We start from the raw sequence: 144,179 nt of genomic DNA, 5'->3' as shown, positions 1-144,179 counted from the left end.
TTTGCCATATCTCCTTTGTATTGGGTTGTAAAATCAACAACTAATAAAGGGCAAAATTAGAGTGAGACCATGTTTTATAATACTTTTAATAAAACTAACCAAATATGTATATTTGTTTTTTATTTTATTTTAGCCTACATTATTGTTTAATATAAATAATATTTTTATTTTTTATTTTAAAAGGGACACATGTCAACTCCAAGTTGAGCACAGATGTAATTACACATCACCCTCATGCTGTAGAATGGGCTTCTCATCTCAATGAGTGATTCAATGAAATCATTCAAAAAAGACATCTTCCAAGCCTTTCCTATTTATAACCTTGTAGTATGAAAAGATGCAAAGATAGGATACTTAGGACCTATCTTAGAAACAATAGAGAATATTATTTACTACTCTATCCTATCAATACCACATGACTTGTTGAAGTAATGTCTTGAACTTGGAGAAGAAGTCCTATAGGGTGTCAAAATTACTTGGGATCAATGAGAAGAGCTTATTCTATAACTAGTGTCTTCTTAGTTCATCCTATTTCCCCCAAAAAATCTTCAAAATAATCTAGACATCAATAGGTGAGGAACAAAATTTTACATGAGAAATAAGATCTCGAGAGATATAAAAGCAAAGAAACCAATATGCGTCATCAATTATGTTGAAGTATTTTTCCTTCTCCACTCCCAAATTAGACTCCAATTTAGTTGCCATGGTAATCCTATAAAGACTCTTGCTTCTTAGTATAAATTCAATATTGGAAATCCATTGAAAGTAGTTGAATGGAATAAGGATTATTGATAAGGTGGGCTACTCCATTCTTTATGCGCATGTCAATCCATTTTCACTTACAATAGAGAGTATGTGCTTCCTCATGTGCTCTAATACCATACAATAGAGAGTATGTGCTTCCTCATGACATCTAATACCACGTTAGATTTTGATCGCACTCACAAAAAATTCTAGTTATAGAAAAGAAGCAACACTAGGAATTACAAATTTGAGACAAAATATAAATAAGGGAGATTGAAGACCACTCTTTAGACCGAAGTGGCAAAGAGACCAATATGAATTACGAAGCCAAGGGGCTAGTGGAATTTCTTATCTTACATTGAATGCCATGATTACATATAAGTGGAATTTCTTGTCTTACATTGAATGCCATGATTACTTATTTACGTCGTAAGGTGCTCCCCTCTGAAAACAACTTTCCTTTTAGCTTACGTGTACATTTGTGTGCCTTTGATTTAGGTGTTAGATGATTAAAACAATTTGAGCCCTCTGATTAATTCTACCGATATTAAATTAGTTACAAATTATAGCACTTGCACTAGGTAGATTTACCGATCGTGTGGAACACTTTTGCCATATCGCCAATGCAAAACTGGGTAAGTGGCACAGAGATGGACAATGGTTCCTCTGCCAGACCATGGCTTATGAAACTGTTCTTGTTCCCTCTCTTTATACTGGTGAGGTCCCAGGAGCCCTGGATGGATCATGGTGGACACAGGTGAGTTCTGGACAAAAATAAACCCTACTCCTGATTTCTATAGTGGTTCTCTACCTGAGCTTCCACGAGAGATTATGCCCCCTCCTGTGCAGTTGCAAATTTTGTTCTCTCTGAAAAACTTTGTTGCAAACTTTTCACACAGAATTCTCGCACAAATCTATTTGTGGCCATGAGAGTCTTTGGGTATAGGGTGATGATTTCAGCAGGTGGGTTTGCAAAAACCACACAGGGGTGGAACGCTTCTACCAGACTGTTGATGCAAAATGGGGAATGCAAATCTGTTTGTGGCTTTGAGAGTCTTGGGGTATAGGGCGATGATCTCCTAATTACTTTAGTGGTTCTCTGCCTGCCAGAAATCGATATATGGCTGGATTGAAACGGACCTCAAATCTATCAATGTGTCAGCAGATATGGGGTAGGCACATCTAGGAACAAGTGCAAATGCTATAACAATCTAATGGGAACAAGAGCTTATGTGGTAACATCACTTCTAGGAAAATTTCCGAATATGACTGGCTTTGGCTTTGGATTGGAGGACTATAATGAGGAGGACGACAGATCGAAGTTCAGGAAGCAGGGGAGCTTCTTACTTTGTTACTGGATATGCTATGGGGTATGTGCCAATGAAAGGGATGTGCCAATAGAATGGTAGAAGATAGTGCAAGCCTTCCATTCCCCCAGCCAACCCAACATTTCTCATCAGCCAGACAGCCTAGGAAACAAGTCGTTGTCAACCACCGAAAAAAGGAAAAGAAAATGTGCGGTGTGGCTTGAGTGCGATCAATGCTATCTTATCACCTTTCTTTATATAATCCCCGGTACTCCCTGTAATGCCTAACCAATTGAGGTTCTCTCCGCATCATTGCTCAGGCGAACTTCTTTCCTAGGTATGGCTACTGCTATGTGGGCTATGGGTTGGTGCAATAATAGCATGGGCAAACATTTCATAATCCCTTTGCTCTTCTAAAGGATAAGATACAATTTAGGTGATAAATTGGAATTGAATTCCAATCAGGTAAGGATATTATAGAAAAATTAGTTTCAAGGGTTTTGATATATACCTCAAACAATTTATTTCAAATTATTTTGCCTCACTGATAGTTGTATGTGATCTTGTTTTGTTGGTGTGTTCTATCAACAATTGAAGGTTGCAAAATATTTCCACGAAACACTCTTCAATGGAGTGTTTGCTAAAGTATTAGTTCAAGACAAATGGTCCAGGTCTAAAACTAAAAATCTATGGGTTAGCTGTAATATGTACTTCCTTTTGCCCATTGAAGAAGACAGTTTTGGAGCTTGTCAGAGAGAGGCCAATATTGACTGGAAATTAATTAGATATTATGTTTCCGGAACAAAATTGTTTAAGTGTATTTTTCATTCAGAGAAGGGCACTCATGTTACAGATGATTTTGATATCTTTCTTAAGAGGAATTTTTTACAGTACATTGTTCCTAAAGAAGAAGTCATTTCTTTGGCCACTTGAATTCACAGAGCTTCAGATAAAGCAATAATAGTTGTGCATACAGGAAGAATTTACATTGTTGTGAGAGTTCTTTTTGGTAAAACTTCCAAAAGTCCCTTCCCTCAATCTAAAGATGGAAAAGAATCTCAGTATAACTCCTATTGTGATTATTTTGAAAAAAAAGAGAGGATAGGTGATATTTTAACATATTTAAAGATTTATAGAATTAAGTTTATTTGAAAAAATACAAAATTAATGATAATTTATTTTGTAGATATAAAAGGCAACTCAAACATGTGAACCAACCTCTTCTACTACTCAAGCAGACTCATCGGTCTTACAATCTCCTTGTCAACCATTTTGATGTTTTAAAAGGTTTGAAGGTTTTATTTATTTCTTCTTTAACTTTATGCAATGTTGTTGCAATTTTATCAACAATATTGTGTGAGTGTGTAAATATATATTTAGTAAAGAAACATCGAGTCTTAGAATCTCCTTGTCAACCATTTTGACATCTTAAAAGATTTGAAGGTTTTCATTATTTCTTCTTTAACTTGATGCAATGGTGTTGCAATTTTATCAACAATTGTGCCAGTGTGTAAATATATATTTAGTAAAGAAATATTCAATTTAAAACATTTTCAATAGGTAACTGATGATTAATTTTAATTCGTAATGTCTATAAATTTTAAAAATATGTATATTTGTAAAAAAATAATCAATTTAAGATTTTTTTTAATTGTATAGTAAATGATTGATTTGATTTGATATGTACAGAAAAAGAACCACGTTCACAATAGTATTATTCTGCCCAGTGTTTGTAGCTTCAGTTGCTGCTGTTTGTTGTTGTTCTTAGTGGGGGTGCAACATGTTATGTTGATGATCTTGGTCTCTAGTGACAACAAAAGAAAGATTTGGAGAACTGGACATTGTGAAACCAGGTCTCTTGGATATGCTAGCAGCTAATTCCTCAATGCTTTCATAACCCCTTTGCTCTTCTAAAGGCTAAGATACAATTTAGCTGAGAACATTTTCACTAAGTATAACCTATATACTCATGTTTTAACTTTAGCCTATATTTGCATGCCTTTCAATATATATATATATCTTTTTCCTTTTTCAGTTCTGATCCAAACATGGATCTCAAATTTCTCAAACTTGAATCCCCATGAGAACAACATGTCCATATAGATTACACAATCTCTGATACGTCTGGGAACAAGTGCAAATGCTAGAAAAATCTAATGGGAACAAGAGCTTATGTGGCAAGATCACTTCTGGGAACACTTCCAAATACCACTGACTTTGGCTTTTGATTGGAGGACTATAATGAGGACTACAGATCGAAGATCGTGAAGTAGGGGAGATTCTTACTCTGTTACTGGATATTCTATGGGGTATGTACCAATGAAAGGGATGTGCCAATAGAATGGTGGAAGATAGCGTAAGCCTTCCTTTCCCGCAACCAGCCCAACATTTCTCATCAGCCAAACAGCCCAGGTAACTAGCCATTGTCAACCACCGAAAAAAGGAAAAGAAAAATAACGTTGTGGCTCGAGTGTGATCAATGTTATTTTAGCCCCTCTCTTTATATAATCCCTGGTACTCCCCCTAATGCCTAACCTATTGAGGCTCTCTCCGCATCGTTGCTCAGGCAACCTCGCTTAGGCGAACTTCTTTCCTGGGTATGGTTGCTGCTATGTGGGATGTGGGGCTGCTGTTGTGTCTGGCATGCAAGGTGGGGAAGCAACAGGAATGGTAGCAGAGGCACTTGAATTAGTCTCAAAAGTGGGCACGAAAAAGTTAGGTATAGTTGCAAATGTTTGTGTATATCTAATTAGATTGAATTAGCCCTGAGAATTCATTAGTGCATCTGTGGAGACAATAACAACAATGATAACTTCATTGCTATCCTTTCCATTAAAATCTATTTGAGATTTCATATTAGTGGAAGATTTTTTTTTTTTTTTAAGTTCTAATCTAAACATGGATCTCAAATTTCTAAAACTTGAATCCCCATGAGGAGAGCATGTCCATATAGTTTACACAATCTCTAATGCAATAAAACCTATTTTGTGGATATCCGCAATGATTTTAGTATCAATAGACAAATGGGTTTTTCTAATATATCTCAATTATCAAACGTCTATCCATATCTACATGTTTTTCTTGCCCGGTGTTCCTGAAAGATTTCTCTTTCTCTTCACAATAGTATTATTTTGCCCAGTGTTTCTTGATGCAATTGTTGTTGTTTGTTGTTGTTCTTGGTGGGGGTGTAACATGTTATGTTGATGATCTTGGTCTCTACTGACAACAGAGGAGAGCTTTCGAGACTGGACATTGTGAAACCATGTCTCTTCGTTTGTGTGAGGAGTCAGGACTAGCTAGCTTAGCTTTTATAGATGCTTAAAAATTTCTCACTTTTTGCACGAATTATACATAAGGACAAAACAGGGAATGGTAATTTTGTATTGGGAGAAACATGTAAAGAACCCTGTGCAGTTGCATATTTTGTTCTCTCTAAAAATCATTTTTGCAGACTTCTCACAAAAATCTGTTTGTGGCCTTGAGAGTCTTGGGGGATAGGGCGATGATTTCGACAGCTGGGTATGCAAAACCACACAAGTTACAAACAATATCATATCAAAAACCAGTTATCAGTTAAAATATTTAACGATAAATCTTTTCAGAGATATAATGATATAAATTCTACAGTTGCAAATGTTTTTCTATATCTGGTTAGATTGAATTAGCCCTGAGAACTCATTAATACATCTATGGAGACAACAAAGACATCGTTAACTTCATTTCTATCCTTTCCATTAAAATCTATTTGAGATTTCATATTGTTGGAAGATTGTTTTTTTCCTTTTTCAATTCTGATCCAAACATGGATCTCAAATTTCTCAAACTTGAATCCCCATGAGGACATCATGTCCATATAGTTTACACAATCTCTGATCCAATAAAACCTATTTTGTGGATCATCACCAATGCATTTAGTATCAATAGAAAAATTGGTTTTTCTAATATATCTCGATTATCAAACATTTATCCATATCTACATGTTTTTCTCACCTGGTGTTCCTGGAAGATTTCTCTTTCTCTTCACAATAGTATTATTCTGCCTAGTGTTTGTAGCTACAGTTGCTGCTATTTTTTGTTGTTCTTGGTGGGGGTGTAACATGTTATGCTGATGATCTTAGTCTCTACTGACAACAGAAGAAAGATTTGGAGAACTGGACATTGTGAAACTAGGTCTCTTGGATCTGCTAGCAAGCTAATTCCTCCATGCTTTCATAACCCCTTTGTTCTTCTAAAGGCTAACACACAATTTAGGTGAGAAAATTTTCACTGAGTATAACATGTATACTCATGTTTGAACTTTAGCCTATATTTGCATGCCTTTCAATATTTTTTTTTGTTTTTTGTTTGTTTGTTTGTTTTTTTTTTTTTTTTGTTTTTGTTTGTTTGTTTTGTTTTTTTTGTTTTGTTTTTGTTTTTTTTGTTTTTGTTTTTTTGTTTTTTGTTTTTTGTTTTTTTGTTTGTTTGTTTGTTTTTTTTTTTTTTTGATAGAAACATGGATCTCAAATTTCTCAAACTTGAATCCCCATGAGGACAACATGTCCATATAGTTTATAGTTCTTCCTTTGGTAACATATAAAGAGCCCTGTGAAGTTGCATGTTTTGTTTTCTCTGAAAATCATTGTTGCATACTTCCGACAATAATTTGTTTGTGGCCATGAGAGTGTTGGGGGATAGGGCGATGATTTCGGCAGCTGCATCTGCAAAACCACACAGGTTACAAACAATATCATATCAAAAACCAGTTATCAGTTAAACTCTTAAATGATAAATCTTTTCTTACATCTATTGATACTATTTCTCTTACTGTTGGTGCAATAATAGCATGGGCAGACATTTCATATCCCCTTTTCTCTTCTAAAGGCTAAGATACAATTTAGGTAAGAACATGGAATTGAATTTCAATCAGGTAAGGATATTATAGAAAAGTTATTTTCAATGGTTTTGATATATACCTCAAACAATTTATTTCAAATTATTTTTCCTCATTGATAGTTGTATGTGATCTTGTTTTTTTGGTGTGTTCTATCAACAATTGAAGGCTGCAAAATATTTCCATGAAACAATCTTCAATGGAGTATTTGCTAAAGTATTAGTTCAAGACAAACGGTCCAGGTCTAAAACTAAAAATCTATGGGTTAGCTGTAATATGTACTTCCTTTTTCCCATTGAAGAAGATAGTTTTAGAGCTTGTCAGAGAGAGGCCAATATTGACGGGCAATTAATTAGATATTGTGTTTCCATAGCAAGATTTTTTAAGTGTCTTTTTTCATTTAGAGAAGGGTACTAATGTTACAGATGATTTTGATATCTTTCTTAAGGGGAAATTTTTATAGTACAATGTTGTTCCTAAAGAAGAAGCCATTTTTTTGACCACTTGAATTCACAGAGCTTGAAATAAAGGAATAATAGTTGTGCATACATGGAAAATTTACATTGTTGTGAGAGTTCTTTTTGGTAAAACTTCCAAAAGTCCCTTCCCTCAATGTAAGGATGGAAAACAATCTCAGTACAGTTCCTATTGTGATTATTTTGAAAAAAAGTAAGGATATGTGATATTTTAACATATTTAAAGATTTATAGAATTATGTTTATTTGAAAAAATACAAAATTAATGATGATTTATTTTGTAGATATCAAAGGCAACTCAAACATGTGAACCAACCTCTTCTACTACTGAAGCAGACTCATTGGCCTTAAAATCTCCTTGTCAACCATTTTGACGTTTTAAAAGGTTGGAAGTTTTTCTTTATTTCTTCTTTAACTTGATGCAATGTTGTTGCAATTTTATCAACAATATTGTGCCAGTGTGTAAATATATATTTAGTAAAGAAACAGAGTCTTAGAATCCCCTTGTCAATCATTTTGACGTTTTAAAAGATTTGAAGGTTTTCTTTATTTCTTCTTTAACTTGATGCAATGGTGTTGCAATTTTATCAACAATATTGTGCGAGTGTGTAAATATATATTTAGTAAAGAAATATTTAATTTAAAACATTTTCAGTAGGTAATGAATGATTAATTTTAATTCGTAATGTCTATAAATTTTAAAAATATGTATATCTGTAAAATTTTTTTTATATAAATGATTGATTTGATTTGATATGTATATAAAAAGAACCACGTTCACAATAGTATTATTTTGCCCAGTGTTTGTAGGTGCAGTTGCTATTGTTTGTTGTTGTTCTTGGTGGGGGTGCAACATGTTATGGTGACGATCTTGGTCTCTACTGAAAATAGAAGAGAGCTTTGGAGAACTGGACATTGTGAAACCAAGTCTCTTGGATCTACTGGCAGCTAATTCCTCCATGCTTTCATAACCCCTTTGCCCTTCTAAAGGCTAAGATACAATTTATCTGAACACATTTTCACTGAGTATAACTTGTATACTCATGTTTGAACTTTAGCCTATATTTGCATGCCTTTCTATATATACATATATATATATATTTTATTTATTTATTTAATTATTATTATTATTATTATTAGTTTTTTTTTTTTTTTTTCCCAAACATGGATCTCAATCTTCTCAAACTTGAATCCCCATGAGGACAATATGTCCATATAGTTTACACAATCTCTCATGCAATAAAACCTATTTTTTGGATCATCACCAATGAGTTTAGTATCAATAGACAAATGGGTTTTTCTAATATATCTCAATTATCAAAAGCCTATCCATATCTACATGTTTTGCTTTCCTGGTGTTCATGGAAGATTTCTCTTTCTCTTCACAATAGTATTATTCTGCCCAGTGTTTGTTGCTGCAGTTGTTGATGTTTGTTGTTGTTCTTGGTGGGGGTGCAACATGTTATGATGATGATCTTGGTCTCTACTGACAACAGAGGAGAGCTTTGGAGAACTGGACATTGTGAAACCAGGTCTCCTCGTTTGTGTGAGGAGTCAGGACTAGCTAGCTTTTATAGATGCTTAACAATTTATCACTTTTTGCATGGATTATACACAAGGACAAAATAGGGAATGGTAATATTGTATTGGGAGAAACATATAAAGAGCCCTGTGTAGTTGCATGTTTTGTTCTCTCTGAAAATCATTGTTGCAAACTTCTCACAGAAATCTGTTTGTGGCCATGAGAGTCTTGGAGGATGGGGCTATGATTTCAACAATTGGGTCTGCAAAACCACACAGGTTACAAACAGTATCATATCAAAAAGAAGTTATCAGTTAAACTCTTAAAGGATAAATCTTTTCAGAGATATAACGATATAAATTCTACATGCTAATGGAGACGTGCATAAATGGAAATACCGCTAGAGAATACTTGCACAAAAAATTGATCTGGAACCACTACCACATGAGGGTGAAGGGTTTAGTCTGCATGAGGCAATGGTAGACAAAGGTCTAATTTAGGATGAAATTTTTAATGAAAGTAAGCTCTTCGATTGAGCACTTGGGAAGAAAGTTGTGCATGCCTATGTTTTGAGTAGATTGTTTGATTGTATTACATTTAACATTAAGACTTATTTTTTCATTCAAATTTGGCTATAGTTAAATAACCTAACATATCACTTTTTTTTTCATTTATTCTCTTCATCCATATGTGCTACCGACTTACGACGTTTCCTTTGCAGCATTTGGTGCAAATGCTAGTTATAACTTTCGAGGAATACTATACAAGTGTGATTCCTTAGTGCACACACATGTAAGCAAAAATAAACTCCCCCTTAGGTGGGTAGGAAAAAAATGTAGTTAGAGCCATAAATGGAGTAATGCCTCAAGTATGTATCACAAGCTAAAGGAAGTCCACTTTCACTCCTAGAAAGTAGGGTCCACACCCTCCCCAAGGCACACTTATTCCTAGAAAATAAGAATTTTCCAATGGTGGTTTGTAAGCCCATCGTTTTGGTAACCTGTAAAATTATGCATGTAACTATAAACTCCATAAATAGAACTAATATTCAAAAATAAGACCAATGTCTCAAGGAGATAAGGTTTCCATGAATAGGAGGATAAATGCATAAGGTGAATTCCAAGAATAGAATTGGATTCTTTAATGGAAGTGCACACTTATCTAGAAGGAAAATATAGCCAAGCGAGTGTGATCTAGACTTTATTTCACCTATTATAAATAGGTCACTTGCTTAAAATAGGCCTACTATAAATAAAATTCCTCCTAAGAAGTAGATAAAGGTAAGAAAATGTGCATATACACCATAACAGAAAACAAGCATAGGTAAATGCCTATAAACATTAATCTATTATAAACATTAAAACACTTCATATTATATTTTAACTTGTTAAAATAAAAATAAAATCATAAAACTACTTAAAATATAACTTTATTTTAAATTATTGTTAATTATAAAAATAATTAATATATATTTTTTCTCAAAAAAATCAATATATAAGTTAAACATATGTACATTTGAAACAACATCCAATAATATTCTTATCCATGGAGATTTACCTCAAATTTACCATGGAGATTCTTAATATGTAAATAAACTTTATTACAATACCATGGGCCAATACCACTTCATATCAATACCATATGCCCAAAAAACTATAACTTATTTCATATGACACTTGTTCATATGACATTTTTTTAATTAATCAATATAGTTAAAAGAGCAAAAAAGGCATAACTAGTTTGGAGATAAATCTAAATTACCTTTGTGTATACTACTAAAAATACTTTTAAATAATCCATAAAAATTAAATCCCTACCATCTACTTCATAATTATTAATAATTAAATTAAAATTTTGGATATATATGTCTATCCACATAATTATGATAAATAGCAAAGGAGAATTCAAAATATTCTCTCTTGATCCCTCTCAATAACCTAAAAATTTAAAATATAGCAAATATGTTCCACGAATTTTCCACCAAATGCATAACACATTATTAGCTATGACATGCACCCACGTAGGTATACTTATCTAATATTCACAAGATATAATCTCTCCTTTTCCTTCATTAATTCCATCCAAAGCCATCATAATATTTCATCACTTAAAGTTACCTTTCGTGATGCATTCAATATATTTGTTTCCACTGATATTGTAAGCATGTAGAGGAATTCACATGATAATATTATAAAACATATAGGTGTAGAAATTAATGTGTAGATTCTAAACTGCTTATGAAATTTAGTAAATCATAAGACTAGAAGCTACTCTACTCATCTCCAGAAGAAAATTCATGATCAAGAACACAAATCATTAACATGTATCAATATTTAACATACATACACAAATATTTATCTAGGGGAAATAAACTACTCAAAAGCCCTTGCTATCTGTATTACATTAATCAAAGAATCTGGATGAATAAAATATGCTATGCTCAAGCTTGAGCTCAACCTACACATGTATCTTCTATCCTCTGCTTGACTGACTGACCTTCACCAATACTTAGCGAAAATTTCAAGATGACAAGCCCCTATTTCCTTGCGATGTTTCCTTGGGAATTAGGCCCCCATTAATTAGGAAATTCACCAATTTGGATTGTGCAATTCCTATAAGTCCTTCTCTGATTGCATGCACCACCTGTACAACTTGAACTAATTTACAACTAATAGTACATTTCCCTTGAACTTCAATCTCAACTAGGTAACTCGAATTCTCTACATGCATGAGTTAATTTAGGTTGATTGATCAATTAACTGGATGATTACTCAGTGTAAAGAAAGTTACACACCCTTAACTGAACCTCCACTAGTTCTACTAACAACGAGAACTAGTTACACTAACAATAACTCAAATTAATCGAAATAGATTAATACAAATTAGCAATTAGTAATGTAGAACTAAACTCAAGTGTGTCGAAATCGAATTTACTGAGTTAACTAAGTGACAAGAGCCATGTCACCTCTATTAAATACCTCCAGTATTTTACTGAAATTGAAATTCGAATTTCTCCTAATTTAATCAAAGGAAAATTAAATTAGGAACTTCTTTCTGCATTTTCAACACTGTCTCTCAGCAAGAAAGCGATTCACATCTACCCTAATCTAACGCCTTTGGAATGTACTACATGTAACACCTCTCACTATTGTTGTTGCAACTGCAACATCTACAGTTGAGAAGCATCCAAAAACAAACCAAATCAACTGTGTTTGCAACTATCTACTAGGAAAATTGTGTTGCTGTTGAATCTGCTACTAAGCCTTCTTCTTTATTGTCAACACTCCTCTGCACTCCTCAGTATCTGATTGACAATGGTCCATGAGGAGAACACGTCAATGGAACCTGCCCAAATTTCTGCAACTCTTGGACTACAACTTCACATCGCCCCACCTCACATATGGAGGTATGGATACATGCTCTCCCTCTTCCCACTTGGCTTGAAATCTCCCCCTACTGGAAGTCTCTCCTTGCATGGATGTATCCACTCTTCCTCCTGTCTACTTTTCCATTTGTGGTTGCTTTTGAGGTTGCATATTGAGAGTTCCAACATGCTCCTTCTTAGACTCCAAATAGGTCTTTCTCCTCAAGGCTTTCAATGCATCTTCTACCTCAAGTGCATACAATTTCTTGACTTGAACCCTTATCTGCTTCACTTGTCCCATGGCCATGTGTCTTAGGAAATCCTTCCCTTTGCAGAATATCACATAGTAGCCATGGTCTTCCAACACAACTATGAATACATGATTATTCTTTAGACCCGATACAAACATCACATCCTTGAGCCTAAGAGGAGAGCCAAACTCTCTTTGAAAGGTGACAATATTGATCTTAGTCACACTGTACCTTCCGTTGTCTCCAAACTCAATGTTCATCTCGAGATCTTTCTCCTCCAAGTCACTGAAAATTAATTTGTTCCCTATCATGTGGAACAAGGCAACACTATCCTGTTATATGGAATTTATACCTACGGATAAGTACATCTTCCCTAACTGGGTAGTTACACTTAGAACAATAGAAAGAAAGTGGTTTAATCTTTTCATATAATAGATAGATGAGATGAAGGAACCTACTTGTGATCTTTCGCTTCCTATGATCTCCTTTGAATTGCTCTCGTTGCCCTCGCTTGAACTGAATTCACTCAATTGTTACTTGTCAACAGAAATAGAAAATGACAAAGATCAAAGCATACGATCTATCTACTATAAACAAATGGAATCGACAACATTTAAAAATATATGCATCATAGATATGAACAAGAATATGGGAAAAGGAACAAACAACTTTATTTATGTAGAAGGAGGAGTTACACCCAATGCGGTTTGATCCCGTGTCACTCATCCAGCTCCAGTCCAAACCCTCACCACACCGATAACACATCAATCCAGCAACATAACATTACTTGACAATGAACTCAAATCTCAAACCAATAATATTTCTCTACAATCTTCAAATTCCAGCCCCTGATCACTATGATGAGAGGTCAATTTATAGGGAAATCCAAGTGGTTATGTCATAAATTGGGCATTGAATGGTTTTCCAAAATTGGAGTTAGTTTCCATAAAGAAAGGGATGAGAGGATAGAGGGATAATTGATTCATAGCCTATCCAATGTCGACCTCATAGGATGAGATAAGATCTGGGCATCCTTCTAGAATTCTCTAGAATCCAGGAATATTCCCTGAATCCTGTGCCAATTTTGCTCATTCTCGCCCAATGCAGGTCAAAGTAGCCTAAGTGCACTGCAGCACAGGCCTGAATGGGCCTACTTGCTCTACAGTGCAGTTACCCCTGACCAACGCTACGCTGGTGTCCCAAGGAGACATTTCAATAGGGTTTCAAGCTAGGAAAATTTCATGGATGGAAGCATTCAATTTGATGACTTGTCTAGTGCATGTAGCAACTGAATCAGGGTTTGATGAGCCCTAATTGTACTAATCTGATCGTCAGGAGTGATGTGCCCAAATATACTTGTAACAGCTACTCCCTAAAGCATGAAGTCGAAATGATAATGTTGAGTGATATGATTTATGATGTGATGAGGAGGATTTGAAGCGGATGATGACCTGCATCAATTACAATACATAATATCATGATATCTTTGAAATTTTCATGAATTGTTGAGGGAATGCATACCCATACTCAACGTATAAACTTTTAATTACATGTACATCAATCAGATAGTCGTCTACAGATATAGACCCATGATAGGATGACCATTTGTGTAAAGCCATCATACAAATGATTTAGTAATCTCATGAATTTGCAGCTCGAATGGATGAAACTAGATCCGGGGTCTTCTATCTCATCCAATCGTTCGCTCAAGTACGAGTCTAACCATGTGAAAATGTGATTTGAAGTCAAACATGGGAAGACATCGTTTGATTACCAGCCAATGATGTATGCTATTAAAAAACGCGAGAGAAATCACCGATAATGATAATGATTCTCAAGGTACTACAGTACATTCTACATGGTGTGAGATTATGTTTTGATATCGAACACCACAAAAAGTCTTTTGGTTGAAGCCCAGTGATGTCAACCTGCCGCCGGAGGCGAAAATTTTTCCATTGATGTATGCAAGCCTCAAGGTAATTTAAGGGTGTTTCTAGGTCAACTTCTTGGAAAATGTGTTGATGTCGAGAAGAAATGACTCATCGCAGGAGGGCCTTGATGTATCACCCATCAACGACACAAAACAAGTGTAATTATTTTGAAGACAGAATGTGATTGACGACACAATGTTCAGGAATGATGGTCATGAAAATGAAGGTTTATGACTATTGCAAAGGATGAAGTTCACTGAGTGATTTCTCTTGAACATGTTGGCAACAATGAATGAATTGGTAGCATTGACCCAAAACCAAAGTGATGGATGGTGTGATAGAACATAGGTATGATAACCATCAAGCAGATAACCCAAACCAAATAGTCACAGAGATGAAGTGAAAGTGTCATGTTCAAGAGCGACTTCCTACCTAAAGTGATTTATCCCTTTTCCCATTTCCCCAGTCATTGTTGACCAGTACCTCTTTATTTTTTAACAAGCTTGAGGAGGATAACATATGCTTGTAGTATAATTCCACCCTTCAGGTGAATCCATCACTATGTGATGTTTTAACGAGTCTAGCGAAGGTGAAACTTGGTCTTGTCATGATGGAAAATTTTGTCGCTATTTGATGTTTTAACGAGTTTAATGACAATGAGAACTCAATTCTTTTCATGTTTAGAGAGTTTGAAAATGGACAAAAAGAAAACTCCACAAGTTCTTTTTCGTAAATTTGTCTCTCAAGTCCGAAAAACCATAAAATAATACAAGAGAGAACCTATTGACCATGTTTGATCAACGTATTCCTTTTTCGTAAGTAATCTATCTCAGTCTGGAAAAGGGTTAAACTTATACTAAGTAGATGTCATTTCCAATCCATTTATGAGCTTAAAAGGACAAGCACCTAGTAATATTTTCATGTTTAAAGAGTCGGAAAAGAGCTTGAAAGTAGACCCCCTATTTTTATTTTCTTTTAATGAGTCAAAAAAGGAAAATACTCGGCGATCTTTTCATTTTTTACGAGTCAGAAAAGAGCTTAAAGGTGACTTGTCTTAGAGGAACGAGTGGTATAAAGGGTAGAAACTGGTACCGATAATTGTGGAACTACTCAAAACATGTAATGGTCAAGAGGCTGGCTAATAAAACCACTCATCGTTGCGGTCCCTCGGGAAAGGAAAAAAAACCAAGTGAAAGCATATGATCGACCAAAGAGATGGTGGCAATCGAATGAAACAACCAAGGCTCCTCTAGCAGAAATTAGCCGATAGAAGGGCTATCACGAGGGTTAAAATGGAGGTGGGTTCATTTTTACACAAGCTTGAACCATAGGGAACTATGCTTGGATTTAGTTTCATTTTTACACAAGCTTGAAATGAAAAACTATGCTTGGATTTAGTTTCATGTTTACACAAGCTTGAAAGGAAAAACTGTGCTTGGATTGGTTTACATGCCCCCATCATGATGACTCGATTCTAGGTGCATGCCCCCCAAGTTTCATTACATTCACCTAAGTAGACTACTCGTGGCTATCAGGTGGATGGAATGAAGGTTCATTTACTAGATCAAGTGAAAGACTCGACTGGGATTTTACGATATTTAATCAAAGAATCGAATTATAACTTTTCTCTAGGGGACCTTGTTTCATTTTTTAATGAGCTAACACAATACAAGGAACTCTGCTCAGATTCTTTGTTTCATTTTTTAACGAGCTTGACACAAGACAAGGAACTATGCTATGAGACCTGTTTCATTTTTCTAATGAGGTTGACACAGTAAAATAACTATCCTCATATTCCTTGTTTCTTTTTTTAACGAGCTTGACACAAGACAAGGAACTATGCTCATGACAATGAGAACTCATGATTCCTTGATCATGACCCATAAGAGGTCATGACTTCTAGGAGGTTCTCATTAGATGGGAGAACAATGCTCTGGAAGGGATACGTAGCAAGGAATCCATTAGAGAGATCTAGTTCCAATGTCCCCAGTACATAATGCACAACATCACAGAATTGATCATCAGTTGATGTAGGCATGGAACGGGTTGCCACATAATTGACCCGTGGCGGGTAAGATACCATTGGGACAAAAGGAACATTTAGGGAAGATGGTTGACTAGAAGCAGTATTTGGGCCGGGAAATGAAAGCTGGTCAATGGTGACAATTCTGCCTTTATTCGGGAAACATATCACTTGAAAGAGTGTTGAAACAATAGCTCCCATGTCAAAGACATAGTCGTGCCCAAGAAGTAAATTGTAATCTAAAGGGCCTGGGACTACCATCACATTGAGATAAACATATTTTCCTCTTAAATTAATAGGAAACTGAGGAAGGATCCCTAATGGTTGACTGGTTCTTCTATTAAAAGCAAACATATTCTGGGTAACAGGCACAAGTGGTGGTGAATCGAGCGCTTGCCAAGCAGTGGAGGAAATGATACTCACAGATGCACCTTCATCTATAATAGTGCCAGATACAATCATATTATAAACTTGTACTATGATCTGGAAAGGCACATAAGAAGGAAGAGAACATCCTACCAATTGATTCCAATCAAAGGAAGTGACCAGACTACTTGGTGGGGGTACCATCAAAACGGGAGAATTACCCCCTTGAGTTACGAGAACGGGAGGATTTTCCTCCTATCTTGATGGAACGGGAGGGTTTCCTCCAAGCTCATTGGAATCTGAAGAAACAAAAAGAACTTGAGTGGTATCATACTTAATTTATACGGGAAAGGTACGATTAACTGAAGGTGAAATCGGGTCAATTGTTTCCTCGACCTGTGATTGATTAGGTATAGACTCATGGGATTCACATTCAGAGAGAGTGGGTTTGATGGACGCTTAATTTGGGTTAGTCACTTCATTAACTAGTGAAGGATTAAGGGAGAGTCTCTTGTAACAAGATGGAAGTCATTGTGGAGAGGCATGATGGTTATCCAACACTTTTTGGGCTTCAACCAGATAGCGACAAAGGTGAATAGGGTGATTCCCTTCACATAACCTATAGGGAAACTTAACTTTACCCTTCTTTCCATGAAATTTACTACCACTAGTTGATGGTGTGTCACCAACATGATCTCTAGAAGTTGATGACACAGGATGATGTGAACGAGAAGACCATTCTTCTAAGATCTAAGGAATACCAGAATAGTTTCGAAGAAGATGGTCTCCTGTACAAAGTTTGCAAGGATATCGAAGTTTGTGAGGCTTATCAGACAATTTCTCATCAGAAGTTGCATTCGAGGCAATGGTTGCTTGGTTGCCCCCCTGTTGAATTTTATTCTTATTATTCTTCTTCCCTTTCTTCTTCTTCTTATCCACCTAGTTACTAGTGCTAATAATTTCACCAAGCGAAGAGGAAGAAGGGGAGGAAGAAACAACTGACGAAGAAGGTAAAGGGTCAACTTCAGGATCAACTGGAGGTTGATTTTGTCCAGGTGGAGGAGCACTTGATTGCGGAGAAATCACGACATTTTGAACCAAGGAGGTTGAAAAAAACAATACTGGCAACCCAATGGTAAATCCTGAAAGGGATAGTGTAGCCATATATGGAGCACCAATATTTCTGAAAGGAGGAAAAGGACTAGGATTCCAATCAAAAGGAATTCCTTGATCGGTGGACTCCGGACTTGTTGCCATATGTCTTAACCTAAGATCAACTAAGGAGTGATGTGGAGGATGTTATCGCAATCAATTAATTTTATTTTAATCAAAATAACATAATAAAACAAAAGAGGGATAATCTAGGCAAAAGGATTACCAAGTAACTGTGAACTGCAATATACTGCCTCAGTAAACCAAGGACTTAACATACGTGCAGGAAATCTCCCCAAATGTTGTTTTTGGTGTATCACAGTATACAAGGCGGCCGACTCGGTTACCTATGGATGGATAGCAACCTAATGTAGTCCTCCCAAATATACCTAAAAGTACGTGGAGGCCCAATTTGTGTTAGCGCTGTCTAATGTGAAGCCGCACAGTGAGAGCATTCCTTTATACTTTTCATACTATAACACCGCCCTATATACTCGAAAGTATGTGGACGAGCTACGATATACTTACGTACGTGGAATGAGGTATCACACTCAGAATGTATCACAGACCATTAGCGACAACTTCTATGTTTAACGATGCCGGAACACGTCTCTAGCCTAGACCTCTAAATGTTATGCGTTAAGTTACAATGCTCCATTAGGTTAGTTGAGATAAATTTTAGTTGATCTTGTTTAAAAGTTTTCCTTTCAGGTTCACTGTGTGATGCTTATGAAACTTCTAGAATGCAGCTATGACGAGAAACATTCTTTTCATTTGATTTGAACAATGAAAACCGTAACTAAAAGGGATAGAGAAATCAGAATCTTTAAACAAAGAGCATAGAGCACACCTAATGCAAATTTCCTTATACCATTCCTACAAGCACACACAAACTTCTAAATGCCTAATGCATGTTTTTCTTTTCATTCATTTAATGTTTAGATGAACATAAAGAAACTAAATGCACAAATGATCAATCAATACTTTTCACAAGAAACGAAGACTTTACGACAGTTTCGTTTTCAAAGAAAAGAAGACTTTACGACAATTATTTTTCGGAAAAGTAAAGACCAATCAATGCTAAATTTGACAATGAATTGATAATGATAAATACATCTCTTAAGAAACACTAAACAATCAAGGTCAAAGTAGGGCTAGGAGAGGAAATAAAAAACTGATTTTAGAGCCATAAGAAACTTTGATCTTTCAGAAAACAACATTATAAGCAAATTTGGAAAAAATCAAGCAAAAGATGGGTTTTTTGGCTTGAGAGGGATCAGCACAGCCTTGAGTGGGAGACAGTGCATTGTCTCTAAACCAAGGGTGCACTACAGTGCACTGTCTCCTTACCAAGGGTGCATTGGTAATAGAACATTCCTAGAATAGGCATTCCAGTGAAAATTTTTGACCAAAAAAGCTTCAAAATGACTAAAAAGAGATCAATGAAGTCAAGGTGTAATATGATAAGGGTAAACTACCAAGAATGATGGTCCTTCCCCAGTGGAGTCATCAATTTGTTATATGGAATTTATATCTATGGATAAGTACATCTTCTCTAAATGGGTAGTTACACTTAGAACAACAGAAATAAATTAGTTTAACCTTTTCCTATAATAGATATATGAGATGAAGGAACCTACTTGTGATCTTTCGCTTCCTATGATCTCCTTTGAATTTCTCCTGTCGCTCCCGCTTGAACTGAATTCGCTCAATTGGTACCTGTCAACAAAAACAGAAAACGACAATGATCAAAGAATACGATCTATCTACTATAAACAAATGGAATCGACAACATTTAAACATATATGAATCATAGATATGAACAAGAATATGGGAAAAGGAACAAACAACTTTATTGATGTAGAAGGAGGAGTTACACCCAATGCGGTTCAATCCCGTGTCACTCATCCTGCTTCAGTCCAAACCCTCACCACACTGATAACACATCAATCCAGCAGCATAAAATTACTTGACAATGAAATAAAATCTCAAATCAACAGTGTTTCTCGACAATCTTCATATTCCAACCCCTGATCACTATGGTGAGTGGTCAATTTATAGGGAAAGGGATGAGAGGATAGAGGGATAATTGATTCATAGCCTATCCAAAGTTGACCTCGTAGGATGAGATAAGAGTTGGGAATCCTTCTAGAATGCTCTAGAATCCAGGAATATTCCCATAATCCTATGCGAATTTCACTCATTCTTGCCCAACACATGTCAAAGTGGGCTTAAGTGCACTGCAGTGCAGGCCTGAATGGGCCTGCCTGCTCTGCAACATAGTTACGCCTGACCAAGGCTGCGTTGGTGTCCCAATGAGGCATTTAAGCAGGGTTTCAAGCTCGAAAACTTTCATGGATGGAAGCATTCAATTTGATGACTTGTCTAGGGCATGTAGCAACTAAATTAAGGTTTGATAAGCCCTAATTATACTGATCTAATCGTCGGGAGTGATGTGCCCAAATGGAACTTTAACATATCCAGGTACCACATGCTCCCCATAACTACGCTTTCCATGCATATGATGAAAGTGAATTCAAGATAAAACTGTGAAATGAATGCTTCACCTACTTCTACTATGGTAGGCTCCTTCTTGCTTGTGTTTTTATATAGAAATTTCGTGGCATAGTGCCCGAATTCATCACAGTGAAAGCACTTGGATTTGGACAAGTTTTTATGCTTGCCCTCTTGGCTAGAATGAGCCTCACCATGGGACTTCTTCCCCTTGGCCTTCTTTCCCTTCCCGGCTAATGCAAAGTCCTCTTCCTCTTCTTTGGATGAGGTCCCATCTCTGTTTCTCTGCCTTATTTCTTCCTACACTAAATTAGACCAGAATCACTCCCATCTCGATAATTTCTCTCTACCATTTACTAAATCTTGATAACTATGCCAGCTCTTGGTAAGGCCTAAGAGGGCTATAGATACTAGATATTCTTTAGGAACAGTAACACTGACCCCGCCAAGTTCATCATGAGACTATGTAAACTTGCTTAGGTACTTTGGAATTGTGTTATTCCTTTGCATCTTGATGCTTCAAAACTTGTCCTTGAGTGCCAGCTTCTTGTGGCCACTATTGTTCTCAAACAACTCAGTTAATGCTTTTCATATCATGAACAAATTCTCTTTCCCATGGATATTTGAGACAATATGATGTCAAACTCCCTCAATATGATCCTCCTCTCTTTAGCCACATCCTTCTTCTACCGATCTAGATCCTGGGCATCAGATGCTGGGGGTTTTGCTACATCTGTCTTGATGTATTCTAGCAGCCCATTATCATCTAATACTACCTCCATTTAGATCTTCCATGCAACAAAATTTGTAGTTCCTTCCAAAGCATACTCGAGCCTGAGTCCATTGAAAGCCATCTTCTCAGTCCCAGAGAAAACTTGTAACACTGATCTTCAAATTCAAACCTCCCTAATGAAAACTTCAAATTCTCTTCTTTACTATGAATCTAGCTCTGATACCAAGTAGAAATTAATGTGTAGATCCTAAATTGCTCATGAAATTTACTAAATCACAAGACTAGAAGCTACTTTACTCATATGCGGAAGAAAATTCAAAATTGAGAACACAAATCATTAACATGAATTAATATTTAACACACATACACAAATATTTATCTAGGGGAAAGCAACTGTTATAAACCCCTTACTATATGTATTGAATTAATCAAAGAATATGGAGGAATACAATATGCTCTGCTCAGGCTTGAGCTCAACCTACACCTGTATCTTCTATCCTCTGCCTGACTGACTGACCTTGGTTAATACTTAGCCAAAATTTTGAGCCTACAAGCCCCTATTTCCTTACAATTTTTCCTTGGGAATTAGGCCCTATTAATTAATAAATTCACCAATTTGGATTGCCAAATTACTATAGGTCCTTCTCTGCCTGCATGCACCACCTGTACAACTTGCACTTATTTACAACTGATGGTACACTATCCTTGAACTCCAATCTCAACTGGATAAGTCGAATTCTCTACATGTATGAGTTAATTTAGCCTGATTGATCAGTTAATTAGATGATTACTCAGTGTGAAAAAAGTTACACACCCTTAACTGAACCTCCACTAGTTCTACTAACAATGAAAACTAGTAACACTAATAATAACTCAAATTAATTGAAATATATTGCTACAAATTAGTAATAAATAATGTATAAATAAACTCAAGTGTCTCCAGCTTGAATTTAATGAGTTAATTTGAGTGACATGAGCCATGTGACCTTAGTTAACTACCTCCAAGTATTCTATTGAAATTGAAATTCGAATTTCTCCTATTTTAATAAAAGTAAAATTAAATTAGGAATTTCTTATTGCATTTTCAACAATATGTCTTCATCTGTATATTTTCATTGCGTTCATTTATCTTCCTACTTGTGTTCTCCTACAAATATTTTACATAGTACATTCACATGTGACTACTTCAACATACAACTCCCTTGTTACAATACCCAACAATTCCTTAAATGATCTCAATCTCAAGAGTTAGTAACAACTTTACCATTTTGACTATTTACACACAATCTTAATGAAACATGAGTAGGAATTTGCACTATGCATTCAATACTTCCTTCAAGCATTTACATACACACTAATATGTATGTGCATTACTTGCACATTTTTTGAAACACCCTCCTCCCACATCTACCCAAGTAACCGACCAAACGGGGTAAACATGTGTCGAGAAGTTACTATGATATGATTCGACTCCCTGTGTGTCAGTTAAATAAGTGGAATCGATGGAAACACATCATACAGACCTTCCACATCAGCAACAAAGCTTCCAGGAGCCTTCCCAACCAACTTAGATAGCCAACCCTTGAGACGAATTGAGTTTTTATTACATTAAACCCTCGGACCCTCCCTTGATATGGGAAGCATGTGTCTAGGAGGCTCCAGAATCTCCCATAGCATGGGTATGCATGTGTCTAAGGAATTTGTTTCCCAATGTTGTGCCTGTGTCTTTGATATTTGAGCCACTTTTTCAGGCCCAGAGCCCAAGTCACTACCCAGAACTCAATGACACTTCTAGAACTGAAAGATAACTACATAATAAGGATAAAAATGCAAATACTTGAACAAGGACTTGATTGGACCCTACTAGCCATGATAGACATTTCGTCAAACATGTCACAAATATGTAATCTACAGGTTTAAACAATAGATCTGAGCATAGGGGTCTCATACTCATATGAGAATTTCTAAGAAGCATTGATGCCTCAACACATTAGTTGTAGTTTCATCCATTATGCCATACATACATTGTTCATTCATTTACAAGTAAAAACATGATGAGAGCCATACATCACCACTGTCATAATACATATCCATAACCATCATAATAACAACACAAATACTAAGGAAAAAATAACCATGTAATCCACATATAAACCAATATAATACTCATGAGATAACAAGGAGAAATAACCTCATATTAATGATGCAAAGGCCAACTAGTTGTGGGACTTTCATGAACCACCTAACCGTAGACATGGCTGAGCCAAATATCTCTTCAGCCAGTCAACCCCCTGCCATATTCCAAGTATGAACGTGGGATCTTATAAAACACATCAATCGAAAATCTAGGAATTTCAGAGGCCAAACCACCTCAACCCATCAAACAATGTTTCCACCTCACGGTCGACCATCACAACCATCACTAGATTCGTCTTTATCCAAGCCTTCCATGGCACTAGAGTGTTTGTTCCAACAAAGGCTTCCAGGACTAGTAACTCAACCCACAACTTATACAGGGCTCTAGAGCGTGTGTCCAACCAAGGCTCCAGGACTAGCAACTCGACCCACCTAGGGCTCCAAAGTGTTTTTCCAACCAAGGCTCCAGGAATAGTAACTCAACCCAAGTTGTTACAGGGCTCTAGAGTGTTTGTCCAACCAAATCTATAGGAACTAGTAACCCAACCCAAGCTAAAGGAAATATGAGAACCAACCAGAAAAATAAATAAATGAACCCACAACACCATGGCTACCCAGAAAATGGAAAGGCTAAGAAAATCCACTATGGATCCAGGAAATCCTCCATGCCAATGATAGATCATGCCCAATAAACCACATGCATATGCCATGCATGCCAAAACTAGTGAGGAAAACATACATGAAACTTGGTACCCGCAAACAAAACCCATTGTAGCTATTGATCTCGATGTCCTCCTACTCTTTGCTTCTCTTCCTTTGCCTTATTTCTCCAAAACTCCAAGTATGCCACACTCTCCAATAGTGCTCCAAAAAAGCTCTAAGTTTCCAAGAGTATGAGAGATAGAGAATAGAGAGAGAGCTCCAAAATTGAACTGACCAAAGTCCGTGAAATGATCCGCAGAATCATTTTTATTAACAAGGCCTCTACAATGCCCATACAATGCCTCAAACAGACTCATCTTCGGTGAATCCTTGTATTCATTGTTGTAAGTGAACTCTACCAGTGGAAGGTACTCTTCCCAATTATGCTGCTGATGCATCACATACATCCTCAACATGTCTTCCAATATCCTATTGACCCTCTCTATCTGTCCTTTTGTCTGTGGATGATAAGTTGTACTAAAGGCTAACTCTATGCCCAAACATGTAAATAACTCCTTCCAAAACATGGAATTTAACTTCGCATCCTTTCTGAAACAATATTCTTTGGAACTCCATGCAATCTGACCATGTCCCTGATGAAGACTTGTGCTACATCACTCGCTGAGAATGTAGACTTCACTGGAATGAAGTGTGCTACCTTTGTTAACCTGTCCACCACTACCATGATGGAATCATGTTGTCTCACTATCCTCGGCAAACCTGTGATAAATTCCATGGAAATGGCCTCCCATTTCCACTCTGGAATCATAATCAGCTATAACAGTCCACCTAGATGCTTACACTCTGCCTTCACTTGCTAATAATCCAAGCACCTAGCCACAAACTCTGCTACGTATCTCTTCAAATTCGACCAATAATAGAATTTATTCACTGTTGTCAGCGTCTTCTGATAACCTGGGTGACCTGAATATGGTTTCACATGAAACTCCCTCAAGATCACCTTCTTGATCTCACTGCTACCTGGCATATATATCCTGTTCCTAAATATAACCAATCCAGTTGCTGTAAGATGATAGTCCACATCCTGTAAACCTGCATCTGTACCTTTACATGTACCACTACCTATGCTTATACCTATACCTGTACCACTACCTGCACCTATACCTGTATTATGTTGCAACCTATGAAAAATCTCCATATACCTGCCATCCTATTGACCTGCCTGCAAGATCCTATCCTATAAATCTGTCCCATAGGAGCTCATAGCTGTTATGTAATTTACCTGTATCAACCTACTAAGAGCATATGCCACCCTATTCTCTTTACCGTTGATATACCTGATTTCAAAGTTGAACTCACCAATCATGGCCAACCACCGAGCCTGCTAGGCATTCAGATTTGATTGGTCAAATAGATACCGCAAACCATAGTGATCACTCATCAATACAAACCTCCTACCCATAAGATAATGCCTCCACATCTTCAATGCATGTATAATCATTGCCAACTTAAGATCACATGTCAGGTAGTTATGCTCGTGCTCATTCAATTTCTGTGACTCATAGCACACCACTTGTCCTTCTTGCATAATAACTCCACCAAGTCCTCTCTTTCAAGAATCTGTACATACTACAAACTCTTTTTCGGATCTGTAATCTTTAACGCTGGTGCATGTGTCAATAACTACTTGATCTGCTTAAAACTAGCCGCACATTTCTCTGTCCATTCAAATTTCTTACCTTTTCTTTGCAATGATGTGATAGGATAAGCAATCTGGGAGAAGTTCCTGATGAACCTCCTGTAATAACTTACTAACTCCATGCAAGATCTTACCTCATCCACATTCCTGGGAGTTGCCCACTCCATGCTAGCTCTTACCTTTTCTAGGTCAATTGCTATTCCATCCTTGGAAACCACATGTCCCAAGTAGTGTACCTCAGTCTGAAAGAAACCACACTTGTTTATCTTAGCATACAATTGATTCTCTCTCAACAGTATTAACACTGCTGCTAAATGCTCGGCATGATCTTCTTCATTTTTATAATATACCAATATATCATCAATGAACACAATAACAAACTTGTCCAAATACGAATGCAACACACTATTCATTAAGCACATAAAGGTAGCTGGAGCATTAGTTAAACCAAATTAAACTACAATAAACTCATAATGCCCATACCTGGTCCAGAAAGCTATCTTGTAGATGTCCTCTTCTTTAATGTGTACCTGATGATATTTGGATCTCATATCAATCTTTGAGAACACTGCTGCTCTCTTCAACTGATCGAACAAGTCATCAATACTTGGTAACAGATACATGTTCTTGATGGTCACTTTGTTCAACTACATGTAGTCAATGCATAGCCTGAGAGTACCATCTTTCTTCTTCACAAACTATACGGTGTGCTCCATGGTGATACACTTGGACTAATGTTGTTATTGTCCAACATTTCCTTCAACTAGATCTTCAACTCTACCAACTCACATGTACTCATCCTGTAAGGTGATTTTGATGTCGGAGCTTCCCCTAGCACCAACTCAATAGAAAAGTTTACTTCCCTGTGAGGTGGAAATTCTGAAATATCTGTAGGAAATACATCCTAAAACTATTGTAAAACTGGGTACCTTCTCAAAACATCTACATCCTCAACTTCCTTACCTTTGTCACTAGAAATGTGCACTGCAAATAACACATAGCCTTTCCCGCAACTGTGCTTTTCCTGCATAGATGTTACCATTCTAACTAATGTTTCTTTATTCTTACCCCACAAGACTCTTTGTTCCCCATTGTCATCCAAGCACTCAATGGATTTATCATAACAATCCACCTTGGTTCTATGAAGGTACAACCAATCCATGCCCAACAACATATTGTATGATCCCAACGGTAATACATTCAAATGCATTGAGGTGGGCATACCATTCAAATCAAATGCACATGCTCTTACCTAATGATGAACTCTCTTCTTGGTACATGTACCTAATTGCACTAACCAAGCCTCTGCATACACTTCTTTATTCAAACCACACTTATCCATTAGGTTAGGATTAACATAACTATAATTAGATCTAGGGTCAATCAAAATAGAAATAAATTGATCATAAAGCTTATCGGCCATCACAAAGTGTTGCGTAGATCCTAGGAATACTCTGTCCAACATTTGCCACTATTTGTGCCTCCTAAGCACTATAGATATATGGTCTACCACCCTGATAGTGTGGAAAATCTCTCCTACAATCATGTTAGGTCCCTATACTACTAGTGTAACCCCTTATTGTTATTAGTACAACTCTCTTATTATATTGTTGTGCCCATGCAGTCCCCATATTGTTATTATTGTGCCCCATAAAAGCCCACTATTGTTATTATTGTGCCCTTACATTATTATTGTTATGTTGGCTCTGATTATATTATGACCCCTTAGACTCCTATCTACAGAAAGGAGGTCTTGTCATTTGCATCATCCAAGAATTGTTCTTTTGTGTAATGTAAAGGAGGTTGCCCCCTCGAAGGGGCTAAATTCTAAGGCGTTGATCTATCTTTTCTATCTTTTTGTGAGTTGGCTTCGTAACATTTGGTATCAGAGCTTTGGATTCTAGGGTTTCGCTACTCCAAACAGGTCTTCGTGGAATTTTCGCTATAACTTTTTTTTTTCTTGCGACGTTTCAGAAGATAAACACACAACCCATTTGAGACAAATCGTTCTGAACCGTGGGTTTGAATTTCAAATATTTTTTTCACTATATTTTTGGAGATACATTCCAAGAAATTTAGGGTTTCTGCAGGCTCCCAAATTACATCCCAAACAGGTGACCTGGAGAAAATCGTCATAACTATCTCTCTGAGCATCAGATTGAAATTTCGTAAGAATTAACAGAGAGAGAACAAATTGTAGTTATCTGTGTATCTTTTTCATATATGAAGGTGGAAAAAGGGACACGTGGCACTTCATACAAGTTTGCTCATTTGAAAAGGTATATAATCAGGTCATCTTGGGAGATTGCACATAACTCTTTCTTGGAGAATTCGATTTCGATCAAACTGGTGGCATTGGAAAGTGGATGTTGAGGGCTACCGCAAGTCACAATTTTAGAATTGGGAGATACTAGATTATAGAGTTACAGTCGTTTGAAGATAGAGCTCATAAAATCAAGAAAAGGCGATATGAGGAAGTTTGATGGCAAGGATACAGTAAATTCGATACTACAGATCAAGCAATATTTTGATCTACATGAGGTGCAACTGTTACAAAAGGTACATATTGCATCTTTATATTTAGAACCGAATCAATTCTTATGGTATTAAGGGCTTTGTTCTCGTAAATCACTTGTCACTTGGTCAATTTTCATGGAAGAAATGATAGCACATTATGAGGATACAAAGAGTAACACATTCTTTAGCCAATTGATAAATCTCGAACAAAAGGGTTCAATGGCAGAGCACATTGAGGACTTCCACAAATTGAATATAAGGGTAAACGATATTCCAGATAATAAAATGATTGATGTCTTCATAGGGACTTAAAAGGATAACATTCAACATGAGGTTCATCTTTGGGAACCTAATTCAATGGAGAAGGCATTCAGGTTGGAAAGAAAAATTGAAAGCGAAATTATGGAAACAAGGAATCCCACCACTCATGAATCTAATTATGGAAGTGTTTTTTCTCCTAGCCTTCCACAACCTACAAGGTTTACACCACAACAATTGGAAGAAAAAAGAGAAAAAGGGCTTTGTTACAATTGTGATAGCAAATACACTAAAGGTCATAAGTGTGCTAAGAAGAAATTATTTTACATAGATTATGAAGAGGAGGAAGAAAAGGATCAAGAAACATCAAAAAAAGAGGATATACACCAGGAACCAATCCTAGGGAAAGAAGAAATGAATCCGACCATATCTTGTAAAGCATTGGCAAGAATTACCACTCCTCAAACTCTCAAGATAGAAGGACATATCAAGAAGAAAAAGGTTCAAGAAGTGAAAGATCGCATCGAGAAATAAGAAATGAATCCGACCATATCTTGTAATTCATTGGCTGGAATTACCACTCCTCAAACTCTCAACATAGAAGGACATATCAAGAAGAAAAATGTTCAAGAAGTGAAAGATCACATCGAGCATCAAGAAATGAATCTGAAAATATCTTGTAATGCATTGGAATAAATTACCACTCCTCAAACTCTCAAGATAGAAGGACATATCAAGAAGAAAAAGATTCAAGCAGTGAAAGATCACATTGAGCATAAACAACAAGTTCTCCAACTTTTTAAGGATAATGCCACTTTGGTGCAGAATCGAATGAAACAAGCATATCAACATTGCAGTGAAAGAAGTTTTGATATCAACATCTCAAGCAAGATATTTATGAGAAGGAAATGTTGGCAATACTACATGCACTTAAGAAATCGCGACCTTACCTAATGGGAAGACCCTTCAAGGTAAAAATGGATCATGATAGTCTTATATACTTTTTAGAACAAATATTATCTTTAGAAGAACAAAAAAAATGGGTCAAAAATATCTTGGGTTATGACTTTGAAATCATCTACAAAAAAGGGAAGCAAAATGTTGTTGCAGATGCACTCTCAAGAAAGGATAAGGATGTGGAAGCATTATTTTGTGTTATTTCTATTATCCAACCAGATTGGATAAACAAAGCAAGGGATGAATGGAAGAAGGAAGAAGAAGTGTGGCCACTCATTCAAAAGTTGTGGAAGATCCCAGTTCAAACAATATTTCCAGAAATTGACGAGGAAGGAAAAATTATATTGGAACCTGGGGCAGTCACAGAAACAAGAACCCGACAGCTACGAAATCGATCAATTTCAGAGTATCTCATCAAGTGGAAGAACTTACCCGCTAAATATTCCACATGGGAGGACAAGAATTTTGTACAGAAGCATCAAGAACTACTCAAGCATTGAGGAGAACACGTTTTGAAGGAGAGGGGCATGTTAAGTCCCTATACTAGTGTAACCCCTTATTATTATTAGTACAGCTCCCTTATTATATTGTTGTGCCCATGCAATCCCCATATTATTATTATTGTAACCCATAGAAGCCCACTATTGTTATTATTGTGCCCTTCCATTATTATTGTTATGTCGGCTCTGATTATATTATGACCCCTTAGACTCCTATATATAGAAAGGAGGTCTTGTCATTTGTATCATCCAAGAATTGTTCATTTGTGTAATGTAAAGGAGGTTTCCCCCTCGAAGAGGCTGAATTCTAAGGAATTGATCTATCTTTTCTATATTTTTGTGAGTTGGTTTCGTAACATATCCTCTCCTCCATAAGTCCAACACCACATGGGCTCCTTATTCTTCTCCTCAGATCCATGTCCCTGTCTTCTGTCAGATGCATTGAACTTCTTAAACGATGTTGCATTCTCTTTATTACCTGTATCCTGAGATCTTGCTCACTTCTTGTCCCATTTTCCTTTTTTCCTTACATTAACTTTCCAGTCTGGCTTAGTCTCAGATCTGTGCTTCGATTGCTCATAACAATGCTTTAGCTTTCAGATGGCATGTTCCAATGATCTAGGCTCATCGAACTCAATCCTGTCTTTGAATGCAATCGATAACCCGCTAGTTAATCTCTAAATCTTTGCCTTCTCCTCCTTGAGGTAAGGCACATAAATCAATAGCTCCAAGAGCCTGCTAGTGTACTCCTCATATGTCATCGATCCCATCTTTAACTCATAAAATTATTTTTCCATTTCATCAATGTATCTCTCCAATAGGTACTTCTTCTTGAATAGTCTCTCGAACTCACTCCAATTCAAGTCCTCCTCATGAATACCTCTAACATTTTTCACATCTTCCCACCAAATATCTTCTTTACCTTTGAGACTGAATGTAGTTATTCTGGCTTTCATGTTCTTTGAGTAATCATGCAACTTGAAGAACTTCCTCATACCAAGAAAACATGCCTTTGCATCCTGTGATTTATTCATCTCTCCATCAAATGTAGGTGGCTTTTCTTTCTTAAACTCATCCGGAAAATACCCCTTGTCACTCTTTCTCTAAGGATGATAATGATGATGGTCATCACACCTGTCAGAACCATAACTAGAATAGTACCCACATCCATCACCTCTCCTTATCTGGAGCATCCAAGGACTTTCCATCTCTGATCATATCCTCTTTATCCGACCTATGACCACCATGAGACCTCCTGCCATATGCCCCATTAATTATGTCCTCCTTCCCATGGCTGATCCAAAGTGGTCCCTGTCGCGGCAATTATGATAAAACTTGAAGTATCACTGCATTTACCTATGCTTGTTTCTCCTATGCCTATATGATTCCTTCATTGTCTGCCTTACAACTCCTTATTTCTTCCTTTAAGTTTCTTAGTGTGTATGCCAAATCGGAAGAGTGTCCAACACCACACTTCTCATCTGATCCATAGGGAGAGTCTCGAGAACTGTATTCTGCCATCTTGCTAGTCATATTTGATATTATTCCTGTAAATATCATGTCAACTAAATAAAATCACAATAAATCAACATACCTTAACATAATTTGGGGAGGATACCTTGCCTGCAATATCAGAAAATCAACATAATACATGTATAACATAATCATGACAACATATAGAAATATAACACATAAGCATATAAGCATATAACCATCATTCTAGTTAGAGTCCAGCCATCAATGCATGACCATATCAACTACACATACCATGTTCTCATGCATGACAACAACCACAACATCATTGTACACTTGATCACATGTGAATACTAATGTGGACAAACAATGCATAATTAACCATACACTCATGATGACACACTCCATCATCCAGGTGAATATTGGTGGCCACCCGCCTGTTCCACTTGGACCCCCAACATTGTCTCTTTTAGTTTTTCAGTTTCCTTAATTGTAGCACAATTTACTATTTTTGGCAATGTTGGAAATAATACTGAGAGGGGGGGGGGGTGAATCAGTATTATCACATCAATAAAACTTTTTCATTTCCATATTCAGATTCATATATGCTACTTCCACAACTTCTTATGATTCAGTTAGTTGATCCTTAATGAGTGCATTAGAACATTATCAACCATATTAACAGTAAACAGGTGCAGTAAAATAGAACAGATCATCACACATAAGCCACACACATGAACACCATGATATAAGGTGGAAACCCAATGTGGGAGAAAACCACCTGCTGCAAGTCATCTCAATCTTCTTCTTGATAAGAAAATCCTTTTACAATATTTCTGTACTGATGCAGTCTTATACCAGTACGCAGGCTTCTACCTGCAGAGAGCTACAACCCCCATAGTTCTTGTACTAGCCGATCCATTTACTAGTACGCAGGCTGCTACCTGCTACAATGCTCCAAAGTTTTCAACTGCTACTGGAAGGGAGCTACCACCCCCGTAGCTCTTGTACTAGCTAAGATACTAGTACATAGGTGCCGGCCTACAATCTTCTCTCCTCCAGGTACCACGTTTCATACATTTTCAGATTGGATACACCTGAAGCACAACACATAATCTGAAAGGCCACGTTTCATCCAATTTTCATACTAGACCCATAAATATCATTGAAGCACATAATCAATCAATCTTCTGAATCACCCAATCACCAAGGATAATATGAGTGTTAGCAACCCGATCTAGTCCATTAGATCCATTACTAGATCTCATCCATCAACACAATCAATCAAACTGAATATGTAGAATACTGACACCATTAAACAGTCATCAGAACACATCAACAACCTGAACCACCTGTAACATTAAACATCATAGCTCAAATGGTATATGCTACTACAATGAACCAAACCTGCGTACATACGTGCTTTCACCAAAGCCAACCCGCGTACAGATCTATAAATATTCAATCATGACTTGCAACGATTTCAAACTTAAGTTATACCCAGTTCAGATCATTACAAGCGTCAGTATACAAATCTAGAATAAGCATAATCAACTATATAGAGATAGTTCATTTCAAACCATTTGATCCCGATCTATCCTTAGATCTTGTTCTCCATCAACTGGTGAGATCCCTCTTTAGCTCAGATCCAGATCTGCACCATAACCCAATCACAGTATTCCAGATCTAGATATTCAATAATTCAGATGATGCTTTGCCAAATGATCTCCTTCCTCTTTTATAGCCTTAGTCCTTTCTCAATACCACGGTCCAAAACCATAGGATCAAAAAACTGTTGGACTAATACCATGAACCAACCATGAAAGTGCGTGAGATCAACACTTTTGGATGCAATACCACGAACCAAAACCATAGGATCAAAAACTGTCGGACTAATACCATGAACCAACCATGAAAGTGCATGAGATCAACACTTTTGGATGCAATACCACGGGCCAAAACCATAGGATCAAAAACTGTCGGACTAATACCATGAACCAACCATGAAAGTGCGTGAACTTTTCTCTTGCATGAAGGGAACTTTTCTCTACATGAAAGTGCGTAAACTTTTCTCTGCATAAAAGTGCGTGAACATTTCTCTACATGAAATAAACTCTTCTCTGCATAAAAGTGCGTGAACTTTTCTCTACATGAAATAAAATTTTCTCTGCATAAAAGTGCGTGAACTTTTCTCTACATGGAATAAACTTTTCTCTGCATAAAAGTGCGTGAACTTTTCTCTACATGGAATAAACTTTTCTCTGCATAAAAGTGCGTGAACTTTTCTCTACATGGAATAAACTTTTCTCTGCATAAAAGTGCGTGAACTTTTCTCTACATGAAGGAAACTTTGTTGCACTATAATTTATCAAATAAATTTGCCAACACTTGTCTCATAATGCCAACAATCTCCCCCTTTGGACTTGTCATACTGAGAATTGTCATCTGATTCCTTGTCACATCTGATATCTCTTCCATAGATTCATCTAGATATATATAAGTGAGTTGATCTTCTACGAGTTGGTTGCCATCAAGTACAACACATGCATCATAATGCCAACAGGCAATTCTTCAAGTCCTATACTTCTGGAGCTATTTTGAGGCCCTAAACGACATTTTTAGGGAAAACGGAGATACCAACTTTTTAAAAATTGGTTTTCCCATTTTCTTTCAAATTGCTCTTTGAGATATTCAAAAGAGGTATTATGATAGCCAAACGGAGGTCATATGCCAAAGTTACGACCCTAGGAAGTTGATGTACGGATTTACCCAAATGGGACCCACAATTTTGGCACTTCATCTCGTAGGGTTAGGTTTTTGGATGTTTAGGGTTTTCCATTGTTTCAGAATAATAAATAGGCCTTTGAGCCTCATTGTACATAGTTCAGAGGCATGTAGCTACCACATATCTTCTCAGAGATAAGCTACCATCACCCGAGCTAGTTTATTTCCATTATGTTTGTAAGCGCATTTTAGTATTATGATATTAATGAAACGAATTGTTATTTATACTACATTTATGTATTTATGGTTATATCCGTAATTTGTTGCATTCCTGTTTAAGTTCAGATCAGTGGTATCAGAGCGGTCTCCTCTCTGTCTGTTTTTCTTTGCATGTCCCCAATGAGGTGAGGCTATAAGAAGTTAAGGCTCAATCTGGTTGAACCTTTGCAAGACCAACCTCGCAAACCCTGATGACCTCCCATTGCGGAAGAAAATAAATATGAGGAGGTAGGAGATCCTTTCAAAATATTGCTCAAGGAAGCCCTCGAGCGAAAAAGGAACGTGATGATGGATAAATTTACCCAGATCCTTCGACGGCTTCCCACAGGCGATGCATCTTCATCCAAAAACCACTCTGGAGGTGCCACTCATTTTAAGGTACAAGTTAACTTTGATATTACCATATTTGAGGACTAGATAGATGTAGACGCTGTAGATAAATGTTTGAATCTATTGGAAGGAAATTTTTCAGTTCATGACTTTTCCAATAGGGAAAATATTACTTTTGCACTTCTTAAAGACGCCCCACACGTCATGGACAGGTGGGAAACCTACTGTGAACAAAAGGACGAGAGGGAATCCTCACTGTTTTCAACCGCACCCACTTGGATTTCTTTTTTGAGACATCATTAAGGAACAATATTACCCTGTCAGGAGCTATGAAGATAAATACATAAAGTGGATCACGCTACAATAGGGAAGGGACCAAGATGTGCCAAATTTCACAAATGCTTTCCATACCCTTTGGATAAAGTTGGTTATCAAGGATTCTAAGTTGAATTTGGTACTCAAGTACAGTGACTATCTACATAAGTACATTTAGGACGAGATGGAGTTCCTAGACATCTCCTCGCTCGGCATGACATACTGATACTCTGTCAAGATTGAGCAAAAGTTTAAACAGAAGAAGCGAGACTTTGGATCTGCAAATCCAAAGCAAGGAAAAAGCACCCCCAAACCACAGAGAAAAGTCCAAAGCCAAAGTGGGGATACCCAGTACAACCCGCTGAAGCCACAAGGAAAGAACAACACCACAAAGAAAAAGAAGGACACTAGAAAATGGTTTGAGTTCCATAAGAGCTCCACTCACAACACAAGTGAGTGTCGAGCCAAGCAATCACTGGTGGTTGAGATGGAGGCTTCCGATTCAGACGCATGTTCTGAATTTGAGTCAGAACCCAACAAGGGGAATGAAAAAGGGAAGTAGATCATTGAGGGAGCCTAGTGCAACTGTAGGCTACCACCAAGATCCAGAAGAATGATCCTTAAGATCCAGAGGAGGGAGAACACCTCTTACATTCACAGAGGTGGGTGAAAGGTTTTCCACTACAGTTCATTTTCGACATCGGGAGCCAAAAGAACCTCATTTCAGCAGAGGTCGTGAAGTGGCTGGGCCTACCGACGACTGCACATTCGCAGCCGTAGACCATCGGGTGCCTTTACGAAGGACAAGATGTACACGTCAGCCAACACTACTACCTTTCCTACAACATCAAGCCATTCATGGATGAGGTACTGTGTGATATTTCTCCTCTTGAAGTTTGTGATGTATTATTAGGACAACCATACTTGTGGAAGCGACATGTTGTATATGAGTTTGGACCTCGCTTTGTGATTATTATTTTGGGCAATAAGTTGTACATGATACTGGAGTAGCCCCGCCTACCGCCATCTCTTTGATCACTGCAAAGCAATGTCGTAAGATCATTTCCCATATCAGTAAATTTGTTTCCTTATGATTCACCCTCAGGGCAAGAAGAAGGTTGTGGCCATGACTTCCAGACAATGCTCCTCCGCACAACAACAACAGATGGAGAAGGTCGTGGAGGAGTACAGGGCCATTTTTTCCTCACCTACAGGGGTACCTATGCACTGTCAGGTCAAGCACTCCATCGATTTGACCCCGGGCGTGCCACTACCCAATGGACCGATCTATCGACGCTCTGTTCTGGAGAAAAATGAGATCAAGAGGAAGATTCAGGAGATGTTACAGAAAGGGCACATCAGGCCAAGATCATCACCCTGTCGGAGCTTGATTATATTGGTATAGAAGAAGGATGGGACCTGGAGACCCTTTATTGACTATTGTACGCTGAACAAGATCACTGTACGAAATAGGTACCTGTGGTGAAGTAAAATTATAAGTGCGGACACGAACGAATTCCTCTAGCCTGATAATGGGTCTAGCCATAACAGATACATTCTATGGAAGATTTCCTTAGGTTAGAATCAATCAAGAGGGCCTACCTCTTCAAGTTCATGAAACAAGTAAACAACAACAACACACAAACATAATAATAAACAAATTGCAATTCAACCTACTTAACGATTCAAGAAGCATTAAGACATGGATATGTAATATTACAAAACATGTAGGAAATCAATCGATAGTTGCATATATTAATATCAAAGAGAGATTACAACCATTCATCTTCACGTTACAGTATTCCTCTGACAAGACCGGGTTCCCACACACTTCTGCTAGCATTCCATGATGGCTTCAAACAACAATAATTTTAAAGCTCTTCCCTTTAGGCTTCACTCCAAACCAAAACACACTTCTCCCTCACACAACTAGATAGCTACAACTAGTAATAACTTGCTTGTCTACTCCAAAATAGCATCAAAACTTTGCAACTATAACACTCACACTAGCTTGTGCTTGGGAAGAAGGGAGGTTTATATAGGAAAAATGGATGGGAGATGGATCATCTTCTCATGGGAGAAGGACTTATCCCTTGAGGTAGTTCCATCATTATAGGGGAAAGGAGCCCAAACTGTCATCCTCGACCCCATCTAGCCAAACCATTTACCAGACTTCCGTTACAAAGCTTCTAGAACTGGAAGCTTCTAATTTAAAAAGCTTTCCATAACAGGACCGGTGCCACTGAAACACATCTTAGTCGCTCCGGTCGGCATGAGGAGTAGTGCTAATCTTTGCACATCGGTGGGGGGGAGACAAAGACCATTAGCGCTGGTCTTGTAAACTAGGCAAAACATAAGTTTTAGGGGAAATGGTGCAAAATGGAAATGATTTGCGGGATTCACTGTAGAGGTCCTCCAGGATCAAGGAACGAGGAGTACAGGATAGTGACAAAATGTTTTGTAACAGATTCCCCCTAAAACGTGAAGGCCGAGCTAGAGTGTGGGATGAAATGCTTTATAAATCAATGCGAGGAACCAGTCTACTGTCGAAAAAATTGCAAGCAAGTATAGATACATATACATAAACTGAGATCTCTGTCAAATGATACATGAATCGTTGTATGGACGTAGCCATCTAGAGAATGATCATGTAAATGGATCTAGGTACGGGCTCAGCCATCCGTCAAAGAGGATCATAATGAAACCAAGGTATGGTTGCAACCATCCAATAATGAGAAGGATCACATATGATAACTCATGGCCTGGTCACAACCAGCCATCTGATAGAGACATGGATATCATCATAACCATGTCACACCACTTCGTAACTTGAAATTTTCTTATCTGAGTCCAGGGTCTTGCACTCCAACACGACCTAATCAAAGTACAGATCCTAGCAAGCGAATAGATGTGTTAACATCGAACATGCTAGAAATTCACTTGATTACCAGTTAATGATGTAAATTATTAACAAGTGCGAGAGAAACCACCAATAATGACAATGGTCCTTAAGGTACTATCAGCACAATTCACGGAATGTGAATAAAGGAACTGAAGTCGAACACCCATGAAATCACTCGATCGAAAGCCAATGAAGTGAACTTGTCATCGAGTGCGAAGAACTTGCCATTAGGGCATGCAAGCTTTAAGGTATCAGAAAGGGGTCTCTCGGTCTACTTCCCGGATAATGAGTTGAAGTCGACAGAAAGCGACCGTGTCGAAGGAGGGCCATAATGAATCCCACATCATCGACGCGAGACGAGAGGATGAAAAATGATTTTGGATGATACATAGAATCAGAGGTAAGTGTAACTACAAAAGGACAACTCTTGAAAATATCAGCGACACAACGAAAGTTTGGTAGCTTTTGGATCCATAGAATCGGTGGTCATGACGATGTGGCAGAGATCAGATGGAAGGAAAAATTGAATGACCCAAACCCAGGAAGGTCAACGATACAGAGGATGATGTCCCAACCCGACACAGACCAAAGAGTGTCATGTTCAAGAGTGAGCTGCCGACACAACTGATAGATTTCCAAATTTTCCCCCACCATTTCTAGCGAGTACCCCAATTATTTTTTAATCGCAAGCTTGAAGGGGATAGCATATGCTTGCACTATAAGTTCATCCTTCGAGTGAATCCGACTTAGTAAGTTTAACGAGCCCTAGGAAGGAGAAGCTCATGTTTGTCATGATGACAAATCTGATGTCGTTTAATAATTTAATGAGTCTGAAAAAGGTGTAACTTGGTATCTTTTTCATGTTTAGAGAGTTTGAAAAAGACACGTAAAATAAACTCCACATGGTCCCTTTTCGTACATTTGCGTCTCTCAATCTCGAAAAGGTAGAAAACAATACTTGAGAGAACCACTTGACCATTGCAGTCAAGGAGTACCTTTTTTGTAAATAGTGCATCCCAGCCCGAAAAAGGGATAAACTTATACTGGGTGCATGACGTTTCACATCCGTTAACAAGTTTAAGACAACCAGGGATCGACCATATTTTCGCTTTTAAAGGGTCGGGAAAGAGCTGAAAGCAGACCCCCGTTTTTATTCTCTTTAACGAGTCAAAAAGGGAAAAATTCTCGGCAATCTTTTCATCTGAGTTTAACGAGTTGAGAAAAGAGCTGAAACATGACTCATCTTGGAGGAAAGAGTGGTATAAATGGTAGCAACTGGTTCCAGCAATGGAGGAACCGCTCAAAACATGTAATAATCAAGAGGCTGGCTAATAAAACCACTCATCACTGCATCCCTTAGGAAAGGAAAGACAACCAAGTGAAAGAATATGATCGGCCGAAGAGATGGTGTTGATGGAATGAAACAACCAAGGTTCATCTAGCAGAAAGTAGCGGATAAAAACAGAAATCACAAGATGGGCATGGGTTCATTTTTACACAAGCTTAAACCATGGAGAACTCTGCTTGGATTCGGTTTGATGTTTACACAAGCTTGAAACGATAAACTATGCTTGCTATAAGTTTGTGTGCCCCCAACATAATGACTCAATTGAGGTACATGCCCCCCAAGCTTCATTTCAGTCAACTAGGTGGATGGAATGAAGTTTCTCTTTCGAGATCTTGGAAAGACTCGACTGGGATTTTACGAGATCTTAATCAAAGAATCGATTTGAACTTGGGATTTGTTTCATTTTTTAACGAGGTTGACAAAAGACCAGGAACTATCCACATCTGTTGTTTCATTTTTTAATGAGGTTGACAGAGAAAAAGAACTATCCTCATGACCCTTTTCATGAACCATACGAGAACATGGCTCCCAAGAGGTCTTCACTAGACAAAAGAACCACACTCCAGGAGGAATACATGTCATTTGGCACCAAATACAGATCGAATTCCAATTCCCCCAGTACATAATGTACAATACCATCTGTATGATAATCAACAGATGCAGAGATGGAATGGGTAGCCACATAATTGACTTGTGGCATTGAAGGTACTACTTGAAAAGAAGTGTCGATAGGGGATGATGGTTGCAAAGGAGGCACTTGGTGACAAATGAATGACAATTGATCAATGGTCACTATTCTCCCTTCATGCGGAAAACAAACCACATGGAAAAGCGAAGAAACAAGAGCTCCTCCCATGACATGAACATGGTCGTGTCCAAGGAGAAGATTGAAATCTAATGGACCTTGGACTACCATCACGTCTATATAGATGGTATTTCCTCCCAAAGTACTAGGGAACTTCGGAAGGACCCCTAAGGGTTGACTGGTTCCTCTGTTAAAAGCCAACAGATTCTGAGTGACAGGCACAAGCTGTGGGGAGCCCAAGGCTTGCCAAGTAGTAGAGGACATGATGCTAACATATGATCCTTCATCTAATATAGTTCCAGGTACTACCATATTATAGGCTTGTATTGTGATCTGGAAAGACACATAAGAAGGGAGGTGGGAAGAAGTCAATGGACCCTAATCGAAAGAGACGACCAAACTACTTGGTGGGGGTATCATATGATTGCCCCCATGCTGTACAAGAATAGGAGAAGGACTCTCCATAACAACTGGGATGGGAGGGTCACTCGTCGATTCATGAGAATCTGAGGAGACAAGAAGAACATGAGCAATATGATCACCACGCTCTTTTGGAACAGAGTGATCAACTGAGGGTGGAGCCAAGTTGACACTCGTTTCGACCAATGGTTGATTGGGAATAGACAGGAGAGATTCTCGCTCAGGAAGAGCAGGATGGGCAAGAGATGAATCCAAGTCAATCTCTTTACCAATTGGGAGAGGGTCAGAAGAAAGCCTCTGATAAACCAACATGGAGTTGGGGTTGAGGAGCTGTAAGGTTTTCCAAAACTTTGGAAGATTTATCCATAGGAGGAAAAAGGTGAAGAAGATGTTCTCCTTCACATAACCTACATCGGAATCTAATCTTCCCTTTCTTCTTACCATCGCTAACCAAGGGTGCAGCATCAACATGATCTCTAGAGGTCGATGAGGATGGTCGGTTCAGGTCTTGAGACCATACCTCTAAGACTCTGGGAATTCCAGGATAGTCTCGAAGGAGATGGTCACCCTTACACAGCCTGCAAGGGAATTTTACCTTCCGTGGAGGATCAGAAGGTTTATCGACAGGAAGTGCATTTAGAGTAATAGCTGCATGGTTGGCCTCTCGCTTATCTGACTTCTTTTTCTTAGCCTCTTGGTTACTAGATTTGAAACTTTCACCAGGCGAAGTAGAAGAGGAGGGTGAAGAAATGGGGAAGAAGGCGAGGGGTCAACCTTAGAATCATCGTGATGTGATTCAAATGAAGGAGACATTTGGATAGGAGTCGGTATGCCCGGGACCACCGAGGTCGAAAATAACCAGACAGGTAAACCAATTGTTAACCCAGGGAGGGACAACGTTGCCATATAAGGAGCACCAACATTTCCAAAAGAAGGAAAAGGACCAGGATTCCCATCCGAGGGGAACCCTTGACTGGTAGACTCTAGAAATGTTGCCATTGTAATCGAATCTAAAGAATTACTAAGTAAGATAACTTTTACCAGGAGTATTTCGTGGGAAGTTAATTTTAGGACACCGAAACAAAACTTTACCTTTTCATGTTTATGGAGTCGAGAAAAGGGCGAAAGATGATTCTAGTCGCTTTCAAAGTTAGCGAGCTCGAAAGGACAAGTGCTCGAATGATCTTTTAAGTTTAACGAGTCAAAAAGATCAAATGGCTGCTCTGGATGGTCTAGGTAAAAAGGATTACCAGGAAATTGTGAATTGCAAAATACCTCCAGGCGAATCGAGAAGTACAGGCAGGCAATCTCCGCAAATGCTGTGTTTGGTGTATCACGTTTGCAAGGCGGTCGACTCGGCTTCCTATGGATAAAGTATTGCATCTTAGAGGGGTCTCCCGTTATATACTGACAGTATGGGGAGCACAAATCTGTACTAGCGCTATCTAATGCTGAAGCTAATGATAGCTGCTAGGTTTAAAGACGCTGGAACATGTCTCTAGCCTAGACCACTAAATGTGAGCGTTAAGTTTCAATGCTTCCTTAGGTTAATTCAATAAATTTTAACGGTTGATCTTGAATTAGGTTTCAATTACAAGGCCCTACCACTGTCATCTGGAAAAACTCCTATATGCAGCTATATGAGAAAAGAGATATTTGTCTTCGATGAAAGTTAACACTAATTGAGAGATAGGGAACACAAAATCAATGCAACAATCAAAGAATGAAATCTTTCTCTAATAAATATCCTAAATGCACTTAATCTTCCCTTAACAATAAAAGAAGTTTCATTTAATTTCTTATGCTTATGATGATGCAATTCTAGCTTCTAAATGACGCTACTAATACAATATTTTCACTTAAGTTATCTAGAATGATGTTCTTCTTTTCACAAAATGCAAAATGAATCTTTCACATAAAGCACTTTAATGAAAATTTTCATAATTCCGAACAAACAAGCATCGATCAAATCCAAAGCACGATAAATGAAACTAAAAGAAACTTCTTCCCTGAATCAAACAAACCAAACACATAAATGCTTCAATTGAGAAACCAAGCAATGTAATCTATGCTTGGTAAGAGAAAAGAGACACCCGAAATAAGAGAACAAGCAAGACTCTTTCACTCATTCAATTGAAAACAAAGAATCCTAGTCACTTCATAGAGGAAGAAGAGAGTGTGAGCGTCAAGGCACACTAGCACTAGAATGGGAGAAATTTTGATTTTTTCTTACCCCTGAGACCAGAGCGAATTTTGGGCAAAAAGTAGTGCCAGTCGGCACGACTGACCAGTCGGCACGACTGACCAGTACTACAACTAGCGCTGATGGCTGATCGACGCGACTTTTTTGCCAAAAATAGCGTCGATCGAGGGATTCAAAGAAAAAATAAAAAATAACTTCACACAGGGCTAGACTTAACACATCAGAGGGTGGGCTAAACCAAGCAAGCACACAAAGCAAGCTAAATGAAGCTCTCTAGTTAGGGAGAAGATGGTCTAAAAGGCTTACGAGGTCAAAATCACAAGAGCAGAACACACTGGCCAAGATTGGGGTCAGGCCCTAATCTTCACTTACATGCATCGGCACGACTGCCTAACTGACAACAAGCGCCACAGGCTGGTCGGCATGACTGTTTCTCAACAAATCGAATTGATTGGCGCGACTGTCAGCGGATTAAGTGTGCTGATCGAGGTAGCTAAGGAAAAATATTTTTTTTTTGAAAACAGGGACCAAATATGCTACTATGAATTTTAGACTCAGATCAGTAAACAGGAGAAAAGAAACAGAACCAAAGGCAAAAGGTGGAACTATAAAAGTTCTCACGAAATCATGAAATCCAAAACAAACAAAAGGATTGGGATCCCCAATATGGTCGCCAATTTGTGGTGAAGTAAAATTATAAGTGTGGACACAGACGAATTCCTCTAGCCCAATAATGGGTCTAGCTACAACAGATACATTCTATGGAATATTTCCTTAGGTTAGAATCAATCAAGAGGTCCTACCTCTTGGTCTCCTATCCTACTTGATGATGTCCTCGCTTGCTCGCTCCAGCAATCTCTCACTTCCTTATTCAAGTTCCTAAAACAAGTAAACAACAACAACACACAAACATAATAATAGAAAAATTGCAATTCAAACTGCTTAACGAGTTAAGAAGCATTAAGACATGGATATGTAATATTATAAAACATATAGGAAATCAATCAATAGTTGCATATATTAATATCAAAGAGAGATTACAACCATTCGTCTTGACGTTGCAGTCTTCCTCTGACAAGACCGGGTTCCCACACACTTCTGCTAGCATTCCATGATGGCTTCAAACAACAATAGTTTTAAAGATATTCCCATAGGTTTCACTCCAAACCAAAACACACTTCTCCCTCACACAACTAGATAGCTACAACTAGTAATAGCTTGCTTGTCTACTCCAAAATAGCATCAAAACTTTGCAACTATAACACTCACACTAGCTTGTGCTTGGGAAGAAGGGAGGTTTATATAGGAAAAATGGATGGGAGATGGATCCACTTATCATGGGAGAAGGACTTATCCCGTGAGGTAGTTCCATCATTATAGGGGAAATGAGCCCAAACTGTCATCCCCGACCCCATCTAGCCAAACCATTTACCAGACTTTCGTTACAGAGCTTCTAGAAATGGAAGCTTCATCTCTAATTTAAAAGACTTTCCATAACAGGACTGGCGCGATTAGAACACAGCTCAGTCGCTCTATTTGACACGAGGAATAGTGCTAACCTCTACTCATCGGCGTGGGGGAGACAAAGGTCATTAACGCCGGTCTTGTAAACTGGGCAAAACTGAAGTTTTAGGGGAAATGGTGCAAAAGGGAAATGAACTGCTCATGAAGAGGACACAATGGGAGTTTCTTCATGAAAGCAAAGCATGCAGGATTCACTGTAGAGGTCCTCTAGGATCAAGGATAGAGGTCTTCCTATAGGTCCTCCATCCTCTGCTTCTCTCTTTTCCTTTGCGTGATACTACTATTGCATTGTCACCTCTTAGCCTCAATCTACAAACCTGCTTTCAACACAAGTGGATCTGCTTTAAACTTGCAGTTTTGTTCTACCTCTGAATTGTCAACAACCTTTCTCTCACCTTTGTCATGTGTGGGTCTACCACCCTCTGCTGCTATCGATGATGCTTATCTTTGAGATGTTGCTTCCTTCTTCTTTTCTAACTACTCTACAACTATGTTGATCGATTCATTGAGCCATGAGAAGTGATAGTAGTATCTCCATGGGTCTTCCTCAGGCCAATGACTTCCCCCTTGGGTCCAAGGATGTTGCACTCTCGCACAATGGTCCTTCACTAAGCAATGCGGGCCATACGGATTGAAACTTATGGTGCCAAAGGTGAAACTTTTGAATTCCTCCGTCTCGGCCTCAGCATGCTTGAGAATCTGGATCTCATACAATCTGATCTAAAAAGGAAGAGCGGGCTAAGGTACCTTCTTCTTCATGTGCAGTCTCGGTGAAAACCCTATCGAGATGTGATAGGACACTTCTTGCATGATGAGCTTGTCCATGGCAGACTTTGGTAAAACATGCGAAGCCTTATCCATGTTGTACATCTGTATGAAGGTGCCAAGGGGTGAGGCATACCAATCTGCTATGTCAATCAATTTCTCCATCGCTGCTTGCGACATGAAAGATGGATCCTGCTCGAAGATCATCCTGTACATCGGGGTGATGAGGTGGTTAGATAATTGTATAATAACTCCATGGAAGCTACATTCAGAGAAAAACTTGCAATAAGCATGCACAGAGGTTTCTGAAGGTGTCCATGCCCAACCCAAGCTAGGGAACTGCTGACAGGCACAGACTACATCCATTATGTAAGCGGAGATGTATATCTTTTATTGTCGAACCTTGGGTGGTTACTCAGCTTCTATTACCTTTTCCTTCAACCTGTTTCCAACATGTCGCCCAAGTTGCAAGGTCTTCCTTCACTGCCCTGTTGATCCAACACGATCACCCAACTCTTCGAGAAGGTTTTTATGCTCTCTTGGCCATATAAGCGATATGCAAAGATAACCAAGAGCTGATATGCCTTCTGCAATATCTTCATCTTGTAAACCTGGTTGGGCGTTTTCCTGAACTTGGCTGGCACTTTCACCTAGCTCTTCAAGATATCTCTTGAGTTTGCATTGTTGCTGGATCTGGTGAAGGGTGTACCCATCGTGATCACTAGCTGTGGCAAGTGATACATCTCCTAAAAGTCCTTTGCCTTGAAGGTATCAAGTTGTGTTCCACTAACACTACTCAACACCATTGTCTCTAGATAAGTATGCGAGACAATCCAGTGGATCATGTCCGCACATGGAAACGCAGGATACTTGCCGGCAATCTGGTAAAAGCTAAACTTGTGAATGTTGACATAGACCTTGCAGTCTTCTAGATTTTTCTCAAATGTGAGTGAAAATGTGTCATTGATGTCCTAACATTTCATCTTGATATCCTTGTCTATGAACAACTTAGTGTCTTCATAGATAGGCAAGCTCATAGACACTTTCTCAACTGCATCTCCAGCTGCACTCTCGACGGTGTGCTTTGACCTTGATCTCTTGGAGGCCATTGTACATGTACTGTTGAGAGATAGACTCAGAAATTGTGATACCTGTAGACATAGAAACACTCATGGCAAGAAATCTGTTAGTTGAAAACCAAAAGCAACTTGAGGACTGACATGCAACACACATGGGTAACTGTCTGAGAAGATTGCGCAATATTCACCGAGACGCTGGGAGATTGACTGTCAAAACTGTGCAAGGCACAATTCAGACTATCAATGGGTTGACTGGATGTTGAAACTGTGTAATGCACAGTCCATCTTGGCCTGTTGAGGACTGAAAATGTGCATTTTCAGTTAGCAGTGACTGTAACAAGCAAACTACATTTGCGCAATTTCTGGGGCCAGTAAGGTGCTGCCTCAGAATTGTGCAGAGCAAGCCTAAAGGCCAGCGCTGGGCCAACTTTGCGTAATTTCTGGGAGGAAGGTGGAGCCTTCACTCTCAGAAATGCGCATTGTCAGCCAGACAAGGCAAGGTCCTGGCCAAGATAGCCCAGACCCGCTGATGAGCGACTGAAAACATGAAAAGTCTGAATGCATAGCAAAGCTTAATGCAAACAACAATGAATGATCATGCATTCAAACAATGAGTGTAGGATTCAGGAAATGAGAAAAAAATCATGTGTGTGAAGCGAGTTTCCGCAACGATGACCCGTAGTGCAGAAACATTGTCATGCATGTGACAATAGTGAGATGCAATGAAAAAATTGAAACAATGCTTCTACAAGCTAACACACATTAAAATGATAGCAGGCATTCAAAAAAACTAAGAAAACAACACTCACACAAACAAAAATATAAAAAGCGATAGAAAAGAAGCAAAAGACATGAAAAGCATACTTACCTGGAAAAAGTTGATCTGATTGTGCCAAATGCTCCTAGATGCGATGTGGGATGTTAGAGTTCCAAGATCAATGTGAGGAATGAGCTCTGAAGTGTCAAATAAAAAAGTTTGATAAGATTGAGGCTTATGACTCGCATGCCACAAATCTAGGAAAAGGCGACACTTGGGGGGAGGTTTCTAAAATGACTCTTGCATGTAATCTCGAGTTGCTAAAAATGGATCCCTAAAATCGAGGGATGCTTTTCGATTTTTTCTTTTTCTAGAAAAGAAGCCCGTGCATGCAAATCAAGATTGCTTAGTCCTAGAGGGGACCAGTCAACCTAGGAGCACATGAAACAGTTTGCAACCCTAGGAATGACAATTGCGTAGTTTCTAGGCTAAGCAAGTATTGTTTCCCCTAATGCATGGCACAATTTTTGGACTGAAGCCCTGGCTGTCAGTCAGAATTGCACAATTTTTGAGATGAAGCCCAATGCTGCATTGTGCGATTTTTAGAGGGAAGGCTGCCTGGATGGATTGTGCATTTTTGGAGCCCAGCAGGTAGCCCAGATGGATTGCACAATTTCCAGAGGGAAGGTTGGTTCCATTCCAAAATAGCGTAATTTCCTAGGTGATCATCACAACTAGAAAATGACTAAGTCCCGAAGTGTTAGCCTGCGGGTGGGAGGCAAACAAGTTGACAAGTACAGACTGTCAAGCCACTGAAACTCAACTGAAGCATTTGTACCTGAAAAATGCAAGACATGCTGCTAAGGATGGTTGGTAGGGATGCTCCAAAACGAAGCTAAGGCAAAATTTTGGTGGGAGGTTGTAGCCGCTACAACACTTGGCGACATACTACTAGAACTCCATCTCTTTGAATGGACCTTGTTTCATGAAATGCAAGTCTAACTCCTTCGGAAGTATTGTTTGATTCTTAGGTCATCTTGGTTTGCACACTATCTTGATTGAAATATGTAGCCCCTGCCATGCTCTTGGTCGGTCAACACACATTCCAAGCCAAGCCAACACAGTTGTTCCAATTCGGGATGAAGGGTATATTGGTACACTAGCAATATGATAGTCAGAGTTTAAGTTTCATCTCTGGTGTTGCTCCATTGCTAGCAGGCCTGGGTAGTACCCCGATTGAGTCACGCAGGAACAAAAGCATCGCTCCACTGCTAAAGAGCCTAGTCAGTACCTCGACGGAGTTACTTGCATCACCTATCTACTCAAGAATCCATTCTCTTCTTTCGCCTTATTCATTTTTTCAAAATTTTCACATTTTCATTTTGTCAAGAACTGTGCATAACACTTATTTATTTCAGAAGCAGAAGAGGGATCCCAACTTATTGAGAGCATAAAAGGTTGTTCCTTCAGTGAAGTATTTTGTATATACCTCTGACATACTTGTTAATGTTTTCCCCCTCAACTTACTCTACTTGACTGGGTTCACAAGGGTTAAACCAAAAACAACCGATTAGAGTAGGTGATACTAGATAGCGTGCAAGCATTGTGTTCCAACCAAGGTTCACTTTGAACAAAACGTATTTTCCGTTGGTGTATCATTCATTGAAGACAACAAGTTCTACATAAAGAGATAGGACAACAGATAACCAAGTATTGATAACTGCACAAGTCCTCTTGTACTTTACCCTTCTTGCTTCAAGGTTCGCACATGGTTTCAAGTGAAACTAACCTATAGACGTAAGCAAAACAAAAAAACAAACAGTAGAGACAAATGTGAAATCAAAGAAAGCAAGCAAAGCAAGTAGGCAAGTAGACAAACAAACCAAGCAAGAAAGCAAACATATATGAAAGAAAACAAGCAAAAGCAAACACTACTCATACTCCTAAGCTAACAGTGCATGGGTCTGATCACATGAAGTGATATTTCCAATGTAGCAACTGGCACATTTGTTGACCCATGTTGGTGAAGGCATGGTTCGCGAAAAACACAGTCAGATGAACCATCAAACATGAAAGATATAACAATGAAGACAAACACACTCTGAGTTTAAATGTGTCCACAGAAAAGAAAAAAGTGAAAGTGCATGACATGCACTCTGTGGAGTTGCCATGGTGTTGTGCTACACTGTGTGCAGATGTTAAGCATATGCATTCCTTTGACTTTGGCATGCAAGAAAACATGAGGAACATAGATAGCTTGCATCACGCAAGTGTGCTTGCTGTGTAAGATTCCTCCAATGCATGAGCGATGGGATCATGTGGTTCGAGTGGAGGAAGAAAAATCTGTGCGTTGGATTGATCTTCAATGCATATAGATGAGTGATGAGGAGCCTTGGGTGTTTCAACAATTTCTTGATCAAAAGTGAAACCAACCTCAGGACAGCGAGGGCCTGACATAACCATCAGCTCGGGTTGAAGTGCCTCGACAACCTGCGGGGTTTCAACTTCATCGACAAATAGAGCATCATAAACATGTGTCTTTAAAAGATCAACATCGATAGAATCAACATCATGATCAACTACATGAGTAAATAGATCATGACAACTACGATTTGAAAAATCAATAAGTTCATAGGCATCCTCATGATTGGATAAATCAAATAGAGGGGTAGATGAGAAGCAAGAATGTTCACCCTCTGCGTTTCCAGAAAAAAGTAGGTGAAAAAGCAAGTGGATTTTCAATGAAGAATTTTTCCTCTCCATTGTCGAATGATGGACTAACATCAAGTGTGTTCTGCGAATGATCAACAATGGATGCATCTGTGGATGGATTTACACAAGGAAAATCAAAGATAGTAGAATCACCAAAGATGTCAGGAAAAAGCGGAGGAGGCACGGACAGAAGGAGATCATCCTTCACCGCGGGTTGATGTTCAGGTTCCCAGTCATACTCATCATAAATGACAATGCAAGTTGGTTGTGCAACACCAACTTTATCAGTGGCTTGATCCTCATTCAAGATAGGTGTAGAGTCCAGAACAAAAGAACACAAGACAGTACAATCCGAAGGATCAATAAAACACAAAGATGGAGGCTGAGGTAACAAATGCTTGTCACAACCCATGGGATTCCCAACCAATTCTGCGCAGAAATTGAGAGTAGTGATGATGGGAGGATGTGATAGTTGAACAGACGTGTGTGCATGTTCTCCCACATCACTCTGCGATGGTGAAGCTGTTTGATTAGGGGAAGGTAGACAACCACTTATGACAACAACTATGTCCACTTGTGATTGCGCAACTCCATCACCGAAGTATGCTGAGCGAGGTTTGAAATTAAACTTCATTTTGGGATAGAATGATTTGTGAAGGAAATATTCAAATCTATTGAAAATATATTGGAATTTCATCTGGTTTTTTGGAGCTTCAAACTGAAGTACATGGAAGCACTGCCAAAAATCCATAGGTGATTCATGTGGAGTCTTCCGTTGTTTTAACAGTTTTTTGTCAAGAGGTTCAGGATCAAAATGATGGAAAGTAGATTCAATTAGATCACAGAACTGCTTAAATGAGTGCACACAATTGTGAGGTAGGTTGCAACACCATCGTTCTGGGGATTCACGAAGTGTGTGTGAAAGAAACATGCTGACCTCAACTTCATCAAACTCCTCTACATCCTCTACGAATGCAAGGAAGTCATGTAAGTGCTCAGGCCAGGCCACTTCACCTTCACCATCGTACGTGAATTCCGACAATAGATCATAAAACTCCTTCGTGCTGATAAAGGGTTGAGCAGTGGAAAAACATCACGAAGGGTGGAATATAATGATATCCATGACAGATGTGTGAATATTCAAAACAGGATGTGAGGACTCAAATTGTCATATGGCCCTCCTTCTAGCACCAGAAATTTTGATGGTGCTAGACTTGCCAACATGTCAGGGGATCTCCCCAGTAAGAAGTCCCAACTAGACCTCAAACTGTTTGGTGTAGGAGTCCCAGTAGTGGGTAGTACAATATCGCCTTGACCGTGGTTGTGCGAAGATGTAAGTAGGATGTCATTGTTGGTAGCAAGGGTGTGACCTTGCAACAAGTCACAGAAGGTACATGAATGGCGCTAACACATGGAATGGGGAATGAGTGTGCCCCTTAGAAACCTGTGATAACACACAGATTGAAAGGGAACACATGAGAAGTAAGGCATCATAAGATGGAAAGCATGATAGCCGATGATCCAAAGTGATGAATTATAATAACAACACATTTCGATAAGATTCATACAAACAAAAACATAATAGTCCATACATACATGTGTAAATAACAACTACATATATCATTAAAGTAACCAGGATAGCCAAACTACAATAACACCATATGAATGAAACATGCTGGCTATGTTATATTAAGAAAGAGAAAGATCCAATCATACATACAACCAAGACTTCCACTAGCACCAATAGTGGAACATTACAGTCACTACTGCCTGCTCCTCCAAAGAGATGTACTAGCTCTGCACCCTGGAGAAGCCAAGGCTCGTTAAAATACACTGCAATATTTCGCTAATTTACACCTATAGGAAGCTTGGCTTCCAAAATCCAGTAAAATGAGTTATGAGGTTCTATAAATAGCAAAGAGTGGGGTGACCCTTGACATTTCCTTTTATGACTCTTCACCTACCCTCATGACTCTTCAACTACTACATGATTGTTACATTCTACTATCGACACTTGGTCTTTCACTGTTACAACATGTTACATTACAATCTGCACATGTACCCATGTGAGACAAAAATACGCATGAGCAAGCCATGCAAGACATCACTAAGGCTCAGACAGCTTTGGGAAGACTAACTCTTCGACATCCTCGTGATGATCGATAGTGGTGCACTCATGCTAAGCTTGGGAGTCTGTTATGGTGTCTGTGTGAGGCTCTATGGTGACATCCTTTTAAAAGTGAACTCTTGCCTCTGTTGCATCTGGATACACTGATTTGGCACCTTTGTCCAACTCATCTGATAACATGTGCATCATAGTCTTGAGTGCAGTTGGATCAACAACATACTGATGCATAGTGTCGGCGCTGATCTCCAAGTATGCGCTGGTGGCTACATGCATAAACTAATCAAAGTACATGTCCAACTCCAGTAAAACTTGGTTCTTTGACTTTGCCTCGGTGAGTGTGCCAATGGATGGGATTGCATGCGTGCACACAATGATATCCATGCTCCTGAACGCTTTTGCATGTGAAGCCTGCAAAGAGGTGATGAATTGTGGGAGTTCCTCATAGTTTCGGATCTGACTCCGGATGCGTGCCTTCAACTCTACCACCTTTGGCTTCATCATCTTTGGAAAGTGTAATGGGGCTCCCTTTTACCTCATTGTCCATGTTTGCATGTGATCGACATTAGTGTGTAGATCTGACAAGATGCGTCCTCTCCTAGCACAGCGTTGCTGCCAACTGTTGAGATGGACAACTCACTTGTGCACGGTGACGAATCTTGAGTGAAACTTCTGCATGACTATCTCGAGAGACAATACTTCATCTAGTATTTCTCTCCTCAACTCTACCCTAGTGGACGTTGTAACCTGTTCTCCTCCCTGTTTGGCCGCTTGTAACTCCTTAGCCATGTGCTTGTTCTCATCTATAAAGAATCTAACACTTGAGTTGGTGGCTTTGGAATATACTTTGGTGGCGTCGGCCAACACAACTGGATGTATGTGCACATCGGATAAAATCACTCTCTTCATACTGTGTAGGAGATACATGGACATCAGGAGTAGGCACTTTGCGCGACTGCACAACTCTGTGTTGTGACTCGTTGAAAGATATGTTGTGCATCTTCGCTTCTATATTGTCTCCAAGGATCTATGTGTCTCCTTGATCACTTGGGACTTGATCTACTTCCAGAACTGGTGAAGGCAATGTGATGACCTCTTGGTTCTAAGGCATGAGGTAAATATCTTGATCTGACTCTAGCTGAACCATATCTATGTCTATCTGTTCTAGCCTCTATTCAATCTCTTTAGCAAGGTCCTGCTCTTGCTACTTCTCACCCTGTCTGCTTTGTGCTAGCTGCTCGGATGAGTCTATAACTTGTATGGGTGCAATTTCATCAATATGTGCATGCTACGCCTCCTGCTGCTCCTGTCCTTGCTTCGCTTCCTTCTTTTTGTGTAGTTCTTGTTCTTCCCTAAGTTGCCGCTTCAACTCCTGCAACTACTTTTCAGTATCCTCCATCCTCTACTTCTCTCTTTGCCTTTGCGCGATCCTCTTGTTGTGTTGTCGTCTGTTAGCCTTAATCTCTAAAGATGTTTTCAACACAAGTGGATCTACTTTGAACTTGCAGCTTTTTTTTGCCTCTGTGCTGTCAACAACCTTTCTCTTGCCTTTGTCATGCATAGGTCTGCTACCCTCTGCTGCTGTTGATGATGCTGCTCTTTGAGATGCTGTTTCCTTTTTCTTTTCTAACCACTATACAGCTATGCTGATCGGTTCATTGAGCCTAAAGAAGTGATAGCAGTATCTCCATGGGTCTTTCTAAGGCCAATGACACGCTTCATGGATCTAAGGATGTTGCACTCTCGCACAATGGTACTTCACTAAGAAATGCAGGTCATATGGATTGAAACTTCTAGTGCTGAAGGTGAATATTTTGAATTCCTTCATATCGACCTCAGCATACTTGAGATTCCAGATCTCATACAACCCGATCCGCAAAGGAAGGGCGGGCCAAGGTGCCTTCTTCTTGTTGTGAAATATCGCTGAAAACCCTGTCGAGATGTGATATGACACTTCTCACATGACGAGATTGTCCATGGAAAACTTCAGTAAAACATGCGAAGCCTTCTCTGCGTTGTACATCCATATGAAGGTGCCAAGGGGTGAGGCATACCAATCTGTTATGTCAATCAATGCCTTCATCGCTGCTTGCGAAATGCAAGGTTCATCCTGTCCGAAGATCATCCTGTACAACGGGGTGACGAAGTGGTTAGCTAACTGTATGATAACTCCACGGAAGTTGCATTAGGAGAATAACTTGCAATAAGTGTGCAAAAAGATTTCCAAAGGTGTCCATGCACAACCCAAGCCTCAGCACTACTAACGGCATAGACTGCATCCATTATGTAAGCAGACATGTATATCATTTCTTTCTAACCCTTGGTGATCTGGATTTAAACAGGAACGCAACAAATTATAGATATAACCATAAATACAAATATGTAGTGGAAATAACACTTCATTTCATTAATATCAAATACTGAAATACACTTACAAATATAATGGAAATAAGACTAGCTCGGGCGATGGTAGCTTATCTATGAGAAGAGATGTGGCAGCTACATTCCTCTGAACTATGTTACAATGAGGCTCGAAGGCCTATTTATTATTGAGAAACAATGGAAAACCCTAAACATACAAAAACCTAACCTTAGGAGATGAAGCGCGAAACTATGTGCCCTGTTTGGGTAAATTGGTACATCAACTTCCCGGGGTCATAACTTTGGCGTATGATCTTTGTTTGACGTTTACAATACCTCGTTGGTTTATGACCCATGTTGCTCCTGGTTTTCCAAAAAAACATCGTTTAAGGCCTCAAAATGGCTCTGGAAGTTCAGAACCCAAAAACTGCCAAAAATCGTAAATTGTGCTACAAATAAGGAAACTGAAAAACTGAAAGAAACAATGGTGGGGGTCCAAGTGGAATAGGCGGGTGGCCACCAATATCCACCTAGATCACTTGGGTGGATGTCGGGTTTCTGTTACCTGTTCCTTCAATTTGAGCGCCAACATGTCAGACCAGTTGCAAGGTATTTCTTCGCTGGCCAGTTGATCCAACACGATCATCCAATTCTGTGGGAAGGTTTATGTGATCTCCTAGCCGTATAAGTGGCATGAAAATATGTTCAAGAGATGATATGCATTCTTCAGTATCTTCGTCTTGTAAAGCTGAATGGGTGTTTTCCTGAACTTGGCTATCTCTTTCACCCAGATCTTCAAGATATCTCTTGAGTTTGCACTGCTGTTGGATCTAGTGAAGGGTGTATCCATCATGATCACCGAATGTGGCAAGTTATACATCTCTCGAAAGTCCTTCGCACTGAAGGTATCAATTTGTGTTCCAATGACACTGCTCAACACCATTGTATCTAGACAAATATGCCAGACAATCCAGTGGATCATGTTTGCGTATGGAAACACGGGACACATGCATGCAATCCATTACAAGCTAGACTTGTGAATGTTGACGTAGACCCTGTGGTCTTCCATATTTTCCTCAAATGTGCCTGAAAAGGTGTCTTTGATGTCCTACCATTTCATATTGATATCCTTGTCTATGAACAACTTAGTGTCTTCATAGATAGGCAAGGTCATAAACACTTTCTCAACTGCATTTCCATTTGCACTCTCGACAATGTCCTTTGACCTTGTTCTCTTAGAGGCCATTGTACATGTACTGTTGAGAGACATACTGCACACCTTTGATACCTTGAGACATAGCAACACTCATTGCAAGAAATCTGTCAGTTGAAAACCAAAAGAAACTTGAGGATTGACATGCGACACACCTGGGTAACTAATTGAGAATATTGCGCAATTTTCAGCGGGTCGTTGGGAGACTAATTGCAAAAATGCGCAAGGCACAGTCTAGATTGTCAGCGGACTGACTGACTGCTGAAACTACACAATGCACAATCCGGCCTGGCCTACCGAGGAATGAAACTGCACAATGCACAGTTTCAGTGAGCAATGACTGCAACCAGCAAACTACATTTGCACAATTTCTGGGGCTAGAAAGGCACTACCTCTCAGAATTACGCAGAGCAAGCCTGGAGGCCAATGCTGTGTCAAATTTTCACAATTTATGGGAGAAAGGAAAAGTCTTCACTCTCATAAATGTGTATTGCCATCCAAGCAAGGCAAGGTCCGGGCCAAGGTAGCATAGACTTGCCGACGGGTGACTAAAAACATGAAAAGTCAAAATTCATGGTGAAGCTGAGTGCAAACAAGAGTGAATGATCATGCATGCAAACAATGAGTGCAGGATTCAGGATATGGGAAAACAAGAATCTGTGTGAAGCGAGTCACCGAAACGGTGGCCGTTAGTGAAGAAATAATGTCATGCATTCGACAATAGTGAGATGCAATGAAAAACTTGAAACAATTATTTTACAAGCTAGCATGTATTAAAATGACAACAAGCGTTCAACAAAAACAAGAAAACAACACACACAAAAATCAAAATATAAAAAGCGACAAAAAAGCAGCAATAGACATGAAAAATAGACTTACCCAGAAAAAGTTTAGTTGAATGTGCCGAATGCTCCTAGATGAGATGTGGGATGTCAAAGATCCAAGATTGATGCAAGGAATGAGCTTTGAAGCATCGAATAAATAAGTTTGATAAGATTGAGGCTTATGATGTGCTTGCCACAAATCTAGGAAAAAGTGACACTTGGCGGAAGGTTTCTAAAATGGCTTTTGCATGTAACCTCGAGTTGCTAAAAATGGATCCCTAAAATCAAGGGATGCTTTTTACTTTTTTGTTTTATTCTTTTTCGGGAAAAGAATCCCTTGCATACAAATCAATATTGCTCAGCCCTGGAGGGGACTGGTCAACCGAGGAGCACATGCAACAGTCTACAAGCCTGGGAATGACAATTGCACATTTTCTGGGCTGAGCAAGTCTAGTTTTCCCTCATGCATGGTGCAATTTCTGGACTGAAGCCTTGGCTACCAATCATAATTGCGCAATTTTTGAGATGAAGCCTAGTGTTGGGCTGCATTGCATTATTTTCAGAGAGAAGGTTGCGTGACTGGATTGCGCATTTCTGGAGCTCAGCAGGCAGCCCATATGGATAGCAGAATTTCCAGAAGGAAGGGTAGTTACCTTCCAAAATTGCACAATTTCCTAGGTGAGCATCACAACTAGAAAATGACTAAGTCCCTAAGTGTCAGCCCGCAGGTGGGAGGCAAACAGGTGGACAAGTACAGACATGAAAGCCACTGAAACTCAACTGAAGAATTTGTACTTGGATAGTACAAGACATGATATAAAGGATGGTTGGTAGGGAGGCTCCAAAATGAAGCAAAGGAAAAATTTTGGAGGGTGGTTGTAGCCGCTACAACAAGTCACTGGACATTTCAGAGTAGAGAAAGCAATGGTAGTATTGTAGAAGTATTTTATTGGCTGAACCTTCATCAAGATGTTGGGAGGTACATCAAATCCTGCATTGCCTGCACCATTTCCAAACCAACAATAAAGAAGTAAGGCCTATATACTCCTTTGACTACTCCTATTCGACCTTGGGACTCAACCTCCATGGATTACATGTTGGGCCTTCCTCCTACTAAGCACAACAATGACTGCGTTTTCGTGGTCATCGACAAATTCTCTAAGATGGTGATTATGGCAGCCTATAAGAAGAGTATCACAACAGAGACCACTATTAAGCTCTTCTTTGAGCAAGTGTGGGTTCACTTTGGGATCCCATAGTCCATTGTCTCTGATCAAGACAACAGTTTCCTAAGTGCATTTTGGTCAAGTCTCTAGTCGATGTTGGATACCAAACTCACTAAGTCCACGAATTTCCATCCCCAAACTGATGGTCAAATAGAAGTCATCAACAGGATGATCGTACACATTCTTCGCATGTATAACTTGAAGCATCCATGCACATGGGATGAAAGCCTCCCCAATGTCTAACACAACTACAACAAAGCTCTCCATAGCTCAACGAGCCATAGCCCCTTTTAGGTAGGGACAAGATTTTAGCCATTATGTCCCATTGATTTGGCCAAACCATTTGCACTTACTCAGGTAGATTCGGCTCATGTCCAGTCCGAATTCGACAGGGCTAACAACTTCATTGAGTGCATTCAATAGATCCGCAAGTAGGTCCATGATATATTGGACAAATACAATTCTAAGTACAAGCAGTGCCATGATCAACATCAGCTACCGCACAAATTCTGGGTGGCCGACAAAGTTTGGCTACATTTGCAGAAGGAGCGCCTCGGTAGACCCCACTGAAAGCTTAGCCCATTCCGATATGGGCCATACACCATCACCAAGGCTATAGGGGACACTGCCTTTGAGCTCAGCGTTCCACCATTTCTTGGTCTGCACCCAATGTTCACTATAGACCACCTTTGGCCATACCTTCCACCATTGATGGACACATCCGACATTGCAGAACAACTCACACCAACATAACTAAACCTAGACTATATGGAACAAGCCACAACTGATCAAATCATGGACACAAAGAGTAAGAACACTCACGAGCAGAAGATCCAACTATATCGGGTTGTCAAAGCTAGCCAACTCCTACACCAAGGCAAGCGGCTCACCAGGGACCAAGTTCAGCATAAGCTTCCCCATCTCATGGAGGCACTCAACGCAATGGGAACCATTGCTTCCTAAGGGGGGGGGGGACTGATCCAGGTGGATATTTGTGGCCACCCACCTATTCCACTTGGACCCCCAACATCGTCTCTTTTAGATCTTCATTTTCCTTAATTGTAGCACAATTTACTATTTTTTGCAGTTTTTCGGGTCCTTAACTTCCGAAGATGTTTCGAGGCCATAAACGACGTTTTTAGGGAAAATAGAGAGACCAAAACTGTCCCATACAAACTTCTTTGTTTTCTTTCGGCCTGCTCTTCGAGATATTTGAAACGCAGTATTTTGATATCCAAATGGAGCTCATATGCCAAGTTTACGACCCTGAGAAGTTGATGTACCAATTTACCCAAATGGGGCCCACATGTTTGGTGCTTCATCTCCTAGTGTTAGGATTTTGGATGTTTAGGGTTTTCCATTGTTTCTCAATAATAAATCGGCCTTTAAGCCTCATTATAACACAGTTTAGAGGCATGTAGCCGCCACATCTCTTCTCAGAGATAAGCTACCATCGCCCGAGCTAGTTTATTTCCATTCTATTTGTAATCATATTTCAGTATTATGATATTAATGAATTGAAGTGTAATTTCTACTGCATTTATGTTTTTATGGTTATATCTATAATTTTTTTCGTTCTTGTTTAAGTTTTGATCAGTGGTATCAGAGTGGTCTACTCTTTCTCTGTTTCTCTTTTCATGTCCCCAACGACGTCAGGGTATAAGGATTGAGGGCCTGATCTGATTAAACCTTTGCAAGACAAGCCTCGCAAACCTCGACGACCTCCCATGGAGGAAGAAAAGAAAGATGAGGGGGTAGGAGATCATTTCAAAATATTGCTTGAGGAAGCCCTCAAGCAATAGAGGAACGTGATGATGGATAAATTTTCCTAGATCCTGCAACGATTACCCATAGGTGACACATCTTCATCCAGAAACCTCTCCTTTTAAGGTACAAGTTAACTTCGATATTCCCATAATTGAGGGCCAGATAGATGCAAATGTCGTAGATAAATGGTTGAATCTATTGGAAGCATATTTTTCAGTTCATGACTTTTCCAATCGAGAAAATATTACTTTTTCACTTCTCAAAGCTGCCCCACACATCCAGGACTGTTGGGAAACTTACTGTGAACAAAAGCACGAGAGGGAATCCTCACTATTTTTAGCCACACCCATTTAGGATTCATTCCGAGACTCCATCAAGGAATAATATTACCCTGTCAGGATCTATGAAGATAAATACATAAAGTGGAGCACACTACGAAAGGGAAGGGAGCAAGATGTGCCAGAGTTCACAAATGTTTTCCATACCCTCCGCACGAAGTTGGGTATCAAATATTCTGAGTGGCACTTGGTACTCAAGTACCATGACTATAAACACAAGTACATCCAGGATGAGATGGAGTCCCTGGACATATGCTTTCTCGGCATGACATACCAATACATTGTCAAGATTGAGCAGAATTTTAAACATAAGAAGCGATACTTTGGATCTACGAATTTGAAGCAAGGAAAATGCACTCCCAAACCACAGATAAAAGGCCAAAGCTAAGGCGGGATGACCTAGGACAACCCACTAAAGCCGCAAGAAAAGAAAAACACCAGGAAGACGAAGAAGGACACGGGAAAATGTGTGAGTTCCATAAGAACTCCACTCACAACACAAGTGAGTGTTAGGCCAAGTAGTCACTAGTGGCCGAGTTGAAAGCTTCTGAATCAGACACATATTCCAAATCTGAGTCATGAGCCTACAAGGAGGATGACAAAGGGAATAATATCATTGACATGAAGCCTAGTTTCACCGTGGCCACCACCAAGATCTAGAAGAATGAGCTTGAATATCCAGAGGAGAGGGGACACCTCTTCCAGTTACAGATGTGGGTGAAAGGTTCTCCGCTGCAGTTCATTGTTGATAGCGAGAGCCAAAATAACTTCATTTCAACAGAGGTCATGAAGCGGTTGGGCCTACCGATGATAACAAATATGCAACCGTACACCATAGTGTGGCTTCACCAAGGACGCGATCTCTGCGTCAACCATTAGTGTCGCCTTCCCTGCAACATCAAGCCCTTCACGGATGAGGTACTGTGTGATGTTTCTCCTTTTGAAGTTTGTGATGTATTATTAGGACAACCATACTTGTGGAAGCAAAATGTTGTATATGAGTTTGGACCTCACTTTGTGATTATTACTTTGAGAAATAAGTTGTACATGATACCAGAGGTAGTGCCGCCTACCACCATCCCTTTGCTTACTGCAAAGAAATGCATTAATATCATTTTCCACAGCAAGAAATTTGTTTTCATTATGATTCACCCTCAGGGCAAGAAGAAGGTTGTGGCCATGACTTCCAGACAGGGCTCCTTCGTACAACAACAACAGATGGAGAAGGTCATGGAGGAGTACAGGGCAATTTTCGTGTCACCTACAGGGGTACCTTTGCACTGTCAGGTTAAGCACTCCATCGATCTGACCCCGGGCATGCCACTACCCAATGTATCGATCTATCAATGCTCTGTTATGGAGAATGATGAGATAAATAGGCATATTTAGGAGTTGTTACAAAAAGGGAACATCAGACCTTCACCAATGAATTTGTGGTGGTGTATTTAGATGACATCTTGATCTTCAACCAGAGTTGGGAAGAGCACCTCCACCATATTCGAGAGGTCCTTCAAACCCTACGACAACACAAGTTGTGTCCCAATTTGGAGAAATCCACTTTTAGCATGACCCAGGCCAATATCTGGGGTACATCATTGATGAGGAGGGAGTGCATGTGGACTTAGCCAAGATTAAAGTAATTCAGGATTGGCCGAGCCCAACCACTCTAACATAGCTCTGCAACATTCTGGGTCTTGCCAATCTCTACCGCAAGTTTGTGTTGGGGTTCTCTCATATCACTTGGCCTTTAAGTTAAGTCACCAAGGGTAGAGCGAAAGAAAAGATTTTTTGGTCTGAAACCCAACATAAGGTATTTTCCAAGCTGAAGCATCACCTCTACTCTGCACCAGTTCTCACATGACCATACTTGAAACAACCATTTGAGATTGAGACAAATGCCTCCGACTATGCTATTGTTGCAGTTCTTACTCAGCTAGGGCATCCAGTGGCTTACCATAGTGAGACACTTTCAAACACAGTCCGAAAGTATCCCACTTATGACAAAGAAATGTATTTATTTGTGCAGGCCTGTCGTCAATGGAAGCATTGCATTTTGGGGAAGGAAACGATCATCCACACAGACCACCACTGCCTGCAGTTCATATAGACACGAGGGAACTTGCAGAATGGTCGCCATCAGAAATGGTCCACATAAATGCAATAATTCCATTTGAACATTAAGTACAAAAAGGGAAACAACAATAATGTTGCAGACTACCTCAGCCAACCACCAGTCATGGCACTGATCATTGTGCTCGATTCCTGTGGGCATGGGATTTCGGGGTGGCCGCATCTTTACGAGAACGATCCAGAATCCAACATCACATACCAGACACTCCTGGAAGGTAAGCAACTTCCAATTTTTCACCTCCAAGATGAATTTTTATGCCACTGGGACACATCTGTGTTCCTCCAAGCGAGTGTGCCAAGATGACTTTGAAGGTGCACTACAGTCGGGTCGTTGGACATTTCAAAGTAGAGAAAATAGTGGCAGTACTGCAGAATTATTTTTATTGGTCGAACCTTCGTCAGGATGTTGGGAGGTACATTAAATCTTTCACTTCCTACACCATTTCCAAACAAAACATCAAGAAGCATGGCCTATATACTCCTCTGCATACTCCTAGTTGACCTTGAGAATCCATGTCCATGGATTACAAGTCCGACCTTCCTTCTACTAAGGATGACAATGACTGCGTTTTCGTGGCCATTGACATATTCTCTAAGATGGCCATCATGGTGGCCTGTAAGAAGAGTATCACAGTAGAGGCCACTACTAAGCTCTTCTTTGAGCGAGTGGTGGTACACTTTGGGATCCCACAGTCCATTGTCTTTGATTGAGACAACAGATTCCTAAGTGCATTTCGGTAAAGTCTTTAGTCAATGCTCGATAACAAACTCACTAAGTCCACAAATTTCCATCCCCAAACTGATAGCCAAACAGAAGTCGTCAACATGATGATTGTAGACATTCTGCACATGTACAACTCGAAGCATCGACACACATGGGATGAAATCCTCCCCTATATCCAACACAACTACAACAGAGTTCTCCACAGCTCAACAGGCCACAATCCCTTTCAGGTAGGGCTGGGATTTCAACCATTATGTGCCATTGATGTGGCCATACCATTTGCACCTACTCAGGAAGATGAGCTCATGTCCAGTGCAAAACCGATAGGGCTAACAACTTCATTGAGCACATTCAACACATCTGCCAGTAGGTCCATGATATATTGGATAGAGCCAATGCTATGTGCAAGCAGCACCTTGATCAACATTGGGTTCCACACAAGTTCTAGGTCGGTGATAAAGTTTGGCCTATATTTCCAAACCAACCATCAAGAGGCAAGGCCTATATACTCCTCTGCTTGCTCCTAGTCAATCTTGGGAATCCATCTCCATGGATTACATGTTGGGCCTTCCTTCTACTAAGCAGGACAATGGCTTCAATTTCATGGTCGTCGACAGATTCTCTAAGATGACCATTATGGAGGCCTGCAAGAAGAGTATCACAAAAAAGGCCACTGCTAAGCTCTTCTTTGAGCGAGTGGTTGTACACTTAGGGATCCCATAGTCCATTGTCTCTGATCAGGACAAAAATTTTCTAAGTGCATTTTGGTCAAGTCTTTGGTCGATGCTGGATAACAAACTCACTAAGTCCACGGTTTTCCATCCCAAACCAATGGAAAAATAGAAGTCATCAACATGATGACTATACACATTCTGCGCATGTACAACTCGAGCCTCCATGCACATGGGATGAAAGCCTCCGCTATGTCTAGTACAGTGACAACAGAGCTCTCCAAAGCTCAATGGGCCACAACCCCTTTCAGGTAGGGTTGGGATTTCAACCATTATGCCCCATTTATGTGGCCACACTATTTTCACCTACTCAGGAAGATTCGGCTCATGTCTAGTGTAGAACCGATAGGGCTACGAACTTCATTGAGCACATTCAACACATCCGCCCATAGTTCCATGATATATTGGATAGAGACAATGCTACGTAGAAGCAGCACCGTGATCAACATCGGGTTCCGCACAAGTTCTAGGTGGGCGAAAAATTTTGGATACATTTTTAGAAGGAGCACCTTGTTGATCCCCACCGCAAGCTTCCCCTGCTCCAATATGAGCCATACACCATTTCCAAGGATGTAGGGGACAATGACTTCGAGCTCAACATTCCATCATTCCGTGGTATTCACCCAGGGTTCAATGTAGATCGAGTTCGACCGTGCTTTCTACCATTGTTGGACACATATAGCATTGAAGAAAAACTCACACCAACAGAGATAAACCAAGACTGCCTGGAATAGGCCACAACTAATCGAACCATGGACACACACATCAAGAACACTCCCATCAGAAGATCCGACTATATTGGGTTGTCAAAACTAGTCAACTCCTGCACCATGGCAAGTGGCTCACTAGGGAACAAGTTCAACAAAAGTTTTCCCATCTCATGTAGGCACTCAATGAAATGGGGACCATTGCTTCCTAAGGGGGGAGGATTGGTCCAGGTGAATATTGGTGGCCACCCGCATATTCCACTTCGACCCCCAACATTGTCTCTTTCAATATTTCACTTTCCTTAATTGTAGCACAATTTACTATTTATGGCCGTTTTTGGGATCCTAAACTTCTAGAGTCCGAAAATGTCCAAAATTGATATATATCTATATATATATATATATATATATATATATATATATATATATATATATATATATATATATACATATATATACATACATACACACATACATATACATATACATATACATATACATATACATATACATATATATATGTTTTCGACCTCCTGTTTGAGATCTTAGAAACAGGGTATTATGATAGCCAAACAGAGATCGTATGCCAAAGTTACGACCTCGGGAAGTTGATGTACTAATTTACCCAAACAGGGCCCACAGTTTTGGCGCTTCATCTCCTAGGGTTAGGTTTTTGGATAATTAGGTTTTTCCATTGTTTCTCAATAATAAATAGGCCTTTTAGCTTTCTGTATCACAGTTCAGAGGCATGTAGTCGTCACATCTCTTCTCTGAGATAAGCTACCATCACCCGAGCTAGTTTATTTCCATTCTGTTTATAAGCATATTTCAATATCTTGATATTAATGAGATGAAGTTTTATTTCCACTGCATTTCTGTATTTATATTTATAACTGTAACTTGTTGCGTTCCTGTTTAAGTTCAGATCAGTGGTATTAGAGAGGTCTGTTCTTTCTCTGTTTCTGTTTGCATGTCCCCAACAAGGTCAGGGTATAAGGAGTTAGGGATCGATCTAGTTGAACCTTTGCAAGAAAAGCCTTGCAGACCAGTACGACTTCCCATGGTAGAACAAAATAAATATGAGGGGGCATGAGATCCTTTCAAAATATTGCTCCAGGAAGCCCTCGAGCGACAGAGGAACACAATGATGGATAAGTTTGCCCAGATATTTTGACGACTACCCATAGGTGACACATATTCATCTAGCAGCCAGTCCTTTTAAGGTACAAGTTAACTTCAATATTACCATATTTGAGGGCAAGATAGATGTATACGCCATAGATAAATGGTTGAATCTATTGGAAGGATATTTTTCACGACTTTTCCAATTGGGAAAATATTAATTATGCACTTCTCAAAGCCGCCCCACACGTTAAGGACTAGTGGGAAACCTACTATGAACAAAAGTACGAGAGGGAATCCTCACTTTTTTCAGCTACACCCATTTGGGATTCTTTTCGAGACGCCATCAAGGAACAATATTACCTAGTTGGGTGCTATGAAGATAAATACATAAAGTGGAGCACTCTATGGTAGGGAAGGGACCAAGATGTGTCAGAGTTCACTAATGTTTTCCATACCCTTCGCATGAAGTTGGAAAGTATTATGAGCAGAATTTGGTACTCAAGCGTTGTGGTTGTCTACACAAGTACACCTAGAATGAGATGGATTTCCTAGGCATCTCCTTGCTCAGCACGACATACTGATATACTGTCAATATTGAGCATAAGTTTAAATAGAAGAAGCGAGACTTTAGATCTACGAATCTGAAGCAAGGAAAAGGGGTCCCAAAACCACAGAGAAAAGGCTAAAGCCAAGGCCGGGTGACCCAGGACAACTCACTGAAGCCGAAATCAAAGAAAAACACCATGAAGACAAAGAAGGACACGGGAAAATGGTGTGAGTTCCATAAGATCTCCACTCACAACACAAGTGAGTGTCGGTCCAAGCAATCATTGGTGGCCGAGTTGAAGGCTTTCGAATCAAACACATGTTTCAACTCTGAGTTAAAAACTAACAAGGGGAATGACAAAGGGAAGTAGATAATTGACATGGAGCTTAGTGCCATTGTGGCCACTAGCAAGATTAAGAAGAATGAGCTTGAAGATCTAGAGGAGGGGGAATGCCTCTTCCACTCATAGATATGGGTGAAAGGTTCTTTGCTGCAGTTCATTGTCGATGGAGGGAGCCAAAATAACTTCATTACAACATAGGTCATGAAGCATCTGAGCCTATCGATGACAAAAAATCTAAAGTCGTACAACATCAGGTGGCTTCACCAAGGAAGATATCTCCATGTTAGCTAACAGTGTCACTTTCCCTACAACATCAAGCGCTCCACGGATGAGGTACTGTGTGATGTTGCTCCTCTTGAAGTTTGTGATGTATTATTAGGCCAACCATACTTGTGGAAGTGACATGCTATATATAAGTCTAGATCTCGCTCTATGATTATTACTTTGGCAATAAAATTTATAGGATACTAGAGGTAGCCCGCCTATCGCGATCTCTTTCATCACTGCAAAGTAATACAGTTAATATCATTTCCGAGAACAAGAAATTTGTTTTCCTTATTATTCGCCCTCAGAGCAAGAAGAAGGGTGTGGCCAAGGCTTCCAGGTAGGCCTCCTTTGCAAAACAACAGTAGCGGGACAAGGTCGTGGAGCAGTACAAGGACATTTTTACCTCACCTACAAGGGTACCTCTGCGCTGTCAGGTCAAGCACTCCATTGATCTAACCCCGGGCGCGCCACTACCCAATGGACCGATCTATTAACCCTTTGTTATGGAGAACGATGAGATCAAGAGGCATATTTAGGAGTTGTTGTAGAAAGGGAACATCATATGATGCTCATCACCCTGTGGAAACCTGATTGTATTGGTACAGAAGAAGGACGGGGCCTGGAGAATCTGTATTGAATATCGGGCACTGAACAAGATCACTGTCTAGAATTTGTACCCAATCCCACATATTGATGACTTTCTAGACCAACTCAAGTGGGCCAAATATTTTTGCAATATTAACTTGAATTCTAGTTATCACTAGGTGCCTATTGAACCCTCTGATGTGTGGAATACTGCCTTCAAATCTAAGTGCCTTTTCAAATGTTTGTTCATGCCTTTCGAGTTGATGAATGCCCCCCGCAACCTTAATGAGATTGATGGATGACATCTTGCGACCCTTCACCAATGAATTCATGGTGGTGTATTTAGATGAAATCTTTATTTTCAGCCAGAGCTGGGAAGAGAACCTCCGCCATATTTGAGAGGTCCTTCAAACCCTGCGACTACACAAGATGTGTGCCAATTTGGAGAAATGCACTTTTGGCATGAGCTAGGTTCAATATCTAGGGTATAACATTGATGAGTAAGGAGTGCATGTGGACCCAACCAAGATGCAAGTCATTTAGGGTTGGCCGACCCCAACCACTCTAACAGAGCTGCGCAACATTCTAGGTCTTACCAATTTCTACTGCAGGTTTGTGTTTGGGTTCTCTCATATCACTTGGCCTTTATGTCAAGTCACCAAGGGCGGGGCGAAATAAAGGTTTTTTTGGTACAAAACCATATAGAAGGAATTTTCCAAGTTGAAGCATCGCCTGTACTCTGCACCAGTGGTAACATTACCAGACCTGCAATGACAATTCGAGATTGAGATAGATGCCTCTGGCTATGCTATTGGTGTAGTTCTTACTGAGCAAGAGAACCCAATGGCTTACCACAGTGAGACACTTTCAGGCACAGTCCAAAAGTATCCCACTTACAACAAAAAAAATGTATTCCATTGTGCAGCCATGTCATCAATGGAAACATTTCATTCTGGGGAAGGAAACGGTCATCCACACAGACCACTGACCCCTGTAGTTTATATAGACACAAGGGAAGTTGTAGAATGATCACCATCGTAAATGGTCCATGTACTTGTAACAATTACATTTTAACATTAAGTACAAGAAGGGTAGCACCAATAATGTTGTAGACTAACTCAGCGGACCACCGGTCATGGTGTTGATCACTGTGCTCGACTCTTATGGGCACAAGACTTCGTGGTGGCCGCATCTTTACAAGAGCGATCCAGATTCAGGAACAAATACCAGACACTCCTAGAAGGTAAGCAAGTTCCAGATTTTCACCTCCAAGGTGCAATGTTATGCCACCTGGGACATATTTGTGTTCCTTCAAGAGAGCATGATAAGATGATTTGGGAGGCGCACTATAGTTGGGTCGCCAGACATTTCGGAGTAGAAAAAATAGTAATAGTAGTGCAGAAGTATTTTTATTGGCCAAACCTTCGTCAAGATGTTGGGAGGTACATGAAATCTTGCACTGCCTGCACCATTTCCTAACAAAACATCAAGAATCATGGCCTATATACTCCTTCGCCTACTCCTATTCGACCTTGGGAATCCATCTCCTATTCGGACCTTCCTTCTACTAAGGATGACAATGACTGTGTTTTCGTGGCCATTGACATGTTCTCTAAGATGACCGTTATGGTGGCCTGCAAGAAGAGTACCATAGTAGAGGCCACTACTAAGCTCTTCTTTGAGCGAGTGTTGGTACACTTTGGGATCCCACAGTCCATTGTCTCTGATCAGAACAACAAATTCCTAAGTGCATTTTGGTCAAGTCTCTAGTCGATACTGGATAACAAACTCACTAAATCCACGAATTTCCATCCCCAAACTGACAACCAAACAAAAGTCGTCAACATGATGATCGTACACTTTTTGTGCATGTACAATTTGAAGCATCCACACACATGGGATGAAATCCTCCCCTATATCCAGTACAACTACAACAGAGTTCTCCACAGCTCAACAGGCCACAATCCCTTGCAGGTAGGGCTGGGATTTCAACCATTATGTGCCATTGATGTGGCCATACCATTTGCACCTACTCAGGCAGATTCAGCTCATGTCCAGTCTAAAAATAACATGGCTAACAACTTCATTGAGCACATTCAACACATCGGCCAACAGGTCCATGATATATTGGACCAAGCCAATGCTAAGTACAATCCATGCCATGATCAACATCGAGTGCCACATAAGTTCCAAGTGGGTGGCAAAGTTTGACTACATTTGCAGGAGCGCCTCGCAGGACCCCACCGCAAGCTTCACCTATTTCGATATGGGCCACACATCATCACCAAGGTTGTAGGGGACACTGGCTTTGAGCTCAATATTACACCATTCCTTGGTCTGCACCCAGTGTTCGACCTTTGGCCATACTTTCCACCATTTTTGGACACATCTGACATTGCAGAACAACTCACACCAACAGAGATAAAACCATATTGCATGGAACATGTGACAACTGATCGAATCATGGACACACAGATCAAGAACACTCGCCAGTACAAGATCCAACTATATCGTTTTGTTGAAGCTGGACAAATCCTGCACTAAGGCAAGTGGCTCACCAGGGACCATGTTTAGCAGAGGTTTCCCCATCTCATGGAGGCACTCAATGCAATGGGGACCATTGCTTCCGAATGGGTGAGGATTAATCCAGGTGGATATTGGTGGCCACCCTCCTATTCCACTTGGACCCCCAACATTGTTTGTTTTAGTTTTTCAGTTTTCTTAATTATAACACAGTTTACTATTTTTGTCAGTTTTTGGGGTCCTAAACTTCTGGAGCCATTTGAGGCCCTAAATGGCGTTTTTAGGGAAAAAGGAGAGACCAAAAATGTCCCAAACTAGTTTACCTATTTGGTTTTGGCCTATTCTTCGAGATATTTGAAACAAGGTATTATTATAGCCAAATGAAGATCGTATGCCAAAGTTACAACCCTGGGAAGTTGATGTACCAATTTACCCAAACGGGGCCAACAGTTTGGGTGCTTCATCTCCTAGGGTTAGGTTTTTGGATGTTTGGGGTTTTCCATTGTTTCTCAATAATAAATAGGCCTTTGAGCCTCATTATAACACAATTAAGAGGCATGTAGCTGCCACATATCTTCTCAGAGATAAGCTACAATCACCCGAGCTAGTTTATTTCCATTCTGTTTTTAAGCATATTTCAGTATTATGATATTAATGAAATGAAGTTTTATTTCTGCTGCATTTCTGTATTTCTGTTTATATCTGTAACTTGTTGCGTTCCTGTCTAAATTCGATCAGTGGTATCAAAGCATTTTTTTCTTTCTCTGTTTCTCTTTGCATGTCCCTAATGTGGTAAGGGTATAAGGAGTTAGGGTTTGATATAGTTGAACCTTTGCAAGACCAACCTCGCAAACCTCGATGGCCTCCCATGGCAGAAGAAACGAAAGATGAGGGGACAAGATATCCTTTCAAAATATTGCTCGAGGAAGCCCTCGAGCAACAAAGGAACGCGGTGATGGATAATTTTTTCGAGATCCTTCGATGCCTATCCACGTATGACGCATCTTCATCCAGCAGCCACTCTGGAGGAACCAATCCTTTTAAGGTACAAGTTAACTTCTACATTCCCATATTTGAGGGTCAGATAGTTGTAGGTGCCCCAGATAAATGGTTCAATTTGTTGGAAGGATATTTTTTAGTTCATGACTTTTCCAATCGGGAATATATTACATTTTTAATTATCAAAGCCATCCCACACGTCAAGGACTGGTGGGAAACCTTCTATGAACAAAAGGACAAGAGAAAATCCCCACTATTTTTAGCCACACCCACTTGGGATTCTTTCCACGATGCCATCAAGTAACAATATTACCCTGTTGGGAGCTATGAAGATAAATACATAAAGTGGAGCACACTATGACAGGGAAGGGACTAGGATGAGCCGAAGTTCACAAATGTTTTCCATACCCTTTGCACGAAGTTGGGTATCAATGATTCTGATTGGAATTTGGTACTGAAGTATCACGAATTTCTACATAAGTACATCTAAGATGAGATGGAGTTCCTAGACATCTCCTCGCTCGTCACGTCATATCGATACGAAGTCAACATTGAGAAGAAGTTTAAATAGAAGAAGCGAGACTTTGGTTCTGCGAATCTGAAACAAGGAAAAGGCACCCCCAAACCATAGAGAAAAGGCTAAATCCAAGGCGAGGTGACCCAGGACAACTTGCCAAAGCCGTAAGAAAAGAATAACACCACAAAGACAAATAAGGACACGTGAAAATGGTGTGAGTTCCATAAGAGCTCCACTCACAACAGAAGTGAGTGTCGAGCCAACCAATCACTAGTCGCCGAGTTGAATGCTTGTGTATCAGATGCATGTTCTCACTATGAGTCAGAACCCGAGGTTCAAGGAGGCTCCAGACACTCCCACAACATGGGTATGCATGCGTTCAATGACTTTTCTTCCCAGTGCTGTCCCTGCCTCTACGGGATTTGAGCCCCTTTTCAGTCCCAGAGCCCAGGTCACTACCCAAAACTCAATGGTACTTTAAAAACTAAAATATAACAACAAAATAAGGATACAAATGAAATTACTTGAACAAGGACTTGATAGACCTCTACTAGCCATGACATGCATTTTGTGAAACATGTCACAAATATGTAATCTACAGGTTTAAACAATAGATCTAAGCATAGGGGTCTCATACTCATTCGAGAATCACTAAGAAGATTTGATGCCTCAACACATTAGCTGCAATTTCATCCATTAGGCCATCATTTACAAGGAAAAACATCATGAGAGCCATACATCACTATTGTCATAATACATATTCATAACCAACATAATAAAAACATAAATACCAAGGAAACAACAACCATATAATCCACATATAAACCATTATAATACTCATGATATAAAAAGGAGAAATAACCTCATATTAATGAGGCAAAGGCCAACCAGTTGTGGGACTTCTATGAACCACCTGACAGTAGACATCGTTGAGCCAAATCTCTCTTCAGCCAGTCACCTGCGTGCCATATTCCAAGAATGAATGTGGGATCTCATAAGAACCATCAATCAAACAATCCATGGCTTCAAGAGGCCAAACCACCTCAACCCGTCAAACAATGATTCCACCTCATGGTCATACATCACAACCATCACCAGATTGGTCTCTACCTAAGCCTTCCAGGGCTTTAGAGCATTTTTTCCAACCAAGGCTTCCAGGACTAGTAACCCAACCCACAAATTATATAGGGCTCTAAAACATTTGTCCAACCAAGGCTCCAGGACAAGTAACTCAACCCACCAAGGGCTCCAGAGCATTTGTCCAACCAAGGCTCTAGGACTAGTAACTCAATCCAAGTTGTTACAGGGCTCCAAAGTGTTTGTCCAACCATGGCTCCAGGAACTGTTAACTCAACCCAAGCTAAAGGAAACATGAGAAACAACCACAAAAACAAAGAAATGAACCCACAACACCATGACTATCCATGAAATGGCATGGATAGGGAAATCCACTATCAATCCATGCAATCCTCCATGCCAATGACAAATCATTGCCCAATAAAACACATGCATATAATGCCATACATGCCAAAACTAGTGAGAAAAACATACACGCAACTTGGTACCTGAAAGGAAAACCTGTTGTAGCTACTGATCTCGATGTCCTCCTGCGCTTTCCCTCTCTTCCTTTTCCTTCTTGATCCAAAACTCCAAGTATGCCACACTCTCCAAGGGTTCTCCAAGAAAACTTTAAGTGCCCAAGAGTATGAGAGAGAGAGAATAGAGAGAGCTCCAAAACTAAACTGGCCAAAGTCTGTGAACTGATCCTCATAAGGATTTTTATTAATGAGCCTCTATTTTCTTCATTATCCATTATTTTCCTTCATTTTCCTCCTCACATGCAACTTGTGACCTTTCACCTCCCTTTTGTCCTAATTTCCATTATTTTCATAAATGAATGTGTCAAAAATGCCATTTTTCCTTTCCAAAGTCTTTTCCATTGCCTTTTCCAATTTCCTTAGCCATTAATCAATCACCAGTGATCCCCATCACTATGATTTTGTCCAACATTCAGCTTGGAATAAGTGTCCCATCAACCATGGTTATTTTTTTTCCTTTATTAGCTTTTATTAAATGGATTTTTCACCAAGGTTGTTACATTTTCCTCATCATTCATGCACATTTGATAAATTCAAAATCAACCTATCTTGTGAGAATTCATGATCATTCACATAACAAGTCTCGTGGGTATAATCACAAGTGAATTTCCATTTACCATGCAATAGTCAATAGCAAGATATCAATCTTGCACACTTATTTCATGAGTATTCCATGCAATATGGAATCATGAAATAGCGATAGTATCACCCAAATCATAACAAAAAAAACTTTCTACTTTACTAAGCATCCATGCATTCATAGAATTTTTAGATATCAAACTTTGGCTAAGGGAATTCTTAACTAAATTCCCTTTTAGCACTTGAACATACTGATGATCCTCAGTATTTCAACAAGAATGTTGCAACTCCCAAGGCTACCAACTTTAATTATCAAGCTGGGGTTCAAACAAACTTAAGAGGTATCCACACTATATGTGCAACATACAATGTGTCATTCCTTTGCTGTCATGATGTAATGGAGTCCATGTACTGAAATCAAATCCTAAACTAATTGAAGAAAATGAAATGATCAAAATGGAAACCTTAACCTATTGCAAGAAATAAAGTAAAAGGAAAGAAACCTATTCTAGTTGCATAAAGTAAAGATCATGAAATAAATGTCAACCATTACATTTCAAAGAGTTAAGATCCATTAACAGAGTTCATTGGATGTGACAATCAAGAAAATCATCATTGTATTATCCAATCCAGAAATCCGCTGATTAGCCCAAATCACTGAAATGTTTGAATGGGTAAACAAGAAAGCCCTAAATGGTCTTTAGTATTCCCTAATAATTGTTTTAGGGCCTAGGGGTCTTGATACTGTTATCACTCAGGTTTTTCCCAAAAGTTGTAAGAAAGGGAACACTGCCGAGGTAACCACAGACCAATCTTTTAGATACAAAATCTAGCCAATCCGTATCGAGAGAGGGCTCTCTCTTTTTGATTTAGCTTTGTTTTTTAAAGGTATTAGGCTAGTTATGAAGTTCAAGGGTTTTGTTTTGAGTTTGGGTGGTGAGATTCCATAGAACAGAGAGGTAAGATAGAATAGTTCAGTCCATTGGGCATGATGGAGTCAAAGAAACAGGCTTTTTGGATTTGGTTTCTTAACAGAGGATGGTTTCATAGAGCAAGGTAGTCAAACAGGGAACAAATGAAAGACTTGAAGCAGATGGAATGGGCTCAAATGGGTGAAGGGAAATTAAGAATCCTTCAACATATTGAAAGAGGGAAAAATGAATGATTATTGACAAAGAGCAGTTAAGAATTCTTCACCAAATAATCAACGTGAAAGAATCAGAAAACATGAGCAAATAAGAGTTCACTGTTTATTCTAATTCTGAAGAAAACATAGAGAATAATAAATACTGAATACAGAGTGCAATCAAGCTGGTGGGCCCCAGTATTGCAGCAATAATGCTGCAACTCCTAGGGCTCCCTTCTTTACTTTTATCAACCTGGTAGTTCGTAACAAACTTGGAAGCGACGGTGCTGTATGCACAAGTACTAGCTCTTGCCGTGGCTGTCACTTGATCAGCTGGCACAAGTCCGCTAGGAGCTTAAGCCAACTTCTATGAGCTCTTAGAAGAAGCTTTTTAACTGATGGATGAAAGATAACTCAAAGGAGGCTAATCTACTTGCAGAAAGAAGCGAAAAGCAGAAAGGAAATGCAAACCCTAGCAAACCTTAGTTTTACCGACTAACACTACTAGTGCAAGAAAAAAGATGAAAGCTACAGAAAGGAATGCCATTGACTCTTAGAAAGGTAAAATGCATGTGACTAAGCTATTTCTGAAGTGAAATCTGAAAAAGAAACATCTTTTTGTATTTTTGAGTAAGTTGGTAGAATTATTGTGGATGTGCTTTAACTGTTTTTGACTGTGTAGAGGTGGATTGGCGAAAGGAAATGCTTGCAGGAGGTCAGGAAGGTTAGAAGAGGGCCTAAGGGATCCCTAGCACCCTTCCAGAGAGTTTCACAGTGATCGGATCTCAAGAAACCGCTTTCGTGAGCTTCTACAGGAAGTCTGCAGGGGTTCTACAGGATGTTCTGTAATTTTCTACAGGATGTTCCGAAAAGATGATTTTGGAGGGTTGATGGAGGAAAAACGGTGGGAAAGTGGACATGGAGGTTGGATAAGGATGTTAAGGGGTATAGGACCTGGTGCATGAGGCTAAGGAGCGATTGGGTTTGGTTCAAGGATGGAGGAAGCAATGATGCACAAAAATGTAGAAATTAGGGCAAAGGGAGAAAACATAACAAATGAGAGGCAAGAATTTAAGTTGGAGGACAAAGCAGGTTCCATGGATGGGGTAAGGGTAGGAGAGGAGGTTTCACAGGCGGTCTGCACGTGATTTTTCAAAACTAACCAACAAAAACTAAGAAAACCAAAGATCTAGCTGCTTTAACCTAATCTGACCTAAATAACAGCAAAGAAAATGAACAACAGTTTATTTGCAACGAAATCATGCGAAGTAGCTATGCAAACTAAGCAATCATGAACCTAAGCATGTAACCACAATCGGTATCAACTTCTGCAAATGAGAATCTAACACTAATAATTGCATGATGAAGCAAAAACAAATTTTTTGGTGGCAGCAAGGACACCTTGGTCCCAGCTCATGGTCCCACTGAGGGAGAGGTGAGATCAGAGGTGCTTGATAGCCTTTTTTTGAAGATCTTCTCTGTTATTAACCTATCAAATCAATCTGAACATGAAAAGCTTTTTTAATCATCAAAATCAACCTGAATAACAAAACAAGATTTAAATCTAAATAACAGATTTTATTCCAGGAATGCAGTAATAACACATAAAAGTAAACAAAGGAAGTACTGGGCACTTGGGTTGGGCCCAACCCCAAGAGCTATAGCCTCCTAAGAGAGATTAGAGCTGGTGCAAAGCTAAATTCATCTTTACTGATCGAAAGAATAGTTACATTCCAAAAACTGTCCACAAGGAAAAGCTCAAAAATGTGCTGAAATGCAGAGCTAACCTACTGCCTAAAAAATGACTAAAATCGAATTACAAACTAGCTAACTTTTGCCTACAAAGTGACTAACTAAAATGAGGCCCTAAGCCTTCTTATTTATACAAATTGGGGACCCCAACAGCCCTCCTAAACTTTAGGAACTCGGCTGCCAAAACTTGTAGTTAACAACAACTTTACTAGCCCTTGCTCGGCTGCCCTTGTGATAATTGATGTGGTGGCCCTTGAACTCTGAGCTGATGGTGGAGAATTCGAGGTAAGGGCTCATAAATGAAGGGGACACCTTCCTACAAATCCTCTCCCTTGTTCTTCCATGAATTTGGCTGCCAAGTGCTCATTAAAACCTTTAATTTTGTCTCAAAATTGACCAAAAAACTGCACAAAGCACCCATTAGACTTGTTGGCATAATGACTAATCCAATTCACTCTATTAGCATAAATATAATAAAAAACATGCAATAAACTAATGAGAATAGTGGATTAAGTCGAATTAGGAGGCTGAATGAGCCCATATAATTATCCATTTTTGGGGCTCATCATCCCCCCCCCACTGAAAGTGTTGCTCATCCTCTGAGCAACTAATCTATCTCTTCATCTTTGATGGCCTTGGTGGCCTCCCTGTCATGGCAAGCTTCTGAAGTGATGTCCTCTTCTCGGTCATGAAACCATGCTTTTCTCTCTACTTCTTCCCGCTGCCTGTGCTCCTTTTCTTGTAGCATTTTTGTTAGCGCTTCAACCTCAGCCTGAAGCTTGTCCTCTCTTTGCTATTCATCAGATGTTTCCTTGTCTTTCCTTCTTCCTGTGATTATATGGCCACCTTTTCCTGCAATTGCTCGGTCTCTCTTAACTTAGCCCGAGTTTCCTGTAGAGAATTCTTAACTTCCTGTAGAACTGTCTCAGCGAACTGTAGAACTGTCTCAGCTTCTTGTAGAGCTATCTTTGAGTCCATCATCTGAATTCTCTCTCTCCAAGTGAAGGTTTTTGGCTTCCTCATTCATAGGTGATGGTTATCTTTGAATGAGACTCCTCCTTTTGTTTAGTTGTTGTGTCCTTAATGACAATTTTCTCCTTTGACTGTGGCTGGGGTCTGCCTACTTTGATCTGTGTGCTCCTCCTCGCTTTAAAGTACATGGAGGTTTGCCTCTTTCTCTTCCCTTTCTTCTTGGGAGATGTGCTTAAGGCAGCAAGCACAACTGCTACCTCCCTAGCCAATATCTCGGGTGATTTCTCCTTTTGCTGCTCTGTTTCTATACTTCCTGTAGAAAGTCCTGTGTCGACTGTTCTCATGCTTCCTGTAGAAACTGTTTTCAACTGTTTCGGTCTGCTTGGCTGGATGTGTCTTTCCTTTTAATTTTTGTGTGGTTGCCTTGGTTGTGATAACTTTCATTTGGGCTTTCTTGGCCTTTTTCTTCCCAACCTTTTTCCTTTTTCGCCCTCTCTGTTTTTGCTGTTGTCTCCTTTTCTGTCTCATGCTCAGCGGTCATGTCAAATTCCTTTTTTTTTCTTCCGTTCGTCCTCTGTTTTTCCCTCTGCTTGAATGTATTGTGCTCCCTCATCAATGTTCTTCTCAATTTCTTCAATTGGCATGGTGTTGAGTTTGTGTTTTAACCAAAAAAAAGAAAATTGTTCAGGGAAACAATCATTTCACTGCGACAGAGGATAGCTGAATTTTCTTCTTTTTCTGAGACCAAATAAGGAATTCTTCATGTGCTCCTTACAACATCAAATGGCAGTAATTCCCTTGTGTTAAAATTGCTGTCACCTAGAATTGGTCTGTCTGTTTATGAAAGAATTATTTTTACAGAGCAGAGCATAAGGACATTGGGTTTTTTTCAACACATTGATAGATATGTAAATTCAGGTTTTTCCACACACATAGGTTGGTCTCTACTGCTGCATGTCTTCTTTGCAAGGGAATTTTTTATTTTCTTTTTTAAAACTGATGAGGAGATTTCGGATGCAGAAGAAAAAAAATGGGTAAACTCAGTGAATCATGCAGGCAGACTTCCACTGTTCTCAATGCACAGGCAGACTTTTTACTCTCATTTTTCAATTTAATGCCGTGTTCAATTCACCATTTTGCACCAACAAATTATGCACAAAGAAGTTTCCCCGATCCTACCTCGTTTTGAGCTTGAACTTCGCTGAAAATCCCAGGTTTTCTTTCTGCATGGTTGTTTCCTGCATTTCCTGTAGAAAGAAACGACATTTCCTGTAGAGCCCGATAGGCGGGAGATTTTTAAAAAATGGCAGAAATCTCAAGAAATCAGGTAGGAATCTTGCAGAGGACCACTGGTTAACTGATCTGGATGTGGTGGACGCGTGCTTCAGTTGTGACCGCAGTTGAACAAAGAGTGGTGAGAGTTTCAGTCGAGCACCATTTAATTTCGGCGTGATTCGTGGTGAGGGAGTGAGGTGGCCAGGTGTATGTGGCCACATGCAGACTGCAGTGCTATGATGAACTGTATGTTCTCTTCTTGTTAATCAGTTTCACTGGAGTTCAAACGGCCAAAACTACCTATTTTTTAATTTCACGTGAGTTGTCTATACACGTATGCTGCATGATTTCTGGCTGAGCGTTAGAGAATTGGACAAGGCACTGTCGGCTTAATCCCACCACTTCATTTGTTTATGCACGTTCGAATCATATTGATGCAAATAGAGGAATTGGTTTAGACACATACCTGTAAGTCGACGTGCTGCTGGGTCCTTTTTTTGCTGTTGCATGCTCACTATTATATACCTAGGGGGAATAATATGGGGTACCAAGGGAGGTACCCAAGGTAATAATGTAATAATGGATGGGCCATAGTAATAAATAAGGTGGTTAACCCATATCATGTAAGGGACCACAAGTAGTTAGTAATAATGTAATGGGCCGATGGTATTAGTTTGATGGTATGAGGGAACCATGGTAATGACCCATGGTATTGTATGTATGAGGCCTATATAGAGGCTAGAGACTCCATGTCAAGGAGGAGAGTCAAGGAATATTTTATGAACATGCATATGGCTTGTGGAGTGTTCTCCTTCCTTAAGGAGTGAATGCATGGTGTTGCCCTACCTTAAGGGTTTAATCAATAAAGTGAATCATTTCTATTTATTTTGATCTTGTTATTCTTGGGTTATTTTTATTATCATAATATATTTGGGTTAGATCTATAACAAGTGGTATCAGAGCACTTTCTTGGGCACAAAAGTGGAGAAATTTTATTTTAATTTTTATTTATTTATTTATTTATTTTTGCAAGATTTTAGCAGCGGTGAGTTTGCAGATCAGATCTGTAAATTTTGGTGCAAGATCTGCTAAATCTAATTACAGATCTAGATTATTTATGAAAAAATAGCAGATTAAAAAAAAAATCGGTTGAATCGAAGTCTGGATCAAGGAGATATTACTGATTTAAAAATCAGTGGGGTTGCAGACAATTTTTCGGGGCAGCGAATTTGCGGCACAGATCTGGACGTCTTGGTGCAAGATATGCAAAATCTAATTGTAGATCTGGATTCTGTGTGAAAAAACACTCAATTTCAAAAACAAAATCGGTTGAATCGGAGTCCGGATGAGGGAGATATAGCTGATTTAAAATTAGCTCTTTTTGCAAAAAATTTGGTGACGGCGGGAGAGTTGTAGCACAAATATGAAATTCCAGTGCCTGGATCAAGATTTCTATCACATAGGTAGATGCGGAATGGTTGTTTCATTTCTAAAAACAGGTCATAATAGGGATTCTGAGCAATATTGACAGAATTGTGGCCATTTAAAATTTTCGCCAATTTTTTTTGTGATGGCAGGCCAAGATTGGAGTTTGGGGGACTTGTATAAATTTGATGGCTCTCATCCAGCCAAATGGCTAGCACAAATGGAGAAATGTTTTAGTTTGAATTACATCATGGATGATGAGGCTCGGCTGAGAATGGGACAAATGTACTTGGACTATGAAAGATGGCAATGGTGGCAAAGGCATCAACATTGCTATCGAAGGCCCTTGACTTGGGACATATTCACAAAAGCTATTATGGACCACTTTGACCATAAAACTAATCTTGTTGATAAGTACACACAGACAGACACACTGCCTAGCACAGATTTTATTTTTACAGAAAAGAAGGAAACCAAGGAACCTAAAGGGTTAGTTCCTGCTGGTATCTCCTTATTGCAAGTTCATGGATTGATTCAGAAAGAAAAGATTATTGTTTCCATAAATTCTAGTTGCAAGCATAATTTCATCAATGTTAATTTGGTAAAAAACTTGCAAGTTCCAACAAAAAAATTTGAAAATACACAGGTTGATGATGAGGATGTTCAAATTTATAAGGATTTGAAGCTTTCTATGGATAAGTATGTGTTGCATGGTGATTTTTATACTTTAGAGATGGATAATATGGATGTTGTTTTGGGATATCCTTGGATGGAATCTGCGGGTACTATCAATATTAATGTGCAAAAGAAATTCCTGAAGTTCTGGTATAAAAAGAACAAAATTACATTACAGGATATTTCCATCAATAAAAAGGTAGAGTCCACGAACGTTGAAGCAGAAGATGTTCCAGGGTCTGACATATTAGATGATGAGCCAATGATGATAGAAAATCAAACACAAACAGAGGCTGAAGCAGAAAAGGTTACAGGTACATCAGATGAGGGCTCAGTGGTTGAAGTCATACTGGAAAAGAAGACACCACAACAGGCACCACAACAGGGTGAATTAAAGAAAAAGACACCGTGGGTTAAAACTTCAACATATCATCACCCACATCACCCCACAAGAAAACAACCAACAAGATGGAAACCAATTAGCCACAAGGACAACAACCCCCATATGACGGATAACAAGGAGTGAAGATCCACCTACTACATATCAACACAGAAGAGCTGCCACGGTCAACTTCCATCTCAAGTGAGTGAGGCACCAACAAGATCGAGGGTTCACCTTTCTCTTGGATGGCTAGATGCACGTGCATGGTACTAGTGGACTACTCTTTTGAGTAGATCTTATTATTTGTGTTCTTCCCATGTTTCGGGGATGAAACATGTTAAGAGGGGTAGAATGTTATATACCTAGGGGGATAATATTGGGTACCAAGGGAGGTGCCCAAGGTAATAATGTAATAATGGATGGGCCATAGTAATAAATAAGGTGGTTAACCCATATCATGTAAGGGACCACAAGTAGTTAGTAATAATGTAATGGGCCCATGGTATTAGTTTGATGGTATGAGGGGACCATGGTAATGACCCATGGTATTGTATGTATGAGGCTTATATAGAGGCTAGAGACTCCATGTCAAGGAGGAGAGTCAAGGAATATTGTATGAACAGGCATATGGCTTGTGGAGTGTTCTCCTTCCTTAAGGAGTGAATGTATGGTGTTGCCCTACCTTAAGGGTTTAATGCCTAGATCCTTTATGCTACAAGCTTTTTTTTTGTCTGATGTGTGGTTATTTTCCTTGTGCAGGTATCGTCTGGCCGGATCCATGTTGCAGGAGCTGGCTTCAACGTTCAGATCTACACCCTCATGCTGTTGACGCTGAATTTTCACAGGACAAAAACTTGTTTTCTCCATTGCTCTCGAACGATAGACCGGATCGATCTGAAACTTTATAAGCATGTTCCTATCATCATTATGCACCTCCCATAAAAAAATTGCGATCAATGGATGCACAGATTTCGAGAAAAATGGAAAATGGCTGAAGATTACAGAGATCAATTTCTCGAAAACTGTGCATCAGAATCGGCTAAAACTGCTTGGGTAGGTTACTATCACCCATATGCATCTCCCCATGAAACAGGTTTTGAAACGGATGCACGAATATGGAGAAAATGCAAAAATGGTTGAAGGTGATGGAGGCTGATTTCTTGGAAACAATGCACCGAAATTGGCTGAAATTGCTCAGGCATGTTGCCATCATCCCTATACAACTCCTCGTAAGACGGTTTTGTAAATGGATGCACAGTTTTCACGTGAGGGAAAAAACAAATTTCAACACTATGTATTTTTGCTTCCAAGCATTCTGCAGTTTTTTGCATGGTAAGAAAAATGGGCTTGGGCTATAATGCAGACTTGGAATTCGTTGATGCAGAGTCTAGATGGAGCTTGGACAGGTAGGGTGTGTGAGACTTTGTTGCTTGACTTGTCATTAAAAATTCTGGCTGTCAATCTGAGGAAAACAGGGTTTCTTGTATGACTGTGCAGGAACACATAACCAGGTGGGTGACGGAGGTGTAAAGAGATGGAACAGGGTGCCATATGGTGATGGGTGGAAACAGGGGTGGCTGCAGGCCTAAAAAACATATTCCAACATTTAGATTCCCTTCCAAAATCGATTTTGGCTCACCCGAAGGTTCTACAGGATGTTTCCTGTAGAAATACAGAACTTCCTGTAGAAAGCCCAGAACTTCCTGCAGAAAGCCCAGAACTTTCTGTAGAGGGTGGAATCTCGACCTGAATGTGATCAAATCCTAGGAAAGGCGAGTAGTCATGGAGGGACTGTCTGTAGGGATGTCATGTAGCCTGGTACAGACCCCTACCCTTGTTTTGCGTGACCCTCCTTGCCTGCAATGTATTCCCTGCAACCTGCAATTATTCCACAGAGATTAGGCCTGTTTCTTTTTCGAAAACAACTAGCGCCTCATGGAGTTTTTCACCCTAATTGCCTACCCTGGGTGCCTCCAAGGGAGGTTTTCACCCAGGGATCTTATTCTCTTTTTTCCAACCCATTGACCGCCTCATGGAGGTTTTCACCTTAGATTTTTATTTTCCTCTTATTTTCATTTTTTTTGTTTTTTTTTGTTCTACCCTACCCTACTTGAAAAACAAAATCATTTTCAAGTATAAGAATACTTCCAATGGAGCCATGTGCACATCGAGATTAGAGACAAAATGATGTGGAGGCTTGAAATGCATGCTTTGACAACTATCCAGATTTCAGAGATCAAATGATTTGACTTTGAAGGGATCAAACATAACTGAGGAAGAGAGTACTGCTGCAACTTAGTGACTGTCTGGAACCATATCTCAATATAGCTCTGATATCCTTGGTCCTCTTGCTGATCTGGATCATTCTCCATGTCACCTTCTATCATGACCTTCTCATCTTCCTCTTTTTGCTAATTTTTCTCTTGACTACATGGAGGATTTGATGGTAACCATGAGGGAGCTTTCTCGATCTTTGATTCTGATCTCTTCTCTTCATCAAGTGCAGCCCATGGTTCTTTGATCTCCTCTCTTGAATCTTCTTTTGCTGGATGTGATCCTTTAGTGCTGTCAATATAATCTCTTTTCTCCAATACTCTTCTTGAGCTATGGTGAATATCTTGGAGCTCAAGAGGAGTTGTTTGGACATGTTGTGCCTCAGCATTGTAATGGAGTTGAGCTACTCCAATGTGTGGATTTGGAAATGGTGGTACAGGTAGTTGAGTGGGGGTGTATATTTGAGATGGATGTGGATGGGGTTGTGGTTGGGCAGGCATGTGGGGCTGCCTTGGTGGAGGAGGAGGCGATGGTTGCAGTTGAGCAGGTGGTGGAGGCAAAGGAGTGGGAGGAGAGTTGTACTGGGGCCTCCACCCTTGATGAGGTGCATTCCACTGAGGCTGTGGCTAAGCATAAGAGTGAAATGAATGAGCAACGGGTTGGGCATAATATGGAGATGGATTCGACCAAGGAGGGGGTGTGGACCAGGAAGGATGAGCAGGGGGACCCCAAGAAGGCATGGAAGTGGCTGGATATGGGTCATAATAGGTCTGGGATGTCCCTTGCATTCCCTGCTGGTAAGGTATGGGTCCATGTGGCCTCCTTTGGTTCAGATAATAGAGTGGCTCAGTGGCTCCTTTTGCTCTCTGATATGCAGCTTTGATTCTAGGTAAGGAAGGGCACTGATCTGTAGGATGGTCTTTTTCATAGACAAAACACACTTCTGTGGAGTGCAATGGACATTCATTCTTAGGATGCTTTCTAGTGCACCTGGGACAAAAGATGGCCAAAGCCCTCTTGGCTTCGTCTTGCTTCCTTTGGATCTGCAAGGTATCCAGTTGCATGGCAAGAAACTGCTTCATATCACTCTTGAAATCTTCCATCTGATTTGCAAATTCATTTTTGGACAAGGTACTGCTCCCAACATTTCTATTTGTAGCCATTTGCTCCAGAGGAATGTTTTCTTCTTCTTCTTCCCTTGAGGTTCTCCAAATATGTCTTGTGGTCCACCTAAGGGTTCTTTAATCACAGCTATCGAAGAAGAGAGAAGGTTGGCTGTGTGAAGCAGTGGGGGCGTTGTGCAATCATTTTTCTGAATTATCTCTACTCCTACAAGGCATGAAAGGAAATCCTTTTTGTTTATTTTTTCCTTTTTTATGCTTGTACCTACAAAACTAAAATAGATTGAACTGCAACTAACTATCTTACTGAAATGAAAATGCAAAATTGAAATGAAAGCAGGAAATGACTAATCTATTTTGCTGAAATGAAATTGCAGGAATGAAATGCTAGGCTACGCTTGCAGAATTGAAATTGCGGAATTGAAATGCTAATCTACGCTTGCAGAATTGAAATTGCGGAATTGAAATGCTAATCTATGAAAGCGGGAAAGATCTAATCTACTGTTGCGGAAATGAAATTGCAGAATAGAAATGAAATAAACTACTTAGCAGAAGGTTGTAGTAGAAAATAGAAGAAAAGCGACAATCACCAATAATTTGACGCTTCCCCAGAAACGGCGCTAAAAAGAATGGTGGGCCTCAGTATTGCAACAATAATGCTGCAACTCCTAGGGCTCCCTTCTTTACTTTTATCAACCCGGTAGTTCGTAACAAACTTGGAAGCGACGACGTTGTATGCACAAGTACTGGCTCTTGCCGCGGCTGTAACTTGATCAGCTGGCACAAGTCTGCTAGGAGCTTAAGCCAACTTCTATGAGCTCTTAGAAGAAGCGTTTTAACTGATGAATGAAATTTAACTCAAAGGAGGATAATCTACTTGCAGAAAGAAGCGCAAAGCGGAAAGGAAATGAAAACCCTAGCAAACCCTAGTTTTACCGACTAACCCTACTAGTGCAAGAAAAATGATGAAAACTACAGAAAGGAATGCCATTGACTCTTAGAAAGGTAAAATTCATGTGACTAAGCTATTTCTGAAGTGAAATCTGAAAAAGAAACATCTTTTTGTATTTTTGAGTAAGTTGGAAGAATTATTGTGCATGTGCTTTAACTGTTTTTGACTCTGCAGAGGTGGATTGGCGAAAGGAAATGCTTGCAGGAGGTCAGGAAGGTTAGAAGAGGGCCTAAGGGATCCCTAGCACCCTTAAATAGAGTTTCACAGTGATCGGATCTCAAGAAACCGCTTTCGTGAGCTTCTACAGGAAGTCTGCAGGGGTTCTACAGGATGTTCTGTAATTTTCTACAGGATGTTCCGAAAAGATGATTTTGAAGGGTTGATGGAGGAAAACCGGTGGGAAAGTGGACATGGAGGTTGGATAAGGATGTTAAGGGGTCTAGGACCTGGTGCATGAGGCTAAGGAGTGATTGGATTTGGTTCAAGGATGGAGGAAGCAATGATGCACAAGAATGTAGAAATTAGGGCAAAGGGAGAAAACATAGCAAATGAGAGGCAAGAATTTAAGTTGGAGGACGAAGTAGGTTGCATGGATGGGGTAAGGGTAGGAGAGGAGGTTTCGCAGGCACTCTGCACATGATTTTTCAAAACTAACCAACAAAAACTGAGAAAACCAAAGATCTACCTGCTTTAACCTAGTCTGACCTAAATAAAAGCAAAGAAAATGAAAAACAGTTTATTTGCAACGAAATCATGTGAAGTGGCTATGAAAACTAAGCAATCATGAACCTGAGCATGTAATCACAATTGGTATCAACTTCTGCAAATGATAATATAACACTAATAATTACATGATGAAGCAAAAAAAGTGTTTTTGGTGGCAACAAGGACACCTTGGTCCCAGCTCATGGTCCCACTAAGGGAGAGGTGAGATCAGAGGTGCTTGATAGCCTTTTTCTGAAGATCTTCTCTGTTATTAACCTATCAAATCAATCTGAACATGAAAAGCTTTTTTAATCATCAAAAGCAACCTAAATAACAAAACAATATTTAAATCTAAATAACAGATTTTATTCTAAGAATGCAGCAAAAACACATAAAAGTAAACAAAGGAAGTACTGGGCACTTAGGTTGGGTCCAAACCCAAGAGCTACATCCTCCTAAGAGAGATTAGAGCTGGTGCAAAGCTGGATTCATATTTATTGATCAAAAGAATAGTTACATTCCAAAAACTATTCACAAGGAAAAGCTCGAAAATGTGCTGAAATGCAGAGCTAACTTACTGCCTAAAAAATGACTAAAACCGAAATACAAACTAGCTAACTTCTGCCTACAAAGTGACTAACTGAAATGAGGCCCTAACCCTTTTTATTTATATAAATTGAGGACTCCAATAGCCCTCCTACACTTTAGGAAGTCGGTTGCCAAAACTTGTAGTTAACAGCAACTTTACTAGCCCTTGCTCGGCTGCCCTTGTGATAATTGATGTGGTGGCCCTTGAACTCCGAGCTGATGGTGGAGAATTTGAGGTAAGGGCCCATAAATGAAGGGGACACCTTCCTACAAATCCTCTCCCTTGTTCTTCGACGAATTTGGCTGCCAAGTGCTCATTAAAACTTTTAATTTTGTCTCAAAATTGACCAAAAAACTGCACAAAGCACCCATTAGACTTGTTGGCATAATGACTAACCCAATTCACTCTATTAGCATAAATATAATAAAAAACATGCAATAAACTAATGAGAATGGTGGATTAAGTCGAATTAGGAGGCTGAATGAGCCCATATAATTATCCATTTTTGGGGCTCATCACAAGGAAATTCTGAAATTAACCTTTTTCTTTATCATTCAGATTATGAAACACAGATGATAAAGTAAACCAGAAAACTGTAAAACACAAGATATAGGGGACTTATTGATCCGGAGGTTGATTCAAGAATTCTGTGACAAGTCGTCTGCTTCAATTCTTCATCTAGTAGGCTAGGCAACAGTTGGTTCCAATAGCTTTGTATTCCAAAATATTTAGTATTTACAGCAGATTCTAGAAAATCCACACATCACCGACTACCTCAATACTCTAATCAAAGGGGTATATATACAACAAAAATATGTACAACAAATATCTCATAACAACTGTGAGATAATATCTAGGATTAACCTAATAATAATGTACAAGTAAAAATAGAAACAACTAATTGATGTTGTGCTGGAGGCATGCCTTTAGGGTTCGGCTTGTAGCTGTCTTCTGTAGTAACTCCATGCCTACTGTCTGTATTAAATGTGCTCTTTAATTCTGATCTGCTTTCTTTAATGTTGAACTAATACACTTTAAATGCTCGTTTGATACTCTTTGACTTTGTTTTGATGCTCTTTAATGCTGAACTGACCCCTGCTCACCGCTGTCTGGCAAAATAGAACTGCTAACGTGTCTCCTCATTGCCTTTCCTTTGGCCATTCATGTTTCTGAAGGTCCACTGGCTAGGGTAACAAAATATCCCTGTATATCTCTGTTTCTTTCTTCTGTGAGCTCGGAAGTCCCTCGGTTTGCTTTCAATTGTGTTTGAAGAGGAAGAAGCTATAAAATGGCGGGTCGGCAGAGTCTGCGAGCTCGTTGATGGAGCCTTTTCTGGTCCGAAGGCGGTGGAGAATGAACTGCGAACTCAATCACTTTTACTCCGGGAGCGCTGTTTACAGCTAAATACAGCAAAAATGATATTTTTTCGGTCTTTTTAGACAAAATGGAGTATTGGCGGGAATTTTTTATTTGAAGGACGGATGACGTAAGCGGGGGTACGGGACAAATGACGTGGCGGGTGACGTCAGCAGAAGGATGGTGGTAATCGGTTTTTCCCTGCACCGCTTTTGGGGTTGGGCGGTTTCAGGCGGAGGGCAAGCGTTCATAGCGGGAGCGGGATGCGTGGCAGAGTACAGGCGCCAATACCGCCTGTTCCCTGCACGTTAATGCTCGGCGATGGAGGGGGTCGCAATACGATCGTCGACCGTTGGATGCATGGGCGGAGATCTGACGGTGGACGCACTGTGGAGATGGCGGAGAGTTAAGCAGCGGGCCCGGCGCAATAAACCAAGGTTTTTAATGGTATCGGGGCTGTTTTGATTGGTCTGCGGGGTTAGTTATTAATTAACCCAAGTGGTTAATTAATCCTTTGAGCGCGCGGCAAGGCTATTAAAAGGTTTCAAATAAACCTTTAATCCCTTTTAAACAACGATATGGTCGTATTCAACCGGGGGAGGGGATACATAATATTTGGGGTTTTTTAATTATATGTACATAATATGGGGTGGGTAACATTTATATGGGAGTTATATAATAAGCATGTTAATTGTTAATATGATTTATGAAATAAAAAGCGCTAAGTTATATGGTAAAAACCTAGGCTAAAGGGAAAAGTGGTCTTATATGATAAATATGGCCATTTTTCCTAAGCAAAACAAATTTTTACTTAGGCATTCATTTTGAAATGGAATGAGTGATTATAATGATATTAAGAATATCTTAATACCTTTGGGGAATTTAGTAAATGATTGGGGGAAAAACATGAAGGGAAGTTAGTAAATAATTGGGGGAAAAACATGAAGGGAAGTTAGTTATGAAATCTGCCTCGCTTGAGCTGCATCAAAAAATATTTGCCTTGCACTTGTGATAGAAGTGAAAGTTTAACACATTTTTAGAGACAAAAAATCTATCACAAGTATTATTTTGCAACACCAATCTACCTACCCTGCCTACGTTGCCTGGCATTTTTTCCTTCTTTTTTTGGGGTGCACTTGGACTAGCAAACCCTTATCAACTTTTCTTTTCTTTTCATGGTAAGCCTACCTAAGTCTGCCCTTATTACTTCCAAGGGCTCAGATTAAACTGTTGAGCTCCTTTGCTTCTCTACATATCTACTTATCTGCCAAGATTAAACAGTTTGGTCAGATTTTATTCTCTATCTCTAAAACAGGAAATTCAAAACATGAACTGGCCAAGATTACGCTGTTTGGCCATTCATCGATTGTGGCATAAAGTTCAACAAGCTACACACAATGCTTTATTTGCAGAAAATGAAAAATTAGTGGCTTTTTGGACCTGCACACTTTCCTGGTCTTTCCTTTTTTGGGGTTCATTTCTTTCACTTTTTTGACCATTTTATTCTTTTCACCCTTTGATTTTTCTTTTAGGGTATACCCTCTTTACATTTTTTAAATTTTTTGATTGATTTTTTTTTTTGATAACATGGAAACTTTTGCAACAAGGAAAAGGATGGAAATATTACAGAGCTCAACCAGTCAATCATGAAATATGACACCTATTGGTATAGGAGTATAACAGATTCAACCCTAAGGGATCATAACCAAGCTTCTTGAGCGAATATGGGCAAGTATATACATGTTTGAAGAGTACTACAAGAAACTATAATTCATCGAATTACCAAGAAAATAAAATCCAAATTGGATGGGAGAATTTTTTTTATAACCTAAGATGTCTTAGGTTTCTATTCCAAGTGGAGTCACTTGAAAACACCTCTTTTAAAACATGCTAAAAAATATCAGAAAATTACTAGTCTAAAATCTAGAAATTCGAGAACTAGTGAGTTAGTAAATCTATTAAATGCCTAACCTAATCAAGTGAAAATGAAATGGGGTGAATTTTGTTATTAACTATAATTCTTTTTTGATCTAATGCAAGTGGAATCAACTCAATTGAAGCTCATTAGCATGCTCTAAAAAATAGCAGAAATTTATTGTTATTTGCCACAAGGGACTTCTAGAAATCTAGATTTGGGAATAAGAAAACTAATCCAAGTAGCTCAATGATTACTATAACCTTAAAAAGTTGTTACAATGATGAAATGATACTTGTGATGCTACAAAATAACTTACTTTAATCATTTAACCCAATCCTACAACATGAAATCATTAGTACTAAATGCATAAATAGAAAAAAGACAAGAACAAGAGATGCATGTGAATAAGAAGTGAAAAGAAGAAATGTAAATGATACAAAAGGGCTCTGAGGCTCCTAGGATGGCCAAGCCCAAGGAAAATCAAAGTCATATGAAGGATACCAAGATTTAGAAGCTGAACATGTCACCAATATTCATTATTTCCATCAATACAATTACATCGCTTTAGAAAATGAAAGTGGAGTTGCAAAAATATGAGTTCTCTCCACAAGAAGACTAATAAAAATCTACCCCTAGAGGAAATTTCGATTTGGTACTTATACAAAATGATTAGGAAGCATTCCCCATGAAAGGAGGAAGCTTTCCTATAACACCCTCCAGGGTAAATGTGCATATAACAAAAATGATGGGAACAAAAATACAATAAGCATATCAACCATCAAAATCCATATATACATCAGTACATTTGCACATGAAAATCAAGGGAATGAATTTTTCATTAATAATGCAATGAACCAATTGGTGATGGGACTACCACATTCCACCTGACCATAGATTGGCTGATCCAAGTCTCTCTTCAGCCAATCACCCCCACGCCATATTCCATGCATGAATTTGGGACTCATAGAACACATCAAAAACACCAATCAATGTGGATGCCACCGGATTTCTCCGCCTACATCTTGAGGAATTTGAGTGCCTCCTTGTCTCTTAGAGTTTATCATGCATTCGTAGTATGATCCAGGGATCACTAGGCCCTACACCAAGACATACTCTTCAGGCTTTACCGTGCATTCCATCCCAGAATCACTAGGCCCAATGGAGAGAAAATATGCCTCTTGGCTTGACCGCATATCCCACCATTCACCGACAAGGATTCCTAGGCCCACTAAGGTACACAATCTGGCTTTACCACAACCCACAACCCGACTCAGGGGTTACTAGGCCAGTGGCTTCGTGCATCCTCAGTCTGGTTCAGGGACCACTACCACGATGTGTTTGTCAATTCAGAAATCCACCCCACTCAACTTCGAATCCAATCTGGGAATCCCCCACAAAACGCATGAGAGAACCCATCTCATCAAAGCTATCAGGAAATGGCAAGGCTAGGCTGAAAATATTGTCACACCTAGAAAAACCCATGCCATGGTAGAAAAGAAACACATGCAATCTCATGCATGCCAAATCTAGCAAGTAAAATACACATGCAAGTTGATACCTGCAATGAAGCCTGTTGTAGCTTCTTGATCCTGCCTTTCCCTGCTTGATCCTTGCTTCCTCTTGCCTTCTTTTCTTTTCTTGCTCCAATGCCAAAGTGCTCCAAGAAAACTCTAAGTGTCTAAGAGTATGAGAGAGAGAGAGAGAATAATGAGAGAGCTCCAAAACTGAACTGACCAAGTCTTGCCCACTGATCCTCAGAAGCCTTTTTATTAATGAGGCCTCTATTTTCTTTATTTTCCATTATTTTCCTTCAATTTCTTCCTCACATGCAACTTGTGACCTTTGACCTTCCTTTTCTCCTAATTTCCATTATTTTCATAAATAATTGTGCCAAAATACCTTTTTTCCTCTTTAATGTCTTAGCCATTGCCTCTTCCAATTTCCTTAGTCATAAACAACCAAACAAACACCCCCTATGATGTCTTGCCCACCATTCAGCTTGGAATAAGTGTCCCATCATCCGTGGTATTTATATATATTTTACATGGAATTTTCACCAGGGTTGTTACAAAACCCTCCCCCTTGGGAGAGCACCATCCTCAGTGTTCAATGACACCTATAACCAACATGACTACTGAAAACAAACATATTGCCCATGGAGCTTTATAACACAACTCATTGCAATATTTACAATGAATGACCCACTCAAAAGCAAAACATCATGAGAACATGACCAAATAAAAACCATACTGCATATTGGAGCTTTATAACACAACTCATTACGGTATTTACAATGATATACACATATACACATTTTCTTAACCAACAAATAAATGATATGATGTCATATCAATCAATAAGGGAATCTAGAGGCTCACACCTCCACCCTCAAAGTAATACCAGGATTCACCTCCTTCCCAGGAAGTCTAGAATCCACTACAAAGTCAAATCTGCATCCAATGTCTAGCACTATAATCCTACGCCACTTGTCCTCTTAGTGAACAGTTACCGGCTCATTGTCTCAGGGCACACTCCCAATGTGCATCTAATTCCATCTGGAAATGCTAATGACCAAAACAAATCCATCCGTGACCTTCCCTTCTCTTTTACGTAGTCCCTCGGGAATCCGGTCACCTCTTTCATGCAGTCATTCACCTTCCAAGTTCCGCTGGCACCCCCATCTCGGGCAGTCCATCCCTTGGAAAGGCTTCCTCGCATCAAAAGTTTCAAACACCAAGGCATATACCTGCCTCAAAACTACCATACCGATCATATCATGCTCATGGAAATCAATGGACACTATTGGGTGCCAGTGCCCCACAATGGCCCTGCTCCTGAAGTGCTTTAACAACATAATGCTACCTATTTCAATTCCTTTGATGCTGCTGCCAATTCTTACAATCGATTTCGGCCACTCAATTGGGCATGTTCATGCACATAACTTCCATTAGATTTAAAATAAATTGAAATAAATTCACATCATACCTCATTGGTAATTCGTTAATAAGGTACATTTGCAATCCTGTTCGCTTCCTGTCACAACAAGTCAAACTAGCATATTTGACCAAATTAACATATATAAATATATCACATCAGGTTAGCTAAAACACAACTATCATAATCATAAATCACATATAACCATCATAACAAAAATCATAGATCACATGTAATCATCTTATACTAGAATCATAAATCACATGCATAATAAAAATGAAATACAATACAAATACTTTTCATTCATTGATCCTTACTTCTGCCTTTTCCTTTATCCCATACGCACTCTGGATCAATTGCCACACCCGACAATCTCCCGGTGCCTTCTCCTCAACCATGTGCATAGACACATAGTGTGCATCAAACACATACAGCAACATGAGATACCACACCATGCAATACATGCATGTACACCTGACATATAGCACATACACCTACACCTAGTGTATACAATACAATACATCCATATATACCTGATGTGGAATACCACCCAATACATGTAACTACACAGAGTACAACACAATGAGTACGCATGCCACAATACCATGACTACATGATGCACATACATAATACCGCATGCCCATAAGACAACATCGACAACATGCACACAATACCACATGTACATGAGTACCATATGTATAACATGTACACAATACCATCGATACACCACACCACCTGCACAACATGTGCACAACATCACATGTACATGGCACCACCTTCACAATGTGTACATGATTCCACATGTACACTACACCACTGTACAACATGTACACAATACCACATGTACATAGTACCACACGCATGATGTGTACGCGACACCATATGCACATAGCATCACATGCACGACATGTACAGAGCACCGCATGCTCATAGCACCCTGTGTACAACATGTACACGACACCACATGCTCACATCACCACTTGTACAATCATGCACACAACACCATATGTACATAGCACCATATGTACAACATGCATGTGACACCAAGTGTACATAGCACTGCATATCCAACATGTACATAGCATCATCCGTACACATCACTGCATATCCAACATGCACATAGCACCATATTCACACACACCGCATATACATCATGAAGACAATACAATATGTATACAACACCCCATATGCAATATTCTCACAACCCTATTTGTACCATACTGTACATAAAATTGCATAAATAACATGTACACATGCTATGTATACACAACACCACAAGTGCGCACATCATAGATGCAACATGTACAACATATACAACGTATGCTCGACAATAGTACCACACATCCAAAAACACACTATCCTTACCAAGAAACCTTGCTTTCGGTATCTCATCCATGTTGTTATCAGGAAAACTAGTGTCCATTCAGAGCTGCTAGTCCCACTAAGACAGGTAGCTATCTTAGAAAGAAACAGATTACAGTTACTTGTATTTTCCTTTATGAGAGATAGATGAGAGAGAAGTAGAAAGCACCAACCTCAGTCTTTCGCTAGTCTCCTTGCTTGTTTCCTCTCTCCTTTGATAGAGATTTCGCCACTCCTTTCTGACTTGTCCCGCTTCAAAGAACACTTGTAGAGCCAAGGCAGAAAAATACCATCAAAGCATAGAGATATATAACCATAAATAATGTAGGATCAGATGTACATTAACCATATAAATGCATACATAAACAAGATTCAGAGATATACAAGCATATGGAGGAAAACTCAAATAGCTTTATTGATAGAAGTAGTAGAAGAGAGGATTACAACCAGGCTGTCTGATCCAGCATCATCCTCCCAGCATGAAAGACCTCTTCACCTCATACAAAGCAAGATCACCCAACAATGTCTTCAAAGAGAAACCAACAACACTTCCTTGCAAATTACAAAATTCCAGCCCCTGGATCTCTTGGATGAGGGATCCATATATAGATGTTTTCAGGAGAGTGAGTCAGCTTTTGGGATTTTGATTAGTGTCATTTCATTGATAGTTCTTGGTTCCACTTGGAGATTTCAGATCTCTTACTCATCCCTGGGCGAATTCAGAGAGGCAAGTGTCATATGAGCAGTTTCTAGAAGATTCTCTGGGTTTCCACCTAGCAAAATGCTTTTGCCATTTGTCTACACTCGTTCATCGCAACCTATAGAAGGTATTTCCACTATGCATCACACCCCCCGTGTGTAATAGGTGAGATGCATCGCACCCTATGCATGGAGCAGTCTTTATGGTCCTGTTTTGACCAGTTCTGAGTAGTTTTTCATGGAGAACTTCTGGGAGATGATGTAATTAGATGACCTTGTTCCTTTAGATTATGAAACAACACTCTTAGGGGTTTAGAAGCCCTTGGTTTATGGAAATATGTGATTGGGGTTGCAATGCCCAAATATGTCTATAACAGTTGCCCCCTAAAGCATGAGGTCGTAAATCCTTTTGATGTCAGGTGAAATGCTTTATAATGAGGATCCGAGGTTTTTCGAATTGGAAGGTGACCTGTAATGAGATACAATACAATACATTATCTTCAAAATATTCTCATGATCTATCTGAGGCAGGCATTCCCATGATCAGCTTTATAAATTCATAGTCATGTACATAATACAGACAATCGTCTGTGTGGCAGACTGATGATTTTGGTAGAGCCATCATCCTTTAGTTTGGATGATTATCTGTGCAGCAATGATGTACATTTGATGTCTTTATTTTCCTGAATATATTGCAGCCCAGATGGATGAAACTAGATCCGAGGTCTTCAAAGTCGTTCAATCTTCACCCAAAGTGTTATCACTTGAAACTATAGTGCATGTATATAAGGTTGTCCATAAGTTTTATATAAAGTCTTGAAGTCTTGTGAATAGGTTTATTAGTATGTGTCAATTTGAAATTTGAAATTCAAGAGCTATTGATGTGAATTCGTGTAAAGGAAAAATCATTAGACACCCTCCATCATTGTTAGTTAAAGCATGTCATGTCATTGGTACTTGCGCAGTTTCGCAGCGCAGGGTTGATTGGTCAGTTTAGCTGCGAAATGATGATTTCGTGTTTTCGCAGCGCTCTGTTTGTCAGCGATTTCGTAGCGCATCCTGTTAAATTTGAACTGCCCGCGCTACGAAATCGGGGTTTCAGGGTTTTTTGCAGCGCTGTTTCTCTGAATGTCAAATCCGAGAGTAGTGAGTCATAAGTCCGTTCATGATTGTCATTTCACACCCTCTCCATGTCATGATAAGCCATTATTTCGCCATAAGGTCCGAAGTCATGTATTTGTGTGTTAGTTTAGGGGATGTTATAAGAGATGGTCATTTCATAATGGGTTCTTCATATTATGTGAACGTGTTTGCTATATGAAAAGCCCAAGTTCTTATTTAAACGGACTACTGCAAGCGAGCCTGCTCTCCAAAGCCGAAGTTTGTTTTCATGCTACAAGCCACCATTAGTTTCTTGTGTAAAAATATTCAAAGCAGCATGGAAAGAAAGGAACACCGATCTGGTAAATGTGTGAGGACAGAGCCGGAGGGGTTAGATGTTAATCTCAGGAATGAAGAGGTAGCAAAGGCCTTTCGAAGTGCTGGCTGCTGGCGGTTTTGCGAAAAATTGAAGGGAGGACATGCAGAAGTGACCAAGGCTTTCGCATTAAACTTCACTGGACTGAATTCGAAGGTGGCAATGTTGGAGTTTCCGGTGTCTCCTGAAGTTATTTCCACTGTCACAGAAATTCCGAGGAGTGGCCAAGAATGGTTCAAAAACTTCAAGTTCGACATGGGTCCCTGCAAAGAGTTTTTGAAGGCACCTTATGTAGATGAAGATCTCACCAAAGCAGTCCCAAGGAGTTATCTAAAAGAGAATTATGCTACGCTATTGACATGTATCCAGAAGTACCTGACATGTGAGGGTAGGTACAATAAAGTTTACTCCTACCACTTCAAACTTCTGTTACACTTCACAGGTAAGGTTTCGATAGACATACCTTTCTATTTGTTCAGGAGTATTAGCAAAATGTGTGATAAGATTCAGTTAAAGAAAGATGCTTGTGAAACATCCCTTTTTCATCATGGTCTAGTAAAATTGCTGGTGTTGGATAGTTTACAAAAAATTGGTAAAGATTGGGATTCATTTGTGTTTATGGCCGGTTTCCCAAGCAAAACAGGCCTCACTCCATTACCTGTGAGAGAAAGAGAAGAAAGGAGTGAGGAACCCACTTTGGCTGAACTTAGAAGAGAAGTGACAGACCATAAGAAGCCTAAAACTAAAGCAAAGAAATCAGAGAGGTCTGTGGCAGCTAAAGAGACACCTGAAACATCAATGAAGAAAACTCCTAAGCCAGCAGCTAAAGAAACACCTGAAGCATCAGTAGATAAAACTCCTAAGTCATCTAGAGTATCTGAAAAGGAAACCCCTAAATCATCACCTAAGGGAACACCTCAGTCATCAAAGCAGAAGACTCACAAAAAGAAAGATGAAACTAAATCCAGTGAAGTTGAAAGGGTTTCAAGGGTGAGAACTAGAGGCCAACTAAGCAAAGAGAAAGGAAAGTCAGTCCCTGTGGAAGAAAGTCCTATTTCAAAGGGTAGTTTAAATGACTTACTTGAAGCCATTGAACTAGAGCAAGATCATCCAATTCAAATTGAACCACTAGAACTTGAGCAAGATCAATTGGTGCCACCAATGCATATTGATCTAACTCAGTCCTCACCTGAAAGTTCTAAAAAATCAAGGGCTTCTAAAAGGTTAAAGTTTGAAGAGCCAAGTGAAGAATATGCCTTTAAACCACGCAGACCAGTGACAAGAAGGCAAATTAAAGAAGTGGAGAAAGCTCAGAAAGAGAAAGCACCTTTAGAAATGCCTAGGACAGAGGCACTTGAAGTTTTCTCTGAAATAGTTCAGGCAGCCAAAAGCAAGAGCAAGGATAATAAGGTTATTATCAGTCAAAGTGGAAATGTTATTGCTATTAAGAAGCAAGCTGGAGCAACAAGGGAAAGAATACCTCAGATTGAAAATGTTTTTAAGGAAAAGGCAGTGAGATATACAAGTTATAAAAAGGCTGTAATGAAAGGCAGAACAAGTTTGATTAGCCAAGCTGACTCAGTATCTGATGCATATGTGTGGACAGTGCCAGCTCTGAAGCAGGCAAAAATCATGAAACAAATGAATACAAGTTTAAGAGCAGAAAATAAGATGTTAAAGGAAGAAGTCAGCAGCTTGAAAGGGAAGCTAGGCAAACTAGCTAAATGATCCAAGGAGAAATTTGCTTTCCAAATTTTGGTATATTTTGGCTGTCATCATTTAAAACTTTTTGATACTTTTTGATGTCCTTACACCTATGTAGAATGGCTGAAGAAATCACAGAGTTAAGTTATTGTTGCTTTAAGGTTCATATGCTTAGTTTTGATGACCTACAGCAGTTTCGTAGCGCGCTACGAAACTGCTGTAGATGACTGTTTATGTTGAAAACTTGAGTTTGAATGCTGAGGTCAGCAAATATTTAAAGGGATGACTTAAGGCCAGCATGGAGACTATGGAAAGTCAGTCAGATGTTTAAAAAAGGTGCCAGGTGTAAGTATTCGAAGAAAAGGTGAAATTTTGTCTTTTGTTGAAAGTTTTCACTTTATGTCCGAATTTTTAGGGTTCTGGTAGGGCTGCTGAGGTGTTGAGTGGTACACCTGTTCAGTTATGGGATGGCCAGATCATAAGTTTTCTTCAATCATACGGGACTATCAGAGGATTAAATGGCTTGAAACATGATCTTAAATGCATGAACACTAATGGGAGGCAGAAACCGTGAACATAGGGTACATATTCTTATTGGTTGATGAATCACCTACACATCAGGCATCCGAAGCTGCTCATCCAGTGAATGTGTTTTCAGTTTGGTTTGGCTATTATTGAAGTGCTACAGGTGTCAAGTTTCAAGGATGCAGCAAGGTACACGAGGAGATAGACTTGAAGTGACAATGTAATGGAGTCCTCTGTTTTCGTAGCACGATATCTCTTGTAATTAATTAGTTTGTTTATGATAGAGATAAGGTAATTAATGTTAGAATTCCGAGCTCCCTTCATGCTTGTTGAGGAGTCTCAGGTAGTAATGTTTTGATTGGCTATATATAGAAATGACTCATATGTAAAAAAGGTTGGACATTTTATAGAAAAACAGAGTTGTTTTGGGCCATTGTAAGACTTTTTTGACAGTAATAGTAAAACAGTGTTGTTCTCTACTCAAGATTCTCGATGGATTGTTATGTTCAAATATAATGATGGTGTTTTATACTTTATGTTCTTTTATAGCCTTGTTGTAACACAATCACTCAGAATTCATAATCTTATGCTCTGACTTCCTGTGTGTTTGGCAAGCTATGTTTTGATGGAGTATGTTTGACATGTAATGCAAAGAGCCTTGACTTCCATGAGATGACTATGTTTTCCTTGTTTACTTAATATATTAGACTCCATTGCCCAATGAGAACCAGTTTGATATGTTTCCAACCAGCTTTGCTTTCATGAATGAATAAAGAGTTAGCCATCTATTGTAGTGAAGGATTTTATCAAGACTTTGTGAGAGAGCCCTCTCTGATCAAAGAGGCTAATCTTTGGTCTAAAGTTAGGTTGAAATAGTTACATGAAATCTTGCTTGGTTGCAGCCCTCAGTAGTGATTTTGTGATAACACAAAGTATAAGTCGATCCATGTGAAAAGATGTTCTGATGCCAAATATGGAAAGACATAGCCTGATTACCAGCCAATGATGTAAGTTGTTAACAGGCGCAAGAGGAATCACTGATAATGATGATGACCCTCAAGGTACTGTAGTATAGTTCACTTGGTGTGAATACATGAGCTGATGTCGAACACCACATAAAATCTTTCAGTCGAAGTCCATTGATGTAAACCTGTCACCGGAAGTGAGAAACTTGCCATTGAGGCATGCAAGCTTCAAAGTACTGAAAGGGTTGTCCCTAAGTCAACTTCTTGGATAATGAGTTGATGTTGACAAGAAGAGACCCGTCGTAGGAGGGCCTTAATGAATCCCACATCTATGACATGGAACGGAGCAAATGATTTTGTGGAGGTGAAAACGATCTGATGATACAAGGTTCAGGGTGGCGGTCATGAAAAATGGAGAGTGAAGGTATTGCAGCGGATGAGACATTGGCTAGGTTGGTGAATTCTCTGAGTGACTTCTCTTGAACATACCGGAGACACTGAAATGGATTGGTAGTGTTAACCCCAAGGTGGATGGTATGGTGGACCAATGGTGATATGATCGGTGAACGGAATAACCCAACCCGACTCAATCATGGTGACGGAGTGAAAGTGTTATGTTCAAGAGTTACCTGCTACCAATGAAACTATTCAAGTTTTCTTCCCTTCTTCCCCAGTCATTACTGACCAACACCTCTTTATTTTTGTCAAGCTTGAGGAGGATAACATATGCTTGTTCTATAATTTTCCCTTCGGGCAAACCCGTCGCTATGTTTTAATGAGCCTAGCGACAATGAAACTCGCTCTTGTCTGCATGAACAAGTTTGTCGCTACTGTTTTAACGAGTTTAATGAAAAAGATAACTCGGTCCTTTTCAATTTTAGAGAGTCTAAAAAGGGACGTAAAGGCAACTCCAATGGTCCTTTTTTGTAATGTAATCCCTTAAGTCCGAAAAAGTGTAAAATAATACGAAAGGGATGACTTTTCGATAGTTTTAACGAGCCAAACAAGACAAGTGCTCGATCTTTTTATGTAATAATCCCTCATGTCCAAAAATATTAAAATCTAGAGGAGGGATAGTACTTCCGGTCACTTTAATGAGTTGGAGAGGCCAATTGCTCGGCAATATTTCCATATTTTACAAGTTAGATGAAAAGAGCTTAAAGAAGACTTGTTTTTTGAGGAACGAGTGATGTTTTGGATCGCAACTAGTTCCAGGTAAGGTTTGGAACATTCCAATCATGACAGTGTAAAGAGGGTGGCTAATAGAATCACTCGTCGCAACTGTTCCTCAAAAGGGTAAACAATCAAATGGAAGCGTATGATCGGCTAAAAAAGAGTGGAGGTGATGGTAAGAACATGACTAAGGTTCAAAAGCTGATAGTCATGCGATCAAAATCGTTATTTACTGGAGGTGGGGTTCATTTTTTTAAGAGCTTGAACTCTATGGAAACATTTGCTCATTGCTAGGTTTATTTTTTGACGAGCTTGAACTTTGCGTAAAACTGCTCATAGCAAGGTTTATTTTTTAACGAGCTTGAACTTTGCGTAAAACTGCTCGTGCCAGTCATATAATAAGGATGTCTCACCGATAGGTTCATTTTTTAGGGAGCTTGACCCATTCGAAACTTTGCTCCTGAGCCTTTCGTTATGCAAGCTAGGAACCACCAACCTACGAGTCTAAAGGTTTGAGAGCCTACAAAATCAGAAAATAAGTGGTCACTTTTCACTTGCATGCAAAAAGGGTTGCATGCCCCCAGGTATAACGAAATAGAGTTTCCAGGTTACCATATAGAAGTTATTTCATTGGCAAGATTGTTTCATTCACATTTGCAGACAAAACACTTCCTTGGATCTGTCCATCGAAATGGACGAAGGTGATTCTAGTTCTAATTGTTAGGATATTCCGACACATAAGAAATAGTTAAGTACAACTTGGTCTAGTATAGAGTTAGGTAAAGTGTGTTTCTTTACTATGTACATTTTGTAACTTACAATCCGACGGTCACGATATGTAGTGATCTGACGGTTCATCCTTTCCTCGGTATTACTGACACCTGATCTGTGGCTTAACACCCGATTGGTCCATGATCTCTATTTAAAGAGCATGGAGGGTCATTTGTAGGTTAACCGCTCATGAGAGAAGCTTATGTAAATTTTCTTTCTTTTATTAATAAATTGCCTGAAGTGGCCGCGTTGGCTCAGGCCGTGGACTGTTTCCCTCTTTGAGGGTTTTAACCACGTCAAAAGTACTGGTGTATTGATCCGTGATCTGTTTTTGAGCGGTGTCCTTTGGTGTTCTGTCCGAGGAACTTACCCTGTAAATTCCTACATGGTATCAGAGCTATTTGAGGGCTGCGTCCGTTGGTGATCCAAATATGAAGCCGGTAGAACTGCATCCGACTACCATTTCCTAGATCTACTATTTCTGACTGCTTTCGGGTCGAGAGGACAACTTTGTTGTGTTGGGAGCATCTGTTCCAGTGAGGAAACCCTTTTGTTTCACGAGAAAAGGTTTCCGGTAGACCTAGCTGCGTCATTTTTAAGATCTGGAGGTATACCGTGTTTATTTGCAGTTTACAGTTATTTTCTCTCTGTTTATCTCGGTTTTCGGTTTATTTAGCTTTTTTTATTACCGGATCTATACCTTTCATTTCTGCATATGCTCTTTGCCCTGCGACTCTGTGCGATCTAGGAAAATTAGAAACAAAAAGGAAGGATTTTTCTCATGCGTATGCTCTTTTCCGCTGCACCTTAGTGTGATCTCAGAAAATCAGAAACATTGAGGAAAATATTTAGTTTCCGGCTAAAGCTAACTTCGAGCCGCAAGGTTCGTTTTTGAAAATATTTAGTTTCTGGCTAAAGCTAACTTCGAGCCGCAAGGTTTGTTTTTTTTTGTATGTCCGTGTTGGGTTTTGTGTTTTTTGTTTTGTAGGGAAAAAGAGCTTTCTCAAAGCAAGCACGTAACCCAAAGCATCAACCCCTCTCTATCTCTCTCTCTCTCTCTCTCTCTCTAACTTTTTGTATAGCTCACTTGGTGCAAAGCTAATTTATGAGAGTAGAGGTCTTGGGTTCAAGTCTTCATTTTGTGGGGGCAGATTTTTCATTTCCGCACATTCCCGCACTTCATCAGCGACTTCATCAAATTTTCTTCAAAAAGCCATAACTTCTTCATCCGGAAGCCGTTTTCAGAACCATTTTTTTTTAAACAGCCTAATTTTTCGAGATCTTTCCATTGAAACAATTAGTTTCAGCATCTATTGCTTTAGTTTTTTTAAAATGGAAAGTCCATGCCAAGTTATTCTTGACAGCACCAACTACTTCCAATGGTGGTCCTACATTGTGGATTTACTTAGAAGTAAAGGTCTTTACAGAATAGCCACAGGCCAAGAAACCAAACAGAAAGATGAAGACAAGGCAGATAAATGGGAAAATAGGCAAGACCAAGCACGTGGGTTGATAGGGATGTCTATTTCTCCAGATCTTAGATTCCATATTGCAGAACTTGATACTCCTGATGAAGCAATGAAACAGATTACTAAAGTCTTTGGAATAAAAAATGAACTTAAAGCCCATCAACTTGAAAATGAATTGCTTACATTGGACCCCAATAATTTTTCTTGCATTGAATATTTTTTGTCCAAGTTCAAGGCCCTTAGACTTCTCTTGGAAGGTGTTAAGGTTAAGAAAGAAGATAGTAGCCTTATCTACTCCATTCTTACTAAGTTGGGACCAACCTATTCTGTGTTTGTTTCCACCTTCCATTCTACAAGAGAAGCCTTCATTTCTCAAGGACAAGCCTACAAGTCCCCTTCCTTTGATTCCTTTTGTGATTCTTTAATAAGAGAACAAGAGAAACTCTTACACCTTGGTCTTCTTCATCTTGGAAACTCTTCTAAGAAAGCGTTAGTCGCCCAGCAGCAACCAAATTCAAAGAATCCTAAGAAGTCATATCCTAAAAGGAATGGTCCTAAACCAAACAAGGGTCCTAAGCAATTTCCACCTCAAAATGAAAAATCATTTCAACAAAATGATAAGACAAATAAAAACAAATGGAAGAAGACTGATAGACACTACAACTTTTGTAATCGAGATGGCCACTTAGAATCCAAATGCTTTAAGAAGATGGAAGCCTTGGAAGCAGCAATGAAGAAACATAACATCCATTTGGAACAATCTTCTACTTCAACTTCATCTTTGGGAATGGCACTTTCTACATGTGGTTGTCAAGCATCTCGGTTTGGCTATGCACTAAATGTATCTTCTTCTTCTCATTCTCATGAGTGGCTCGTTGATTCTGGAGCTTCTTATCACATGGCCAAAAACAAAGCCATGTTTTCTTCTTTAAATGATTGTAACACCAAAAATATATATGTTGGTGATGATAGATCTCTTAGTGTTGTAGGGACTGGAACTGTTCATCTATACAATGGTCAGTTTAATGATGTATTATGTGTTCCAACCTTATCCTGCAACCTTCTATCTGTATATCAGATAACCCATTCAGGTGAAGGTAAAATCATTGAATTTTCACCTCACGATGTTGTAATTAAGGACCTAAGAGATCCTAGAAAAATTTTAGCTACTGGCATTGCTGATGATTCTACAAGGTTGTATAAGTTTCATAACTTTGGGTCATCAAATCTTCCCTTAGTATTTGTTGCTCATAATGATGAAGTGAGCAAACTTTGGCATGAGCGATTTGGTCACTTAAACTATCGCTCTCTTCAGAATCTATGTAAAGAAAATATGGTGACAGGTCTTCCAATAGTATCTTGCAGAGATGGTGTTTGTTCCGGATGTGTACTCGGAAAACATCATCGGGACAGTTTTGAAAAACGTGCCTCTTGGCACGCATCAGCCCCTTTACAGCTCGTGCATAGTGATTTATGTGGTCCACTTCCAGTTGCTTCATTCTCTGGCTACAAGTATTTCTTAACTTTTATTGATGATTTCTCCAGACGCACTTGGGTATATTTCTTAAAACTCAAGAGTGAAGTATTTAACATGTTCTTGGCCTTTAAGGCCTTGGTTGAAAAACAATCTGGACATCAAATTCTTAAGCTAAGATCTGATAATGGCGGAGAGTATGTTAAAAACACATTGATCAACTTTTTCACTGAGAATGGAATTCAAATGCAACATACTGTTCCATATACTCCACAACAAAATGGTGTAGCTGAAAGGAAGAATCACACCTTAAAGGAAATGGCTAATTATATGCTTCAATCTAAAGGACTTAGTCTTAATTATTGGGCAGAAGCAATTAACTGTGCAAATTACATAATAAATCGCACTCCTACTAAGGTTTTAAAGAATATCACTCTAGAAGAAGCATGGAGCTCAATCAAACCAGATGTAAGTCACTTTCGTGTTTTTGTAAGTGAAGCATGGGCCCATATTCCAGATGAGAAACATAAAGCTTTAGAACCTAAGAGTGAAAAATGTATTTTTGTTGGATCTTCTGAAGATGTCAAGGGATATAGACTTATTCCACTTAAGTCCAAAAATGTTATCATTAGAAGAGATGTAAAGTTTGCTGAAAATATATCGGCCTGCGAGCCTAGTTCGGCGGATGTGCCACCTCTCCCTATCTCTTATACTTTTGAAAATATTTCTTCTTCAGATGATGAAAGCGAGGATGAAAATCCTCCCCCACCTTCTCAGGATCCTACTTCAGCTCCTCAGCTTCCAAAATGGGTCCGTGCTACTCGGGATGCAGCAGGTGATCTTGCCAGTGATCCTATAGATCAGCGACGCACACGTTCTCAGTTCGAAAGAGCCTTTTCTTTACTGGCTCAAGCTTCAGTGAATTATGATCCTGACACCTTTGCGGAAGCTTCAGGCCATCCAGATTGGGAAGCAGCTATGAATGAAGAATATCATTCATTATTGGCGAATGATACATGGGATCTTGTTCCTCTACCAAAGGGACGAAAACTTGTTAGATGCAAATGGGTTTACATAACCAAGTATGGACCAGATGGGAAAGTTGATAAACATAAAGCTCGTCTTGTTGCTAAGGGTTTTTCACAAGTTGAAGGCATTGACTATACTGAAACCTTCTCCCCTATTGCCAAAATGAACTCTATCCGCCTTGTTCTTTCCCTTGCTGCCTCTTTCAAATGGGAAGTCCATCAGATGGATGTTAAATCCGCCTTCTTGCATGGCCACTTGCATGAAGAAATCGATATGGAACAACCTATTGGCTTTATACAAACAGACTCCAACCTTGTATGTCGGCTTAAGAAATCCCTTTATGGTCTCAAGCAAGCTCCTCGAGCTTGGTATGCCAAAATGGATAACTTTCTTTTAGAAAATGGCTTTTCTAGGTGTCATTCTGACAATATTGTCTACACCAAGAAAGTGGGCAAGTCTCTTATCATTCTTGTTCTTTATGTTGATGATCTTATCCTGACTGGTAGTGATCCCAACCTTATAAACCATGTGAATTCTAGCCTTAAAAGGAAGTTTGAAATGACAAACTTAGGACACTTACATTATTTTCTTGGTCTTCAAGTCTTGCAATCCGAGGAAGGTATTTCCCTTTCCCAATCCAAGTATGCCTGTGATATTCTACGCCATTTTCACATGGAAGACTGTAAGCCAGCCCCTTCTCCCCTTCAGTATGGAGTCAAACTTTCAGTCACTTGTACTTCTCCTGAAGTTGATGCTACCTTATACCGTCAACTTGTAGGAAATCTTTTGTATCTAACCCATACTCGTCCTGACCTTTCCTTTGATGTTGGCCTTGTTGCTCGGTTTATTCAAAGCCCACATGAAACTCATTGGAAAGCAGCTAAATACTTCATTATGTTTGAGGTACAGTTCAGTTTGGGATTCATTACAGTGCCGAAGCATCTCCTCTATTGGTTGGTTTCACAGATTCCGATTGGGCTGGTGACCCTGATGATTGGAAGTCTACTGCAGGTTATGTGTTCACTCTTGGTTCAGGACCTATTACATGGGCTTGCAAGAAATAAGGTGCCATTTCTCTTTCTTCAGCAGAAGCAGAGTATCGTGGTGCCGTAGAAGCTAGTAAGGAAGACTTGTGGCTTCGTCAGATCCTGTCAGAGTTTGGCTTTCAGCAACAACATCTGTTACAGGGAAAAGTGTCTATTTAGACCTGCTCTATCCCACTAAGGTGTGACGGCTGCCTTAGAAACAAACAGAGAAAAACTACTTTTGTTTTTCCTTCATGAATTATAGATAGAGAGGAACCGAAAGACCAACCTCTATCTTGTGCTAATCCTTCGATTCAATCCCTCTCTTCTTTGATAGTCCTCAGCTACCTGCTCCCTTGCACGCCCAGCTTCCCAAAGTACCTGTAAGATCACAGAAGCATAGCACTATACAAAGACATGGATCTATAATCATAAACAATCTAGGATCAGATGTAAATTGACCATACAAATGTAACAAGCATCAATGATACAAAAGCATGGAGGAAAACTCAAAAAGCTTTTATTGATAAACAAGAAAAGATCCAGGAGGAGTTACAACCAGTTGTTCCGACCCAGCATCAACCTCCCAGCAAAGAAGCCCCTCTTCACCTCAAACAAAGCTTAGATCACCCAATAATCTGATGTTTGTCTCTAGAAACCAACAACAATTCCTTACAATATGAAAAATTCCAGCCTCCAGATCTCTGGGATGAGGGATCCATATATAGATATCTGTAAGGGGGATGAGTCAGCTTGTGATTTGATTAGTGTCTTCTCTCTAACAGTTCTTGCTTCCACTTGGAGACTGAGGGCCTCTTACTCATCCTTGGTCGAATTCAGTGAGGCAAGTGTCACAGGAGAAGATTCTAGAAGCTTCCATTGCCTCTCCACCTCGCAGAATGACACTGCCATTTGTCATTTCTCGCCCATCGCACCCCACAGAAGGGACTTTTGAAATGAAACACACCCTCACAGTGTATTTAGGTGAGATGCAACGCACTTAGCCAGTGGAGCAGCTACAATGATCCTGTTTTGACCAATTCTGAGTAGTTTCTCATGGAGAACTTCTGGGAGAAGCTGTAATCTGTTGACCTTGTTCCTTTAGGGGTTAGAACAACACTTTTTGGGACTTAGGAGCCCTTGGTTTATGGAAATTTCATGCTTGGGGTTGTAGGGCACAAAAATGTCTATAACAGTTGCCCCCTAAAGTATGAGGCCGTTAACCTTTTGGTGTCGGGTGAAATGCTTTATTATGAGGATCCGGAGTTCTTTCAATGCTGGGAGGAGACCTGTAATAAGATACAATACAATAAATTATCTTCATACTATTTTCTTGATCTAGCTGAGGCGGGAATTCCCATGCTCAGCTTTATAAATTCATTTTCATGTACATAGGACAGACAATCGTCTGAGTGTAGACTGATGATTCTGATAGAACCATCATCCTTTTGAGTGGATGAATATCTGTGCGGCAATGATGTACATTTAATGTCTTTATTTCCCTGAATATATATCGCAGCCTGGATGGATGAAACTAGATCCGAGGTCTTCAATCTCATCTGATCTTCACTCGAAGTACAATTCGATCCATGTGAGAAATGTTCTGAAGTCGAACATGGAAAGACATCGCTTGATTACCAGTCAATGATGTAAACTGTTAACAAGTGCGAGAGGAATCACCGATAATGATAATGACCCTCAAGGTACTGCAGTACAATTCACGTGGTGTGAATAAAGGACTTAGCGTCGAACACCACGCAAAATATTTCGGTCGAAGGCCATTGATGTAAACCTGTCGCTGGAAGTGAGAAACTTGCCATTGAGGCATGCAAGCTTCAAAGTACTGAATGGGGTGTTCCTAGATCAACTTCTCGGATAATGAGCTGATGTCGACAAGAAGTGATCCTTCACAGGAGGGCCTTAATGAATCCCACATCAATGACACGGAACGGAGCAAATGATTTTAATGGAGGTGAAAACGATCTGGTGATATAAGGTTCAGGGTGGCTGTCATGAAAGAATGGAGTATAATGTATGGTAGTGGGTGAGACACAGGTGAATTCTCTGAATGAATTCTCTTGAACATATCGGCGACACTGATGTGATGGATCGGTAGCATTAACCCCAAATGTGGATGGTATGGCGTGACCATGGTGATGTGACCGGTGAATGAAACAACCCAAACCAACTCGGACACGGAGTGGAAGTGTCATGTTCAAGAGCGACTTGCTACCAACAAAGTTTCTTTGAGTTTTCTTCCCAATTTTTCCCCAGTCATTGCTGACCAGTACCTCTTTATTTTTGTCAAGCTTGAGGAGGATAACATATGCTTGTTCTATAATTTTCCCTTCGGGCAAACCCATCGCTATGTTTTAACGAGCCTAGCGATAGTGAAACTAGTTCTCGTCTATAGACAAGTTTGTCGCTATTAATATTTTTAACGAGTTTAACGACAAAGATAACTCGGTCCTTTTCAATTTTAGAGAGTCTGAAAAGGAACGTAAAGGTAACGCCAAAATTCCTTTTTCGTCATCTAATCCCTTAAGTCCGAAAAAGTATAAAACAATACAGAAGGGATGAATTTTCGATACTTTTAACGAGCCGAACAAAACAAGCGCTCGATCTTTTTGTGTAATAATCCCTCAGGTCCAAAAAGATTAAAATCTAGAGGAGGGATATCACTTCCTGTCCCTTTAACGAGCTGGAGAGGCCAATGGCTCAGCAATCTTTTCATATTTTACGAGTCAGTTGAAAAGAGCTTAAAGGAGACTCGTCTTTTGAGGAACGAGTGATAAAATGGGTAGCAGCTGATTCTAGGTAAAGTTTGGAATTTTCCAATCACAGCAGTGTCACAAGGATGGCTAGTGAAATCACTCTTCGCAACTGTTCCTCAAAATGGGTAAACAATCAAATGGAGGTGAATGATCGGCCAATGAAAAAGTGGAGGTGACGGTGCAAACACGACCAAGGCTTTAACGGCTGAAGTACTACATTCACGATGGTTATTTACCGGGGAATAGTTCATTTTTTAATGAGCTTAAACGCGGGGGAAACATTTGCTCATGTCTTATGTTTATTTTTTAACGAGCTTGAACTATGTGCTAAAACTGCTCGATTAATCCAGTCGTGTGATAAGAATGTCTCATATGAAACGACAACTTTTAGAGTTTTTCCCCACATCCTTTCTTTATGCAAGTTAGGAGACGACCAATCCTACGAGTTTAAAGGGTTAGAGGTCCTAAAAATTTAAAAAATAAATAGTCGCTCTTCGCTTGCACTCCAAAAGGTTTGCATGCCCCCAGGTATAAAACAGAGTTTCAAGGTTACCCCTTCTTTAGTCCGTTAAAACATTTGTTTTACCGAGAGAGGCCTACCTCTTACAGGTTACCCAAAGATTGTTCTATTCACAGCGCAAACAAAACACTTCTCCGGCGATGTCTACCGAGATAAACAAAGGTGAGCGGCGATGCCCGCCAACTCACATAACTTTGACAAGAGAATCTTGTTCCAGTCCAACTCCCCCTTCCAATCACGGATGGGAGTACGGAGGTCATATTCTCTCGCGGAAACCTACCCTATACCCGAAGTTTTCCTGCCGAAGCAGACCAGGGTGCATGCCCCCTGGGTTTCAGTCATGTCCCCCCGAATCACTCGCGCTCATCGGGAGGACGGACTGGAGATTGAGACATTTCTTGCGTGAAAAGACCATTCAGGGATGGTATATCGCTATTTACTCTGTATGATCTGGGAAATGAATGCTGGTCCACGAGCTTGACCACTCTTCCTTCGTGCGGAAGACACATTACTCTAAAGAGTGAGGAGACAATTGCTCCCATGCAATAAATATAGTCTCATCCAAGGAGTAGATTGTAATCCATGGGTCCTTGAACTACCATTACGTTCATGTGAACGGTTTTCCCTCTCAATGTTATGGGCACATCGGGAAGGATCCCTAACGGTCGACTGGTTCCTTTATCAAAGCCTATTAGATTTCTCATCTCAGGCAAAAGCGATGGCGAACCAAGCGATTTCCAAGCAGTTGAGGAAATGATACTCACAGAAGCCCCCTCATCTATGATGGTACCATCCATAACCATTCTATATATTTGAACAATGATTCGGAATGGTACACTAGCTGGTAAACGGGGTCTGCCTAGTTGATTCCAGTCGAAGGAGACAACTAGGTTGCTTGGAGGTGGGACTGAATAGACGGCCGGGTACGACTCTGACGAATTTCCTTCCTGCGGTAAAGGAACGGGTAAATTGCCCCCATGTTCATTAGAGTCTGTGCTTATGAAAATAGTTTGGACGGTGTCATCCTTGTACTCTTCAGTGAATGTATCATCTGAAGATGGAACCTCTGAAGGCAAAACCGGGTCAACTGCTGCCTCGACCTTTTGACTTTCGTCTGGTATGGGTTCAGATGGTTTATCTTCAATGATAGATGCTTCTGCCGACCACCTGAGCGGGCCAGCCGGATTTTCAACTAGCGACGGACTCGGCAAGAGTTTTTTATATCCAGGAGGAAGTCGTAATGGTGAAACCGGACGATCGTCCAAAACTCTTTTAGCTTCATCTAAGAAGGGACAACGGTGGACGGCATGATCACCTTCGCACAGTTTACAAGGAAATCTATATTTTCCTTTTTGTCCTGGGGCTTCACTTTCACTAGTTGACGGTGTGTTTTCAACATGATTATCAGAGGTTGACGACACCGGGTTGTGCAAACGAGGAGACCAGTCCCTTAAGATCCGAGGGATGCAAGGACAGTCTCTGTGATAGTGGTCTCCTTTGCAAATGACTCATGGCGATTTAGGCCTGGTTGGTGCAGTGTGTGGATTTTCGCTAGACGACACTCGTTTGCCCCCATTCGCTTTTGGCTCCTTCTTCTTCTTCTCTTTCTTCTTCTTTTCCTTCTTCTCCTTAGGTACTTGAATTTTGGCTTTACTAGCCCCATCAAGCGAAGAGGAAGGAGGAGAGGAAGAATTAGAGGAAGTAGAAGGTTGGTGGGTAACTCTGGACTCATCTAATTGCTGATTCGATTGTTCAAGAATTGCAGTGTTCTGAACGACAGAGGTTGAGAAGAGCCATACAGGTAAACAAATTGTCAGTCCTGGAAGCGACAATGTGGCCATATTGGGTGCACCAACATCTCCCCAAGAGGAGAAGGGACTAGGATTTCCTCCAAGGGGAATCCCTTGGTTGGTGGATTCCATTTTGTCAACCCAAGATCAACGTAGGAAAGGGTAATGAATATTCTGTTTAAAATAAATTTTAGACGCTTTGACACAACTTGTTTTTTCAGTTTTTAAGAGTCGAGAAAAAACAAAATATGACTCTAGTCTCCTTCGATTTTTAATGAGCCTGAAGTGACAAGTGCTCAGATGGACCTTTTCCGTTAAGGAGTCTGAAAAGGAACGAAAGGGACTGCTCTGGAAGTCTAGGTAGAGGGAGTACCAAACCAATTGTAAAACTGCAGAATACTTTTTACGGTACGGCAGTCAATCTTCCTGAATGTTGTGTTCAGTGCATTGTGATCGATAGGGCGGCAGATGCGGCTTCCTATGGATAAAGGATTAAGCCTATTGGGGTCTCCCAAAATATACTCGACGGTACATGGGAGCACAAGTCCGTACTGGCACTTATCGTCTCAAAGTGGAGGAATCACCCAACCATTAGTGAGAACAACAGTTACCAGGCTTTACGACACCGGAATACGTCTCTAGCCTAGACTTCTAAATGTTGTGCGTTAAGTTCCAAAGCGTTGTTAGATTCATTGAATTTATTTTAAGTTGATCTTGTTTATGAAGTTTGCCTTTCGGGTTCACCACGAGATGTAGATGTTATTCCTAAAATGCAATCTAAGATGATAAACAAACTTTTTATCTCTTTTATGCAATGAAAATCCTAGCTACTAGGGAAAAGAAAGACATAATATTTTCACAAAGAGCAAAGAGAACACTCTAATTTCACTTTCCTAAATCAAGCCAATCAGACTGTCTATATGCAAATGCACATGCATGTATTTGTTTTCAACTTTCTTAGTATATGGATGCTAAAAAGAAAGTTGATGCACAAATCTGAATTTCTTTTGAAGCGACAAATATCAACAAGCTTCTTTTCGAAATCAAAAAATGGAGACGATTACAACACCCTACGATTTTGAACTGAATACTTGTTCTTGACACTAGAAAATTACAAATTCAGACCAAAAGAAATAGTAACAGGATAATCGACCATCAACAACAATCAAACTTTTTCCTACGATCGAAATCGACACTTGCGACAAATTCAAATCAAAGGACGCCAGTACGACTATGCTACTTTTGCAAAGGAGAACTGTAAATGACTCAACAAACACACAAAAACATCTACAGTTCTTTTGTACAAAGGAGGCGGAATAACAACAAGGAAAAGGGGTTTCAAACAGACATATACTGATCACAGGCAACAAGATTCAGGAATAGAACTGGAAAGAATGAATCACAGAAGCCACAGCTACACAGAGCTAATCTGATCAGTGCACCTGTAACACAGAGAATTTGAAATGCATCGCAGGTTGTCCACTCGGGAAGTGTGCTAAAATTCAGAATCTCTGAACAGTACCTGCGTTGGGCCAGAAACGAGACTTTGTTCGGGTTCCGGGTCACAGTTTGCAGTTCAGTTCTTGGGTTTTGGCCGAGTAAAAAGCAATCAGTAATGCAACAATCAGGGGTAGATCTAAGGAGGATCTAAGAGCTATCACAAGGGCAATCAGATAGTTTGTGAATCAGTTGTTTAAATCATAAACAGATCCGGTAGATGGATTGAAGTAGCAGTTATCTAATTTGCATTTGTTATGGCAAATGCAGTTCGAATACTACTTGTAAGTTTATGAAACAAACAACAAAGAATGATAAACAAACAAACTAATTACGTCCCCAGTGGAGTCGCCATTTTGTTACAGGGAAAAGTGTCTATTTAGAACTGCTCTATCCCACTAAGGTGTGACAACTGCCTTAGAAACAAACAGAGAAAAACTACTTTTGTTTTTCCTTTATGAATTATAGATAGAGAGGAACAGAAAGACCAACCTCTGTCTTGTGCTAATCCTTCGATTCAATCCCTCTCTTCTTTGATAGTCCTCAGCTACCTGCTCCCTTGCACGCCCAGCTTCACAAAGTACCTGTAAGATCATAGAAGCATAACACTATACAAAGACGTGGATCTATAATCATAAACAATCTAGGATTAGATGTAAATTGACCATTCAAATGTAACAAGCATCAATGATACAAAAGCATGGAGGAAAACTCAAATAGCTTTTATTGATAAACAAGAAAAGATCCAGGAGGAGTTACAACTAGTTGTTCCGACCCAGCATCAACCTCCCAGCAAAGAAGCCCCTCTTCACCTCAAACAAAGCTTAGATCACCCAACAATCTGATGTTTGTCTCTAGAAACCAACAACAATTCCTTACAATATGCAAAATTCCAGCCTCTGGATCTCTGGGATTAGGGATCCATATATAGATATCTGTAAGGGGGATGAGACAGCTTGTGATTTGATTAGTGTCTTCTCTCTAACAGTTCTTGCTTCCACTTGGAGACTGAGGGCCTCTTACTCATCCTTGGTCGAATTCAGTGAGGCAAGTGTCACAGGAGAAGATTCTGGAAGCTTCCATTGCCTCTCCACCTCGCGGAATGACACTGCCATTTGTCATTTCTCACCCATCGCACCCCACAGAAGGGAATTTTGAAATGAAACGCACCCTCACAGTGTATTTAGGTGAGATGCAACGCACTTAGCCAGTGGAGCAGCTGCAATGATCCTGTTTTGACCAATTCTGAGTAGTTTCTCATGGAGAACTTCTGGGAGAAGCTGTAATCTGTTGACCTTGTTCCTTTAGGGGTTAGAACAACACTTTTAGGGACTTAGGAGCCCTTGGTTTATGGACATTTCATGCTTGGGGTTTTAGGGCACAAAAATGTCTATAACAGCATCCGACTACACTTTGGTGTGATAATCAAAGTGCCATTCAACTATGCAAAGAGCCAGTCCAACATCAGCGCAGCAAACACATTGAACTGCACATGCACTTCATCAGAAAGCTCATTCATGACCATGTTCTTGAAGTGCAATATTGCTCAACAGATGATCAAATTGCAGACATCTTTACAAAGGCTCTCACAGAGGTGAAGTTCACTAAACTTTGATTTATGGTTATTGTTCAGGAAGTTGTCACTAAGGGGGGATAGGCTCTAGTGCCTCCTTCCTTCTCCTATTGTGTCATATTTGTAAATCCTTCAATCCTATCCCAATTTTTTCTTAAGGGGGGATGTTAGGATATTCCGACACATAGGAAATAGTTAAGTACAACTTGGTCTAGTATAGAGTTAGGTAAAGTGTGTTTCTTTACTATGTACATTTTGTAACTTACAATCCGACGGTCACGATATGTAGTGATCTGACGATTCATCCTCTCCTCAGTATTACCGACACTTGATCCGTGGTTTAACACCCGATTGGTTCATGATCTCTATTTAAAGAGCATGGAGGGTCATTTGTAGGTTAACCGTTCATGAGAGAAGCTTATGTAAATTTTCATTCTTTTATTAATAAATTGCCTGAAGTGGCCGCATTGGCTCAGGCCGTGGACTGTTTCCCACTTTGAGGGTTTTAACCATGTCAAAAGTACTGGTGTATTGATCTGTGATCTGTTTGTGAGCGGTGTCCTTTGGTGTTCTGTCTGAGGAACTTACCCTGTAAATTCCATCACTAATCACCTAACCTTTGACAGAGGAATCCTTTTCCAGACTGATCCATTATCCTAAATGGACAGGATTGTCAAACTAGTCATATTCCTACGTGGAGACCTATCTTATATCTAGGGTTTTTCTGCCGAAGTAGACCAGGGCGCATGCCTCCTGGGTTTCAGTCACAATTACTGAATTACGTGGGATCATCAGGTGGATGGACTGGGAATTGATGAGACATTCCTTGTGCAAAAAGACCAGTTAGGGATGGAATTTGACTAATAGCTGTGTTTGAACTAGGGAACAAAAGCTGGTCTACGAGCTGGACCACTCTGCCTTCATGTGGAAAACACATCACTTGAAAGAGTGAAGAAACAATAGCTCCCATACTATAAATGTAGTCACGCATAAGGAGTAGATTGTAATCTAGAGGTCCTTGTACTACCATCACATCTAGATGAACGATTTTCCTTCTCAAAGTTATAGGCAAATTTGGAAGGATCCCTAATGGTTGACTGGTTCCTTTGTTGAAGCCTGTCAGATTTTGAATCTCAGGCAGAAGCGATGGCGAACCAAGCGCTTTCCAAGAAGTTGAGGAAAGGATACTCACAGAAGTCCCTTCATCTATAATAGTACCGACCATGATCATTCTGTAAGCTTGTATTATGATTCAGAATGGTACATTAGATGGTAGGCGGGGTTTGCTTAGAAGATTCCAATCGAAGGAAACGACTAGATTGCTTGGAGGTGGGATGGAATAAACGGCCAGATACATCTCTGACGAAATTCCTTCCTGTGGTAAAGGAATGGGTAGATTTCCCCTATGTTCATCGGAGTCTGTGTTTACGAAAAGAATTTGAATGGTGTCGTTATCATTCTCTTTAGTGACAGTATCATCTGAAGGTGGGTCCTCTGAAGACAAGATTGGGTTGACTGTCGTCTCCACCTGTTGACTTTGGTCCGGTGTGGAATCAAAGGGTCTATCTTCAATGATAGGTGCTTCGGCCGACAACAGTGGTGTGTCAGTCAGATTTTCAACTAGCAATGAGCTTGGCAAGAGTTTCTTGTATCCAGGAGGAATTCGCTGCGGTGATGTAGGATAGTTATCCAAGACTCTTTTAGCTTCGTCTAAGAAGGGACAATGGTGGAGGGCATGATCGCCTTCACAAAGTCTACAAGGAGATTTGGATCTTCCTTTTTTTCCATTGACTTCGTTTTCACTAGTTGACGATGTGCTTTCAACATGATCGTCAGCGGTTAAAGACACTGGATTGTGCAAGCGGGGAGACCAGTCCCTCAAGATCCGTGGGATGTAGGGACAATCTCGATGATAGTGGTCTCCCTTGCAAATGACACATGGAGATTTAGGTTTGGAAGGTGCAGTGTGTGGATTTTCACCAGATGATGTACGGTTGCCCCCTTTTGCTATTGGGTTCTTCTTCTTCTTCTCCTTCCCTTTCTTCTTCTTCTCAGTTACTTGGTTTTTAGCGTTACTAGCTTCACCAAGCGAAGAGGAAGAAGGAGAGGGAGAAACAAATGAAGTAGAAGGTGGGGGAGCAACTTCATCTAGTTGCTGATTTGATTGCTGAGGAATTGCGGTGTTTTGAACGACAGAGGTCGAGAAAAGCCATACTGGCAGGCCAATTGTGAGTCCTGGAAGGGACAATGTGGCCATGTGTGGAGCACCAACATCCCCCCAAGAGGAGAAGGGACTAGGATCTCCCCCAGGGGAAATGGTAGACTCCATTTCTCAACCTAAAGACCAACGAGGGAACAGTGACGTTATTCCAATTAAAATAAATTTTATGACGCTTTGACACAAATTGCTTTTTCATTTTTTAAGAGTTGAGAAAAAGCTAAAGATGACTCTAGTCGCCTTTGATTTTTAGTGAGCCTGAAGTGACAAGTGTGTTATAGACATTTTTGTGCCTTACAACTCCAAGCATGAAATGCCCATAAACCAAGGGTTCCTAAGTCCCTAAAAGTGTTGTTCTAAACCCTAAAGGAACAAGGTCAACAGATTACAACTTCTCCCAGAAGTTCTCCACCAGAAACTGCTCAGAATAAGTCAAAACAGGATCATTTCAGCTGCTCCACTGGCTAGGTGCGTTGCATTGCACCTAAATACACTGGCTAGGTGCGTTGCAATGCACCTAAATACACTGTGAGGGTGTGTTGGGCGAGAAATGACAAATGGCAGTGTCATTCCACGAGGTGGAGAGACAATGGAAGCTTCCAGAATCTTCTCCTGTGACACTTGCCTCACTGAATTCGACCAAGGATGAGTAAGAGGCCTTCAGTCTCCAAGTGGAAGCAAGAACTGACAGAGAGAAAAAAACTAATCAAATCACAAGCTAACTCATCCTCCTTACACATATATATATATGGATCCCTCATCCCAGAGATCTAGAGGCTGGAATTTTGCACATTGTAAGGAATTGCTGTTGGTTTTGAGACAAACATCAGAGTATTGGGTGACCTTTGCTTTGTTGGAGGTGAAGAGGGGCTTCTTTGCTGGGAGGTTTATGCTGGGTCAGGAACCATCGGTTGTAACTCCTCCTGGATCTTTTCTTGTTTATCAATAAAAACCATTTGAGTTTTCCTTCATGCTTTTGTATCATTGATGCTTGTTACGTTTGTATGGTTAACTTAAATCTGATCCTAAGTTGTTTATGAATATAGATCCATGTCTTTGTATAGTGTTCTTCTTCTGTGATCTTACGGGTACTTGGTGAAGCTGGGAAAGTAAGGGAGCAGGTAGCTGGAAGCTGTCAAAGAAGAGAGGGATTGGATCAACGGATTAGCGCAAGACACAGGTTGGTTCTTTCTATTCCTCTCTATCTATAGTTCATAAAGGAAATACAAAAGTAGTTTTTCTCTGTTTGTTTCTAAGGCAGCTGTCACACCTTAGTGGGATAGAGAAGTTCTAAATAGACACTTTTCCCGGTAACAAAATGGCGACTCCACTGGGGAATGTCTAATTAGTTTGTTTGTGTATCTCTTTGTTGTTTGTTTCATAAACCTATAAGTAGCATTCGAACTGCATTTGCCATAACAAATGCAAAGTAGACATCTGCTGCTTCAATCCATTCACTGGATCTATTTATGATTTGAACAGCTCATTCACAAACTATCTGATTGCCCTTGTGATAGCTCTTAGACCCTCCTTAGATCTACCCCTGATTGTGCATTACTGATTGCTTTTACTTGGCCAAAAACCAAAGACTGAACTGCAAACTGTGACCCAGAACCCGGAAAGATTCTCGTTTCTGGCCCAGCGCATGTACTGTTAAGAGATCCTGAATTTCAGCGCACTTCCTGAAAGGGAAACCTGCGCTGCAATGCAGTTTCTCTGTGTTACAGGTGCACTGATCAGACTAGCCCTGTGCAGCTGAGGTTCTTGTGCTTCATTCTCTCCAATTCTATCTCTGAATTTTGCTGCCTGTGATCAGTATATGTCTGTTTAAAACCCCTTTTCCTTGCTGTTATTCCGCCTCCTTTGTACAAAAGAACTGTAGATGTTTTTGTGTGTTTGTTGAGTCGTTTACAGTTTTCCATTGCAAAAGTAGAATAATCGTACTATCGTCCTTTGATTTGGATCTGTCGCAAGTGTCGATTTCGATCATGGGAGAAAGTTTGATCACTGTTGATGGTCGATTATACTGTTACTATTGCATTTGGTCTGAATTTGTGATTTTCTAGTGTCAAAAACGAGTATTCATTTCAAAATCGTAAAGTGTCGTAATCGTCTCTATCTTTTGATTTCGAAAAGAAGCTTGTTTGTGTTTGTCGCTTGAAAGCAAATTCAGATTTGTACATCAACTTTCTTTTTAGCATCAATACTAAGAAAGTCGAAAACAAATACATGCATGTGCATTTGCATATAGACAGTCTGTTTGGCTTGATTTAGGAAAGTGCATTTACAGTGTGCTCTTTTCTCTTTGTGAAAAGATTGTGTCTTTCTTTTCCTCTAGTAGCTAGGATTTTCATTGCGCAAAAGAGATAAAAGTTTGTTTATCATCTTTAGATTGCATTTTAGGAATTACATCTACATCTCGTGGTGAACCCAAAAGGCAAACTTCATAAGCAAGATCAACTTAAAATAAATTCAATGAATCTAAAAATGCTTTGGAACTTAACGCACAACATTTAGAGGTCTAGGCTAGAGACGTATTCCGGCGTCGTAAAGCCTGGTAACTGTTGTCCTCACTGATGGTTGGGTGATTTTTCCACTTTGAGACGATAAGTGCCAGTACAGACTTGTGCTCCCACGTACCGTCGAGTATATTTTGGGAGACCCCTATAGGCTTAAATCCTTTATCCATAGGAAGCCGTGTCTGCCGCCCTATCGATCGCAATGCATTGAACACAGCATTCAGGAAGATTGACTGCCGTACCGTAAAAATTATTTTGCAGTTTTGCGATTGGTTTGGTACTCCCTCTACCTAGACCTCCAGAGCAGTCCCTTTTGTTCCTTTTCAGACTCCTTAACGGAAAAGGTCCATCTGAGCACTTGTCACTTCAGGCTCATTAAAAATCGAACGAGACTAGAGTCATCTTTTGTTTTTTCTCGACTCTTAAAAACTGAAAAAACAAGTTGTGTCAAAGCGTATAAAATTTATTTTAAACGGAATATTCATTACCCTTTCCTATGTTGATCTTGGGTTGAGAAAATGGAGTCTACCAACCAAGGAATTCCCCTTGGAGGAAATCCTAGTCCCTTCTCCTCTTGGGGAGATGTTGGTGCGCCCCATATGGCTACATTGTCGCTTCTAGGGCTGACAATTGGTTTGCCTGTATGGCTCTTCTTAACCTCTGTCATTCAGAACACCACTATTCCTGAACAATCGAATCAGCAATTAGACGAGTCCAGAGTTGCCCACCAGCCTTCTACTTCCTCTAATTCTTCCTCTCCTCCTTCCTCTTCGGTTGATGGGGCTGGTAAAGCCAAAAGTCAAGTTCCTAAGGAGAAGAAGGAAAAGAAGAAGAAAGAGAAGAAGAAGAAGGAGCCAAAGGCGAATGGGGAAAACGAGTGTCGTCTAACGAAAATCCACACACTGCACTGACCAGGCCTAAATCGCCATGTGTCATTTGCAAAGGAGACCACTTTCACAGAGATTGTCCTTGCATCCCTCGGATATTAAGGGAATGGTCTCCTCGTTTGCACAACCCGGTGTCGTCAACCTCTGATGATCATGTTGAAAGCACACCATCAACTAGTGAAAGTGAAGCCCCAGGACAAAAAAGGAAATGTAGATTTCCTTGTAAACTATGCGAAGGCGATCATGCCATCCACCGTTGTCCCTTATTAGACGAAGCTAAAAGAGTTTTGGATGATCGTCCGGTTTCACCGTTACGACTTCCTCCTGGATATAAAAAACTCTTGCCGAGTCCGTCACTAGTTGAAAATCCGGCTGGCCCGCTCAGGTGGTCGGTTGAAGCACCTATCATTGAAGATAAACCATCTGGATCCATACCAGACGAAATTCAAAAGGTCGAGGATGGTTCTTATCTCATGTCGACCTCGTTAAAAAATGAAACAAGGAGTCATGAGGATAGTTCTTTTACTGTGTCAACCTCATTAAAAAATGAAACAACTCCCTTTCCAAATCGAGTCTTTGATTACGATCTCGTAAAATCAAAGTCGAGTCTTTCGAAGATCTCGAAGGGAAACCTTCATTCCAACCACCGAGATGAATGCAATGAAGCTTGGGGGGGCATGCACCTCGATTTGCGTTATTATGCTGGGGGCATGCAAACTTTTCACGAGCAGTGTTACTACAGGGTTCAAGCTCGTTAAAAAATAAACTCGCATCGAGCAGTGTTACCGCAAGGTTCAAGCTCGTTAAAAAATAAACCCGCATCGAGCAGTTTTAGCACATAGTTCAAGCTCGTTAAAAAATAAACATAAGACATGAGCAAATGTTTCCACCCGCGTTTAAGCTCATTAAAAAATGAACTATTCCCTGGTAAATAACCACAGTGAATGTAGTACTTCAGCCATTAAAGCCTTGGTCGTGTTTGCACTGTCACCTCCACTTTTTCATTGGCCGATCATTCACCTCCACTTGATTGTTTACCCATTTTAAGGAACAGCTGCGAAGAGTGATTTCACTAGCCATCCTTGTGACACTGCCGTGATTGGAAAATTCCAAACCTTACCTGGAATCAGCTGCTACCCGTTTTATCACTCGTTCCTCAAAAGACGAGTCTTCTTTAAGCTCTTTTCAACTGACTCGTAAAATATGAAAAGATTGCCGAGTCCTTGGCCTTCCAGCTCGTTAGAGGGACAAGAAGTGCTATCCCTCATCTAGATTTTAATCTTTTTGGACCTGAGGGATTATTGCACAAAAAGATCAAGCGCTTGTTTTGTTCGGCTCGTTAAAACTATCGAAAATTCATCCCTTCTGTATTGTTTTATACTTTTTCGGACTTAAGGGATTAGATGATGAAAAAGGAATTTTGGAGTTACCTTTATGCCTTTTTAGACTCTCTAAAATTGAAAAGGACCGAGTTATCTTTGTCGTTAAACTCGTTAAAACGATTAATAGCAACAAACTTTTCTTTAGACGAGAACGAGTTTCACTATCGCTAGGCTCGTTAAAACATAGCGATGGGTTTGCACGAAGGGAAAATTATAGAACAAGCATATGTTATCCTCCTCAAGCTTGACAAAAATAAAGAGGTACTGGTTAGCAATGACTGGGGAAAAATTGGGAAGAAAACTCAAAGAATCTTTATTGGTAGCAAGTCGCTCTTGAACATGACACTTCCACTCCGTGTCTGAGTTGGGTTGGGTTGTTTCATTCACCGGTCACATCGCCATGGTCACACCATACCATCCAAATTTGGGGTTAATGCTACCAATCCATCACATCAGTGTCGCCGACATGTTCAAGAGAAGCCATCCAGAGAAGCCACCTGTGTCTCACCCACTACCATACATTATACTCCATTTTTTCATGACCGCCACCCTGAACCGTATATCATCAGATCGTTTTCACCTCCATCAAAATCATTTTGCTCCGTTCCGTGTCATTGATGTGGGATTCATTAAGGCCCTCATGTGATGGATCACTTCTTGTCGACATCAGCTCATTATCCAAGAAGTTGGTCTAGGAACACCCCATTCAGTACTTTGAAGCTTGCATGCCTCAATGGCAAGTTTCTCACTTCCGGCGACAGGTTTACATCAATGACCTTCGACCGAAAGATTTTGCGTGGTGTTCGACGCCAATTCCTTTATTCACACCACGTGAATTGTACTGCAGTACCTTGAGGATCATTATCATTATTGGTGATTCCTCTCGCGCTTGTTAACAATTTACATCATTGACTGGTAATCAAGCGATGTCTTTCCATGTTCGACTTCAGAACATTTCTCACATGGATCGACTTGTACTTCGAGTGAAGATCAGACGAGATTGAAGACCCCGGATCTAGTTTCATCCATCCAGGCTGCGATATATATCTAGGGAAATAAAGACATTAAATGTACAGCATTGCGGCACAGATAATCATCCTACCAAAAGGATGATGGCTCTATCAGAATCATCAGTATACAATCAGACGATTGTCTGTCCTATGTACATGAAAATGAATTTATAAAGCTGAGCATGGGAATGCCCGCCTCAGCTAGATCATGAAAAACAGTATGAAGATAATGTATTGTATTGTATCTTATTACAGGTCTCCTCCCAGCATTGAAAGAACTTCGGATCCTCATAATAAAGCATTTCACTCGACACCAAAAGGTTAACGACCTCATACTTTAGGGGGCATCTGTTATAGACATTTTTGTGCCTTACAACTCCAAGCATGAAATGTCCATAAACCAAGGGCTCCTAAGTCCCTAAAAGTGTTGTTCTAAACCCTAAAGGAACAAGGTCAATAGATTACAGCTTCTCCCAGAAGTTCTCCACCAGAAACTGCTTAGAATAAGTCAAAATAGGATCATTTCAGCTGCTCCACTGGCTAGGTGCGTTGCATTGCACCTAAATACACTAGCTAGGTGCGTTGCAATGCACCTAAATACACTGTGAGGGTGCGTTGGGCGAGAAATGACAAATAGCAGTGTCATTCCGCGAGGTGGAGAGACAATGGAAGCTTCCAGAATCTTCTCCTGTGACACTTGCCTCACTGAATTCGACCAAGGATGAGTAAGAGGCCTTCAGTCTCCAAGTGGAAGCAAGAACTGACAGAGAGAAGACACTAATCAAATCACAAGCTGACTCATCCTCCTTACACATATCTATATTTGGATCCCTCATCCCAGAGATCCAGAGGCTGGAATTTTGCACATTGTAAGGAATTGCTGTTGGTTTTGAGACAAACATCAGAGTATTGGGTGATCTATGATTTGTTGGAGGTGAAGAGGGGCTTCTTTGCTGGGAGGTTGATGCTGGGTCAGGAACCATCGGTTGTAACTCCTCCTGGATCTTTTCTTGTTTATCAATAAAAACCATTTGAGTTTTCCTCCATGCTTTTGTATCATTGATGCTTGTTACATTTGTATGGTTAACTTAAATCTGATCCTAAGTTGTTTATGAATATAGATCCATGTCTTTGTATAGTGTTCTTCTTCTGTGATCTTACAGGTACTTGGTGAAGCTGGGAAAGTAAGGGAGCAGGTAGCTGGAAGCTGTCAAAGAAGAGAGGGATTGGATCAAAGGATTAGCGCAAGACACAGGTTGGTTCTTTCTATTCCTCTCTATCTGTAGTTCATAAAGGAAATACAAAAGTAGTTTTTCTCTGTTTGTTTCTAAGGCAGCTATCACACCTTAGTGGGATAGAGCAGTTCTAAATAGACACTTTTCCCGGTAACAAAGTGCTTAGATGGACCTTTTCTTTTAAGGAGTCTGAAAAGGAATGAAAGTGACTGCTCTGGAAATCTAGATAGAGGGATTACCAAACCAATCGCAAAACTGCAGAATACTTTTTACGGTACGATAGTCAATCTTCCCGAATGCTGTGTTCAGTGGGAGCACAAGTCCATACTGGCACTTTTTGTCTCAAAGAGGAGGAATCACCCAATCTACGATGAAAGTGATAGTTACCAGGCTTTATGACGCCGGAATACGTCTCTAGCCTAGACTTCTAAATGTTTTACGTTAGGTTCCAAAGCGTTTTTATGTTCATTGAAGTTTATTTTACAGTTGATCTTTCTTAAGAAGTTTGCCTTTAAGGTTCACTGCGTGATGTAGATATAAAATTCCTAAATATGCAATATAAGATGATAAACAATCATTTACTTTCTTTTTGCAATGAAAATCCTAGCTACTAAGGAAAGAGAGATGAAATTCTTTCAACATAGAGCAGAGAGCACACACTAGATGCACTTTTCCTAAATCAACTCCAGCATGCGGTCTTGATGCAAATGCACATGCATGTATTTGTTTTCCGCTTTCTTAATGTATGAGTGATAGAAAGAATGCAAAGTATGGATCTGAACTATCTTCTTTCAAAGCGACAATATTAACAATTTTCTTTTCAAAAAACAAAAGTAAAGCCAAGACGACACTTTGCGATTTTGAATTTAAACTGCTTTCGACACTTGAAATACTAATGATTCAAATCAAATACAATGGCAAAAGTATAATCGACTATCAAAAAGAGGAAGAATCTTTTATTTGACTGAAAATGACACTTGTGACACTTTCAAATCAGAAAACCACAGTTCGATTAAGCTACTGTTTGCACAAGAGAACTGTAAATGATGAAAAATACATAAAAAAACATTCACAATTCCTTCTGATGGAGGCTGAATAATGCAAAGGAAGATGGTTTCAACAGTGATATATTGATCACAGACAACAAAACTACTAAATAAAGCTGAAGAGAATGAAGGAAAAACCAAAATCTGGAGGTAGAAACAGTCTCATCTGATCATCGCACCTGTAACACAGGGAAATAGGGATGCATCTCACCTACAGCACACGGGAGGTGCAATGCATCCAGACTGTCAATGAGAGATAGTGCGATGGTCTAGGAATGAGACTGAGCTTTGTTTTTTGCTCATAGTTTGCAGCTAAGTTCAAGGGTTTAGGTTGAGCTAATGATAGGCAGTAAACACAAAGTATAGGGGCTGATCGAATGAGGTTATTTGAGCTACCACCAGGGCACTTGGGATGTTTGCAAGCTAGATGTTCAGTTCATAAACCAACCCAGAGATTGACTAAGTAGCGTTGATCTACTTTGGGGTTGCATAGCAAAAGCAGTTTGAAGGCTAGTTGGCTTAACTTCAGGCTCCGTATGTGGTTTATAAAGCAAACAACAGTAACAAAACAAACAAACTATTTGCTCCCCAATGGAGTCACCATTTTGTTATCGGGAAAACTAGTGTCCATTAAGAGTTGCTAGTCCCACTAATATGGGTAGATATCTTAGAAACAAACAGATAACAGTTACTTGTATTTTCCTTTATGAGAGATAGATGAGAGAGAAGCAGAGAGCACCAACGTCAGTGTTTCGCTAGTCTCCTTGCTTGTTTCCTCACTCCTTTGTAGAGCTTTCGCCACTCCTTTCTCACTTTTCCCGCTTCAAAGAACACCTATAGAGCCAAGGCAGCAAAATACCATCAAAGCATAGAGATCTATAACCATAGATAATGTAGGATCAGATGTACACTAACCATATAAATGCATACATAAACAAGATTTAGAGATATACAAGCATATGGAGGAAAAATCAAATAGCTTTATTGATAGAAGTAGGAGAAGAGAGGATTACAACCAGGCTGTCTGATCCAGCATCATCCTCCAAGCATGAAAGCCCTCTTCACCTCATACAAAGCAAGATCACCCAAAAATGTCTTCAAAGAGAAACCAACAACACTTCCTTGCAAATTACAAAATTCCAGCCCCTGGATCTCTTGGATGAGGGATCCATATATAGATGTTTTCAGGAGAGTGAATGAGCTTCTGGGATTTTGATTAGTGTCATTTCACTGATAGTTCTTGGTTCCACTTGGAGATTTTAGATCTCTTACTCATCCCTGGGCGAATTTAGAGAGGCAAGTGTCATATGAGCAGTTTCTAGAAGATTCTCTGGGTTTCCACCTAGCAAACTGCTTCTGCCATTTGTCTGCTCTCGCTCATCACACCCTAAAGAAGGGAATTCCACTATGCATCGCACCCCTCGTGTGTAATAGGTGAGATGAATCGCACCCTATGCATGGAGCAGTCTGTATGGTCCTGTTTTGACCAGTTCTGAGTAGTTTTTCATGGAGAAATTCTGGGAGATGATGTAATCAGCTGACCTTTTTCCTTTAAAACATGAAACAACACTTTCAGGGGTTTAGAAGCCCTTTGTTTATGGACATATGTGATTGGGGTTGCAGTGCCCAAATATGTCTATAACAAATGCTTATCCTAACACGTTGCAGACCACACTGCTTTCACTTTGTTGATGTGTCCTTCAACATTACCTGTTATAACATAGACATCGGCATAATACAAGTATACAATATCAAATCATATCCACATGATACTGACCTCATATATTTGTCGTGACTATTCTTCCCAATTGATTCCTCATAAGACCAGGAACCTCTTTAGGTTATTCTCCTGCATAAGCAATCATTCCTCCACAAGAATGATCCCTAACAACCTTATTAGATAGTAACATAGATACATGGATGCATACATACATATGTAAACGTTAGCATAAAACAATCATGATCATGTCAGACAACGACATACATACATAGATGTATACATATATAAACTTCAACATAATCATGATCATAAAATAATTACCAGATATCAAGGTGAAGGTTAAGAGAACTTCCTTACTTATGCACAGCAATTGAGAGCAACAGTTCCCAACATAGCGAAAGCATTTGACACCTCTGATCCATTTACTTTACCTTTTCTTGTTACATTTCTTGTGTCTGCACTGTTGCTATCCATTTACCACAATGGACCCAACCAGTCCAACCAACTATCATAGTCTTACCTTCCACTGTGCTTTCTCATGCACAAAGCTTCATTTGGGTCTTATATCATTGGTTGGGTACAACACATCTTTCCTGATTTCCATCAAATTTCCTCTCTCCCAACCATTGCCAAGACTCAAAACATAAAAGGCAAGAGAAGAAACAACCAAGAAGAAGACCATAAAAACCAATAACAACATGACTCCGCGAACAAAGTGGTATGGCCATACACTAGACATAAACAAAGCCGCAAATCAGGCTCAACAATTCATAAAAGACCAAAAGCACAAGACAAACAACAAACACCATGACTCAAACCCCATGGTTCCCAAGGAAGCTCAACCAGAGCCTTCTTCAATATTTCATGGCAAACTCTCTTGCTATGCAACTCCCTGCATCATGCTCACACATGTCAACCACATGTTCTAAATATCAAGGCAATCATATCTATCAATTTGAAATCAACTTTTACAAATAATCATGTCATAATCCATAGTCATTAGACATAACCCTACAACTATCAACTACATTCAAGTACATATCAACTGTCTCAACACATACATGTTAGTATAATCATCTTAAAACTAAATCATTTGAACACATACTCATATTATGCAATTCATCAAACATTCAACCAACTCGCAAAGATACCATGTTAAATAAATTAATTAGAGGACATAATAGGCACCAAACACTCAAATATCAAATAGATGGCATAATCAACTATGAAACACCAAGTATGATACATAAGCAAACTCATACATTAGTGTACCTCAGGGGAGGCTATCTCGTTTGCATAATCAATCTAGTTAACGAGATATACATTTAAAACATGTCAACATAAATAATGATAGCCATAACAATAACTAGCTAACATTTTCATATTACAAGCTCATAAGCATCTATCGTTCATGTATAATAATTACATATGTATGATTAGTCTAAATTAGTACGACACCACATCACAAATATGTCATCTCATACTTGAGTAGCGCAACCATAACCATCTGCATAGGTCAAACCAGGTTAGCACAATACATATAACATCAATATATTCAAGGAAATGAACATAACCATCACACGTATGACCAATCCAAATTATAACATCAATATCTTAATGAAATGACCCTAATCATCAAGTTAATAACATATAACAACAATAAGCTATATATCATACTCATCAACAACATACAACATAATCACCAGGTTATCTTATACAAAACAACAATAGCAATGCATACAACTATAGGTTACTATCATTCTTGACTATCTGACACGTGTGCATATAACCACATTACTCATATAACATCTATCATGAATGTAACCATAACATCAAATACATGTTCATAAACCTAATGTATATAACCCTAATGCATACAATAATCCTTAACTTACATACCTGCATGCCCAACATACACTACCTGTATGACGATCTTCTCTTATCCCAAAGTCTAATGTTGCAACCTCATTATGATGATCTGCATCTCCTGCTCTATCTTAGCCAACACATTAGAATCATAACAACCAATAGCATCATGATGACCTAACTTGCATACAATGACTTCACAAGGCATGTTTGACCTACTATACATGCATAATCATAACCAAGACCATACACGCATAACAATTTCATATACACATAAAAAATGAGTACCAAACCATATACACATCATTCTAGCTGGAGTCCAGTCATTAATGCATGACCATATCAACTACACAAACCATGACCTCATGCATGACAACAACCATTACTCCATTGTACACATTGTCACATGCAACCAACAATATTCATAAGCAATTCCAAATCAACTGCACCTACGCATAAACACATGTAGTCGAACATAAGCGATCAAATCTTGTAATCATCCTACAAGACTGATAAATGTAATCAAAATGTTAAAAAATGTAACGTAACATACAAGGATTTAAGTAGGTATCATGAAATCAACATGTAAGTGACATATAATCCATACACAGTCAGTCACATACTTATTTCAAATACATTTCATGAAATCAATATCAAATTCTCCATGATAATCGTACTACAACTCTAATCCATCATTAAGCAAATGCAACAAGTATGTAAGTGTAAGATACACATGCATGACCGACACACATTCAATCAAGCATTAAAACAACCTATAAGCATACCCCCTTACTATCCATGGTCCACACTAAGGTAGAAGGAGGAAGCTACTATAATGGCCTGATCTCCAATGTCCAATTATGGAAATGGGATCTCCAAAGCTCTACTAAATTTAACCACACTTGAAAGGAAATTGATTTTTATTTTTCATACATTTTGTGTGAGATTAAGTCAAAAACATTGCACTTATTCCACTTGTAACATAATAACTAAAAACATGCCACTTTTCAATTTCCTTACGTGCAACTTTTCAAATTCCTTGCATGCAATTCAAATTCCCTACATGCAACTCTTCAAATTATTTGCATGAAAATAGGCATAGATCAGCGACATCCATATTATCATACTACAATACTATCACATCCAAAAAAATAACATTTTCTTCAAAAAATTACCATACTTTTACATTTTTTTCAAACAACTACTATACTATTACATTTGAATGTAAGCATTTCTTCAAACACTTTACATGCAAACTAGTAAACTATTTTCATACAAGTAAGCACATATCAACTACATAAATACTATTACACATCAATATTATCCCCAACCACAAATAATATACTCATTGGGGCATTTTATCAAACAATTTGTATGCAATTAATCATTCAACCATTTAAGCATTTCATCAAACACTGTGCATGCAAACTAATATAGTGAATGATTCAATGCATATATCTTGAACTGTAGTAGTAAAAGTTATGTAAACTGAACCATATGGTCAATGGTATTATCCCTCACTATGTTTCAAGTTACAACTTATGAGATTTCATAGATGAGAAGTCATAACAAAATACCAACAAAATCATATTTGGTGCACAATTCTAGGAGTATCCAGAAAGCTAAGCTCGACTTCCACTGGTCATATCTCCTACAATATAGCGCATAAATTTCTAAAATTTTTATCACAATATAAATGGGATTTTCCCTCACCATGGAAAAAATTTCAGCTCCTGAGAGTGACCAGAAGAAAAGTTACAACAACAATGTTAGCGTGACCTATTTGAGGCTTGATTTTAGGAGCATTCAGAAGGCTCGAATCCCTCTACTCATATCTCTTAAAATATTGTGATCCAATATCTGAAATTTCTACCACATAATACGTTGTATGTCCCCTCAAAGTGGACAATGTTTCAACATCTGAAAGCTTACAGAAGATGAGTTATTGCAGAAATTCCAACATGACCTATTTAAAGGTGCATTCAGGAAGGTCATCTTCCTTAGATCATAATTCCTAAATTATTGTGAACCAATATCTGAAATTTTTACCAAATTATCAATGGGATTCACCTTCAATATGGAAAAAAAATTTAACTTCTAATATGCCATAGAGTAAAATTTATAACAGATATGACAGAAAGCTCTAAAATTTAACCTTTGTTCTTGATTTCACCTATGATAGAGCCCATCCAGTCCAAGTGTTTGAACCATGCTCTGCTACCACTCTATAACACCCTCCAGAAGAAATCTGCATATAAAAATAATAATCGGAACAAAAATACAATAAGAATATCATTCATAAAAAGCCATATATACATCAGTACATTTGCACATCAAAATCAAGGGAATGAATTTTTCATTAATAATGCCATGAACCAATCGGTGATGGGACTACCATGTTCCACCTGACCATAGATTGGCTGAGCCAAGTCTCTCTTCAGCCAATCACCCCTGTGCCATATTCCAAGCATGAATGTGGGACTCATATAACACATAAAAAACGCCAATCAATGTGGATGCCACCGGAGTTCTCCGCCTACACCTTGAGGAATTTGAGTGCCTCGTAGTCTCTTAGGCTTTACTGTGCATCCACAGTCTGATATAGGGATCACTAAGCCCTACACCTAGACATACTCTCCAGAATTTACCATGCATTCCATCCCGGAATTACTAGGCCCAACGGAGAGAAAATCCACCTCTTGGCTTTACCGTATATCCCACCATTCATCGACGAGGATTCCTAGGCCTACCGAGGCACACAATCTGGCTTTACCACAACCCACAGTCCGGATCAGGGGTTACTAGGCCAGTGGCTTCATGCATCCTCAGTCTAGTTCAGGGACCACTACCACCTTGTGTTTTTCAATTCGGAGATCCACTCCACTCAGCTTTGAACCCAATCTGGCCATCCCCCACAAAACGCATGAGAGAACCCATCTCATCAAAGCTATCAGGAAATGGAAAGGCTAGGATGAAAATATTGTCACACCTAGCAAAACCCATGCCATGGTAGAAAATAAAGACTTGCAATCCCATGCATGCCAAATCTAGCAAGGAAAATACACATGCAAGTTGATACCTACAATGAAGCCTATTGTAGCTGCTTGATCCTCCCTTTCACTACTTGATCCTTGCTTCCTCTTGCCTTCTTTGCTTTTCTTGATCTAATGCTAAAGTGCTCCAAGAAAACTCTAAGTGTCCAAGAGTATGAGAGAGAGAGAGAGAGAGAATAACGAGAGAGCTCCAAAACTGAACTGACCAAGTCTTGCCCACTAATCCTCAGAAGCCTTTTTATTAATGAAGCCTCTATTTTCTTCATTCTCCATGATTTTCTGTCAATTTCCTCCTCACATGCAACTTGTGACCTTTCACTTTCCTTTTCTCCTAATTTCCATTATTTTCATAAATAATTGTGCCAAAATACCTTTTTGCCTCTTTAATTCCTTATCCATTGTCTCTTCCAATTCCTTAGCCATAAACAACCAAACGAACACCCCCTAGGATGTCTTGCCCACCATTCAGCTTGGAATATGTGTCCCATCATCCGTGGTATTTATATATTTTTACATGGAATGTTCACCAACGCTGTTACAATTCCCCACCAAAATCGCTTAATGAGTGGATTTGGTTCCCAATACTAGGAATATGCATTAAATGACAAGGAACACATTCCTAGATTTTCTCAATCATTGGAGCTCCATAATTTATGCAATTATTTTAGAATATCTTCTTGATTTATTATTTAATATTGATCCTCCTGTAGTATGGATAAAGTCCCTAGATTTTCTCTTCCAAATCTTTATAATTTGCCAAATATTATCACAATATTCCACAAAAGTAAATAATATTAGGCACAAACATGCAATTATCCATAAACCTTCTTAATGAACACATTAAAGTTAAAAATACATTATCTAATGTAAAAAGAGAGGTTTAATGTGCTGAAGGATGGTCAGATGGGCCTTAATCTATGTCTAATTTAGAGGCCCACCATACCCCCTACTGAAAGTGTTGCTCATCCTTTGAGCAATTTAGTGACCTCATTGTGCCTCATTCATGGCCTTGGTGGCCTCTCTCTTATGCATTTCTCAATCCTTTCTCTTAAGAATCTTGGTTGTAAGTTCTGTGAGGACAAGCACAAAAACGTAGTTGTTCTTTCATTATTGTTTAACAGTGTTTCAAGCAAGAAAAACATAACTTTCCTCTTTTCAAGTGAACTCTGTTGGCTTGTAGATCCATTTCATTCATATCCTCTCCCTTGAAACCTTCATTCCATTTTCACTCATTTTTCTGAAACTGTTTGTGCATAGAAAAATCACAGTGTTTCTTGAGACCATTAGCCTGCCTTCTTCTTCTATTTTTTGGTCTAGATGACTTCCTAATATACTTGGAGTTCTTTCTTTTTATTAGGTCCCTCTTAGGCACTGCTATTTTGGGCTTTAGCACAATTTGTTCCTTTCTTCCTTCTTGTAGAAGCATTCTGCCTTCCTGTAGTAGTCATTCCTTCTCTTTTAGGGTCTTCTAACTATATGGGAGTGATGAGAAATGATGTAGAGGGTTTGGAGTGCTTTAGTGACTTGGAATTTGCACAAAATTTTCTCTTTTAACTGTTGTCCCCACTCCTCAAAATCATAACCCTTCCTAATTTGGCTTTTCCACATTGCATGACTGAGGGAGTTAGTTGCAATTAACTAGTTGAGCGTGGCTGAGATTGCTGACCCATCCTTAGCTTTATAAAAATAACCTCTCATGCATTGACAACAAAATTATAACTATAATATGCTAAAGAGAAGAGGTCAAGAATATTGCATACTTGTACCTACCTGATGGTTGTTGGAAAGGCATGCATGTTGTTGCTGAGTTGATGATCGATCCATGCTTCCCTGGAGGTGGTAATTTTCTTTGCTTGCTTCTACACAAGTCTTCATATCTTGCTAATTATTTGACTAATAAGGTTGTTGTGTGCAATTTTCCTTCCAGTGTTCAATCTTTTGTTGTGAAGTGGATGAACTGATTCCTAAGGAGGGGATGCCCCATTTTCAATCTCCAGAAATGGCTTCATGCTTCTCAAGGTGGCTAAATCTTCTGCTGTGTGAGTGAAAAAATAATTGATGTTGAGTTATGTTGTAACTATGTAGGTTGCTTACAGGAGGAATCCTCTTCTTGTAGCAGTCATTTAATTCCCCTTCGAGCCCTTGATGATGCATGTGGGATTGATGGAAAGTTGTAGGAGGTATAAGGATAGGGTTAGAATCATCAAGAGGTGGTGTAGGTAGTGGAAAAGTTGATGACAAAGTTTTTCTGATTTTTTCCGTGTAAGGTGGAGTGGATGAGTGATGAAAGTGGTGTTGGGGGACTTATATCAACCTTCCCTAACGAATACATGAACTTTTGACCCATTTCTCCAATCAGATTTCCTATTGTAGCTTCTTTTCGGCCATCCTGTAATACTACATGATCTTCTTGTTGTAATTCAGGACAACCTCTTGTAGGAGACTTGCTTTGTCCATATCTCTCAAACAATAGAATGGATTGACCTAAAATTTTCTAAGCATGTTGTCGTCATCCTTATGCACCTCCCCATAAACAAATCTTGGCCAATGGATGCACGAATCTAGAGAAAAATTAAAAATGGTTGTAAGTGATAGAGGTCGATTTCTCGAAAACTGTGCACTAGAATTTGTTGAAATTGCTTGGGCATGTTACCTTCATTCATAAATCTTCCCATGAAACATATTTGCAAATGGATGCATGGATATCGAGAAAATTTAAAAATGTTTGTAGGTGATGAAGGTCGATTTCTCGAGAAAGGTGCACTAGAATTTGCTGAAATTGCTTGGGCATGTTACTATCATCCATATGCATCTCCCTGAAACAACTTGGAAAATGGATGCATTGTTTTCAAAATATGACAAAAATGTTTTTTCTCTCTATGTATTTCTATTTCCTTTAGTAACTACAAGATTTCCTGTAGTATTTTAGGACAATAAGGAAAAGGAGTGGTAAAAGTTTGGGAATGATGAGTGGATGGTGGAAATAGATGAGGGTGATGGAATTTCATGGCCTTGGTTATGTTGCAACATTTGAGCGAATGAGGAGAAAGTCAAAATTTGACTTCTTTTGATTGTGCTTGTGATCAACTTTTATTTTGGTGGCTAACTTATTTTTATTGCTTGTAGAGGTTGGAGAGAACCTGCATTCATGAGAGAGAGATACATGCAACAAATATTTTTATTTTTTCTTTTAGGCCTACTAGCCGCCTCAATGAGGTTTCCAACTAGTAGGTCTGCCTAGGCACCTCAAAGGAGGTTTTCACCTGTGATCTTTTCTTTTTCTCATTTTTTTTTTCCAAACCCATTGACCGCCTCATGGAGGTTTTCAATCAATGAGCCAATCTCAGGCACATCAAAGGAGGCTTTCACGTGAGATTTTATTTTTTTTCTCTTATTTTTCATTTTTTTCTCTTTTCCTATCCTACTCTACTTGAAAAAACAAAATCATTTTCTAGTGTAGAAATACTTCCAATGAAGCCAAGTGCACATTGAGATGACAAATAAATTGATGTGTAGGCTTGAAATATATGCTTTGATAGGTACTTGAATATGAGAGACCAACTTCTTTGATTGAGATGAGATCAAGAATTGTTGAAGAAGAGTGGGTTGTTGCAACTTGACACTTTGTTGGAACCATATTTCAATATAGTTGTGATGCTCTTGGTCCACTTGCTGATTTGGATAATCTTGGATGTCTTCTTCTTCCATGAAATTGAGATCTTCTTATTTTTATTATTATTATTCTATTGAACACATAGAGGATCTGATGGTAAACATGAGGGAAATTTCCCAATCTATGATTTTGATGTTCGCTCTTTGTCAAGTGCAGCCCATGATTCTTTGGTATTCTCATTTGAATCATCTTTTTCTGCATTTTGTCCTTCAATGATATCAAGAGAATCTCTTTTTTGTGATACTCTTCCTGAGCTAAGATGAATACCATTTAGATCAAGAGGATATGTTTGGAAGTGTTGTACTGTTGGGATGGGGTCCCTAGGGTCAAATTTTGTCAGTAAAGCCAAATTTTGTAATATTTTTTGTGAAAGAATGCAAAGTCCCTATGAAATGTGGAAGCAGAGCGTGAAGCTAAGTAAGAGTAAAAGGGGCCTTAGTCCCTTGTTTGGGTAGGTGATAGGTTGGTTTTGAGACTCACCCATGGTCCGCGGACCATGGTATTTTAATGCAAATGCTATATGTAGTTGAGTCATAGGGAATCTAAGTATTGAGCTTTTAATAGGGAATCATTGTAAGGGCAAGGTGCTAAGGCAGGAAAAGTCTGTTTCCTATACTTAAGCAAAAGTTGAAGGCTCCTGCAGCTGAGTACGTGGGCCCATACGGTTGAGTGGGCAGGGTGGAAAGAGTCTGTAATTAAATGCTAAATCTAATAAATCTTGTTTTAGATCGAATCTATTGCATCTATGCCATCTTCCTAAATTCTATTTAAATTTATGCATGTTCGCTTAATGATCTGTTTTCTATGAATTAAAGTGTATTTATTGTGTGAAACTGTGGGATCTATAAAATTTATGCATGATAAGGGTAATTAACTACCTCTGTGAAGTATTAGATAAATCTGTTGTAATTAACTGTTCGAAAAATGGTAGATTTGCACAAAGGAAGATCTAGGGATACAATTTGTTACGCGAAAGTAGTGAATTTGTATCTTCTATACAAGATAAGTATGATCATGCACCTTTGTGAAGATCTAAAGGAAATTTCGATAAAGATGCAGTAATTGCTAGTCAGAAGGAATAGATCTGCGCGAAGGCAGATCTAAGATATAGACCCTCAGGAAAACCATCACACAGGCCTCTAGATGCAGAAACCTGGTTCTAGCATCCCCCAATACTGCTTCGGGTGAAACTACAGCCTATGCTATGCAGGTTGTTGTCGAAAGGGCCAATAGTTTGGATTTTATTGGTTGGTGCCAATAACTCTGAACCTAGGTCAGGCCCCCTTAAGCCAACAAATGGTTCTGTTGCTAGGACTGGGATTGGTCCGAGGAATGTGTGATGTCGAATAAGTGGTTCCCTACAAAGAAATAAATTTAGAAGTGGCTCGATCGAAAGAAACATGTGTTTGTGGCTAAGGAGAACACAAATCCATGGTTACCCAAGGAGCAGTGGTTGAGTACATACTTATACTCAGACAAAACAGAGAACTTTTTTTATGTTTCTTCCCTAGAGAATTGCACGAGTGGCCTTCTAGATTGGCGGACAGTCAGGGCATGTGGAGACTTGAAGACCCTATTGTGTGGACTCTAGAACTGGTGAGGCAATTGGAAGCTTCATAGAACAACATCATGCGGGCTGTCGATCACTAGATTGATCAAACACTCAGAGCATTTGTGACTGATTTTGCGATCGACACAACTGTCAGTTACACTGAAGCAGAGCACAGTATCTTCAAGGGACCGTGAGGTAAGTACTTGAAATCATTAAAACCTAGATTAAAATGTTGTTATGTGAAAAAAAAGTGATGCCATTACCTTGATGTATGGAACTACGGGAAGTGGAAAACCCTTTAGACAGAACGAAGAATCAGGCTCTAAGTATAGTCCGTTTATCAGATCTCTTTTGAGTGACAATGAAGGGACCTTCCTAAGTACACCCAGGAGTGTAGTACAGTTGATTAGGCAGGGTATCCGACGAAGGCCTTATCCATCCACTCCACCTCCACCTCCACCATTCAACATGGTGAACTCAATGAAGATGCCGATTTTTAAAGGGGTAGGGAGTGAAGACCCTAAACAATTCTGGTTCGTTGCAAGCACTGTGTGGACAACACAACAAATTATGGATGATAACATCAAGAAAGTGCAACTGGTCATGGACTTACAAGACCAAGAAATAACATGGTACATTGAGTACTACAGTGATAACCCCAACGCGACTGTTACACTAAAAAATGTCACCATGACTATTTACAGTTAGTATGGCTCTATCAACAGTCATGCTATCCTCTTAGGCAAGTCTTATGCCTCTGCTCTCCATGTCAAACTCCAAAAAGAGAGAAAGTCTTTATAAATGTATTTATCTCTGGGTACGCAGGTTCTCTCAACCTTACCTGCGGGTACGCATCCAATGTTCACAAAAGCTGCGTCTTTGGACGCTCTGTATGCAAAGGGGCAGGTGCGTCCCCCTGTAAAGGTCAAAATGCGCAAGTTTCATCTTTAAAAAGTTACTTGTGGTCATTTCTAGAGCATTCTAGAAGGTTGTTCGACGTGTATTGAGCGCCTCCAGATGGTTCATGCACCCCTACCAAAGAGGAACTTATCCCATCAATAAGGGAGTTATCCCATCCAAAGAGGGGATTATCCCATTGATGGTGGACCTGATTAACTTCCTCTTGAACACTATAAATACAGGCATTGGGCCAGAAGGAGAGGAGGTTGGAAGCTATACATTTCTAAGGGTAAATGCTGCTGGAATTAGGACTCCCATTTAGAAGCTTGTGAGGAGAGATTGCCATCTTTGCTTGTTCTATTTGGAAGTGGGTGAGCTTTGTCAAAGTAAAGGAGAACTCTTGATGGACCCTGGGAGGGACTTGCACAACACCAAGGCTCAGGTTGTATTTGTTCCTTTTGTTACCTATTAATGCAAATGAGTCCATTCTTCTCAATAACTTGTTATTTATGAGTTGTTTCATGTACTCCTTGGTCTATGTGTTAAATATGTTTTATTCTATGAGATTATCAAGTGCTATTTAATCGTTTGATTGTTAGTGGATGCAGGTTTCAAAGTGAAGGAGGAGCTCATCCGGATCAGCGGAGTTGGACTACTACAACAGCGTTGGATTACAGGTAGGATCTAAACACTTGATTTCTTATATAGTAAATGCATGTTTAGAGAAGGATTGCTCTTGTTTGTCTTGTTTGTCACTAGAGAGTCTTAGGCTCCTAGGGAGGTTGGTTGTGTCTGCAAAATCGACTCTTTCCGCCTGACAAATTGGCGACCATACTGGGGACTCCATTGATGTGAAAGTCTTTTCCTTTGTATGCAACTTTGATCTGAGAAAAGTCATTTATTTTCTGGTTTTTGGCTCTGTGACTTTGTTTTTGGGTGGGTTAGCTTAGGGTTAGATTCAATTTAGTTTTTCTTGAATTTTCCAGTAGGACGCACCCTTTGAGTATTGCACAGTGCGTCCCTGGACGCACTGTCGCTGTGTGCACAGAGCGGGCCCACACCTGTCTTAACGGGTTGCCTGCGTCCCCTGCTAAAATTTAAGAAAATTCCATTTTTTGCATTTTTTCTCTTAGATTTTGTTTTTTCTTAGTTTTTTCTGCCCACATCCATTCGTCTCTTGTCAAAGATCTTCACCTGAACTTGTTTCGATAGCATTGAGTGTTTTAGTGGATTTCATAGAAGTTTAAGCCCTAGGGTTTGATTTTTGAGTAGGTCTTGTAGTGACTTTGGCGGTAGAAGTTGTCAAGCCTTAGATCTCTCTGGTTTTGTCAGCATTCTTAGAAGTCAGACCTGTCATAAAGTCTACCTGTGAGAGCAACTTACCATTGAGTTGTCTCTTTGGCAAATTTCGAAGTGCTTGTTGATTGAGTATTGAATTCCATTTTACAAAAAGAACAAAAAGATTTGAGTTTTGTTTTGACTAGTCTTTTGATTCTGCATTAGCTGGTCCTTGACTTGATTGTGGTCAAGTAAAACAACCTAGAATCATCCTTGTAGGCTTTTGCCTCGTTAGGTTTACTTAGAATAAATTTCTTTTTGATTTGCTTGTGAGTCAAGTTTTCATAGATTTTATAGCTTTTAAGATTGATTTTCGTTAAGATAGATTTATATGCTTTATTAAAAAAGAGAAAATACAAAAACATCTCCTTTGAAAAGTTTTGTTTCAAGTAGCTTTGAAGAGTTTTGAAAGAAAAAGAGTTTTTCGTGCACGTAAAGAGTGGTCATGTTTGTATGCTTGGAAAGATAGAGAGAATTGTTTCTTTGATTGTCTTTACTAAGAAAGTTGTTTTCTATAAAATTTGCATCTCTCAACTCTCTTAGTTAGGAATTTCATTGAAAGAGGAAAGTAGCGTAAATCATCTTAGGTGCATCTTTGTAGTGGTTTGAGTCGAGTCTACACACCATTAGTTTCACTTCCGCTACCTATTGTCTTTAAGAAAAACCATAAAATTAACGCTTAAAGTAAAATCAACGTAGTAACTTTTATTTACTAGGGCTCTGAAACACCAATTTAGATTAGGCTAGTGTCTTGGAGTAGGTGAGTAATTAACTCTCCAAGACAACAAAACCAAACAAGTAGCTTATCTTGTGATAGAATAAATCCAATTGTCTCATTTGTACTCTGGGAAAGCTCCTCTTAAAGGAGAAGCACGAGCTCGTGTCCGAACCAGTGAGGGGATCAATCCCCCCTCGTTGGGAACGACGCCAGACACGCACGTATTACAAACGGTAAACCTCGGATTAACCATTGTCGAGGAGCCAGGGGTCACTTGTCGGTAAACCTTGGATTATTGTCAAGGAATCGGCAAGGGGATTGAGCTTGATACTCTGCCCTTGCGTGCTGTCGGAGTGTAGACTGTTCCCCCAGGTGCATTTGTTGCGGTTGGTAACCTTAGTGACCATTATCTTTAGGATTCTACCGAGGTGACGGTGGAGGGAAGATCCCACTGTACCTGGAGCAGACGTCGGCTAGACTCACTTGGATTTTCCGGGGGGTTCACTTCACTCGAGACGGTTAAAGTGGAGGAACTTGTGCCGGTCTATTCATTAAGCAGGTTGCCGGGGTAACTGTTCCACCCGCCACTTCTGTACTGAATCCGGCGATGTTGGGCTTCATCACCAACTAGCGTTTTCGGTCTGGAAGGCTACTGTTTGTGCTTGGTTTGACGCCCTAGATTCTTTAGGCGTGTGATTCAATTTGTTTGGTTCTTTAGAGACTTTAGGTGGTTTGATTTGAGATTTTACTTTGTTTTCGTGTGTAGTAGTTAAAAGTTTTTAACTGTGGCGGAATTACCGAGACAGTCCCGTAGACTTCGGGGCCAGTCTCCTGAAGTTGTTTCTGTGGCCGAATTGTTGAGAAGATCCTGTAGACTTAGGGGATCACCTCCTCGAGACGACCCCGGTAATTTAGAAGGTTTAAAGGTCCTTGTAACTCCTCCTAGTGGCAGTAGAGTAGGTTCACCTGAAGAAGGAGAATCTTCCTTGGTAGTCCATTCAGATTACCAAGGCTTAGAGACAGGTTATAATCCCGAAGCTGTTACAGTTTCTGAGCTTGTTGGTAATTTTTCGTCTGCTAGTGATACAGGCGAAGAACCTGAAATATCTGAACCTGTTACTCCGACTTCTAGTGTTCCAGATTCACCGAGAGTAGAACGAGTTATCACCGAAAATCTTCCTACTGGTCTGATTTCTATTGAAGAACTTGCTCCAGAGGAAGAAATAGGCGTCTCTAACCTTGAAGATCAACTTACTATTGATCTAAGGGAGCGTGAATCTATCTTTTACAGTCCTCCTAGAAGTACTACTTGGTACCTTTCGTTAACCAATTATTTAGACAACTCAGGGGTAGGTTTTTCTACACCTCGTACTCCCTTTCCACCTGGAGGTATTTATACTCCCGTAAATATGTCTGGTCAGTCGTCCGTGTTTACTCAAAGTCCTGAATCTTTCTTACACGGCGGTCCTTCTGTTCCCACTGGGTATCAATCACTTTCTGGTACCTTTGCGGGGGCATCTCCTCAACCCATTGATCATGGGTTATTAGCTGGAAACAGTGGTAATATACCATTGGGTGTAGGAGACATTTACATGATGTCAGGTTCAGTTCCCGTTTCCCAACCTCAAGGTGGCCAATTACCGCCTGGGGGGCAACCTCAGTTAACGCCTGGGGGGCAACCTCAAGGTACACAGATCGTGTCTGGGGGGCAACCTCAAGCTCAGTATGTACCTATGGTGCAATACATGCCTCAAGGTCAACCCCAGCCTCAATATGTACCCCAAGGTCAACCTCAGTATCAATATCAACCTCAAGGATGGCAACCTCAAGGATGGCAACCTCAAGGGTATCAACCCCAAGGGTATCAACCTCAAGGCTATCAACCTCAAGGTCAAGGTCAACCCCAGTATCCGTATTTACCTCAAGGTTATCAACCTCAAGGTCAATACTCAAGTCAAGGTTATCAACCACCTCAAGGTCAATCATATGTTCAAGGTATGGGAACTGCACCTTACAATTATCAATCCTATCCTCAATCCGGTTATGGATCTCAGTATCCTCAACCTGTTACGGGTCAATACCCCGGAATGTTAGTGTGGGATCCATCACAAGGTCAACAGGTGTTGCAGCCAAGTTTACAGTTGGTACCTCAAGCTGGACAACCCGTAGTTTCGGGTCCACCCCAGCAACCGCAACCTATCCAGTCAAATGTTCAAACTTCTGTAACTTCGGTAGTTACTCAGCCGCCAATTGCACCTAGTACTCCTAACCCAGATCTAGTAATCAAACCGCCCGCCAAGGGTGTACTTCAAAGGTCTGCTTTCAATCCACATGCGAGAGCAGCCCAGAATTACAACATCGTTGAGGACTTAGCTGTTTCACCCTCAGCAATGTCGGCTTTAGAAGTGCTGCAATCATGCCCAGCACAACGAAAATTACTTTTGTCGGCTATCGGAGCTGTTGATGTTCAGGACCCGAACCTGATAATCTTCGATCTAGAAAATAGTACACCGCGTCTACCCCATCAAATGGCTTTCCAAATTCCAATGATAGTAAAAAACAGGCCTATTCATCGGACTGTGATTGGTGAGGGAGATTCTACGTGTATTATGTCGATTCAATGTTGGAGATCGCTTGGTTCTCCTTCGTTGAACCAATCCCCGACCATCCTTAAGGCCTTTGATGGTCGTGGGTTCCGTCCGTTTGGTATTCTACAGGAATTACCTATAGGGGTAGAAGGCAAAACCATTAGTCTGGATGTGGAGGTGGTTGATGCCCCTCTGGACTACAACCTTCTTTTGGGTCGAAGTTGGTCATATGCTATGACAGCGGTCGTTTCATCGGTCTTCAGAGTAATAAAGTTTCCATATAACGGTAAGATCGTGACCATTGATTAGCTGTCATACTTTTCATCCGACCCAACCTCTTCAGAGAGTATCCAGCATGTCGGTAAGACGACAATCCCCTATAGGGACGTTGGCGTAGGTTTAGTTAAAGATTCCGGTTTACTGGGAACTTTTCCTTTCCCTCCAATCAACGCAGACCCTTCATTTGCATCAATTCATATGATTACATCAGAAAACATTATTTATGATGATCCTTGGATTGTCCCATCTGAATCTGAGATAGACTCATTCGGTGATGCTATGCCTTTGAGTCCTTATGAAATTGCTTATGAAGCTGTCATGTCTTTTACCGACTCGCGTTCAACCGAGCTCGACCAAATGAATGTGGTCAGTGAAGAATCACTTTTCACCTCAACCTTAGAACGGATAGCGTTTCCCGAAGTCGTGTCATCTGACGAACAACTTCGCGAAATCCTAAGTGTAGACGATCTACCATGGGAAGATCTCCATCACAGATCTTCGTTTTTACCTAAGGATGATGCTTTTGAAAATGATTTTTCATCTATCTTTACCGCTGAATATGTCAAAGACGCTCAGAATCCAACGAAACATTCTGATTCAGAGTTGAATTTAGGGAATATTTCTCGTACTATTCCCATTGATATTTCAGTGAAGCCCGGAATTGAGGAGAACATTCATATAGGTGCCTCATGTACAGAAGATGAAATCCAAACTTACAAGGCCCTATTCCAAGAATTCCGCGATGTGTTTGCCTGGTCTTATGAGGAAATGCCAGGAATCGATCCTGCCATTGTTGTTCATGAAATAAAGACCTACCCGGATGCTAAACCCGTCCGGCAACGGTTGCGTCAGATTCACCCTCGGAAAGCGGCTGCGATTAAAGCAGAAGTCGAAAAGCTGTTGAAAGCAGGTTTCATTTATCCAATCCCGTTAACGGATTGGGTATCGAATATTGTTCCGGTCAACAAGAAACAAGGAACAATAAGAATCTGTATCGACTATAGGGATATAAATCGAGCTTGTCCAAAAGACAACTATCCTACGCCTTATATCGATCAAATTATTGATGATTGTGCCGGAAGTGAAATGTTTTCCTTTATGGATGGTTTTTCGGGCTATAATCAAATCAATATTCTACCTGCCGACCAACCAAAAACGACATTCATTTGTCCATGGGGGACGTTTGCTTATTGTAAATTACCTTTTGGACTTAAGAATGCCGGAGCCACTTTTCAACGGGCCATGTCTTACGCATTTCATGACATCAAGCACATTGTGCAACCGTACCTCGATGATTTGCCTGCTCATTCTTTACATCGAGCTGATCACCTTGTCCACTTACGAGCAATCTTTATGAGGTGTAGGCATTATCGAATTCGGTTGAATCCCCACAAGTGTGTTTTCTGTATAGAGACGGGTCGATTGCTGGGATTTGTTGTTTCAAAATTCGACATTCGCGTCGATCCCTCGAAGGTCGAAGCTATCATTAAATTGCCTCCTCCTTCGAGTTTGCGCCAACTCCAAAGTTTGCAAGGGAAAGCGAACTTTTTACGCCGATTCATTCCAAACTACGCCGAGGTCACTAAAGGTTTTACACGGTTGTTGAAACAGAACGCTCAATTCTTTTGGGACGAGATTGCCCAACAATCTTTTGATGCACTTAAACACGCGTTGACCCATGCACCGTTTTTGCATCCTCCCAACTACAACCAGGACTACTTCTTATACCTCGCAGCTTCGCATTCCACCATTGGAATGGTATTAGTTCAAGAAGATGAATTCAGAGCGGAACATGTGATATATTATCTTAGTAGGACCTTAAATCCCACTGAGCTAAAATATTCGCATGTGGAGAAATTGGCCCTGGCAGCCGTTCAAGCTGTCCAGCGTTTTCGTCACTACATTCTTCTCCGTAAAACTACAGTTATTTCGGATTGTAACCCTATGATTTATATTTTGACAAAAAAACTGCTAGGGGGCAAGTACTCTAAATGGATCGTTATCCTACAAGAGTTCGACTTGGAGTTCGAGAAGTCCAAGTCTAAGAAATCCTTAGTTTTTGCG

This window comes from Pinus tabuliformis, chromosome 3_2 (genome assembly GCF_031772625.1).
Source record: "Pinus tabuliformis cultivar Carrire ecotype Pingquan chromosome 3_2, CPIR1, whole genome shotgun sequence".
Lineage (NCBI taxonomy): Eukaryota > Viridiplantae > Streptophyta > Pinopsida > Pinales > Pinaceae > Pinus > Pinus tabuliformis.
The sequence above is the reverse complement of the archived record's forward strand: the minus strand, read 5'-3'. Positions refer to the sequence as shown.